The 110,361-nt window shown below is 37.2% G+C and overlaps 1 protein-coding gene across 1 annotated transcript; it reads right to left on the minus strand.

Annotated features, from left to right (window-relative positions):
* Positions 1 to 1,764: 1,764 nt before the first annotated feature.
* MRC1 (mannose receptor C-type 1) lies at positions 1,765 to 87,944 on the minus strand. Its single transcript, XM_081137779.1, has 30 exons — positions 87,522 to 87,944; positions 74,702 to 75,103; positions 71,106 to 71,279; positions 66,976 to 67,140; positions 61,770 to 61,883; positions 58,977 to 59,123; positions 54,460 to 54,645; positions 51,311 to 51,468; positions 50,450 to 50,560; positions 44,754 to 44,869; positions 42,000 to 42,148; positions 39,735 to 39,934; positions 37,189 to 37,316; positions 36,616 to 36,703; positions 35,309 to 35,453; positions 33,784 to 33,825; positions 32,432 to 32,595; positions 31,097 to 31,164; positions 29,671 to 29,771; positions 28,882 to 29,024; positions 28,373 to 28,487; positions 25,234 to 25,400; positions 23,078 to 23,180; positions 20,117 to 20,349; positions 17,299 to 17,464; positions 16,359 to 16,508; positions 5,738 to 5,851; positions 5,044 to 5,208; positions 3,694 to 3,735; positions 1,765 to 2,814 (listed from the first exon to the last, which is right to left on the minus strand). The coding sequence occupies exons 1-30, from the start codon at positions 87,580 to 87,582 to the stop codon at positions 2,564 to 2,566; spliced, it is 4,368 nt and encodes a 1,455-aa protein (XP_080993905.1). The 5' UTR covers positions 87,583 to 87,944; the 3' UTR covers positions 1,765 to 2,563.
* Between the last annotated feature and the right edge of the window lie 22,417 nt (positions 87,945 to 110,361).

The following is a 110,361-nucleotide window of genomic DNA, read 5'->3' on the forward strand; positions in this document are numbered from 1 at the left end:
GATATTTAGTCAAGCATTATTCTGGATGGTTTTGTGCAGGTGTTTTTTGTTGTTGTTTTTTATAAAAATAACATTTAAATCATTGAACTCTGAGTAAAGCAGATCACCCTCCAGAGTGTGGGTGAGCTTCATCTAATCAGTTGAAGGCCTTGGCTTAATAGAACAAAGAGCCAGAAGAATTCTGTTAGTGTACTGCCTTTGGACTCATACTGCAGCTCTTCTCTGAGTCTTCAGCCTGCTGGTCTATCCTGTATATTTTGGGCTCACCAGGCCTCCACAAAAGCATAAGCCAATTCTTTAAAATAAATTGATCAATGGATAGATGACATAGATAATAGATAGATGACATAGATGATAGATAGATGATAGATAGATGATAGATGATAGATAGATAGATGATAGATAGATAGATAGATAGATGATAGATAGATAGATGATAGATAGACAGACAGACAGACAGACAGACAGACAGACAGACAGATAGATAGATAGATAGATAGATAGATAGATAGATAGATAGATAGATAGATAGATATAGATGATAGATAGATGATAGTTAGATAATAGATTTGATAGATGATGACAGATAGATGATAGATAGATAGATAGATAGATAGATAGATAGATAGATAGATAGATAGATAGATAGACAGATAGATGATAGATAGATAGATGATAGATAGAGATAGATATAGATGATAGATAGATGATAGATAGATTAGATAGATGATAGATAGATAGATAGATGATAGATAGATAGATAGATAGATAGATAGATAGATAGATGATAGATAGATGATAGATAGATAGATAGATAGATAGATAGATAGATAGATAGATAGATAGATAGATAGATAGCTATAGATAGATGATAGATAGATGATAGTTAGATAATAGATTTGATAGATGATGACAGATAGATGATAGATAGATAGATAGATAGATAGATAGATAGATAGATAGATAGATAGATAGACAGATAGATGATAGATAGATAGATAGATAGATAGATGATAGATAGATAGATAGATAGATAGATAGATAGATAGATAGATAGAGATAGATATAGATGATAGATAGATGATAGATAGATGATAGATAGATTAGATAGATGATAGATAGATAGATGATAGATGATAGATGATAGATAGATAGATGATAGATAGATGATAGATAGATAGATAGATAGATAGATAGATAGATAGATAGATAGATAGATAGATAGATGATAGATAGATGATAGATAGATAGATGATAGATAGATAGATAGATAGATAGATAGATAGATAGATAGATAGATAGATAGATGATAGATAGATAGATGATAGATAGATAGATGATAGATAGATAGATAGATAGATAGATAGATAGATAGATAGATAGATAGATAGATAGATAGATAGATAGATAGATGATAGATAGATAATGATAGATAGAACAACCCCTTGGGAAAGGAGGCAAGGATGAGCTGGCAGGATGGTATATGAGTAAGATGTGAAACCTTCAATGTATTTCACTAAGTACATGAAACTTTAAGGCAAAATTCTTAAGCAAAAATAATCTGTTAAAGTGAGAATAAGATATTTAGAGATCTCATTCCCGATAACAGTGCCTTTGATGGTTGAATTCTGAGCTGGGTCAATGTTATGAAGGAAAATCTGGGGGAACTGTGCAAGTCATTAGGGTAAAATTCACTTTATCCTTAGTGTTTTAGCACCCTATGTGCTCTGAGGGGATGAAGAGTTTAATTTAAAGAATTCCTCTACTAAAAAGATTGTTTATTTTAAGGGTAAACTTAAATGTAAAATAAATGGATAAGTAAATTTCATCTAAAAAAATTTACATTTAACCAAAATCACCAAAATACAAATATTTTAAAAATAGACCGTGTCTTTGATGTTTATTTCACATTATCTAAGTACATCCAGTTATGCAAGTTTACATTTTATTTCACATCTTTGCATTCCTGATATACATATAACAGGACCCTTGCAATATCCAGCCTCAAAACCCTGCTTGGGGAAAACAACATTCTCAGCTGCCTTATTCTTTCTGCACATGTACAAATACAATTCTAAATAATTGGAGTGAAAACCAAGATTGGTTAAAAAAAAAAAAAAAAAGTGACTAAATTTTTATGCCACCTGAGGTTATTTGTACTTAATTTTTAAAATGCTCTTCTAATTACTGAATTATTATTCAATAGATAACATTTCTTTGGGAGCTCCTTAAACTATTTCAAGAAGCTTCATTGTTTCTGGGGTTCTTAAAATCTGCATGCAGTTGACAATAGTTGCACACCAATGATGCTTAAATATTGGCATTATTGTGCTATGTGTTCACCTAAGATATTTTTTAAGTGGCAGTCAATATTATCTCTCTTTTGAGAAAATATCTTACTAGGCTAGAAAATGAGCAATTATTTCTGCAATTAGGCAAAGAAAAAGGACAGATCAGTGCAACACAGTCCTAACTTTAAACAAAATAATCAGATTGAATTAAAGACCTTAATATTTTAGTTATAACCTATGAAATTCAAATATATCTAAATCACATTATGATTCTAGATGACTGCGTGTTCATTCTGCTCAATGTTGCCCACGAGATCTCTTGTATCACTAGTTCCTGCACTTGACCTACTGTTAAAATAGAGGGTGTTTTCAAAAGTGTTCTCTTGGGGTAAATGCACACGTCTCTTCTTATAAAACAAATATGCAGCGAAGCCAGCACATATTACAATCAGGAGGATCACAATGACGACTACTCCTGCCACACTGGAAGACGGTTTAGAAGGGTCCATCTTCCTTGGGTCAGCTACAAATAAATAAAACCATTAGGGAAAAGGCAGAGGGAGGGGAAGGGTAGAATGCTATAAAGAACAATATAAGTTCCTTTTTTAAAAAACTAAAATGCATAAATATTCTTTCCAGTGATGCTTGTCAAACAGAAATGCAGGGCATGAAAACAAAATAGAGGATGATTTCAGATGTTAAGATTATTATTTGGTTGCAAGAATATTTCATTTATCTATGTAGCATGAGATACATAGATAATCTGTGTTTTAAAATATTTATACCCATTTCAAAATAATTTAAGGCTGCTTACAAATACATTATATGAAGATAAACAGAATAGTAATAATAATGATGATGGCAATACAAAGCAAGTGAAAATATTAGGGAAAAAATAAAATAAGAGTAGTAGAAATTTGGGCTCATGAGTGTAATTAGTTAACAAATAACACTCATGAGGTTAATGAGGGGGTTGCAGCAAGCCAGAAATCTCACTGAGTATTTTAGCAGGCAACCAAATGAGTAAAATAGGACACTATCTAATTCAAGTTATGTATAAAACTAAAATGAAAACCATTTATTAATTAAAAAAAAACCCACAGGAATTACTGACAGAAATTTCTTCTGTGGGTTCTTATAAAGCAACTCTTTGTAACAGAGAAGTCAATGTCTTTAAAAACATCAATGGTAAAATGGCCAACCTGACTCCAAAGCCTGCTTTTCTAAGCACCATCAAGGGAGGCTGATGACGTATTGACAAAGGCTAGTGTAGCTCAAGCAATTCTACTGAGAGCACGGGGGGGGGGGGGGGGGGGGGGGTGTAGGAAGGAATTATTATGGATTTTTTAACAAACTATTGGTACATTACTAATAAGGAATTGAAATTTTATAATGGTCTTACCTTTTTTTGTCACTAATGTACTGGTAGGTTCAGCATCAATAACTGTTCATAAAATAAGAAATTTATTAAATACTTATAAAAATTCATAGTAATTACATATAGATAGTATTATTTGGTTCACAGGTACCTAAAATCCTCCATGTTTGGACTATGGTGGTAGTGTGTATATATATATACACACACACACATATATATGTATGTGTATATATATGTATATATGAGAAATAGGTAGATCTGATATACAGATAGCTCTATATCTATCTATACATATTCTACAACAGTATCCTACAGCTGTATGGTGAGTCTGAATATATCGAATGATCTGAAAATACAGGGGTGGGCAAAAGTAGATTTACAGCTGTAACACAAATAAATAATGCAATAATTAATAAATAATAATACAAGAATAAACTGTTTCACATACAGCTGTAAGCCTACTTTTGCCCACCCCTGTACAGTCCTCCAATTTGCATTTGAGTCACTGATACTCACCCTCAAAAATATACCGAATCTACAAATAAATAATGTATTCCAGGCTAGCAATTTTGAAACTTGCCCATGGAAGCCTTAGGTATTACAGGTATTTGAATGAAAGTGAAATAAGACCCCAACATTGCACCAAAGGGTGTATAGTATCTTAGAACCTAGTTTTAAAAGACTGAAGAACTACAAAATTGTAAAATAATAAAATCTACAGGGGACAGAGTGTTAATTTATTTAGTTAACTTATTTAAATCTATTATGTAATTAATACTTTTATTTGTTGGGAAGGATATTATGTGAAGTGGAATGGCATAAAAACATTATTAAAGTCAGATAGTATCACATCGTGAGCAAATAACACTATTAATTCACCCAATCCCTGTCCTTCCAGTCAGCCACTCAGTCTTGGTAGGAGACTTAACTGGTCTTAGAAGATTTACCCCTTAAATCTAACATGGTTTAGTCTTACATGATTTGTTGTAATAAATTCTGATTCCCTTCCAGAATCTTGCCCCTTCTGATTTGCCAAAGTGACTGTTTCACCCCTTTTCTTCTCATGCCACAAGGCTTTGTAGGCTGGCTCTCCAAACTGCTTGCAATTTCACAAATCCGTACTCATGGCTAGCCCATTGTAAATGGATTGATAAATCACAACCATTATGTCAGTTTAGCAGGCAGGGAGTGTTTTGGGCTCACTCAAAGCTGCAGACAGCAATTGGTCACCATGGTAGACTGAATTTTTGACTTTTGCAGGGGAGACCTTGCAAAGCACCTGTAATCACATTATAACCCCACACCTGACATCTTAATATTACAAAGCAATGGTAGCCCGTGAACATATGTACCACAGGGCAAATTCTTACTTACTTTTTGGTCTTTTACAAATATATCCTTTGTAGGAAGAACAGTGAATATTATTCCAAAATCCAGAAGATGCAATCAAAGCTACACAATCATTTCGTTCACCAGAGGGGTCTCCAGGGTTCCAGTTGACATAGGAGAGTGGGTTGTTGTTTATCCATATCCACTTTCCTGATTATCAAAAACAGTCCATGGAAATACAAGTTAAAAGTAAGCCATCTTAAATTAAGTTCAATTTATCCATGTAAAACTTCTAAGCATATTATTTTATGCTACAATCAATAGCTGTTTATACTCAGACTTTTAATAGGCAATATTATAATGACTAATTATTACAGGGAAGGAACTAAGAATATGTTTCTTATAGAGCTTTAGTTGAAAATTTATTCCTAATTAATACAAATATGTATACTTATCCTTCCCTACATTTTTTTTCTGGCGAAAGACAGAAAATAATTTTTAAAGCTTCTTAAAGTAACTTAGCTACAGAAAGTTTTATTTTAATTAGCAACTTTCAGGATAGCATAATATATGAGTCATTTAAAATTTCAGTTCTTATCTCAAATGAAAATACGTTTGTATTTTCAAACTCTTCACAAATTAACCATTATTTAAGGCAAGACTTTCTGGAACTGAAACCTTGTTTAAAGTACAATGGTTTGGAATATTTGTGATTAAATTATCATCCTACAAAAATTACCTTCAACATTTCTGTACAATCCTATCCAAAAATTGGTTTTGCTTTGAAGTGGCTCAACTCGGTATGACAGAAAGCTTGATTCAGCAGCACTTTCAATGGAAACCAAAGTGGAACCTGCAAAATATAAGGCAACAAATATGATGGAAGTACATTTAAGTATCTGAAAACATTTTTATTATGACAGTATTTATATTAAGACCAATAGAAATCATTCTAACATGTCCATTTAAGCGTAAGATTTTAAAGAGTGGACACTTGTCTTTTTAGAATTTCAGTTTCTATTCTGAAAATACATTTTTAAAGTATCATTTGTGTACACGCACTGAACAAGTTGCTGCAGGATATACAAAGATGAGTAGGGCATAGAATGTCTTAAGAAGGTTATGATAATGTAGGCAGTTCTGAGTTGAGAGTATAAAAGAATGTATTAAAAGATAAAACAAGCACAATGTCGATGTGTCAAACTAGAAGAGTATTTGTTTTAGGTGAAACAACTAAAAGGGAGCACGGAGGAAATAGAATTCAAGATATTAAAGAGCACTGGATTACAAGTAAAAAAAAGAAAGAAAATAATTCCAGGAAAAGGGAAAATAGAAGAAAGGACAAGGAAAGAGGGAAGCATAGAGCTTCTTCAGGAACAGGGGTGACTCACAGATACATGGAGTCCTCTATGTTGGCTTATGGTGATATGATGTAGCTAGATGATGGATAGATAGATAAATAGATCTATTGGGAGGAATTAGTAGTGTTAATAGATAGTGCAGTTTGGCTGGACTAATATGGTAAATGGGTGAAAAAAGACTTGGCTTAGGTCTCACTGCAGATAGCAGGAAATTGGTATTTAAGGCAATGTGGTGATAAAGAACACTTAGTTTTTCCAGGCAATAGAACAATGCACTATGGGAGTATTAATCCAGTTGTTATGTATAGCACTGTACAGAGTAAGAAGACAGAAAACTTACCAATAGTTTGAAATCATCCAGGAAGCATTTATTCAAAATAAAGACTGAATTTTGAAAGACTGGTTCAATGTCAATGGCATTGACAACACACATTAGACTAAGTGATTCAGTGTCAGCATTAGATTTTATAGTAAATAGCTATAGCTTTTTAATAATAACAACTAATATATTTTAAGCACTTCAGGCCAGACATTTTGCTTTGGGCTTTATAAGCATGAGCTCACTAAAATTTTACAACAACCTTATTAAATGGGTCCTATTTGTATCCCATTTTACAGTTAAATAAAATATAAAATATGGAAGGTAAACAATTTGCCAAGATTTTAATGATAGTAGAGGGCAGAGTCATGTCACGATCCAGGCATTTTGAATCTTGTGGGCCTCCACTTAACCACATGCCTGCATCCCATGTTACTGGGTCCTGGATTATCCTCTTGATCTTTGATTTGGTTGCATATTACATAGTCCATTAGTAAATATATTTCATAGACAACAGCCATTTCAAAATATTTGTGACATATTTCAATAAATGAGTATCATTCACATTATTTACAGAAAAATACAGTCACCTAAAACAAAGCTTCTATATATCCATTGCAAAATTAAAAAAACACACAACTCAACATAAAGTAAAACATATTTTCATTTGAACAATCCAAAGCAGGTGACATCATGAGGAATGGCAGAGTAAAGACCTCTGAGCATCCTCTGCTAAACAAAAGCAATAAGATCACCAACAAATTCATCAAAATCAACTTTGGAGGAAACAAGACGGTGCGTAGGTAACTGCTGCACCCGCCGCCTCCCGCAACAACATCAAAATTACAACTAAAATCCAGAACCACCGTCACTCAGAGCCTCCTGAGATCTGGCTGCACAGAAGCCCCACAACCAGGGAGCTGAAGGAGCAGCGAGACCGGGAGGAGGGGCGGAGACGCGGGCGGGTCGGGGCTGGATCAGAGACTCGCCGCGGGCCCACACCCGGTGCCGCCGTTGAAACCCAGAAGGGAATCTCGGCGCTGGGGGTTTCTCGGAAGAGTGAGGGGTCCCAGCCCACAGCAGGCCCCCAGCCCAGGGCTCCAGGGCCGGGAAGAAACGTCCCCACAACTCCGGGCTGTGAAACCAGCGGGGACTGTCTCTGCGGGTCCTGGAGGCTGCAGGAGCCCCAGCAGCTCCTCTAAAGGGCCCGCGCACGGACTCACTCGGACGCCCCCTCTGAGCCCAGCGCCGGGCAGCGGCCTGAAAGGACCCGGGACACTCGGGGAGGAACTAACCTGCCTGAGATCCGGGCGAGAGGTGGAGGGGCGGCTTCCTCCCAGGCAGAAGGGCTGGCAGAGGCCGTTGCTCCCTTGGCGAGCCCTCCCCGCACACAGCCGGCAGGCAGGCGCCATATTTGAATTCCCAGCGCCTGACTCACACCTTTGGCCCCGCCCCGCGATTCCCGGAGGCCCCGCCCCTCCCCACCTGCAGCTCATCCAGGCCATTTCCAGGGGCTTTTCTGTGCAAGTGGCCTCTCAAGCCTCATGCTTAGGACTTTCCTAAAATCTCTCAAACAAGCAGCAGCGAGCCCCATACCACTTGATAAGCGGCCCCAGGCCTGGCACTAGCGGCAGCTGCATTGGCTCATAGCTTGGCCTCTCCTGGGCACCTCCAAGCCCAGCAAGAGGAGCAGCCAGCTACGGTTTGCTGAGTAGCTCATGGTGGGGGGCCCTGGGCAAGGCACTGGCACAGGCTGACTGCACCTCCCAGGAGGCCCCAGAGACAGTGCATCTGGTGGTCAGACTCGACCACGCTGGATCAAAACCCTACCACAGCCACGAGTGACACACTCAAGGGGCGCACTTGGTGAACACCAAAGCCCCACTGAAGTAAATCCTGCTCCATAGGGGTGTCTCCAGCACAGCAGCTCTCTGGCTGTAGCTGCAGCTGGTCCTCACAGCTGATAGGCCTGGGGGTCAGTTCCTCCCAGTGACGCCAACAGCAACCAAGACTCAACTATGACAGGACAGAACACACAGCCCACACACGGGAGCACCTAGAAGGCCCAGCTCAGGTGACTGGGAGGCTGAGCCACTGCACCCTACAGGGCACCTACTACACAAAGCCACTCTACAAATTCCAGCGGACATAGCAGCTCTACCTAATACATAGAAACAAACACCTGGAAGCAGCCAAAATGTGGAGGCAAAGAAACATGTCACAAAGGAAAGAACAGAAGAAATCTCTGGAAAAGGAACTAAATGAAATAGATCCAAGCATGCTAACAGATACAGAGTTCAGAATAATGGTTGTAAGGATGCTCAAGGATATTAGTAAGAGTATGACAAAAATAATTGAGAAAATCGGTGACATAATAAAGGACCAATTTGAAATGAAGGCTACACGAACTGAAATGAAGAATAATTTACAGGGAATCAACAGTAGAGTAGAGGACGCTGAGAATCAAATCAGCAATTTGGAACATGAGGAAACAAAAAGCACCCAACCAGAAGAGCAAAAAGAAAAAAGAATCCAGAAATATGAAGGTAGCATACGGAGCCTCTGGGACAACTTCAAGAGGCCCAACATTTGTATTATTGGGGTGCCAGAAGGAGAGGAAAGAGCAAGAAATTGAAAACCTGTTTAAAAAAAATAATTACAGAAAACTTCCCCTACCTGGGAAAAGAAATAGACTTACAACTCCAGGAAGCACAGAGGGTCCCAAAGAAGAGGACCCCAAAGAGGCCCACAGCAAGACACATCATAATTAAACTGCCAAAGGTTAAAGACAAAGAGAGAATCTTAAAAGCAGCAAGAGAAAAGCACTTAGTTACCTACATGGGAGCTCCCATACGACTCTCAGCTGATTTCTCAACAGAAACTTTGCAGGCTAGAAGGGAGTGGCAAGAAATATTCAAAGTGATGAAAAACATGGAACTACAACCAAGATTGCTCTACCCAGAAAAGCTATCATTTAGAATTGAAGATCACATAAAGAGCTTCTCTGAGAAGGAAAAGCTAAAGGAGTTCATCACCACCAAACCAGCACTACAGGAAATGTTGAAGGGTCTTCTTTAACAAGAAGCTAATGAACAAAAGAATCTGATGAACTAAATAGATCCAGAGACACTGACGCATGTAACAGACGATCATATTTCAGAGGGAAGGGGGGTGGAGGGTGGGAAGAGATTAACCAAAGAAATGATATGCATATATGCATAACCCATGGACACAGAAAATGATGGGGTGAAGGTTTGGGGAGGGGAATAGCTGCAGGGTGGAGAGGGTCAATGGGGAAAAAAGGGGTCATCTGTAATATTTTGTTGTTGTTGTTCAAAATATTACAGATGTCCCTTTTTCTCCCCAATGACCCATTCCACCGCACCCCACCCCCCTTCCCAGTCCCTCTCCACACCATTGTCCATGTCCTTGGGCTGTGCATAAATGCATATAGGTTCTTTGGTTAATCGCTCCCCCTCCACCCACCCACCCCCATCCCTCTGAGATTCATCAGTCTGATCCATGCTTCCATGTCATTGAATCATTTCTGTTCATCAGCTTATTAAGTTCTTTAGATTTTACATGTAAGTGAGATCATGCAATGTTTGTCTTTCTCTGCCTGGCTTATTTCGCTTAGCATAGAGCACATGCAGATGGCCAAAAGACATATGAAGAAATGCTCAACATCGCTAATCATCAGAGAGATGAAATTCAAACCACAATGAAGTATCATTTGACACCTGTCAGAAATGCTGCCATCAACAAATCAACAAATCACATGTGCTGGCAAGGATGTGGAGAAAGGGGAACCCTAGTACACTGCTGGTGGGAATGTAGCCACTACGGAAAACAGTACAGAGGTTCCTCAAAAAATTAAAAATGGAGCTGACTTTTGACCCAGTGATCCCACTTCTGGGAATGTATCCTAAGAATCCTAAAACACCAATCTGAAAGAATATACGCACCCCTATGTTCATAGCAGCCCAATTTACAATAGCTAAGATCTGGAAACCTGCCAAGTGCCCATCAGTAGATGAGTGGATAAAAAAGCTGTGGAACATTTACACCATGGAGTACTATGCAGCCGTAAAGAAGAAGGATCCCGTACTGTTTGGGAAAATATGGAAGCATCTGTAATATTTTGAATAATTTAAAAAAAAAAGCTCGTCCAGTATAACCAGACTTTCTTTCCTTGGGGGTGTTTCTCAAGAACTATCAGAGGCAATTTTGTAAATCGCAGTTGCCTGAAGCAGTGATAACAGTTGAAGGAAATAACAAGTTAACAAAAAAAACTTAAAAGTAAAAATTGAGGAATAATATGTATATAAGGAGCTTTAAAAAGCATTGACTTATTCCTGTTAATCTAGAAGGCCACAGACATGCACTGAGGTGTGCACATACCCAGGACTATATGCGCTTTCATGAAAGATCTGTTAAGTCCCTAAGCTCTCACCTCTGACTGACCTTGAGGCACTGCATAAGCATGAAGTGAAGGCTAAGGAAGTTTTAAACTGTCTTTTTTATTATAATTCTTTTTTAAATCCTATCTGATCTAAAGACACTACATAAAGCAATAATTATAAATTATGTGCTGATGTACATACAATGTATAAAGATGTATTTATTTGTATGACAACAATATCACAAAGGATTACCGGGGGGGTAGAGCTATATAAGAGCAAAAGTTTTGTACACTATAAATTAAATCGATATTAATCTGAACTAGATTGTTGCATTTTATTAAGATGTTAATTGTCATCCCCAGTGCAACCACTAAGAAGCTAACTAAACAAAACATAGTGAAATAAAATTTAAAAAGAAAATTAAAATGGTACATTAGAAATTATACATTTAATATAAAAGAAGGAATAAATAAAATAATAGAGGAATCAAAAAATGTAAGACACATAGAAAACAAATGGCAAAATGACAGATATAAATCCTATATTTTCAGTAGATACATTAAATATAAATGGTTTAAGTACTCCAATCAAAAGACAGAAATTGGCAGAATGAGTAAAAAAGTAAAAATAAATAAATAAATAAATAAATAATTTAAATTTATTCAACTATATGCTGTCTACAAAAGACACACTTGAGATTCAAATACACAAATAGGTTGAAAGCAAGAGCACAGAAAAGATATGCCATGAAAATAGAAACTAAAAGAGAGCTGGAGTGGCTATACCAATATTACACAAAATAGACTTTTAAACAAAACTAATTACTAGAGACAAGTAAGTACATTTTATAATGATTAAAATTTCAGTTCATCAAGATGATGTGACAATTATAGACAGATATGCACCTAACAATAAAGTTCTAATATACATGAAACAAAAACTCACAAAGCAGAGTTCATCTGTTCAGAGAACTCAGAATTTAAAGTCAAAATTCATAGGGAGGGACAAAGATGGCAACGTAGAAGGCAGCTAAATTGGTCTCTTCAATGGACACAACAAATGAACAGCTATAGAGAAATCTAAATGAGTAAAGACTAAGGTACACTTTCTCCATAAACCCCACCCCCAGCATAGTGCTATACAATCAGGAGGGAACCCCCAACTTCCAGCTTCTCCCTGAAATGGAGTGAAGGATTTAGATCACACATCTAGCGCCCCAAGTTTTAAGGCTAGATATGTCCCCAAAACACCTAGCTCTGAAGTCAGTGGTACAGGCAGCCACATAACCTATGAGACTATAGAAAACAAAGAAGCAATTCTTAATGGTACCCGAGGACTCATTGCAGCTATCCCCCTGCCCCCACCCCAGGTTTAGCTAAGAGAAAGCAGTCAAAAAGCCCATCTCTCAGGCTTTCCCTGAAAGAGGACTGATTGCATACTTCACAACCTGCTGCCCAAGGGTTTGGCTGCTAATTTGCATGCATCTAGGGCCTAACTGGGTTCTTCCATGGAACCTGAAGGAGTTGATGGGCACTTCTGCCACTTTTTCCCTCTGCAACAATAAAACAAGGTCATCAACATCTCTCTGGAAGGAGCTTGTAATATGCAATGCACCTGGCTTAACTACATACTGTCTCAGCTACTGCCTGAGGATGCAGCTTCTAAGCAGCCTGCATATATGTGTTGACTGTGACCCTCCCCTTTGGGACACTGTCCAGTCTTGGCACATCCTCAAATACTAGGAGCTATTTAAAACAAAGATAGTAGCTTGGACAATCACAAAAATTTGAGATACGAACAGGAGGTTGGGCTGGACTGTTTGATGAGGTTTACCTTTTAAACAACACCAGTCCTTCAAGATTGGAAGAGGTGTTTATCTGATGTGTAGAAACTAACTCAGAGAGTCAAAGAAAATGAAGAAATAAGAGAATATATTCCAAACAAAAGAACAAGATAAATCTCATAACTGATGTTAATAAAACAAGGATAAGTGACTTACCTAATAGAGAGTAAATCACAGGCCTAAAGAAATTCAATAGAAGTAAAAAAATTCAGTAAAAGCATTCAATGGTTAACTAGGTAAATTGGAAAAAAGTGAACTCAAAGAAAGGGCAGTCAAATACATCAGGAGGAACAAAAAGGGGAACAAAAGGATGTAAAAGAGTGAAGCTACCTTAAGGGACTTGTAAGACAACCACAAGTGAACCAATATATGCATTATAGAAATCCCAGAAGGGGATGAGGAAAATAAGGGGGCAGAAAGCTTATTCAGAGAAATAATGGCTGAAAGCTTCCCTAACCTGGAGAAAGAAAAAAAGCATCCAGATCCAGGAAGCCTACATAGTACCAAACACAATGAATCTAAAGAGACCCATATTGAAACATAATTAAATTGTCAAAAGTTAAAGACAAAGAGACATTCTTAAAAACAGCAAGAGAAATGCTACTTATTATATACAAGGGAACCCCTATAAGACTGTGAGTGGATTTTCAGCAGAAACTTTGCAGGCCAGAGTGGGATAATTTATTTTAAATGCTTAAAGGAAAAATTGTCAGCCAAGAATACTCTACCCAGAAAAGTTTTCCCTCAGAATTAAGTGATAATTTTCCAGACAAACAAAAGCTGAAAGAGTTAATCAACAATAAACCAGCCTTATAAGAATTGTTAGAGTTCATTACACTGAAAAACAAAAAGACGCTAATTAGTAATGCAAAAACATTTGAAAATATAAAACTCACTGATAAAGGTAAATAATATATAGTAAAATTCAGAATACTCTGATATTGTAATGGTGGTTGGTAAATCACTCTAGTATAAAGATTAAAAGACAAAAGTACTAAAAATAGCTATAAATACAGTAATTTGTTAATGGATACACAATATAAAAATATAAATTGTGGCATCAAAAACATAAAGTGTGGAGGGGTTATAATATGTAGAGCTTTTGTATACATTCATAGTTATCAGCTTTCAATAGACTGTTATAACTGTAAGATATTTCATGTAAGCCTTATGGTAACCACAAGGCAAAACCTAGAGTATATATATAAAAGATTAAAAAAAAGGAATCTGAGCATACTGCTACAGAAAATTATCAAATCACAAAGGACGTGAGCAAGAGAGGAAGAAAGGAACAAAGAAACTGTAAAACATCCAGAAAACAATGAACAAAATGGCAACAGTAAGTCCATACCTATCAATAATTACTGTAAATGAAAACTGACTAAATATTCCAATCAAAAGCCATACAGTGAGTAAATAAATGAAAACAACTATATATGCTGTTGACAGGTAATTCATTTCACCTTTATGGATACCCACTCAGAGTGAAAAGATGGAAAAAATTATTCCATGTAAATGGAAAACAAAAGAAAGTAGGTTTGATACTTGTATCAGACAAAATAGACTTTACCAAAAACTATAACAGAGACAAAGGAGGTCATTATATAATGACAAAGGGGTCAATTAATTAAAGTATATAACAATTGTAAACATATATGCACCCAACATCAAAGCACCATAATATATAAAGCAAACATTAACAGATATGAAGGGATAAACAGACATCAAAACAATAATAATAAAAGACTTCAATACCCCATTTTCAATAACAGATAGGTCATTCAGACAAAAAAATCAATAGGGAAACAATGGACTTAAACTACACATTAGACCAGATGGACCTAACAGATGTATATGAAACATTCCATACAACAGCTGAAGAATACACATTTTTCTCAAGCACACATGAAACATTCTCAAGATAGGTCATATGTTAGGCCACAAAAAAAGTCTCAATAAATTTAAGATTGAAATCATATCAAGCATCTTTTCTGACCACAATGTTATAAAACTAGAAATCAATTACAAGAAGAAAATGAAAATTCACACCTATATGGGTGTGCATGTGTGTATATAAATATATAATACATATAAAGTGCAATATTGCTCAGCCTTTAAACAGACAGAAAACCTGCCATTTACAACAACACTGATTGACTGGGAAGGCATTATGCTAAGTGAAATAAGCCAGACAGAGATAGACAAATTATGATATCAGCTTTATCTATGGAACTTTTTAAAAAATAGTCAAACTCACAGAAACAGAAAGTAGAATGGTGGTTGGCAGGGGCTGAGGGGTGGGGAAATGGGGAGAAGCTGGTAAAAAGGCACAAACTTTCCATTACAAGGTGAATAAGGCCTGAGGATCTAATGCACAGCATGGGGACTACAGTTGGTAACGCTATATCATATAATTGAAATTTGCTAAGAGAGTAGAACTTACGTGTTCTCCCCTAAAAAGAAAAAAAGGTAAATACAGGGTGGGGCAAAAGTACACTTGTAGTTGTTCGTATGGAAAAATAATACAATAATTAATAAGTAATAATACAAGAATAAGCCCTGTGTTTCCTATACTCCCAACTGCAAACCCACCTTAGCCCCACCCTCTTTGTGAGGTGATGACGTATTAATAAACTTGCTGTGGGGAGTCCTCTCACAATGTACTTATAATAAATGATTATGTTGTACACTTTAGATGTATTAAATGTAATCTTATGTCAATTTTGCCTCAATAAAGCTGAAAAAATATAAACGTAAAAGTAAAAAGTCAAAATCCCAGGTTGACTTTTGAACGGACCCGAAGGAAATGAAGATAAAAGTCTTGAGCACCACAGTGGGATGGAGAACACTGATCTATGGCAGAATCGAAACTCAGTAAAAGAAAAATAGAAATAAGAAAAAATCAGTAAACTATTCAATGAAATTTAATTGTGGATGTTTAAACATACCCTGAAAAATTAACTTTATTGGACATTTTTATTTCAGGGGGAAAATTATCCATTGATGTCATGCCTACCTGAGTTTTGTTTCATTTTTCTTCACAAATAAAATAACCAGATACAAATGCTTTTCTATCAATGGTAAAGCAAAATGGTTCCCGGGCACTTGTGAAACCTGAGCTGACTGGTGATAAGACATGAACACAATACTCTGAATAACTGAGAATGAGAATCCTAACAATTTAGTATATTAGGACCGAAAGTAAGAAAGACTAGCAAATGATTGTTTTCTGCCAAATTCTTTAAGATTTTTGAGGTTACAATATTAGAAATTATATTTGGGGGACATGATGTTGACCATTCTGTTACAATATAAATTAAGAAAAATAAATAAGTATTTTTATATTCTTTGTGTTTTTAATGTACAGTGTTACTCATATCATGGTGATCCAGAATAGATGACTGGGATTTTCTTACAGTAAATGTGGCACTTACCCATTCGAAGACATTCCAGAGATGCTTGGCCCCAGTGCCTTGTATATGAAGACTCAATATAGTAGCAGTGACCGTGGAAAGGAATCCATGCTGAGTGATCTGACTCTGGGCATCTGCCAGGCAGTTGTGGAGGTTCAGTGGCAGGGATTTCTGACAATAAAAAGACATTTAAAATAAAGTAAAACCCGAAGTTTCTGTAGTATGTAGAATAATATACTAGTAGCTAATCATCTGAATCTGCCATTTTTATCATTGGGTTTTCTTTTTACTTTATTTATTTATTTTCTCATTTTAAGTATTTCAATAGAATGTACTAAGGTATCGTGGCAATCACACTCATAACTAAGAATGTAGATCTACAGATACCCACAAAGATGTTAAGTATCAAAAAACAAAGTCACCCAAAAATAATTTGCAAAGACAGTCTCCCTTCAAGGCACTTTTTTTTTGGGGGGGGGGATCCTGATCCCTATAAACCCTTCTTAGCTATGAGTAACATCTATGATATAATAAATGCAGTATTTAGAACTATAGGACTTTATTGCTGTCCAGTTCTAAGACTGCATTCAAGGACACTATCACCATAATATTACTGACGGATGAAACTACAAGCATTCTGATAAAATCATTCTGATATAGTTGTGCTGTCCATATCAAAAGGGATGTGACATAGATTCAGAGAATAATCTCAATAATAAAAATTCAGAACTTTATAAAGAGCAAATAAACTCTTGCAATGAAAAAAGTTTTCTATCTCCATTATTTCGATCTATGTATATTTGTTTATTACCAAGTCAGTCTTTTGTTAGGTGCAGGAATATATTTTATCTTATTCTTAAGCTCCCCAAGACATGTTACAGTTTAATAATATCCACAGTGTTATGTAATAGCTTATTGAGAACATTGAAAATCCTTAGATTATTTTTCTACATTCAATTACCATCTGATCTTTTGCAGAGAAAATAAAAAGTTTCATTGCAATGTGCTGTCTTCCAGTAGCCATCAACATCCAGATAAACACATGCTGATTTCAGTCTGGGCTCATCCTCAGCCCAATGAGTGTATCTCACCCTCCATTTATCTGTCCAAATGTATTCACCATTGGTCTGCAAGAACAAAAACACCATTAACATGGAGTCTTGCTTCATTGAGAAAATACCAGACCAACCAAATGAAGAGTTTAAAAGTATATTTAAGACCATGATTTGACAAAGAACCTTCAACATTTAGGAATTTTTAAAAAACATGAATTATTTCTACCAACTCAAATTCAGTAAATGCAGCCTTTCTTAAAAGGAAGACTACAATAAACACATCCTTGGAAGATAATTTGAAAAACTGACTTAAAAACCTATGTCCTATTCTATGAAACTCTTCCTATAAGAGTTTCAGTGCCAAACAAAAGTTTTACCTCCCCAACAAATAAAATATTTATTATATCACCATTAATAATAATAATAAAATTTAAGTAATTTGTATTGAATTTGTGGACCCTGGAGAGAAGCACATTTCTCCTAATCTTATTGCTTGGCTGCTAAAACAGGCTAGTGACATATGACTTAGGTAAGGTCCCATGGGTAAAGAATAGAGGGACATAGATCTTGCCTTCAGTTAGGTGGTCTTTTAACTATAGTTGATCATGATGGCATTTTTAAAAGGCTGATTGTTTTTATTCAATTTGCACACCTAATTTCTTATTAAATTTAATCAAACAACTTCATAGCCACATAAAAATTAATGGATAATATAAAAAATATTACTTATCAATAATATCCTTTTAACCATTTAAGAGATTTTATAGGTAATCCCTAAGAACACATGATATATAGCATTAAACAGAGAAAATTGAATTTTTAAACAATTCAAACAATTTTCCCATTTTTAACTGCATTATTTAATTTACCAAGCCAATTACCATAGATTAAGTGACAAAATCAAAAGCAAGTATTATGTATGTCAAATTAGAATTTCATAGTATTCTACCATGTTTAATTAAATAATGTTTATATAATCATTGACTCAATAGATGTGAGGAACACAATAGTATTGCTTTAGTTATAAATGTTTCTATAGTAGAAAGCCACTTAATGTTTCTAAAAATAAATAAAAGCCTATTTTAAACTGATAAGAGAATTTTAACCATATCTGTGAGAAGAAAATGAGTGCATTATCAGATAAATTAATTACTAAAAATAGAGTCAACACAGACATAAAAATGTCTTGCCTAAGTTTAATCACAGAAATCATTGTAGAATTACTTACTTTAAAATATTCACTTCCCTTCTTAGGAAGCACCCATTGCATGAAGGTACATTTTAATTTCTGCCTCATGGCAATAGAAGCCCTATAAAATCTAACACCAACCTACTCTCCAGTTTTATGCCCTTCTATCCTTTCTCTCTCTTTAGTACTCCTTCCTTATGTTGCACCATCCCAGGCTGTATCTATAAAGTTTGACTTTCTCTAAGAAGCTCTCCTGGTCCTCTCTTGTGGCACAACTGATCCCTTTTCTTCTCTTGAAGAATTCTATATAACCTCTCTTTGACTCTTCTTGTATTATCACTTAATTACTTGTTGACACCTCTGGGTCTTCCACTAGGAAGTTCGCTGGTTGGCTAGCTAGATGAATGGATGTATGGACGGAGGGTGGCTGGATCTCAGGGCAGCAGAGGAGACTCGTTTTAGGAACGTTTTGGCAACTCCATCACCACTGTTAGTTCTGTGGCTTGTCTCTCACTCCACCCCATTCTCTGCCAACATAGAATACAGGGAATTGACTACAATGAAATTTCTTACACGTGGTTGGAAGCTCCACAACTTCAGGACTGAAAACAACTCTGGAATGGCTTGCCAGAAAAAATTAGAAGTATCCTCATCACCCAGGAACTATACCACTGACCTACTTTCTTAATACCTATGCCATAGCTGTAATAATGGCACTAAAAAGAAAGAAAGAATAAATAAAGCTGTTTAGATGCAGAATTTAATTTTGATACTCAAAGGCAATATAAGAGTTGTGCATCAATAGATGAATGGAAAATGAAGATATAAGAGAATATTATTCAGCCATAAAAAAGGAACAAAATCTTACCATTTGTGACAACATGGATGGACCTAGAGGGTATTATGCTAAATGAAATAAGTCAGTCAGAGAAAGACAAATACTATATGGTTTCACTCACATATATGTGTAATCTAACAATACAAGCAAACAGAAACAGAAACAAACTCATAGATACAGAGACCAAACTGATGGTTGCCAGAGGGGAGGGGATGCAGAGATGGGCAAAAAAGGGGAAGGGAATTAAGAAGTACGAACTTCCAGTTATTAAATAAGTCACAGGGATGTAATTTACAGCATAGGAATAGAGTCAATATCTCAATAACTTTGTACAATAACAGATGGTTACTAGACTTACTGTGATCACTCTGCAAGGTATATAAATGTCCTATCACTATGTTATACACCTCAAACTAATATAATATTGTATGTCAACCATAAGTAAGAACAAATTTTTAAAAAGCAACATGAGAGTTAATATAAGTTAGATAAGTCTGTGTTTGATTTCTGACATGCATCACTAGCTTACTAGATCCTTGAAGATATTTGAAAGACTGGGTCTTGTTCCTGTCAGTATTATTCACATACCTGGCACAGTTTCTTACACATAACAAGGGTTCAACAGGACAAATAGAAAGAGTCATATTCAATAACAATTTTTCAGTCATGTCAAGTCATACATGTTTCCACATCTTACCACGTTACTGTTCAGGCCAATCCACACAGGTTCACTAAGTGTTTGCATTTGCATCCACGCAAATGCATCACTATAGGTATCTAGAATGCTCGCCATGAGAGAAGCCTGACGTTTGCAATGTTCTTCCGCTTCTATCCATGACAACTTGAGTTTTATAACTGAATAGCTACTTTCACCGTATTTAATAAAGCTATCTGTTGGAGCTGTTGCTGGAGAATTAGGCAAGGAAGGGTCTGGAACACAAAGATTATTTTCATTAGCATTATCAATGAACATTACTTGAGTGCCATCAGTTCACATTTACTATGTTTCATATATCATAAAAATGAAACAAAACAGAATAGCACAAATCCAAACCATCAGGTGTTAACAATATTTTTACGAGCCATTTCACACCTGAAAACAAAGCACTATTGCCCTGCTGGGCGTGGCTCAGCGGCTGAGCATCGGCCTAGGATCCAGGCGATCGGGGTTCGATTCCCGGTCAGAGCACATGCCCGGGTTGCGGGCTGCAGCCGATCAATGACTCTCTCATCATTGACGTTTCTGTCTCTCTCTCCCTCTCCCTTCCTCTCTCTGAAATCAATAAAGATATATAAAAACAACAACAACAAAGCACTACTTTTAATCAGTATGCCTGATTGAATTAAATAATTTCCAAACTGTATTTAGAATATTAAGTAATATTAAGTAATTATTTGCCCATCTTGGTAAAATTTCAAAGTCAAAAACAGCCTTCCTCTCCCTCCCCCCGTCTGTTCCACTCTATCCATGAATTTGCATCTCTTTGTATCTATGTGAGCCCTCCAGTGAGTAACACACCTTCAAGAGATGGGCGTAAGCTCTAGAATAAAGCCATACACGAGTTCCTGGTTCATTTACCCTTGATCTCAGGATCAAGCTGTCCTCTCGATCTCCTGTGCCCTTCACCGGGCAGCCCAAATCTGATCCAAAATGACTCAGGGGCTGGAGCCCTTCAAAGACAGAGTCATTTTGGCTTTCTGATCTTTCCTCTTCAATCTCCAGAGTTGAGTAGTTGCAGCTGAGATTGTATGTCCTGCAAAGCCTAAAATATTTACAACTTGTCTCTTTATATAGAAAGCTTGCCGACCCCTGGTCTAGGGTTCTAGATATCCTTGCTTATCGATTTTGTCTTGGCCACTTCTCTGCCTGTTCCACTGTATACCAGCCCAGTCCACCATCTGCCTGGCCTGCCACTCTCCAAATGCCAAACTTGATCACGCCGGGAAGGGTGGGGGGCAGCTCCTTCTTTCTTCTGCTGTTGCTGCCACCTTGTGTTGGTAGAATAGCATCAAACTAAGACACCCAAGCCAGGGTCCTCCAACTGTTACATTTCCCAGCTTGGGTTTGTCCTAAACAAAGATGGAAAAATTTTGGACCACTGAAAGTGGCAAATGAGGCTCGCGGTAAAGCTGAAAAAACACCTAGGCAACTTAGCTCATCTGTCCAATTTGCTTGTTTATGAAAACATTCATAGAAAAACTAATAAGGAAAAACTAAAATATTGAAAAGTTAGATTGTGGTAATATTTTCCCTCCTTAACATTTTTTATATTTTCTAAATTTTCAACAAAGACCATATGCATTTTTAAATAGTTTTTTATTTACATATATTTTATATATTTTTATTCACATATTTGTCTATGTTATAGAGAGAGATTTTGAAAAATATGATAAATGAAGGCACTAAAAATCACCCTTAATCCCACTATTCAAATATAACCACTATTCTTATTTTGATGCATTTCATTGTCTTTTTTAAAGGAGGCTCATCGTGTTATTTTGCATAATTGACAGTCTATAAAATGCTATGGTCTGCCTTTTACACTTCAACACTTTTGCACCTTTCCTTAAGCCTAAAGTCATCAAAAATCTTTAAAATATTTTCATTGGTGACAACTACTCTATCACGGACATTTACAATAATAAGAAAAAGATTTTAAAGCAGCTTGTGAACTATCATTCACTCCTAGAAGGAGCCTCCCTGCTTTGCCCAGAGAACAGAGGCACAGATGGCGTTACTGGGCCTAAGACTGGCCCCGTGGGGCATGGTGTAGCGGCACAGCCTGCACCAGCTTTGGGATTAATAGAAGGGTAGAATGCCTGCAATACTTTTCAATCATCTGCAAGAATCTGAAGGGATTTTCAGTCATCGCTGGCACTAGTCATAAGCTGCCTGAGTTCCCTGATTCCCCAGAAAGTAGACAAATCTTTTAGATCTGGAAGGAGTACCTTCTAATTCAAACTGATCCCCCAAGAGCTGTGCTCAGGATGACGGCAAGCCCACCACACCATCCACTCTCATTTCTAGCTGATTTTCTTAATTTCTGACATTCTTCCTGTGCAGCCAGACATTTTCATTCTAGTTTCACCAGAAAGTAAAATGGGTACAACCTATAATCTTAAACCTCAGGAAATACCCATCTACTCTGTTCTATTTTCATTTAACTATAGTCAGGCTTTTTCTAAGCTGAAAAAAAGAACACAAATCACATAGCTACATTTTTAAAAACACAGAACAAATATAGTATATATGATGTTTTGTGCCCGTGCTTCTCAAATTATGCAGGTTGAATTGGGGTATTCTTACTCTGATTTTTTTTTTTTTAAGTACGGGTAGGCAAACATCCCAAAATTCTAAAGAAATTAGAGAGAGTTTCAACTTCAAGTTTAATCGGCACAGGACTTTCTGGTAATGGATGAGAGGGCACATTCATGAATAAATTAGAGAAAATATCACCCATTTTCAATGTCACAGGTATTCATGGATTAAAATGAGAATCAAACCCCTTGATGTGTAAGGGAATCCTCTATAGAAATAAGGTTTTATTTTTTTTAGAGCAGTTTAAGGTTCACAGACAAAACTGAGGAGGTCGCTTAAAAAATATATGTATTTAAAAGCTCCAGCTCTTACAGGCAGGTGAGGTTTGTAAGAACTTACCGGGAAGTGTCTGGCATATATAGCCTTGCTTACTGTCACAGGTGTAGTCCATCCATTTTCCTGCCTCTTTTGATTTCCCTCCAATAATAACAACACAGTCAGCCTGTATATTTAGGGAGGGGGAGAGTGTGAATCAACAATTATTTGCATCAATTCATGAATAAGCAAAACCTCCAAATTTTAAGATTGTCTTCATTCATTTACAGCATGTTCAATTTATCCTTACTTTCCATGCACTAACTTTCCATGTGGATCCCTCACCGTGAACTCTTACTATTTAACTGAAAACCAAATAGAATTGGATAAATTCTGAAGATGGGCCTGAGAAACTTTGCTGTCAGAAATTTCATTAACTCCTATAGCCACAGCGAACACAGCTACAGTTGTCTTCTCAACCTCCCTGCCTCCACCCTCATCATCCTATGAGCCTCAACTATTAGGAGCCCCCAATCCTACATTTCAAAGAATTCACTCAGCCCACCTCCCTTCCATCTTTACTTTCCATTGTCCTGGCTCAGAATCTCTGCTCTAGTCCCCCCAAAACAGCATACAATAAGCATGTTTCCACCACAAAATCCATATGAAAAGCTCTCTCCCACTCTCTTTATCAAACTGTATTTAATCTTTCCACTTTGCAAGTCCTGAAATTGTAACAACACCATACATGTGTTTTGATTCCATTTTTTGAAATATAAATTTTATATTTGTATACACAGTAAGGAAAAGCCTAGGAGTAAGATCAACAACAACAACAAATAACAGGGCTTTTTAATTGAAGGGGGAGATTACTGATTTTGTTTGTTTCTGCTGTTTCTACTTTTCTTTATGTTCTGAAAACAAAACGCTTGTGCAATAATACATTTTTTTGTTTACACGAAATTCACCTCTCGTCGCTGACGTCTCCCTAAGCAAAACCTATCTCACTTCATTCTACTTTAACGTCTTCAGTAACTTTTCAGCCTTCATTAATATAAAGAGGAGTGAAAGAATTTCTCCACAGAAAATCACTTACCCATCCCCAAAATGGACACACTCTGCATATAGCTACCAAATTAATTCTCATAAGGATGTCATTTTGATCAGATCATTTTCCTGCTCATGCCTTTTTCCACTGCTTATCTGACAAAGTCCAAACTCTTTCACAGGGCATCTAAATTTCCCAAATTCTGCTTTCCACCTTTCAAAGCTTATTCCTATTTCTTTTCTGCATAAAACCCCTGCTATAGCCAAAGCCATTTATTCCTGACCAAACCTACCTTCTGCCTTTTTCTGGAAGGCCTTATTTACCTTGTTCACCTAACAGGGCCTTTCCCCATCCTCTTGCCAAGTTCCCCTTACCACTATGTTTTAAACTTCTTGAGAAAAAGACCCCCAGTGATTCTTTCTCATGTTCCTTCCCTCCGCCCAGTGCACGACTCCACCAGTAAGTGTGGACTGATTAGATCACTCCATCCCACAGTAAGTTTCTTTCCTCCTAACTACTGCATGCTTTATAGCTGATGCTAATAATGCACTTTCATTTCCTTACCGTTGTCTTTCTTATACAATACTTGTGGTCCAGTTTAAGTGTGAGCTTCTTTAAAGTAAGAACAAAATCTTATGTTTTTCACAGTGCTTAGTATGGTGTTTACCACTGATTAGTGGACTGCTCAATGACATGAGATTAAAAGTGGTAAAATAAAGAAGCAATCGTCTGTCTCTTAGGTTAATGTACTAAAGTACTTAGCACAGTGTTTGGCACATAGTAGGCATTCTACAAACGTTAGCTCAGTAATGAGGAGGAGGAGGAGGAGGAGCACATCTTTAGAAGTAGTATTAGCTTCCCGACCTACACCCCAAACACTACAACAGCTTCAAGGGTTTAGGGGCAGCTGAAGCAAAGGATGTTGATAGCTCTGGGTTCCTGTTACCTCCTGCTTACACCACAGGCCCACAGTGGAGCTGGCTTCCCCTGCCCACCCCCACAACGAAGGCTTCTTAACTGAATTTGTACACACACACCCCCTTCAAGGCTGGCTTAGTCTGAAACCGTTAAAATCTGCAAGAATGAATCAGACTAAGAAGCACTCTGGTTGATTTTTCAGAGATTAATCATTAATATGATGACTTTAGGAAACTGATAGGCTGTAGAGAGGTGACTCAAAAGTGATATTTACATCTTCATAAGACAGACTGCTCCTTCTTCCACCAGGGTAGCCTTTCCCCCAGTTGGTATAGTGAACTCCTCGCCCATCTGTCCAAAGGAAGGTATGCTCTAAATTGACATCATTCAGCCCAGTCCAGGCATTAAAAGTGGAGTCCTTCATATGATAGGTAAGAAACGCTGAAAGAAAGTGTCACAATTCAATTTTTAACTTTGGGAGAAAATACTGAAAATATGGAAAATATTCAAAATACATTAACTTAAATATATCAAGCGTGTGATCAGTGTCTATTATTATTTAAAAGCACGTACCATAAAAACACACACATTCTAACCTCGCCATGTGTCATTGCTTCAGCCTTGGACTTTGAGAAGTTTCATACAATAAAAGTCTAGGTTTTATCTGGGCCACTACAGACAGTTGTACAGGCTGTGCCCTGCCCAAGGGCACTGGGGCGCTGGGACAAGGCAGCCTGGAGCCTGCCCCATACTCCAGTCTCAGTTGTGCTGCCTACAGTCCTGCGGAAGAGGTACAGTTTTCTAATTCATGCCCAGTCATCTTATGAGTTAGCAGGCATCTGATTCTATAAATAAAATAATCTCATTAGAACAACTAGGGGCAGAGAGGGCTCTCCATCCAGAAACGTTTTTTAAATGAACACTATTTATCAAAACAAGATGCTTTAGGCTGTCAAATGATCACAGCGTTGTTTTGCCAAACCAAAAGAGCTGCCCAACTGGAACTCGCCCTGGGCAGCCACCTCCTATGGGTCAGCAGCTGTCCAGTGAGCGTGCTTGGACCCAGGGGGCACGCTGATCCTAAGTGCTCACATTATTAGGAGACGATCTAGAAAAATTCAGAGAATGTAGAACAAATATGAGCTCTTGCTTCCTTATCAATTCCATGGCAGAGGGGATGGTGGAAAATATCCAGAAGCAGTAAAAGGCTTAAATGTCCACGTGCCCATCCCCCCTCTGGGAGCCCCCCAGGCTCCCACAGCAGCTGTCCTCTGTGCCAGCGACGGCACCTGAGGGCACCTGTGGGCGCCTAGGGAGATAAGCACCGATTCTACAGAGCAACAATTTCTAAATATTTATGCTTAAACAGGACTCCTGAGTACAAATAGAAAGCTGAATGACTAAGCACCTAAGTTACTAATAGAAAATGCAAAATGCAGAGAAGCCTGCAGAGACACAATGATCTGTTTACTCAAGAACAAACAATTTCATGGAAAGGCCTTTGCTCCTTGTTTGCTCTTTTGTAGAGTAGTAGATGTCACAACCAGCCTGCTCAGAGATTTGCTTATTTCTCAATTAACTAAAGGTTAAAAAAAAATTTTTTTTGCCTTGTCTTCTAATATTTTTCAGAGAGAGAGAGATGAGCTTGGGTAGATATTTTAGTTTTATTTCTTAAAGAAGATCATAACTTTTACCCCACTCGAAATTAAATGTGGAAAAGCTCTCCTGCCAGTATTTCAGCACTGACTTTCTTTCTGCCAAAAACCACAATAAGAATTCAACAACGTGTGCCTGTTTTGCCAGGAATAATGTTATTTTATGTGAAAATTGTTTCCTTCTGCACATCTCTATTACCCAGGTCCTAATTTTGTTATGCCAGGAATCAGCCCTTTGTGGTTAAGAGAGGGATCAATTACTATGTTTCTCTGCTGGGTAGCAAAACCTAAAATGTGGTAGGCTAGTTAGAGAAATGCAAATATTGTATTTTTACAATTTTTTTATTGTATGCTATGGTCTGACCTTCTTCCTTCAGTGTCTGGCAAGTTATTGAACTTGTTGAAGGTTCTCAGTGAAAGCTTGGTGGGTTTATCATACAATGTGTTCCAAGAGAGCACACAGTGGCATTGGCAAAGCAAAATAAACATTGGAGAAAGCGCCATATGGAGGTCTACTGCCTTTTTTTTTTCCTTATATTTTTTGAGATACATGATTTTTTCCAGTAAGTGATTTTAGACATCAAAGAATCTTGGAACCAAAAAGAAACTTAGAAATTATCCAGGCCACATCTCTCGCCTACAAAATTTGCATCAATTCCATTGTACAACAAACAATTATTGAGCATCTTCTGTGTACCTGTCAATATATAGGAGTCTATAGCATCCATTTGAGCATCTTCCAGTTTAAGCATTTTCACAGCCCTTTAGAAAACTCATGAAGCAGCCCCTCCAATCACTTCTAACTGCTAGAATGATCTCCTAAGTATAAGCCTAAATCTATTTCCCTATAACTGCCACTAATTGGTTCTAGGTCTTCCTTCTGGAGCCACACAGGATGATCCTTGAAAATCCACATCCTCTCTTGTCTAAGCTGTGAAGCCTGCGGGTCCTCTCATACATTCCTCACTTGCCATCTGCTGTGGTTTCCAACCTTTCATTAGTTGAGTCACTTTCATCCAAATCGCCTACAGCTGGTCCACATCCCCCTTAAAGTGAGAAGTCACAAATTTAACCTAATATCTATTTCAGATAAGGTGGCCCGGAAAAGTCCATGCAAAAGTGGTCAAGCACCTTTCATCTGACAGCAACGTAATGAGTTTTGCAATCTGCTATATGACAAGGGCAAGTTTTCTCCTTCAGGGCTCTTCTTCAGAGCTCTGGCTTATACTTATATTTTATCAAAACACTTTTCTCAATTTCTTCAAAGTTTATAACTAAAATTTAGTTTTATTGCATTATAAGTTATGTGGTAATATGACTAGAAGAGCAGTCAGTGGGAAATCAGCAATTTCTCATTTGTTAGAAAGACTCGATTTCTTTGCCTCCTTGGGGAGCAAGCTGGTTTGGTAGAGACAGAATGGGACGTAAGCTGGGATACCCAGCTTGATCCCCAACCCTACTGTTTACTCAGCAAGCCCCTTGACTCAAGGTTCTCTGAACACCACTTTCCCATGCACAAAGTGGGGTCATGACTCCTGTTTCACAGAGTTCTGACAATGAAAAGGGAATATATGTAAAATGCCCAGCATTGCGGTAACTGCAACTGAAAAAACTAGTTCTCAATATGGGTTTGATTTTCCCCCTTTCTACTTTTTCCTCTGGGAAACCAAAAAATCATTTACAATCACAATATTCCATAATTTCATGGAGAAAATTACATGTTCAAATGCATGATTGGTTGTACACTGGCTTGCATACCTTGCTCTCTTTCATTGCGTATGGATACCAGATTTCCTCCAAATCCTATGCAAGCTTTTCGTGCCTCTTGCCAAACTTTTCTTTCTTTTTCAACAAATCCAAAGACTTTGAAACACTGGGATGAAAGAAAAAAAATCCACGGTGACTAACTAAAGATAATAGTGAAAAGACTTCTGAAAAACATCAAAATTATTTATGATGATTATAGCTAAATATAAATTTCCTCACAACCAAATAGAGATCTAAAAAATTAAGCCAGTTTTATTACAAACTGCCTTTGCAACAAAGCTCTTTTCTCTTTTGGGACAAAGGGTACAACTATTTGGAGAACGTCTTCATATATATTCTTAATTTCCATAAAGAATTTGACGTGAGAATCTCCACTTATTCTTGCCTAAAATTTTCCAAAGCAATGAAGTAAGGCAAAAGTTAACTTCAAGCTGAAAGATTTGCACTGTCACTCTCCATATAAGGGTCAGTGTCACGACCGCAACTCATTTTTTTCTTACCTTGTTGTTGTAGAAACTCCAACCTTCCTTACAACCTCCTGGGTTCGAGGGTGTGGTAGGAGCAGCCGTGACGTTGATGCTGCTGTTATGCCGCTGGCAGATGAAGGGATTTGGATAACCACAATTAATGTCATTCCAGAGCCCTGGCAAAGAACAAAATACTTCAATTAGATTGGCATGTTTATGTTTAAAAACACTCTTTTTAAAAATGCGTTTACATATTATAAGGGTTCTCAAAAATGGCTTAGACTACAATCAAACTTTAATTTATGCAAGTAACTCAAAAATCAATGCAATACCCTTTCACTCTTTCACTTAAATTAATAATAATTGAACTTTATAGAGCGTTTCCTATGAGCCATGTACACACTTGGTATTACAGATATATTATCTAAATAGCAGTTATAGCAAGTGATAATAATGTCATAATAAACTTTATATTTACCAAGCATTTACTTAGTGTTTTATACAGTTTCTATCATCATTCCCATTTTGCAGATAAAGACAGGAGAGAGTGATAAAGGAGATAAACACTTTGGATATTTTCTTTAGATCAGAAGATAAAAACTATTTCATAAAATGAGAAGTGAGACGATTGACTGTGTCACTTAATACAGTAAATGTTAAGCATCCATTCCCTTTGAAAATTCAATGATTAGGCAGCTAAAATTAGAGTTCTCCTTTATTCTCTCTTCTGATTTAAGTGCACAACTTGCTACTTTTAGCCTAAGGAGGTAGCAAATGACACATCACACCACAAGCCAAATTCAAAATTTGTATATTGTCTACCTGAATTTGAATACATGACCACACAGTTTTCGTCTTCATTTGCAAAATTGGGTTCACCAGGGGCCCAAGCCACATAATTCACCTTGCTTCCATCCATCCAACTGGGAAAAAAAAATTCAGGCAGTTAGCATCAACCCAGTCTTCAGAATAACTGGCTATAGCCTAAAGGTAGGTACAGGCAAGTCAATCAAGATCAAGGGACCACAGGGTCCTAAGCTAACAAAGTAGAGGATTCTAGAGAGCAGTTCTAGATAGAGGGTTCTAGACATTGGTTCTAGACATTGGTTCTAGAGAGACTAGCAGGAAATCCTCAGAGGTGGTTGGCTCTTTCGGTGCATTGTGCTCCTCTCTCGCAACCCGGTGCCTTGGCCACTCTGTCTTCCTCAGCCTCCCTGGAGGAAGCTGCCTTTAGTCTTGAAGTGAGAGAAGAACTGGAGAGGCCAATGACTCTGGAAGTGGGGCAGAGCAAAAACCCTCCCATAAGACTTCTTGGGAATCATTCCCACAAAGCACAACCACCCATAGAGAGGCTGAGAACACGGAGTTTCTTACGAGGTTCTTTCTCTAAATTTCATATTTACTCTGTTTTTTCTTAAGTTATGTGAACCAATATTTATTTTACTAAATTATAGAAATTCAGAGACATTTAGCTGCAAAGGACAAAGAGATCATTGAAGAGATCTCGTTTGAAAAATGATTAAAACAGGTGCTTGTCCAAAAGAGCATCAAATATTTCTGATCTTTAAAAATAATGAGTGTGAGTTTAGGTCTCATTACACAAAAATGGCAATAATAGTCACAGGGAACATATGTGGTTAAAACATCTGTGCATGAGCCAGGAAGACATATCTGCTCTTTAAACTTAGGAGAACATGTGAATTAATGAACAAGCCAAGAAACGCCCCCCAAACTTACTAACAGCCTCCCTCCCATAGCTTTTCCTGGCCCCTGTACTCAGTGGAAAACAGCAGAGTCATTCCTTTGAAGGGAAAGCGTCTCATGCAGTTAAAGCAGTTTTTCAAAACTGTGGTGTTAAAGCAGTGAGTGGGGCAACTTAAAAGGACCCCTTGGTTCTGTGCACCAAGGAGTCCAAGTGGGAGTCATAATTTTAAAAATAAATTTAGTGTTCACATGTATATAATACATCTTCTTAGTAGATGATTTACTAATAGGTGATGGCATTCCAAAACAAAACAGGTGAAGCTTTGCAAGATTAAATCAGATTTTGAATTATTTGAGAATTAGAATGCTGAAAATATTTAACAGGATTGTTTTTAATTCTTTTGGGTTTTTTTTAAAGATGGTTCGTAGATTGAGAACCCCGGTGGATTTTAAAAAATGCATTCAGCAAAATAAATTCCTCAAAATAACAGGTATTTATCAGATAACTATCTTTAGCAAAGTCACTTTATTTTTATTTACTTACGCAAACTTTTTATCCAAGCTGATCAATAAGCCAATAAAATATCCTGGCTGTGCATCATTCCTGTTTACCTAAAACATGGAGGTTTACATATAGTTCAATCTATACTTATATAATAAGCAAATTCTTAAATAAAACATATACATTAATGAGGCAGCCTATTTAGGACTTTTTCTAAGGAAGAGATTCATGTAGAAATCTCATGGTATATTCAATGTTATGTTTTTCATAGAAATAAAAAGAAAAATATGCACATTACATAACAACCTGCATTTATAAAGCAAATATTTAAAGTCACTCTCTATAATATTGAATGCCTACAGTAATTAGGTTGTTCAAGACCATCTTTTAAACAAAGTCACCATTTGGGATTATACATCTAAGGAAAGACTTCTTCATCCATGTATATTTGTGCAATATTAGAAAATATCCTGAGAATTTCAGACCAAGGCATATCTACAAAGAGGAAGGTAACTCAGACTACGCTCTACTAACTTGATAATCGAATGAATTTTTATTTCTTCATTACTGTTCAACTTTTCTCCTGCTCTCCCTCCTACCTCTTTCTGGCAAAAAACAAAGATGCCATGAAGAATTTTAAAAAGAAAGACTGAGCCAAACACTCTTGGAAAAAACAAATTACACCTTCACTGTTAGCTGACAATTTGGGTACAACCAAGAAAGATTGTTATATAAATAATCAAGCTGTACTATCTGTTAACCAAGAATTTGGTCCAACTGAGATAGATTTTTAAATTAATAATCAACCTGCACTATACACAAAGGATTGATACAAACAACTAGTTAGGAATTACAATCTTTGAAAATCAAATTAGTGCCCGGCTGGCATAGCTCAGTGGTTGAATATTGACCTAGGATCCAGGAGATCCCGGTTCGATTCCCGGTCAGGGCACATGCCCAGGGTTTTGGGCACGATCCCCAGTAAAGGGTGTGCAGGAAGCAGCCCATCAATGACTCTCTCATTATTGATGTTTCTCTCTCTCCCTCTCCCTTCCGCTCTCTGAAGTCAATCAAGACATATTTGGGGGGGATTAGTGAACTCAAAGCCATGAAGTATGGATCATCACAAAGCCCAGACTACAAACTGCAGCTGGGTTCTGTGATTCTGCACTGGATACTCAAGCAATCAGGCCATTCGCTTCTATTATGGCCAATACCCATCCCCCCACTTCCTCTGTCATTTACATCTTTACCCCTGACCTTAGAAAGGGCAAATTCAGCACATAATTTAAAATTGCACCACAGGATACCGATCGCAGACATTATGTTGGCTTATCACATGTCACTGGTTCGTTCTTAAATTGATCATTTTCTTACATGTTTCCATAGAAACTTCTTTTCACTTTCACTTTGAATAGAAACAAGATCACCAAAATTCCTCTTGCAAAATTCTCGTGCATTGTCCATGGTTTCCGACTCTTTGCTAAAATAATACTGGTGGTCTTTGTAAATAACCCACCCATCTTCAGTGACTGGTGGATCTGAAAAATTCATTCGAAAAGGGCAAATTTTACTTTGGTGAATTCAAAAATGTGGTATTCATGGTACACAAAAATGAGAAGGGCAGAGTAACTACTATATCATAGGTATCTGCAACTTCGAGAGCACAAAATAAGCAGGATACTTATGCCAGACACAGACTGAATTACCTAAGGCCAAATCTGTAGGAACTCACTACTTTCTCTTCCCAACCAAGTTCCATGTGTCTCTATTGGGTAAAAAACCTCCCAGCGTTTACTTTCATCAATAGGATCACATAGCTGGAAGGATTTACACCCATGCACCCATGATGTTCTTGGTTTAAGAAGTGGAAGCTGTGAGGAAGCATCTTTCATCTTCCTATAACCAACAACCTGTAACAGATGGACTTGGGTGTTTCAGTGTATAATGGGAAGACCAAAGAATTCACAAACCAGGAGGGCTCCCGAGGCTTCTGCCAAATCAGATAATTCTATGGTTCTGTGCTGATGTAAACTGAACAGGAGCCCCCAAAGATCTCTAGATCCTAATTTCTGGAATCTGTGAATGTTACCTTACACGGAAAGGGCACTTGGTAGATGTGATTGGACTGAGGAAGATGGAGAGATTATCCTAGATTATGTGGGCGAGTCCTAAATGTAATCTCAAGTATCGTGATAGAAGGAGGCAGAGGGAGCTCTGACTACAGAAGAAGGAAGCGATGTGACAAATGAAGCAAGATGCCACATTGCTGCTTCTGAAGCTGGAGGAAGGGGCCATGAAACAAGTATGAGGAATGCAGCTCTAAAAGCTGGTAAAGGCAGGGAAACAGAACCCCCTTTGAGCCTCCGGAGGGAGCATGGCCCTGCCGATACCTTGATTTCAGCTCAGTGAAACCGAGTTCCTATTTCTGAGCTCCAGAACTGTAAGGGAATAAATGGCTGTTACTTTAAGCCACCAAGTTTGTGGAAATTTGTTACAGCAGCCCTAGGAAACTAACACATGTGCTAAAGAAGAAACATGTGCTCTTGGATTTGATTCATTAACATTCATTGTACTAACAACTGACTGATACACGTGTTCATGAGCATCTGTCTGGAGAGAAAGATCCAAACTTTTATCACCTTCTTAGGGCAAGTATTTTTTTCATTGTGAGAGAAAAGAGGGGGGAAAAGTCTATCAATATAGAGATCAGAAAATAAAACACCTACTGTCTTCAGGAGCTGGTGTTGGCTCAGGATTTGGTGTTTGTCCTGGAAAAAAATAAAAAATATATATAAAGTACACTGCACTTCTGCTATTACATATTCTTCTAGTTTCACTATTTTCATGGATCAATATGGATCAATATAGCTAAAAACTTAATTGTTCTCTTTTTCTCCCCTTCCTCCCTTCCACTCTCCAATTCTATCATGCTATGGAGGCCGAGAATGAAGGAAAACAGAAGCAGGAGTGAAGAGATAAACAAAGTAGGTACGATAATAGCCATCAGAAATCAAAAGAGTTTTCAGACCTGGGTTTAAAATGCTTACCCTTCATTTTGTCAACTGTAAAAAGAAGCTAGTAATATGTGTAACTAGCTGGGGCAAAAACATGTGAGTTATTGGTATTTAGAAGGTGCTCAACAGATGCCACTTGTACAGTCCTGCATCTTATAATTGGCTGTGGAAATTTCATTATTTGAAATAATTAAATATGAACTATTTATTCATAAAATATACTTTCTTCAATTAATCTTATTTTTGTTAAATGTATGTTTCACTAAAAGTTAAATAAAACAATTTTCTTTCCAAGTAGTTATTGATGTATCTGGACTCTGTTGGAATCTGATAAAAGGACTCAGGTTACTTAGCTTTTGGTTTAATATACTCAACATCCATAAGAATAAAGGTGCTAATGATACATAACGAAACAAGACATAATAACATCATTCGTAGCTAGAACTTTAAAGAAGAACTGGCCACTATTTATTCCTCCATTTTGAAAACACTAATAAGCAGAAAGACTCAGGGAAATACTCAGACAGACAGCAACACAGTGTCTCTAGCAGTAGAGTTGAGACAGTGGCCAAGGTTTCCCCACAGCAAAAGGCAATGTAATTCCACTTATCTGTTTACAAAGACAAGTTGATGTATATTTCTGTTCAAGGGTAGGTCTACTTGTGTGTTTTTTTAAAACATAAGGATCTGGACCCTCTGACCTCCAAGTCTGACTTAGACATGTGGAACTTTCTGGATCAAGATCCTGACCAACAGCGTGCCCTGCTACCATCAGTGACCATTAGTGACATGGTGGGTCCTCCAAATGGTGTTTGTTCTTTGTGTTGAACATTTCCTTGAGAAATCAATACTCAAAACTGGACTTAGGAAATTTTTCACCTAATGTAGGTCAAAGGGTGACAATTCCAAAAAAGAAATGGCATGGTCACTGCTCTGCTCACAGAGTAGAACATCCAGTCCTACCACTGCAGAAACTGAGCCGGAAATCACAGCGCGTGGGAACGACTCCCGAGGACGTGACTCTGGGCTAGGATTCCCGGGTGGCCTTTTAATCTTCTGTTCCTTGGGAACGTTTATCTGTGTTCAGCGACTTCATTCCCATCCTGTGAAATGATGGCTCCTGCCAGTTCCTTTATTTTTTATTTTGTTTGTTTGGTTCCGCTAATCAAGGAAAGATATTGGGACGTCAGGAAGTTAGGTCTCTGAGCTAATTAAAGGAAAGAACAGGTTATCATACCTTTGCGTATCTGGCAAATCCAGTGCTTAAGATGTTCACAATTAATATCATTCCAGGACATGCCAGGGTCACCTTTCAACTCTCCACAGTATTCAGTATTTCCATAATTATTAGGTTCTCCGTAAGCCCAATTTTCATAGGAAACCTATATTAGAAACATTACATAGCAACCATTTATACAGGCCAATGACAATAATTTACCCAAACAGGAAAGGAAAGATATATTTACATTTTAAAATCTATTTCCTTTTTTTTTCTTCACCATAGCTTCACTTTTAAGCAAGATTTACAAACATTGATGGGAAAGAGCTTTCGTTACATGAAAACTTTTGAAGTTGAGTCAAGTATGCTGTTGATTACTATAAAATTTTCTTTATTCTCATTAAATATAATGGCACTAGGGCCACAAGTGTGGGATTTATATATAGGAAAAATTTGGCTAAGAGCTCCACTTATCAGTATGGAGAGTTCCTACATTTATAATCCGCTCTTAAAGGATAGTATTTCATTGTGACGTTGGAAACTTTCTCTTTATTAGATAGGTAGCACAAGGATATGCACTAGTTCTTTTTACAAAAGAAACAGACCTATGACGTGTCGCTAACAAAGCTACCATATTTTACCAAAATGAACAGTGGAAATAAATGGGAGGCTGGGTTTAGGTCCCCTATGGAGTTTTCAACGTGGAATCATAGTCCATAGGGTTTTAGACTAAGCATTATGATCTATTTTCCAGAGGTATAATATATAAAATCCAAATATCAATGGATCCATCAAATATACCATCTTACCCAAGTTCCTTGAAAAGTTGCTGGTGGGTTGTAAGAGGAGGTAGAACTGAAACAAAAAATCACTTCCTATGACGATTGTGTCCAAAATGCCAGCAAGGGCCCGAGCCTCTCACTTCCCCATTCCTAAGAATGGAGAAGCCTGACAAAGCCTGATGGTTACTAATAAAATATCAAAAGTTGTTTCCAGATCTCCTGATCTGTAAGAACACTCAATTATTGAGAAGTTTAACTACTTGCATGCCAATTTTGCATAACAGAATATTTCATGTAAACTACTAGAATGAGTTTTCTAATTTCTTTCATCTGGCCAACATGGTTACACCTCAGGTGGACAGATCTATACTGGGGCAGGGGCAGAATCATAATCCTAAAATAGTATCCATTTTTCACAGAAAAAAGTCTCTAGCTATCGTAATAACCAGTCTTATAAAAAATGTGGATTACGCCAAAGAATAACACTAAAATAAATACTACATGATAAACTAAGAAAATGATATATTAAATCAAATTACTCACAGGAGAGCCATCACTCCAAGTAAAGCCCTCTGAGGGGCTTCCGTATGTCAACCCCAACCAAAAGAGTTCGTGGTAGTTTCCACTAGTCCTGCAACATACAAGACATAAAGGAAGTCTATGAGTGAAACAAGTTTGACTGCCTATGGTAATCAAATTTGAAAGTTAGCTCCAAAACAACCTAGTTAGAACACAGGTAAAGAGATTCAATGATTAAGCATAAGCATTATTCAATAGATGTGCATTTTGGTAGAACCCATAAATGTCCTAAAAACAAGCCGCCATTTGAGAATAAATCATTGTAAAGCATTGAAAGATAGTCATTCAGTTATTCGTTTAACAATATGTGTTGAGTGTCTTGTACTTTTATAGAGCCATTCATTGCAGGATTTATACTTATAAAATTAAGGCATTTAGAAGTGAAACTAGATTAAAAAGGGCCCATGGATTTGGGATATGATATATGAACTCAAAGCAGCACCATTAGCCAACAATTTTGGAAACATAAAAATTTTCTCAACATCATTAGCACCAAACAAGCAAAAGAAAGGAGTATTATACAGAAAAGACACTTACATTATTAATCGCCATATTGCTTGCTGTTCCTCTTTATTGTTGATACTCGCCAGATCTCCACCCAGAGCTCTACAGAAATCTCGAGAGTCAAACCATGTTTTCTTCTCATGTACTCCTTTTGTAAACAGCTAAAGATGATATGGTTTCAGGAGTTATTTTACACTGCATAGCTTATCAACTCAGGAGAAATAATTAGTTACTTTTAATGAGATTTCCTTTACAGAAAAGCAAGACATTTCAATGGTCCTAAACAATGTAACTCTCTCGGTCAAAAATCAATTTATGAGTGAGTATTTGGGTAACAGAATTTGGGGAATGGTTTTGTTGAGAAAACTTTAAAAAATAAAATTATTTGATAGCACAGGAGGAATTAGATTAAAATCTTAGAAGCTTGAGGCATAGGAGGTAAGCTTGTAGAAGAAAGATTAATTTGGTTAAGTGTGAAAAGCAGCATTGAGATGGAAAAAAACTGAAAGAAAATTTTGATACAAAGTATACATGAATAAAGAAAACTTTATGGAAAATCGCCTCCTTAAGATTGTGCCACAGATTGTTATCCTGTTAGGCTTAAACAAGGAATAATGTGACAGGCTTTCAACACTTTGTTGGCTGTGTCCTTCAACACCCCCTTGTCTTTTTTCCTTATAGATACATATTTTCACTATTGGAGCACATGCTCTGACACTCATCTGTCAGAGCATCTACAAAGATGGGTTATAAGTAAACTCAGTTAAATAGATTAATAATTTAGGGAATATGTCACATTATCCAGAGGATTGCATTGAAATAGAATCCACAGTGACAGTCTGGGAAACACGTATCAGTATGCAAACAGTATAAGAGTTCATTGTCTCCACCAGCTTTTATAATTTTTATTCATTGTTTTTCATGAGTCATGGCCCCATCATCCAAGGCTTGTGGAAAAAGAAATTTGCTTCCAGCAGACTGTGGTTGCCCAGCTGTCATGCAACCCAAGTCAACCTTCACCTTGATCCTAACTTGAGCTATCTGGACAAAGGTGTCTTGAGCAAGTTCCCACTTAAGTAACCCTAAGACTTCTGTGATTACCTCAACTTGCTAGACTGTGATGTAAGATTTTATTTTATTAAATAAATTTACTATCAGCTGAATTTTATTAATAATTCCCATATCTTAACTTATACAAAGATAGTCGATATATTTCCAAACAAATCCTACCCCAAGCACCTCTAAAACCACAGGTTTTTTAGTGAAAGACATCTGTGGATTTGTAGAACATACACCTAGATCATCTCCTGGAAACTCGGTTCAATTCCCAGCTCTGGAGAATTCTGCTGCTTCTCTCAAAATCTTGCAACAAATCTCCACAGCCTACAGCCCTCAGGCAAATGGCTGTGTATGTAAAATAAACTGGGACTTTGGGTAGTAACTCAAGTTTCCCAGCAGCAACAATAAATACCGAATCTTCTTTGTGTTTGTCCTCAATTAATCCACCTACAAAATCCTCTCCTGTTTTAGTCCAATACATTCCCTTCTATATAAATCACGCTTTTAGCTCAGACTGGTTAGTCTAGATTGGACAGTTCATCAGTCTCTATTGCTGCTAGTGGGAGTTTCCCACCCAACTAGTCACACCCCTCAAGCTAGAGAAGATTAACTAACATCATTCGGACACACATTGATAATTCAAGTTCTTCATCAACTCTGCCTGTCTTACAAGGCATGCCATGGCCATACGCCCTTCACAGGACTGAATTACAGAGGTCCTGAAGAGTGGAAGCTTAGAGAATAATATTAAGCAGTAATAAGTAAATTTCTGCATTTGGCTAATCCTAACTTTCTCTAGAAAAGATGGGACTTACAAGAGAGAGGGAGGGAGAAAAAAAAAGGCCCAAATAAATTCATTGGGGTTTTGCTTGTTTGGTTATTTGTTTGTGTGAATTTGATTGCACAAGGAGAAAATAGGAGATCCAGCCCAGGGTTGTATAAAACAACAACAGAATATCCAATTGTCATTTAAAGGGTACTGAACACCCATGTGCTCCTACCCAGCAATGCCTTCATCTCCTAATAATAACCAGGGGTTAAATCAGAACAGTGGAGCATTACCTCCAGGATACCCATGTGGCATTATTATAGATTCATTTATCAGTTCAGTTAACTAAAAGCTTGGTCTCTAAGAACAGTGCAAAAAATGAGATGCAATGGGAAAAAATGAGAGGGAGCAAAAATTTTTCTTTAAGAAGAAAAAAAATGAAAGCTCAGACTAAGGCCAGAAAGCCCGGGAGAGACAAGAGAGGCAGAGAAGGTGGTGAAGAAGGCAAAAAATGAGAAAAAAAGGCTCTGTGACCTGTGTTTGTGTTGTAGGTTATTTTTGTTGGCCTAAATGCAACTGGTCATTAGCATTCATCCAAGGAGAGCTCTTTAAAAATAAACAATGCCAGGTCTGCCTTCCAAATCAATAAAGTCAGAATTTCTACAAGTGAATCCTGAGCATGGTGGTATTTGGGTTTGTTTTGTTTTAATTTCTTAGCTGATTCTTTATTAGCTTTGCAATTGCAACTTACCTTGAAACACAAGCTTGTTTTACTGGAGGTGCCCCAGTCCTCTGGACATTTCGGTTCAGGTGTTGTTGTGGGCTCTGGTGGGCGAGTTACTCCCTCTGCCCAGTGTTTGCACACAAATTTTGCCTTTTCGTCGCATCTCAGAACATCCCACAAGCCCCCTGCGATCCCAGTTCTCATGGCAACACACCCTGCTTTTCTCCCTGCATTAAATACAAAGTTCACTTAACAGGTGCTACTGAAGGCTGGCCATGCTCAAGAGAGACGTTTTAAACCTGAGTGTCAAAAATTTTGTGGTCAAAACTGCGTGTGTTGAGGAAATGAAAAGGAGAGATCCTGTGGCACTTGGCAATTTATTTGTGCTCTTTTGAATTGTTATTTGCCTTTTATTTGTGTGGCCTATGTCCCCAACTGAATTATGATCTTAAAGGTCAGGATTTTGATAACATTTTGTATTTCTAACATCTGGCAGGGTGTCCTCCTTATAGACATTTAACAATACAATAATTTTAGCATGATAAAATTTACTATAATGGCAAAAATAGTATTTTAACATTTCTTTCTTTTTTTAAAAAAAAAATTCTTTAAGATCTCTTTTATTCCTAGGGTTGGCGTGGGTTTCCCAGAAAAGAAGTTCATTACAGACTACAAAATGAGGTACATCTAAGTTATAGATTTTAGTTAAGTTTAGTTACTATCACTCTGAACTTTTTGCCTCATCTTAAAATGCAAATATCACTACCTACCTTACAGAGCTGAAATGAATTTTTTCCATGGGTAAAAAAAGTATATAAAATAAAATGAGGACCATGTCAAGCTTAATAGATTATAATTCTGTTTCACAGTTGTGATTATTTCCAAATAGTAATCAATTAATACAGAGCCTTGAAAACATTAAGATTCCTTCTGCTGAGATAAGGTCATCTTTTATTATTATTCTTTTAAACAACATTAAGTGTTTAGAGTAACTCTCAAAGTTCTGGGGAAGTATATCTTTTCCAAGATATTTTCGTTAAGATCCCTGATCCCCTATGGTTCCAGTTTCATCCATTTTCTTTCCCTAAGAACAGTCCAGGATTAATTTCTCTGAATCCTACGGCTGAATGACCACCAGCAAAATTAAGGAGTTTGTCCTGGAGTGATAATTACCACTCTTACCAATATTTTTTTAAAGCATGCACTCAGCTCTTAATATATTGCCCAGTTATTTAAAATTAACTGAAATCTTACTACTTTTCAGAACATTCAATAATTAAAAACTAATCACTCTATCCGAATTACTGATCTATTTACTTTATTAAGAGCTGAGAATACAAATGAAAAGAACTATTGAGGATTAGGACTTGTTAGGCTCAGTAGTAAACTCATACACTTGAGCTATTACACCTTCTTTAGCTCTTTGCCCAGGCACAATAAAACATTTGCTATAAAAGATGTTGAATTTCCTGGGGGCTGTCACACTGAATAAAGTCATATGCTACGATATCAGTGTATAAAGAAGGCAAAGAGAGGGGGATGGAGAGGCGTGGAACGGGTCATTGGGGAGAAAAAGGGACATCTGTAATATTTTAAACAAAAATAAAATTTACAAAAAAAGGCAAAGAATCTTTCATAGGCTATTTTGGAAACTACTTACTAGGGAAGCAAATCAACATATACAGGGAGGGAGGTGGTGTTGGTGCAGACAAAACTGATTTGGCAATTACACAGGTTAGTTTAAATTCAGGGTCGGAAGCTTTCTAGTCACATAAATTTTCTCCCCTATTTCCACATCTTTATAATGAAGAAGCTTAAACTTACCTTGGGAGTTTCTTATAAAGATAAAATAAAATCCAACACTTATAAAGGACTACTCAGGGTGGCATTTACAAAATACCGAAATGAGTCCCACGTTTGCTCAGCCAACTCAAGCACACTAATATCTCTGCTCATAGTTGCACTGAAGTGGTTTATATCCCTTTAGTATAGTTTTAAGCTTTCAAAAATAAGCTAACCATTTGAAACATTTGTGACCACTTAGGATTTCATAAATATTTTTCAAATAGAGCAGTACCTAGTAACCTAGCAGTTTTCCTTGTTTTCTTAGACCATTATAAACTAATGGGAATTATTTTTAAAAAAGAAAAACAAAAATAGAGCAGAATAGAAAATACTGACAGCACGATTAATTTACAGAGTCCATTTGGATGGGTACATAAGGAAACAGCAGGCTCTGCCCGATGCATGTGCACAGTGAACACAAAGCTCAGAGCGGAGCTGCGCACATACCTGGCATTTCTGAGTTCCAGTGAGTGAACTGAACCTCCTCCTCAATGGTCCACTGAAAGGTCCCTTTGTTCTGTACATCTGAAAGTCCTGTCCAAAAATATTTTTCAGGCCTCAATCCAACCAAACTAGTTAGAAAGGCTTGCTCATACCTAAAAAGCAAAAATAATAAATAATTTTTTTTAAAGAGTTAAACTAAATTTTAGAAATATTTATGTCAATTTTTCTAATTATCAACATGAAACATATCACACTTCTACATCTGAGCTATGATTTAGTTGGTAAGTCAAACATATTTCGTTATACTTATGTGTCATTTCTATTATGTAAATGTTTGCCAAGGAAATGTGATCTCATGAAGAAAAAATACTATACAGCTGAGTGAATAAAATCACTTAAATATACTCATTTTTCTCTATTCCTCATCAGCCCCTCTGCCCTTCTCAAAATCTAAGAGAATTTTGAAAATGCAAAGGAGAAAACTATAGCGTTTTAAAACACATTGTTTAAAAACCACTCCACTTTTCAACTATTTCAAATGCTTTGAACAATTGTTGGTTAAATAAGTTGAGGGGTCATAATATTATCAAGGATGCTACAAATGGGAAGATCTGTTTGGATTTCCCCCTCGACTGCATTCCTTTACCTACGCTCTGAAACAGAAAATTATCAAGAATTATAAAGAAGCAGAGCTTCAATCTCTAAAAAGAACTGGGAGCAGAATCACAAATTCCAACATTTTCTCTTCTTTTGGATCTCATCTTTGTATCTAGCACAATACAATTTGGTTAGTAAATGAATCAAAGCTTGTCTTAATTGACAAACAATAGACAGTGAAGCAGCAATATAAGCAAAAATCTCTTTGGAGCAAAAGTGGTGCCCAAAGTTTCCAGGAATAAAGAGAGGTGTGGACGACCCCAGAGAGGGCAGAGAGGGAGAAGCAGCGAGAGCTACAATTGGATGTTAAACTGAATAATTCCATTCCCCACCAAACTAGCCAAAAAAATGTTTAAGTTCAAAAGTCAATTTTTCTTAAATGCCTAAAAAAAAACCAAAACAGTTTAACCACAGAGTTAGTGACCCCCTGAATATAAATATCATAGAAAACACAAAGAAAACCATACCTAAAATATAAAACATAGGGAAATCTCTGCTCCAATAGACCAAAGGATCAATGACAGTGGAGATCAGGACATGTCCCCACCTTACTTAACAATGGGCAGCTCCTCTCCTTGTCACAAGATAAGAGCATCTATTTATGTTCTGGTTTTCAGATATTAGCATTATGAGAGGGCGACACTGTATTACATTTACTTGGACATGGAAGAAGGGTGTGGGTTGAAATACAAGTCCCTTTATAAAGACTATACAAATTCTATCACATCTTTCCCTCTATCAAAGGACTTTTAATATCAAAAGCATCCTCTACATTTTATTGTGTTTGCCTTGAAAGGCCACTAAATATAACTTATTGAACTAAAACTCAATAATATTTTATCTTTTTATAGCAAATGACATGGACATTTTTAATCTTAAGTTTCTCTGGGTTTATTCCAGTGTTTTGCAAAGAGCAGGGGAAAACAAATAAACACTTAAATCTTAAAAAATGGATGGGACTCTAGAGGTCAAAAGTTACATAAAATCATCTATATCCATATGATTTTCTTGACCTATAAGTCTAGTAAACCTAGCAAAGAAAATTAAAAAATGGAAGAATGGAGGAAAATGAATAAAATATTCAGTAAAACTCTCTGCCCCCTTCTTTGGTGGAAAATACAGTAAAGCTGCTATGAACATCGGGGTACATATATTCTTTCTGATGAGTGTTTCAGGATTCTTAGGATACATTCCTAGGAGTGGAATCACCGGGTCAAACGGCAGCTCCATTTCTAATTTTTTGAGGATCCTCCATACTGTTTTCCATAGTGGCTGCCCCAGTCTGCATTCCCGCCAGTGCCCATCAGTAGATGAGTGGATAAAAATGCTGTGGGACATTTACACCATGGAATACTACGCAGCTGTAAAGAAGAAGGATCTCGTACCCTTTGGGACAGTATGGGTGGACCTGGTGAATATTATGCTCAGTGAAATAAGCCAGGCAGAGAAAGACAAACATCACATGATCTTGCTTATACGTGGAATCTAAAGAAATTAATAAACTGATTAACAGAATGGATTCAATGACATGGAACCATAGATGAGACTGACGAATGTCAGAGGGATGGAGGGGGGCGAGTGGATGGAGGGGGAGAGTAACCAAAGAATCTATATGCACATATGCACAACCCAAGGACACAGACAATGGTGGGGAGAGGGATTGGGGGGGAGGGAAGGGACGGGGTGGAACGGGTCACTGGGGAGAAAAGGGGACATCTGTAATATTTTAAACAAAAATAAAACAAAATAAAAAATACAGTAAAGCTAGAAAGTGGGATTTTTGAGCTGGAATTTTTTACTTAGTTTTCCAGCTTCAAAAAATTGACATGTCAGAAAAAGTTAGGCCCATACATTACCTTTACTAGAGTATTAACAAGTGGTTCTAAATATTGCTTTACAGTACTAAAAGTAACAAAATATTTCATAATGTTTGCAAATGAAGAATTCACGAGAATATGATTTTTAATCTTCTGCTTTTACAAACTATATCTCAGGGTCCCATGTAATTTACTCAGAAATTTAGAGCACATTGACACCTGGGCTTTTCTGAACACTTTTCATTATTTGACTTTTTAAGATAAAATTAAAATTATTCCATACCTGTCTTCAACAGTCGTGAGGTAAGCCTTTTCATTCACACAGGTTTGGTTTGCGTCTGTAAATGTTGAAAGTGTGTGTCCAATCATGTAACAGTAGAAGCCATGTCTTTTCCAACCCTATTGGGGTTATCAAGCAGATTATCATGCATATTTATTAGATAATATTACTTTAATAATCTCTCTATCATGAAACATAAATTGATAAACAAGAGAATAAGAGAACACACATCTGAATAATTTAAAATGCAATGAAAATCATTTATATAAAGAAAACAGTAGTGTGTTGGTACTCATTTTGATGAATTATGAGACAAAGGGGGGGCAGTCACTCTCTCTCCTTCTGAGGCATTCTCCAACAAAATGATTCGTGAAATGTTTACCAAGGCAACTGAACAGAGTGGCTAAGGTTTCGGTTTCAGAATAGGTAACCACAGAGAATAACCTGCAGAATAGCCAGCCTCATTGCCTACTGAGGCCAATAGTAGGTGGTAAGTACAAAGCTGTATCATCTGGCCATAGGACAGTACTTATCAAGCTTCTGGCCACATGATTCAGGGTGGTTCCCCTCCCATACTTCAAACACACAGAAATGTTAAGTCAAAACATAACAGGAAACAAAAAATCCATACTAGAGTTTGAGAGGTAGAAGGGGAAATCTCCAGGTAGCAAAAAAGTAGTAGAAACCTAAAAGCTGGAATAGAAAGTGCACCAGCTGAGACTGAGAGCTGCATTACGGTGCTAGAGTCTAGGGGCCTGGGTTTTAATGTCCACACAGATCAAGACATTGGCCATCAGCCCACCTGAAGCAGGAGATGGAAGTGAAATTCTTGCACAAAGATGATACCCATTAAAGGTAGCCCCTCTGTGAAAAGAGAGCAACAAACTCTGCCCACAGAATAGGGAAATGACAGAGATTCTTGTCATCAGCCTGGGGTTCTGGGTACAGAAGAAAAAATTCTCTTTGAAAATGAATATCAAGTCTGTGCTACAGATGGGTGCTGGTCCCAACTGTACTATTCACACTGTATGAGAACTCACAGCCCCCCCCCCAAAAAAAAAACCCACATAGAACTTGGTCTACAAAAGGAGAATCTCCTAGGCACTCAGAGAAATAAAGGCAATACCACCTAACAGAGATATTTCCACAACCCAGGTCTTGTGAGTCTATGACACCTGAGGGTTGGGGTGGGGGCTAATTCACAATAAAAAATTAAAATCACGTGAGAAAGTGTCTGGGAGAGTTAATAAATTAATAAGTTAATAAAAAATCATGGGAAAGTTAATAGCAACATAATAAAACATCTGAAAAATAGAAAAATAAGTATGTTTGAGATTATTTAAGTGATAGAAGAAACAGAATCAATAATGAAAGATCAAAATGCTATGAACACAGAACAAGAGGATTTGAAAACACACCAAAAATAGAATTTCAAGAAAAAAAAGTATGGTTAAGAAGTGAAACTTCAAAATTGAAAACAAACCAAATTTCAGAAATTAAAATTGAATAAAAATAGTCTTTCTTTTCCGATGGTTTTCGAACTGATTATTAAGAAAAGAAAGAGATTAACAAAATCATAATGCATTTCGGGTGGGACATATTTAAACTTCTGCCTTATATTGTACAAGGCAACTAGAGAATTATAGTTGGCCATGGCCATTCTCTACATAGACAACATTAAAATGAAATATTCTTCGGGGGAAAAAACCCACAGTGGCCAGATTAAATGTCAAAAATAGGGTTTCAGAAAGATTAGCAAATTGGATAAATGTAGCAGAGGAATGAAAATTGAAGAGGTTAGAAAACATTGATTGGAAATAGAATGAGAACATCAATCTAAGATAAATTTCAGAAGCACCGAATAAAATGAATGACTGATAATTTTTAAGAATTGAAAGATAGGTACAAGTCCTTGAATGAGGAGGTATATTGAGTACAAAACAGTCAAGCCAGATTCAGATCCAATCCAATCAATCCAAATCTCGACACATTGCACTAAGCCTGCAGATCTTAAAATCAACCAGAGAGAAAATATGGAGGACCGGCTTTCTGAAAAGAAAGGATTACTCTAATAACAGGCATTCAAATGGCAAAAATAAAGGCCAGGAGAAAAGAAAACTATATTAAAGTAATGTCAGAAAACAGCTATCGATCTAGAATTCCAAAATGACCTATCTGAATTATTACGCAGGGCAAGGATAAATTTAAAACATTTTCAAACAAAGATAGTTTTCCTTTCCCAGGTCACCAGCGAAAGAGCTCCTAAAAGATTTACTTTGGCAAGAAGAAATTTTAAATCAGGGGAAATGAGTGGCCTAAAAGTCCACACTGAACAAAGAAATCAATAAATGCCTTAGTAAATCCAGGTCTGATTGCCTATACGAATAGCAAAGATAGCTAACTGGCCGTGGGAATGTGAGTAGGATCTGTAGTTTAGTTAATAGTATTGTGTCCATGTGGATCACACTAGTTGGATAAGATGCTATCATTAGGGGAAGCAGAGCGGATGAGCGAGGGAGATTCTATGTGCTCTTTTTTATTCAATTTCTTGTGAGTCTAACATTTTTCCAAAATTATTTTTTTTAATGTTTAAGTAGAATAATAATCTTCTTTTTGTTCAGGAAGCAGAGAGAGATACTTAATAACTTTAACTTCAAGTCAAGAATGCATGTTAAAAACATAAGGGTAACCAGTTAAAAAACAGAAGTAGAATGGGTAATTCCCAAATGTGTAGAAGAGAAAAATGGGATAAAGGAATTCAATAGGACCACTGGGGTGCAGGAAAGGAGGTCAAAGATAATAAAACTGAATTGTCAACAAAATAAAGCACAAATAAGATGTTAGAAACGAATCCAAATATATCAGTATGTAAAACAAATCTAAACTCATATGTTTGCCAGTTAAAAGCCAGAGTGCCTCAAATTAGATTAAAAATAAAAATGCAGATATATACTTACAAGAACTGTTCTGAAAATAGAATGATTAAAAGCAATCAGTTGGAAAAAGAGGTTTTAGAGAAATGCCAAGCAAAGGATATCTTCTGTAACAGCATTAATATTATTTAAAATTAACTTTATGCTTTAAAAAGGCATTATTATGAATAAAGTAATTACATAAAGAACTTATTCATCAGAAAGATATAACACAGATTGAAGTATATAAAGCAAAAATTTACAGAACTATGAGGACAATATTTTGTCAAGCAGAAAAAATATTAGGAATACAGGATATCTGGATAATATAATTGTTAAATTTTATCTAGTCAACATATACACATCCCTGAACCCAATCATCAAAGATCATCCTGTCTAAGCACATGTGAAATATTTACAAAAACCATCTATGAACTAGACCAGAAAGAAAATCTCAACAAATAACAACAACAAAACATTACATGCTCACAATGCAGGGAAATTAAAATCAATAGTATCTCTCAGTTATTTAGAAACTAGAAGACAAACAAATCTCCAATCACTACTACCAAAACCCCCATCACTATCAACATGCGCACACATATGCACACACAGGCACACACACTTCTAAATCATTCCTGGGTCAAAGGAATCTTAATGGAAATAAAAAATATTTAGAATTGAATCAAAATGAAGCACCACATAACAAAACATGGTAGCTGTTCCACAGCTTCAATTACACCTTTTATTTCTGTAGGCATTTAAAACATATTCATTTTAATAGCATATCCATTAATTCCATCATCTAAAGCTCCTGGTGGTATATTTTATATTTTTGAATTTCAAACTCATTTGTAGGATTCCTAGTCAGCCTGGAAAAAGAGACTTCTGTATAAAGAGAATTCACATTTATACATCCTGGAATATTAGCAACTCAGGACCACTTTATGTTAATTTCTTAGCTCAATGTTTCCCATATAGGTAAGCAATGAATTGAAAACTGAATCCTAGATCAATATGACAACAGGCCTGTGATTTCAAATTCTCAAAAAGACCCCTACACCACCCAGTGCCCAGGCCTAGATACTAAAAAACTGCCTTATATTCCTTTCCTGGTGAGTGGATTTTTTTTCTAGTTTTCCAAGCTCTTTGAGGAAGTCACTGCCTAGAGCAGGTGTTAAATTTGCCAAATTATTTAATATCTCTCAGCTTCAGTTTCCTTTTCTGTTTAATTAGGAATATAATATCTGTCCTTTATAATCAATGAAAGCATAATAACTGCACTTGACAAACAGTTGCTTCTTATTAAAACATTTTTCTATTACCATCCTAATGATTAAATTGGATTATATTAGATTACAGATATAAGAATTAATTGCTCTGGCTGGGTAGCTCTGTTGGTTAGAGCATCGTCCAGATATGCCAAAGTTTCGGGTTCGATTTCCAATCAGGACACATACAGGAAGCAACCAATGCATGCATAGAAAAGTGGAACAGCAAAGCAATGTCTGTCTGTCTTTCTGTCTCTCTCAAGTTAATAAATAAAAATTTTTAAGAATTTAGAAACAGAATTAATAGACTATATATATATATATATATATATAACCTGGATTGCATAGAAGTAATAAAATTTAAGGATTGGTTATTATTTATAGAAAATTACAAGAATATACAATCTCCTCTACACGCATATGATTAGGCAAGGAATATATAAGTGTACTGGAAATGAAACCACTACTGAAAGTGCAGTGACCTGACGACATGAGACTGGAATCTAGTCTTGCCTCTGTGTAACTCTAAAAAAGTTATCACTTCTCTGAACTGAAATTTCCAGAATGCAAAAAAATTAAAAGGGGAATTTTGTCACCACCAAGATCCTTTATATCTCTAACAGCCTGTGATTTTCTGTATCTGCTCCATGTAGCTTTATGGTTTATTTGTGCAGTACTAAATTATGTCTCATGAATTCTTAGCCTGTCGGTGTTTGCTATAAGATGATCTGATCACAACATGACACTCTTGGAAAGAAAATTCATTTCTGTTTTATTTTTACCCAAGAGAAGTGAGAAAGGAAAAAAGCAGAAGATGGGTGACTCAGCAATCAAACAGGAAAATGATAACCATACCCTGGATTTTGTAGTTTCTTGTCACTTTTAGAAAATGTTTTACAGAGATCAATTACTTTAACCTCAAAGAAATGTAAGACCCACAGGGAGGTATCACTAACTGTTGCATGGGTGAGGCTGACGCACAGCAAGAGTGCATGGCTTTATTCAATAGTTTAAAGCAGTTACTGCGGGCCCCTACCAGCTAGAGCTTAGATCTCCTGCCTCTACTGGAGGGAACCCCCACCAGAAGTAGGCTCATCAGAAATATTATAAGTGGAAAAGTGACTAAGGATTGTTTACTATCTGCAACGTAAGGTTATCTACTGAAAATGTCCTTGGCAACCCATAGGTCATAGACTACCAATACCTCAATGACAACTTGCCTTAATTTTGTTACCTTCTGAAGGCTCCATTCAGTGCATCATTTATTCCCTGTTTTCTTTCCTCCAATTTATGACACTCTGGAAGGAGCTACTGACCACACATTCCCCATATTAACTGACAAGAAGGCTCTAGGGAGAGCGATGATACAAAACACTGACAATAGACCATTAAAATTTTATACAGTTGAGATACTTGGCTACCTATGACAGTTATAAAGTTCTTTCTTGGGCAAAAATGAAGCGTGTATATCATATAATATTGGTGATCTGAAGTCATTGTGTCCGTCTGTACTCACTTGCCGGCAGCCTTCTTCTCTTTCCACTACTCCTGACCCCTGGGCCTGTGACTTCATCTTACAGATGTAGCCAAGAGGCCGCTCGCAGGCCCGATCTGCCCAGTACCCGTCCTGTGGAAATCAAAGAGTAAAATCTTAATGATTATCAGTTGTTTGATTCTGATGCTATTTTCTCATAATTGTGCCTCAGAAAAGGAACGAAGATTTGAGGTTATTAAAAGAAATGGCATCTATGTGAAGGAATGATAAATTGATGTTTTACAAGTAAACAGGAAATTTGACTCTGGCTACAAAGATGTAAAGGGAGATTGGAGCCCCAATATGTTCTTATAACTTTGCTATCTGTCCCACTCTTTAGAGGGATCTTTTCATATCTGGCACCTCCATGTAGCCAAAAACAAAACAAACAAACAAACAAACAAAAAACCTCACAAACTAATGTAACTCTCCAAGCACAGATTCCAGACTGTGGGACCCAGAAAAGATCTAACTAGGTCTGTATCTACTCGGAGCAACCAGTTAAAGTAGAACCAAAGCTCTGAATTGATTAGTCCAGCCATATATATCTGTATATACATATGGCACCATTTAGAACCCAGCACAGAAACAATATATGAGTATTAATTATTGGTTAATTTCAACCTTGACTCAAAAGTTTCTGTTGGTTTCTCTTCTGGGCCTCTTGAAAATTTGACTTCGCTAAACAATTGAGAGAGATTCAAGAAACTGAATCTGAATTTTGGTTCAACCTTGATCTATGTCAATTAACCTAGACTAGAAACAATTGAAACAGCCATCTGTAATAAGTGGGGAAAAGTCCCTGCGGCTTTTGCTAGATATCAGTTATTAAAGTTATCTCACCTTGCCTTTCATCACAACGCAATCTTCCTGCCTGTTGTTTTCATGGCTTGGTTCTCCACGAATCCACTTGGTAAATGTTACTGGGGTCCCATCACTCCATTCAAAGTACATTTGAATCTTGATGTCATTTAAGCCAATCCATAACTCATCATTTGGATCTACACAAGAAGAAAAACACAGAAGTAGTTTACACCAAGTTTTCATTCTAAAGATCAGGAGGTTATCAGGGAGGAAAACCCTCTGCTATCAACAATAGTTCTACTCTGTTGATACTGGAACTAACATAAAGGACGGTCCTCTTGAGAGTTAATCTGATCTACATGCTGCAGACTGATATGTGTGCTACACTTAGTGCTGTCAATTTTAATTTAATTGTGTAATGTACTCTTTACCTAGTGAATGTGACTATATTCTTTTGCTGTGCTACTGCAAATCATATCTCCTGAGAGTTGCAAAAATGTAATTGAGGTGGGTCTATCATTACCCTCTATCTTGTGAAGCTATTTTTTTTATTATAAATAACTTACCATAACAACAACACTCATCCTGTTGGAAATATGGCACTTATTTATATATAAATTATTTGATTACTATTAAATCTTATGTGTGGTTCAAAAATAATAAATATGAAAAACCACATTTATTTTACTGACTGTTATTAACAAGAACATTTTATTTTATTGACTGTGTTGTTATCAAGTGAAAATTATCTATGCCGTGAAAAGATGCATAAACTGAGGAGTTGGGCTATGTCCCAACATTTGGCACTTATTTATTAGCCTATAAATATAAATGAATCTGGATTTATTTTCACCATGAAATATAAGGAGCCAAATAGCAATTAAAGGTTAAAACAAAAACAGCCAGGTATAGATATAAAATGTGATCCTTTTGTTTTAAAATTCTATAATTTTCATTATTGATTTAATCAGTAGTTATAATTCTAAATATCATAACTAAAATGGGACAATATTGAAGGCCTGGGATTTCATGGCTAAAAACACATACAATTCCAAATTTTAAAAAATGAAAGGATACACAATTCAATACCTGTTCACTTGCACTACTGTGAATTCCATCATGAATGCTCGACTTATGGTCTTTAAACTATAAAATAAAGTTACCTGCCAAAGGATTTTAAAGATAATTTTGTAGTAGAAAATGAGAAAAATACCACACTGTATTGGAATTTCCCTAAACAGTTTGTCTCTTCCTCCTAAAGTTGTCACTCAACTTTGCTTTGGAGAAGTCCCTGACTGGCCTAGCGCCAACCCCCGCAGATGTTTCCAGTGCCATAAAGCGTGACTAACATTGCCAGAATGATCCCTTTGCCTTTCACTTAATTTGGCAGATCATAATCTTTTTGAGCAGCCAATATAGGCTTTAAAATGGCTTCAAGTACCCATACCTCAAGGATTTCGGTTCAAGGCCTAATGAAAACCTAACTCCCAATTCCCACAATTTTAATAAAGTATTAAGAGTTTTCTATAAACATTTTTCTTACCACCTGTTCTCCCCTCTAGCTTTGGTAATTCCAAACCACAATTTGATCCTACAAAAATATATAAGATGTAAGTGTAAAGGTGCTAGGCTGATTTTTATAAATCAGTTATGGAAGCTGTCTTAGTTGATATAATCATAATTTTTACGTGCAGATCCCAATTTATCCTCTGTCTTTCCATGACTCACATAAAAGATATTTTGACTAGCTGAAAAAGGTTTCCTAGGCTTTTGATTTAGAAACAATTATTTTAATTTTATAACTATTCTTTACTTTTACCAATGTTATTTTCATCATTTTCAAGAAATCATCATGAATAATAAAAAAGAGATTTCCTTAGTGAAAATTAATGAATCCTCAAGCTAAATAAAGGCAAACTTTGTCACCCAACTTCCCAAAATCACTGTAGCACTAAACACATAAGGTTCTCCTATTATTATATCACATCACATAGAGTGAAATCTGCGTGTTACCCCTACAGCATCTTAACTAATCTGTGCTCCACTGATTCATTTGCAAACTTTATTACTTATTAACTTATGTCATAACTTATATGTCACGATACTATTCAGGTGCATCAGTTTGGTCACATTACTGTCGCCCAGGTAAAGAGAGAATAGAGAATAATCACCAAATCGCTCAGGGGCTGCAGCCGATCATCAGGGCCCCCTGAGCGCAGTGAGGGAGGCAGGGGAAGGAGTGGTCGTGTTTGTGGACCTTTTAAATCTTTCTCTGGAACGACTCTAGTTTCCTACTTGTCAATTGCTTTTTTCTCTCCCCTCCCCCAACTCCCATCTCTTGTCAGGCAGTGTCAGGAAGCAGTCCCCACCATCGCCACCATCCATTTCCTCTTGTTTTGTTTGCTGCAACCGAGCAGCTGCAGCTACTCAAAAGTCTCATCGGTGGAAGCAGAAAATGATAATCATTTAATCAGCAAGTCACCGAGGAGGGCTCATTATCATTAGGCCCTTCCTCGCCCTCCTATCAGGATAAGCATTCCCGGCTCATTCTACCCACTCTTTTTGTTTGTTTGTTTCAATTTTTGAAAACTTTGCAATGTTTTAGCTTATGATATTTTCTAGACATTTCTTAAATGATGTATCTAAAGCGGAGACACAAATTTCTTTAAAAAAATTGAAGCCAACATCTAACTGCTCCAATAAAAGATCCTATTTCTTTCACTGCTCGACATTCTAGCAGCATACGCCAATACAAAGCATGAGATGCTTCATTTAGATACCTTCCTTGTGAAATAAAATGCAGGCCTTAACTATACACACACACACACACACACACACACACAAATAACTACCAAAAAAATGAAATACTGTTGACAAATTTAAAATTCAGACTGCCCTGAATCCAGATTATATATAGAAAAATAATATTTTAAAAACTACCCATAAATGAATTACATAGTAAAAATAAATAAATCAAATTAGCTCTGAGTGATAAAAATTCTTTAAAATACTATGCAATTTTTACATTTTAGGCATGATTCATATTTGTTATTGAATTTATTAAATTGATAATTGAATTATTAATTCAAATGTATTAATTAAATTTAACATTTACGATTACATTTTCTGGAGATGGAGAGCGAGTGGGGAAGACGCAGGTCAAGCACATTGTTGATATAAGTTCTTACCATAGCCCAGCTGGGAGATAATAAAATCAAATTCCTCTATGGTGTGGATACTTGCTAGGTCACCACCTTCCTTCCTGCAAGCAATCAAGGCATCTTTCTGGATTTTCTTCTCTTCTTTGTAAATCTTGTAACAGTTACCTGTGTATGGCCACCAATGGCGTGGACAGTTAGTAGGCACATCACTTTCTAGAAGAGAAAAAAAAAAGAATTTGGAAACCATTTAAGAGGGAAGATTTGTTATTTTTTAATTGTAATAACATTTTCTACCAGTCTATATAGAAAACGGTTCACAGTTCTGGGCAAATAAAGGTAAGATTATTTTTTACTTCTTGGCATTCACAAAAGACTACATTTTGTTTGCTTTTAGACTCAAAAGCATGTGAATGCATCTTTCATTTTACTTATTTTTTTTTATATATATCTTTATTGATTTCAGAGAGAGGAAGGGAGAGGGAGAGAGAGAGACAGAAACATCAATGATGAGAGTCATTGATCAAGCCCGCAACCCGGGCATGTGTCCTGACCGGGAATCGAACCCCAATCGCCTGGATCCCAGGTCCACACTCAACTGCTGAGCCATGCCCGGCCGGGCACATCTTTCATTTTAAAATAAAGCTAAATGGGAAATCTCTTTTTTAAAAAAAATTCTACTTCCCTGGCTGGTGTGGCTCAGTTGGTTGGACCGTCCTCTGTACACCAAAAGGCTGTGGGTTAGATCCCCCAACTGGGGCAAGTATGGGAGGCAATCGATCGAGGCTTCTCTCACATCGATGTTTCTCTCTCTCCCTCTTCCTTTTCTCTTTAAGATCAATAAATTTTTAAAAATTGTACTTATGACAGGCCACATGAAGATGAAATACACTGTCTAATTTTAACTGTGTTTTGTTATCAGCAAACCTGTATGAAGCATGTTATGTCAGTGCTGGAAGCACAAAGGGCTTGACATACAATACATTGCTTAAAAGATTTCAATGTATCTGTTTTCTTTGGACATCAGGGAGCCAGTCATTCCTCAGAGGAGGGGAGAGACTACTGGGCAGGCATGAGAAAGAGGTGTTGAAACAGGGAATAGGGTGGGTGGGGCAAGGAGCTTCTGAAACCTTAGCCTTATGAGACTGCCACCTGACCTCTGAACCAACCCACTACCATTGACTTGCTCCCAAAAGATGATATGTGATATTGTGGAAATCACAGGGATTCGATTCAGAAGTCTTTCAGGAAAAACTGAATTTGCCACAAGTTGTGTGATCTTGGGCAAGTCACATCACATGAACCAAAGTGTCCATATATGTAAGACATTTCTAATAATATTAATACTAATACTAATATTAAACTACCCATCCTCAGCTGTGTTCCGAACTAGGAAACATTTGAGATAATGTGACTGTAAATTGCAAACACCACACATTTACTATATAATCAAACCTGGAATAATGGGCAAATTGTAATAATTGCTGCTAATAGTTATGGTGATTTCATAATATTGATTATACATTACAAAAATATATCATAATGGTAATGAGCTGGGGAAGGTAATGACCTTGGAAGGCAGACCCTCACGGTATTCATCCCCATATGCCCTGGAACTGGCATAGGGCCTGGCACATGGGAAGTGTAGTGAATGTTGGTCAAGTAAAGGAACAAGTTATATTTGATGTTCAGCAGTTTATAATTACCATTTTACAGGTATTATTTCAAACAGCAATTAACATCATACCTTGCTTAAAGAGGGATTTTGTTACCAAGGAAACATCGATTTATACATTTAAATTTGATATTGTGTTGTTAAGTGTGCTACCTTAGTAAATGCTCTATATAGGGCACCTCTGTTATACTTTTAATGTATCAGTCCCAGTTTCTCTTAAAGGCTGGAACTACCTGCAACATCTCTGTGTAAGCCCAGGATTCTGTGCACATAGTCATTATAGTAAATAGGTAGTCCTAATGACCAAATTCTGAATTACTGTAATAGAAAAACGCATATTTTCAAAAATTCCCTCAGTGCAGTCTACTTTTGCACACTTCCAGTAGTTACCGAAAAAAATATGTTAGCATATCTCTGGAGCCCTCTGGTGGGATATTTTATTTTTGCTGCCTAGGAAGCTGAGAATGTCAGCAAATGCTCAGGACTTCTAAACACGAACAGATAAACTTTTAAAATATTTTAAAACACAAAAACAAGCAGTGAAGGAGAGTTCCGTGGTGCAGGCACAAAAGATGGCTTGTTCCTCTAGGGGAGGCTTGTCCAATAGGTATATAATGTGAGCCACATACACAATTATAAATTTCCTAGTTGTGATGTTAAAAAAAAGTAAAAAGAAATAGGTAAATTTAATTTTAGTAATATATTTTATTTAACCCAATTTATCCAAAATATTCATTTTAACATGTAATCAATCAAAAGAAATTAACAGTGAGCTATTTACTTTTTTTGCATGCAAAGTTTTGGAAGCCCAGTAGGTATTTTACACTCACAAGCACATGTCAGTTGGAAGTAGCCACATTTCATGTGCTCAATGGCCACATGTGGTTAGAGGCTACTGAACTGGACAGTGCAGCTCTAGGGACTAAGGAATTATGAACAGATCGGGTAATGTTGCAAGGACCAACAGGGTCCGAGGTGGAATCCTTGCCCAAGGGGTCACCCGTCATGTGTGCTGTAAAATTTGATCTCTGATATACTTTTCCAAGATCTGGTTTATTTGACTTTATAGATAGATAGAATGATTAACCCAAGAAGTATGTAGAGAAATTCAAAAACCAATCGGAAGTGAAAGGTTAGCAAGTGGTGTCATGTGAGGAATAGCAGAGAAATAAGAATAATTTACCGAGTGCTTGACAATATGAACAAATGTTCATGGGAAGAATGGGGGTCAGTATTCCCATTTCATAGATGAGGAACCTAAAACTGGGGGACTGAATAACAAGGCCGAGTTACAGAATTCCGCCTCCTGTACCAGGGAAACTATGAAACAACCATTCCCCTCTACCCAAGTCCTGAAGGAGAATCGTATAAGCTCTTCCAAGGAGGAAGAACAATACTATTTCTCCCATGGGCACAATAAAGGAGTAAAATGCAAGAATGACAGCTCTCCCTGAGGCAGGCCCCAGTCGCAATGGTGATCCTATAAAGTATGATCAGACCCAATAACCAGGACCCTCATCTATAGCCACGGGAGATTCTGGCCACATCTCCACCTCCTAAAATTGCAAACACAGGTACTCTTTGATCAGCAACTTCACTTCTAGGAATTATCACATGTATGAAATAACATATGTAAGTTACTCAATGTAGGACTGTTTGTAACAATAAACTATGGTCGATTAATAGGGGATTTGTCTATATATATATATATTATACACACACACACACACACACATATATATATATATACATATATATGGTCTCTCTCTGTGATGGGTATTGTGTAGCCATAAAAATTAACACAGAAGTTATTTGTGCACTATATATAGAATGACATCCAAAATTGCTATTACGTGAAAAAAGTAAAGAATATATGTGTGGCATGATTCCATTTGTATGAACAGACAGAGACAGTCAGAAACACATTTCTTTATATACTCATGGAATAACTAGGTGAGGCTACACACCCAGAAATAGCTACTTGGGCGGGGGGAGGGGATATGGGAGTTAGAAGGAAGAAGTTGGAGGAAAAAATTATTCATTATCATTTGTATTTTTGATTTTTAAGCCATGTCGATCATATTTTAAAACAAATGAAACTGCTTTTAGAATTCAAGGAGGAAAGAAATTAAGAATGACACACAGATTTCCCAAGCACAATATATACATACATACATAATATACATTTATACATATGTACATATATAAGTTTCTTTAAAGTATTGCATTCCTCCAAAAATACTGGATAGTGAAAAATATGTACTTTGTTTGCTTTTTGCCAATTTGCAGAAAGAATGCGGTCTTGCCTTAGTAGTTTAATTCTTCCATAAAATTATGATAGAACGCATAACTGAATTTTCCTTTGGGTCTAGCCTATATATAAACTTCAGTTACTACTTTTGGGGTGTTTTATTCCATTTCTGTGAAGACTTCAGTGTATGATGTGAATTTAAATAGCCTTAGAGCCCAAATAGACCCTAGTGAGGACGCACGTAGAAAAGTCTCTTTCAGATATTTATTTCCGAGCTTAGATTCCAATTTTGTCACATGTGCAAGTTTTATATAGCCTTTGAATACCTTTCTCCCCATCCAGAATGTGTAGATAATAATATCCCCTTCAGAGGGCTGCTGTGGAGGTAAAATTCTTTTTTATTCTGTTCTGTCAAGGGTTTTGCACTCGCCTGAACACCACAGCAACTCCGGGCATGGCAACGGCCAGTGGTAGGAACCAGCAAAATGATTTTGTAGGAATATCATTAAGCTCACTCTATAAATTATCCACCAACCTGTCATTTCAGACAGATATGACTGAGATGTAACTTTATCATTAAGTTATAACGTTTTATGCGCTTCAGATCAATTAGATACTTACCTGAGGGAATGATAAAAGGATTCAAAGTTGTGTTGCCCTTTTTACAAATGTAGCCTAGTCTCTGAGCACAGTTCAGATCTTCCCACTTAGCATTCTTCCCGGGACTTAGTGACACACAGCTTTTTCCAGGTTCTGCTGATGGACTTCCTTTGGGGAAAAGAAAAGAAATACAGCGGGACTATTATAGGGAATGCAAGTAGACAGCCCCTCGGCCTCACATCTCCATCCTCGGGGTTCAGTGGGTCCTTGTTCTGTCTTTGCTACACGCTGGCAAATAAATATTTACTGACTGCAGAGCAAAGGCCACGTTAGGTGTCTGTTTTCTTGTTGCTGGACCACGTCAGTGCCTAAAATTTTGATCATGCAAGTTTACTTCTTTGAAATAACCATTTTTCACAATATCGGATAGTAAAGCTAGACCTTAAAACCTGAACAGTCTTCACGCCGGGCTGCGTTATGCAGAACAGAGGCACCTGACCCAAGAACACATGTTCAAGCCAGCCCTAGAAAGCACTGTCAGTACCTACCCAGAAAACGAAGTCAAGCTAACGGTGAGGACCAGGCTAGAGAGCTTCTGGGCGTGGGAAAACCTTCTCCAGTTCAAAAGGGAGAGAGACCAGAAAGGCAGCAGAGAAGACAAAGACAAGACAAGAGACGCCAGAAGCAGCCATGTGTCGGGGAGAATGCTGGAGAAGTGTGCCCAACTCAGCCTACAAAGAGTATTTTTAACAGCTAACCCCTTACCCCATTTTTCATCAGAAACGGATTAAAGAACCAGATAAAGTCAACTTTGCTAACACAATAGATGCATGCTGGTTCCACTGCGCAGCCGAGCCACCTTTGTTAACGATGGCTTTGTGACTTTTGACATGTATATAACCTGGCCCTGGACCTCGCTCTTCCTTCCTGCAAGATAGGAATCATGTTACTTGCTCCATGAAGGCTTTGGCAAAACTTTTTGAAAGTTGCTTGAATAGCAGATGAAGGAAAAAACTGTTAGTGATAGGATAAGAATGTTTTTAAAGTGGGTTGATATTGTGACCAAACTCACAATATAACTGAACTAATGGATAAGATGTCAGTACTAGAGAGAAACAATAATAAATTTTACAGCTATGGATTATTAATGTGTTAACCAACAAATCATCTTAAACATTTATTTATCAACACAAAAATGACTACCAACTTTAATATCTTAATTAGTTGTCTTTAAGTGGTTATCATATACTTGAATTTATATTCCTATATCATTTGTGTAAAATATCCTCACTTCAAATGTGAATGCATTTAAATAAATGTATTACTTGGTAATAAGTACTCAATTGAATGCTTGATTGAACAATTTATACAATAATAATTGCTAATATCCCGTAAGGTTTCTCATTTTAGTTTGAAGAAACTCTCATGTTATTTCATAAGGTGATTTAATTTGTACTTACTTCTCAGGAACTTGATTTAATAAGAAAGGTCATTTCTTTTCCTTTCTTATTAGTATCCCAATTTCATTTCTCACTTTCACTGAAGTTAACCTCCAAATTTTCCCACTAAACTCTTAGAATGCAGGTGGCTAAATAGTACAGTCATCGCCCCCCAAAAGAGTAATAAATAAAGTGACCTGCCCTGCCTAATGTTACACAATAAATTAAGCAACAAAGAATAAACTTCTCCCCTCATAAATGATTATTTTTTTCAAGAGAGCTGGTGGATGCCAACTGCTATTGTCCAGTGTAATGGGGCTGAGTGAGTAGGCAGACAACTCAAATCCTCACCCAGAAAAAGGGCATCTTATGTTCCTTTGGAGCGATGTCTGCTTCCCATGCTCCAGAGGAAGAGAGAGCTGATTCTCTGCAAGACTCTGGTGACAGCCCTGTAACCATCCTGCATTGAAGGTGAATTTCACAGTCAAATCTAATTCATTTAAACCAAAATATATCCTCTAGAAATTCCCTCCTATGTTTCAGTATCTATTCTGGTACTGAAGGTTTTCCTTTTGTAATTGCATACATCAATAATATAAAATATGGAGAGCTTAATTATCTAAACCAAATGCAAAAACCATTTAATGGCTTTAAAAAATAAGTCTCACCATATGAAGGAGCACTACGTCAGTGTTTTCCATAGCAGAACCCGTAAAAGAGGCTAGTCCTTTCCCACATGCGTGGCAGACATCACTAATTGTTCTTTGCACTCTTTCTTAATAAACCAAGTTCGGTATGGGGAGGGGGAGAGGAGGGGGTTCAGAACCATGCTCAACTGAGTGCCTCAAGCAGCTACTAACCCCAGCTGGTAAATGGTGACTGAGATGAAATTTTTTTTTATCATCATTGGTCTTCTTTTCTCTGAATAATTGCTGTATATGTGGAACGTATTTATTATTTAGTCTCCTGTTTTTGTTCTGTTACCTGTATGTTATCACAATGTAGAAATAATTAGTCCTGAGCATTTTCTGTCCTCCAGAAAATTAAAAAGCTGTGGAAGGCTTGGTCATCCCCCAACTCTTTTATACCTAGCAAATCAAGGATATTCTAAGAAATTATACTGTAACAGAGACTTGTATTGAGTTGTGTGATAATCTTGCCTGACAAGGCCTCATCCCTGGAAGCTGATATAACCTGACGGTTTTGGTTTATTCAAATGTACTTGGCAGATTTCAAATCAAGGTGAGAAATGAACTGTATCTGGTAGTCTCCCAACTCTTCTCTTTGAGATCTACACTAGAGATGATGAAGGTCCCCTTGATACCGAGAAAAATTAAGTTTAGATGAATTCGACCACAGACAAGTTTGAGCCTACCTGGTAACCAGTTCAAATATCGGAATGGACTGCCACCACTCCACTGCCATCCACTGTTCACACCCAGACTGTTAAGTCCAATCCAGAGTCCTGAGGTCAAGGAACTGGTTAATCCTATATAACAAAAGCAAAAACAGAAACAAAACTCACACTCAGAAAAGACAGTGAAATTAAGTTCAGAATTAAGTGCTCTTTAAGGGAAATATCTATCCTTTGACATTCCTCATCTGGTTTAGGTACTTCTGATATCGTTGTAATTAGCTAGTTATTAATAATAGGAAAGGAGCAGAAAGGGAAGGCCAGACATTATACGCATGTCATTTCAGCAGCTTTACCGGAAAGCTGCAGCTTTGCACTCCCCAGGGAACTACCAGTCTATTCCCTGCAAAACACTGGGGGAAGGGATCCAACAAAGGGAAAATAGACACATGCCCAGTAAAGTTGAGGTGACATAGGAACGGTACTTGTCTGTCAATCACACCTGGGAACAGAGATGGTTGGCCAGAATGGGAGTGGCCAACGCAAGAGTGCAAAAATTTGGGAATGCAGAATCTCCTAAACAAAGGAATCCTCTCTCTTGTTGCTCTTGTGCTCTTGGTTGACTCTTGGCTTCCTTCATTTGCCCATGTTTCCTCCATAGCCATGTGTCCCTGCAGACCCCACATGCAATGGACTGATGGACTACAGTGAGGAAACACAAATTAAGCTAGCCTGATGCTGGATTAGACAGCGCACACATAGAAAGAAAACTCTGGACACTGACTCTGATTTTAGCCCTACTGAAGCCCAGCTACACTTCTTCTATGACTGGACATAAGGGAAATGGGACTTTGGAAACCCAAGGGTGTAATTCCATGGAAGTAAAGCTTTCTACCATATCTCATCCTCCTGTGGGGGCCTCTGGAAATGCTTATTCCGGTGGCACCCCAAGAACCCACTTCCATGAGCAACCGGGGGGGGGGGGGGGAGGCCTTCTCCTATCCTGTAACACTTCTAGGTTTGTTTTGAAGAATTAAATTAAGTATTAAAATAAGGCTTGCCACATAATATATGCCCAATAAATGCAAGCTATTGCTATTATTATTATTATTATTCCATGTGGAAGTCAGGTTGGCAAAAAGTGTAATTTAGAAACAAAACTCAAACTGTGACAAATATATCACTTAAAGCAGATGATCAGCAGCCACAGTTTTTTCTCTGATGTGTTTTTGTAATTTTATGAGACCATATTTTTTTACTATAACATTTTTTTCTATGACATTACTATAGAAAGCATCAATTCCAATTCCACATGCTAAACATTTTAATTCTTAATTTTTCTGTATGTATTATCTGAAATGGTTCTATGTCTACTTTTGAACTTAGTTATAACAGAGGATGCATTAATGTCCAATATTATGCTGGCAATTTTTTTTCTATATTGAGGTTCCAGTTTGTTTTCCAGCCAGCAACAACGGAAACTGGCAAAAACAATCAGAGTAGCAAGCTAAATTTCACTTCCTATATCTTCTTTCAGTTCTGTAAATCCTAATCATGCACAAATGTAGTTACAATTCTGATTCAGGAATCTAGGATTAAGTACAGCGTGCCAACATGTTTGAGGTTAGGAACAGAAATGAGGATCATAAAATGACTGTGGGTGATATAAGAATGGGCTGCTCAGGCAGAAGCAGTTAGCCCCGCAGATACTGTGAAATCAGATCACCATCTTAGAATAAATTTACTGGAGCATGGAGCTGTTGACATCTTAATTAAGGGTTCTATTTAGTGCTTTGGGGACCACCAGATCCCTGCTTACTTTTTATTAGTGAGACCCAGACAGAGTGAAATGGAAAGATGGCACTGAATTCGAATTCAGCTACTTTCTTGAACACGAGACATTAGGAAAGTATCTCATTTCTATTCCCAGTCTGTTATCTCATATACAAAGTGAGGATAGTAGTATTCATTTAAGAGGTGGGTGTGAGCGGTAGAAATAAAGCTAAGTGTCTGGCACACAGAGCTGTTCGATAAATGGCAGGTTATTTACCTCAGAGTCATACAACACTAGATATTACACTTTTTTTAAAAAAAAAATGAATTTGCAACAAAAATTCTCACATTAAAAATAAATCCTATCTTAAAAGTATAACTATTTGTGGGTGCTTTGTTTTTTTCATTTTAGTGGCATGTTTCCCAAAATGAAGTATATCATAATCTTCTTTCACACCATTATTTTCTCCCCTGATATATCCCAATAAACCCCAAATATCATGAATATCTTCCCTCCAAGATAACAAAATCCTGTTTGTATTTTTTTAATTCCTCATCAGACTTTTTTTTCCCCGATGCATGATATTGTTGATTTGTAGAGAAGCTGGAAATGTTAAAAAAAATGCTGACTGAAATCCTGAAGCCTTGCATAAGATGTAAATAAGAGTCTGAGGTGAACTGAGCCTCTGAACCTCAGGGCTTGTTTGCTCTCCTGAGGGACACAACAATAGCTCTGCGATTAGGGAAGCATTTCCTGCAGCTGGAGCCCGATAGTGGAGCCAGGCACTGGGAATGAGTGGAGAGAGGGCTGGGCAGAGCTCTTGTCCTGCCCGTATCACCACTTTCCTCTGTGTAACTGGGGGAGAGGGTTAAAAAGTAACCTATGTTCTGTCCTTTGGCTTCCCCAAAACAAGTAAAACTTGTAAGAGTCAAGATAACACAACCCAAAAACAAATTCTTTAAAAAAAACACACACCAGCCAATTCAACTCTGATAGATTTTTCTCTCACGCAGGCAAGTGTGCACAAATAACACCAGGATTGTCTTGATCATCTTTTCTCTTAATCATCTACATGAATTTAGTTTTGTCTCTTTCTGTGCTTTCTTCTCATTTTTATACATGGTTGTCAATATGAATCACCCCAATACTGGATATTAGAGAGACCCAAAAACCCAACCTGAAACAAAATTATGGAGCACACTGAGGCATAATCTCATCTCTGAGTTTATGAATGCACACAGCGAGCTCAGGTTGCTTTTCTATTGTCAATCTCCCTAATAATAACGGAAAGAAAATGGTGAGTGAGTTGCTGCTTATACCAAAAGGAAGAAAATTAATAAATGTTAAGCTTGGTGCTCCACTACTGCAGGAAATATTTCCATTACAGTGGGACAGTTCACGATTTAATTCTCATAAACGGACTAAGAATAGAAAAGTACTTCTTACCCAGTTCTGTTTTATTTGCATATTTCATAAGGTTGTGCTAAATAAACGTATGTCAAATTCTTTCCACCAAAATAGAATGCCATCAACATCCCCAATCAATTAAAAACTAATAACTTATGGAAGAAATGTATTCTAGGTAATGAAAAGTATCATCTGAAAAGAATTGGAATTTGTAGGCACTACTGATACAGGAGGCACTAACATAGTGTTTTGCCAAATGTGGTCCCCAACCACTTGCCCCAGAATCACCTGGAAGGTTGGTAATATGCAAATTCCTGGCCCTACATCACACCTAATGATCTAGAATCTCTAGGGCATCTTCACTGTAACAAAGTTCTCTGGTGATTAGTAACAACTTCACATTTAAGAACTACCGCTCTTCTCTCTCATCATTGATGTTTCAACTCTCTCCCTTCCTCTTTCTGAAATCAATAAAGATATATTAAAAAAAAAAAAAGAACTACCATTCTTTACTGCCCTTTTGCCATAAACTGACCACTTGTCCAAACGTGAGGCTGGATTGCTGAATAATTAGATTGTGCTGCGTCATCATTTGTCAGTCAGCAAACATTCACTGAGGCTCTCACCCTTGGAAGGTTCTGTGTGACTCTCTTTGTGGGTGTGGACAAAAATATGCACAAAAAGTTCCCCATTTTCAGCCATTTGCCTGCATAATCCATTCTCCACACGGCCTTCAGTTTGTTTTCTTTATGGGACTTCCTATAATTTGTACTTATTTGTTGGTTTGTTTTCTTGTTTGTATGCGTCTTCCCCTTTGGGCTTTAAGCTCTGTGTGGACAGAACACGCCTGGGTTTAATCATCACCGTGTTGCTAGGACCTAGCATACTCCTGGCATACAGATACCAGCCATCTTATTGAATGCATGAATGAATAAAAATAACAAATGAATGCATTTACAGCCTTGTAAGGGAAGTGAGACATATATATAACCAACTGTTATAAAAGTAGTAAACAAATGAGAGAGATGGAGGTGGAGATGGAGAACTGCATTTCAACTGTATGAAATCTGTGAAATTCTAGGTACAAGAAATGGCATGGGGAAAAATGTGGAGGTGAGAAAGTATAACACGTGGGTGAGGAACCCACAACTTTTCTTTTATCAAGGCTGAGAAATGCGTGAAGGGGAGCAGCAGTCAGTGGACAGATGACAGCCACTGAATGCCAGGCAAAGGTTTTTTTGTGAATTATTTGATAGGAAAGGAGAAGCCACTAAGGGTTCTTCAAACACGATAGTCGCAGAGATATATTAACCTAGTGGCAGTGTCAGGGTGAGCTGGAGGGAGGGAGAGTATCCTGGAGTGAGGAACTGGGATGCTTTTCTCCACACTCATTTCTGGTCCTAATCTCTCTGTTCCCCAAGTGCGGATTGTAGAAACTCAAACGAATACTCTCATTTCAAGCAAACATTAGCCCTTTCAATCTTCACAAACCTGTAAGAACTGAAGCTTTAAAAATAAACACCATGTTGTGGAAAGAGTATCACTAAGACCTGCAACCTTTTGAGACTCTGGGAGTTCTAGAGACAGGAGAAAAAAAGGATTCAGTTTTAAGCAGCTCTTGACTTGTCCCTGCTTGTGGTGGCAACATTTCATTTGATCCTTGTGAACTCTGTGATGCTAATAAGATCTTTGGCTTTAGGCTAGATCTTCAATATTTGACCAGCATGGTACCCCTGTCTTATGTCCAAGAACTGCATCACTAATTAATTGTGGCATCTTCAACTCTGAGCCCAGATTAATACTCAGAATCCTTATTAGCACAGATTCTAGAGACTGTTACAACTGACAGAGCAAAGTTGGCTCACGAGAACAGACCTATTTGCCATCCTGGTGTCTTTTCAAGATGCAAATTTGTTGCATCCTCTGCTGAGGGACTGATTCTATCATGGTGTCTATAGTCGATTGCGTTGTCTGCTTTTATGTTAAACTATACAGAAAGAAAATAATCAGGATCTTATGTACAACTTTTTCTTTTCATGTCATTACCTGTCAGGTATGTTTGCTCGTGTATCTCTGTGATGCTCAAGAGTTCGGCACTCTGTTGTTGGCAGCTCTTCCTCGCCTGGTGCCAAGTTAAAGCAGATTTGGAGTTTATCTGGTAGGAAATGCCAGTCAGTGGATCTTTTTTCCATAAGCTTTCACTGCCCTCAACTGTAAAAGAAGTCAAATGGAATTGGCTGTTATGCCTAGAAAAGACTTTCAGTGAACAATGTTTTTAAACAATCCTAGAAGGATGATTGCCTTAAGCCTTATATTTCTTTTCCCTTTTTCCCCTTTTACTTATTTTTAAAGTGCCTATGAGATTTTCTTCATTCCTGAAATGAAGAGGGGGGAGTTTTCAAAAGGTCAACCACATCCAGTGCTTTCATGTGCCTAAGCAACGAAAGGAAGGCATCATCTCCCTATTTTTCCATTTGCACGTTTGGAGATCAGATGAGTTGGCAAGTGAGGCAATTCAAAAACTAAGAATAGAGATACCAGTTCAACTTCCTAAATCTAGAAAAGAGCAAAGGAAGAAGAGAAAATAGGTATCTGCCTTCTCTCATCAAGTGACTGTTTTGCCTGCACATTCTAGTTTGGTCCTTTTAGACCAAAGACACAGGCAGGCACTAAAGAGAAGGTCATGAACTCCATAGATCCACTGATGTGAGCTTTCATTCTGCCCTGTCACTCACTAGTGATTTGACCTGAATTAAACTGTTACCTTTGAAGCCTTACTTTCTCATCTCTAGAATACATTCAATAAAGGCAGCTCCTGGTAATGGTAGATGTTATTATTAGTTTTTCTTCCCCCAAGGTAAAAAATAAATGTTTTGGCTTATTTTTCTTATGTTATTTTATGATTCCAGGAGTATTCTATAAACGTGGTTATAGTCTATGAAAGGCCAGTAATATAGGTAAATAAATTTTATTTATAACCTTTTACTTATGTTTGGGAAATTAGTCAAGAAATGAAATATTACTGTGTGCTTCATATTATGAAAATTTCTTTTTCTTTTGAATAATTCTACTTACAAGTCATGTAAAGTAATAATCTTGTCATTTATTTTCAAGGAAGTGAGAGAGGATTATGTAACTTCTCATATTTCATGAGAAGTATTCAATCTGCTAAGAAAGTAGGCTGTTTTCCATAAGCATATAGCCTATGCACTGTGCCCTTTTTATTTGACAGGAGGTGACCTTGTTCACACACATACCACACACTATGATATGAAACCTGCAGTCCTGTGGCACACCAAAGAGGAAGAAAAGTACATCAGATTTTCATTCAGGCAACAGTGTAGAAATTTCTAAGATGTATTAAGTATAAAATGAATACATATATTTATGTTAAAAATAAACTTGAATTCATGATATTAAAGTTAAATTAGCATGACCTGAGGCCTTATTAGTTTAAATGTCCAAATGGCATCTCCACGTGAGATCATTCAAAGGAGACTGTTTGAGTTTATTTGAAGATGGAAATGTTTTACATAAATATTTTTAGAAACTTAGAGGTTTTGCTCACAATATGGTTAAAAAAATGTGAAATATGGAAAAAAGAGGGGATTATTTTCTTATCCAGGAATGGAAAAAGGGAATATATATATATATATATATGATCAAAGAAGGAAATGTAAATTGACTCTTCTCTTCATTTAAAGAAAATATATATTGCATTTTTAACCAAGGAATTAAAACATGTTTGTCACTGAATGTACAGGCTTGCTCACTATACATCTCCCCCAATTTTTCAAATTTCCACAGTAAAACAGCACCACTCACAACTGATCCTGAAAGCTAAAGCTGCAAGCTATGAAGAATTGAGAGAAAGGCCTTTTCTTTTCCTAGTCTCATAGTATTTGAAAATAAGTGTCTAAACATTACAGTGAATAATACAAAAGACATATATCAACTATTACTAGGTCAGTAGCTGGTACCTCACCTTCCTGTATTGAATCTGTTGGTTTTAAGACTAATATAAAATAAAATGTTCTTTTGAAAGGCACACAAAGCAAGGAAAATGAAATATAGGGTGTCCCAAAAACTGTATACACACTTTGAATAATTATTAATTCCAATGGGTTAAATCTGAAAAGAAAGGAATATCAATTGAGCTATCAGAAAAAAGCGTGTATACATTTTTGGGGGCATCCTGTAAATTGGAAAATTGCAAAGCTCTTTTTAAAAGGCATGATATGTATAAAACCTGCTTTAGATTTTTAACGCATAATGAAGTCAAACAATTTTTTTATTTTCTACAGTTATTTTACTTTTATATATAATAGGAAAAATACATAATTTGGTTTAGAAGACATAAAATATGAGTAACAGTGTTTAAAGGTTATTCTAGAACATACTCAGGATATGCCTCCAGCACACATCTGTCTAGGTGGTGAATTTTCTCTGTGATTAGTGACTGGCCATTTGTCCCCCATTTAATGATTGATTAAATCATACTTGCACCCAACCATTCCTTTGTCAATACCACTTAGGTGCAGGATGCTATAGTTGAACCCATGAAACCCACACCCCTAAGAAACTCAATAATAACAGATTTAGAATATGCCATTCTTACTCAGTAAAGGAGACAGACACTCCTCAATCACTGAAAAACAACCGTTGCTTTCTCTTAAGGAAAAAACAGCTCAATTTTGCCTTCAGACAAAAAGATTCCTAACACAGGGATCAGACATCTATAAACCTTTCATGGTAATCAAACCTTTGAAGGTTGCTGATAAGAGAACTGAGTATGTTTACCTCGCCCAAGAACGAGAGAGCAGTGTCACTGCGAATGGGACACCTGTGAGTTCTATTTGCTCTTCACCCAGAACAGGGGGGCTAAACACCGAAGAGAATTACAATATACGGAGCTGACAAATTAAATTTCTTTATAGTGCGATGTTTAGGGACCATACATCAAAAGAGAGACATAAGCACGATTCTTCAAATTCTGGCTTTGACTTGACAACCTAAAATATCTTTATAAATCGAACTGGTTTACAATGACACGTGGAATAATGTGATTTCGTATGTGGATATGTGATCCCGAAAGCTGAGTTGGAAGTAACGCTATTGCGGTTCAGATGGTCTCCTGCCCATCCCAGACCCCATCTGATGGTCTTCCCCTGTCCCCACCCCTTGACGGGACAGCAGCAGAGAGAAGTCTGGGTAGTAACAGAAACCCAGAGCTGCCGTGATCAGTCAAGTCTGAAGCAGCAAGAGGTCAGGGGGTTAAGAGATTTAGGGGGAAGAGTTGGAAAGGGGTATCTAGCAGCAGGAAGATATGGGGCGATAGGGAAAATAAAGCAAAAGCACTTTTGTTTCAGCCCCATCCCTGCCTCCCAATCCAATTGGCTGCTCCACCCCACCCCAAACCTGCTGCACTCTTTCTTTATAGATTCTTGAGCATGAAAAGAACACCACGAATTCTTATGTTCTGGCCCCCTTCCATCCATATAGTGCAATAACACTTATTTTGCATTTCTGCAATCCTACATAAATTTTCATTTTAAAAATGCTTCGAGCATAGAAATAACCCACTTCTTTTGGATTCATTGCTGTGTTAAATTGCTCTTCTTAATTAAACATAAGAAGAGTATCATTACCATCATTTTCACGGCGAGGAGCCCTTTTTGTTCCATTCACACAAAATTCAGAGGTTCTTCATAGTTCTGTGTCTCTTTCCATCAAACCACATGCTTGTTACATTGTTTAAATTCTATTTTTAATCTATAGTTTAATAAGGGTACGTCATTGGAAGGTTGGGGAATGACATGCTTACCTCTACTGTTAAGTATATATTGAATTATATACAGTATAACTTGTCCTAAAGTCTTAGAAAATAACGGACAGTAAAAAGTGGAAGTTGAAGAAAAGGTAGTTGATGAAAATAAAGAAGTTATTTGATGCAGCCCAGAGTCAGAAGATCTGTGTTCTAGGCTTCAGCCAAGATGGGTCACTTGCTCCATTATAAAGTGGGAACAATGACATCTATAATGGTTTGTGGTGGGGCATGATGCAATAATAAATGTGAAATAACTTTGGGAGAAAAGTGTTCCAGATAAATGCAAGGTGTTATCTCTATATTGCCGTATTAAATGTGCCAAACTTTTCTTCATGATAAAGTTACTTACATTTCAATGGACAATATCCATATTGCTTATCCACGTCATAATCTGCAGTGGTTCCGCACCAAAGCCATCCATCCGAGGACCCCACACTTGTGCAATCCGCATACCACTTGTTTTCAAACTTGAATGGAAATACACAGGCTGCTCCGTCTGCATTGCCCAGTAGTGTGTACATGACTGAAAGAAACATATTGACTTGCAGTTAGAATATAAGTGATGCTTCTGAACACTGGCTCTTCAATAAGACGCATACCAAAACACCAGTCTTACTCTTCTGGTCACACTTGGTGTCCCCATGCAGGGGATTCCTTTTTATTTCTCTTCTCTCTCTACCCCAGTCTTTGCTGGGTATGTACAATAGTCTGTACATAGAAATAACTCTACCACCCCTCCATTTCTGCTGTCTTTGGGAAAAGATTTTCCTCTTGCAAGGCAAAAGTAGTCAGCTCAATTGGCACCAGCTTTGACCTCTGCATTTCCTCCAAAACAGAGAAAAGGACATCCTTCTTCATGGTGGGAAGCACAGAATTATGAAACCTCTCTATTGAAAATTATCTTATAGCTGTCTAATCCAAACACACAATAAATACTGAAATCCCCTGCAATTACTTTCTGCCAAGGCAGCCTCCACCTGAGTTCCTCAACAGTGGTTATGGGAAAGGCAGGGATCTGAGCATAACTCTCACCCACATCATGGAAGGAAATCACTCAAAACCATTAGGTACCATTTACAATCAATACTATCCTTTTTAAAAACTAAATTCAGACAGATCAAAACAAGAAGCTCTGGGTTCATCTACAAAGAAAAATTTAAAAAAAATAAAATCACCATTCATTATGGTTTGGCTTAAGCCAAAAGGATTAGAGAAGCTCAAATCTTCATTCACAACCAAACCACTCAGCTCACTAAATTCTCCAGTATGTTCAAAGTTTCTCTCTTTGTAGGGAGACTCCCTTTGGGAGATAATGACCTTCTATATTGAAGTAGTTAGCCTCTTTCCAGCAGATGATATTCAGAATTTGTCCCAGGTGAGCGTACGTTTTTCTTAATTAAGTTTTGTAGATTATATGACTTTAGAAAGTTCTTGAAAGACATCATAAAAGTCACATAATATAAAGTATGTAAAACCCACAGCACAGCAATAAATGTAAATTTTTTACCTCCTTTCCTTTTCCTTTATTCATTGTATTTCTCCAGTACTTCTTAAAAACTAGGTTTATTTTCAAATACCTTGAAATTGTTTTTTTGTCAATTAGCTAGTTGTATTCTAGCCCTTTTCCCACTAAGTTACAGGACTAGTTTTCCAAATCACATATTATATAAGGAGCACACTGGTTGCAAAAATAATTATGCCATTCTTAAGCACTAGGGTACCTATTCCTTCATAAAGAAACTTGTGAAGACCATCTCGGGGCTAGTTATTCTGTTCACTAAATGAGCCAAGGAAATTTCAGTGCTGGATTTATAGATGTCAGTCAGAAATGGCCTTTCCAGGACTAACTCGACCTATTTAACAAAGCTCTGATGAGGCCAAAAGAACCAAACTGCACTCCAGCCACTACACTGACAAATCATATAACTGCAGTCAATTCATTCTTCCACTTGTGGTCCAAACTTCTAGACAACACTTAAATCCTTCTAAGTCTACAATTCTGACTCTGTTATTCTAAAATAATCCCTGGTCTCAGCCAGTTTTCTTTAGAGGCTCAACATATACTCACTCTACATTGTCTTCAGTTTTCATATATATCCCAATGAATGGATTCCAAGGGCCTCTGAAGGGCTAGATGTTCTACCAGGAACATCTTAAGTTCTGGGACAAAGTTGGATCATATGCAAAGTGTGGTCAATGGACCATCTACATCCAACCACTTAGGTGTTCCTAAGAACAATCCAACAGATTCCTAGGTTTTCCCTGAATATGTTAATTTAGAATCTGGGTGGGAAGGGGACCTTGGAATCTACATTTTAACAAACTCTCCAGATGATTCTTAAGCATATTGAAGTTTGAGAACCACTATCCTAAACCCTATGCATATCTTTTTCAAAGGAAACAGAAGAACAGATAGGGGAGGGGGCTGCAGAACTTCAGTGATGTATTTTAAAATAAGATAAGAGCTCCGGTGTCTTAGCACCAATCCAACTTGTGTTGAATCTCTCAATTAGGATTATTGTCCTGTCTGTGGAATTTGACTCAGTCAAGTCTGGTTCACCCTTATCTTGCCCAGTAATTTTCCATCATATTTCTCCTGAAAGATTATACTACATAGGTTATAGCTCATGTAACTTTTAAACCTACATTGTGTTCAATAAGTGCCTTAAGACAACTTCTTTCTGAATTCTCCTTCTCTCTCCTCTACATTTTCTACTCTCCTTCCTCTTTATATAAAAGGAAAATAGAAAAGTGATAATCACCTTACAAAGATCTCAATTCCTCTGCTCCACTTAGTGACCATAGCTAGATTCAACTTTGCAGTGTCAGTAATATAGTAATTTTTGAAACAAGAAATCTCTTGTCCCAAGAGGCAAGCACTTCTCTGATCTTCAGGTTATTCTAGATAACACTTCACAACAACCAAATGTCCAAACCTGGAATGTGGTTTAACACCATCTGACTCGGGAAGTCTTTCTAAAAAGCTTCAAGTTCTTTTTTATTTTTGTTTAGTCTTGTTTTTTTCTGTGCAGTCACCAGAGAACAAAATTTGGTCAAGAGAAGACCGACTACTCTTATTTTTATTTAACCTTCAAGAGCTTAAGGAACCTACTACATGTAAAATTATTTCCTGCCCCACTGGTGTTACTATTTCATAAACTAGCTGACTAAATATGCTTTATGCTAATTTACAAATTAATTCCTCAGCTTTTCAAATCTTCTGATTATCACAGTCTGTAAATATGCATAAGGTGACTAATCAGAAACATTTTGAAACCCAAATGGTCAAGGAATGTCAAGATTTCATTTTAGGTCATCTGACTTGGCAAAGAACATTGTTCCAGGGGGCATTTCTCCAGGGATAATTTAAGCCAAAGAAAAGAAACACTGTTAAATCCATTTATCACTACACTACATAATGTCAAACGGGAGGCTTTCAGTCAAAGACAGTGAAAATTAATTTCTAAAAATTGTAACCCATAGTTTTAAAAAAAAACACCTTAGCTAGCCCTGGCCGGAGAGGCTTAGTTGGCTGGGCATTGTTCCAGGCACCAAAGATTGCTGGTTCAATTCCTGGTCAGGGCACATGCCCGGGTTGTGGGTTTCATCCCCAGTAGGGGGCATGCAGGCCCCAGCCAATCGATGTTTTGCTCTCACATCAATGTTTCTCTCTCCCTCTCCCTCTCCCTTCCTCTCTCTCTAAAAATAAATTTTAAAAATGTTTAAAAAAAAGTCTTTCCATTAATTGCAAATAGTTAAAGTATCACTGAGGAGTTTTTACCAAATTTATTCCTGTCATGTTCTCACAGAACACACAGTCCAAAACACAAAGGTAATCATTAATATTTCTAGTAGAGACTAAACAAGAATATGCTTATCTTTTTGTTTTCAACTAAGACGATGAAAAAAATTTGACCAAAAGGTAAAAAATGTTGTGCTTCTTACCTTCATAACCTCTAGAACATAAATCATCATTGGTCCCATAGATCTTCCATCTGCTCCATAACCCGGATCCTTTGTAAAGCATAATGTTCTTTTCTTGTTTATTGCCATAGTTAAAAAACAAATCTTCTCCTTTGATCCCTAAAAGTGTGTCATTTTTGCACTCCCACTTCTGAAATTCACTTTTCGAATCGCAGGCATAGAGAGTGATAGCAACCCAATCCGTTTTTGATGGCACCCCTAAGCATAATTTAAAGGCAACACTCATAATCTGGGATTCAGACACCCATCGGAATTTCTGTGCTTCATTGTCCGGGTTGCAAACTCCTGTTTGGACTGCACTGGGGCTTATTGCTTCCACACAGCGCTTGTGATCTTCATTATATATTAAAAACTGCCTAGTGTCTGTTAAAAAAAAAAAAAAAAAGGAAGAAGAAAAGATGTTTAAATAGATACATATGACAAAGACAATATTTTAGGTCAAAAGTTCCCATTATTTCCATTTCCCTAAAGAATTCTGATCCCAGGAAGAGGGGTGAGGTTGGCTCGGCCTAAGCCAGCTCAGCTCCCTCTAGGGGATCCCTGAGGCTGGAAAGAGACTGGGTTGAGGGGAGCGTGTGGCTGCCAGCAATCGATTAAAATAAGGAACATTATGAAAACGCCTGCCTTAAATGCACACTAATTGTAATGGAGTGAACATAAACAGTAGGTGATAGGAAAAGAAATAATACCCATCAGAGAAAAGAAAATCTGGATATGAGTACAATAAGCTATGAAATTAAATGCATGTATATCCTGGAATAGAATTCTGAAGTCTGAGTCACCCCTACCCTCTTTGAGACAGATCAAACCTATACATAATTATTTTAATTAGAACATTAGGGAGGTTTTTCATAGCTTAAAAAGTAATTTTATTTTAGGAAATTTTACTTTCATTTTATGTACAGCAAATTTTTGAACTAAGTGCGTCCTGGGTAGCCTAGGCCTGGGTAATTAGAGAAATTTTTTGTTTTGCTTTCCCTTCCAGGGTAACTTAGAGACCTACTATCCAGAGATAAGTTAGCAGCTGTGTATAATTTCAGCTTTGATTCATTGGCATACTCAGTCTCACCTTGGTACAACAAAAGACACAACAATGTATTTAAAAGTATAATAATTTGTGAAGTATGAAGTACAAGTTAAATAAATATTTTTTATATCACTTAAGGTAATATAAGACTAACTTTCTAAATAGCTGTTTTTTATGCTTGTGATTTGGGGCTGGTGATCTAAATAAATATATATAGAGGGTTTATGCTTATAATACATATCTGCTGGCTGGCAAAACTCAACTTCCCGTTGCCAAAAAGAAAAAGGAAAAAAGGATCTGGTAAGCATATTTTTTTCCTTAAATCAAAACTGAATTTATGTAAAGGTTCTTCTTTTTTGTTGTTTATTTTTCTAAGAATAGATAAATGAATATAATAGATATATGAATATAATAGATAAATGAATTTTGTGACATAAATATAAATTAAACACTTCTTGTGAAGTTTTACCAAATCCTTCTATTTAAATGATTCTTTCAAAATGAGCTGGTAGTATTGCAGATTCTTGAGGGTCTGACTAAATGAACTCATTATTTTAAATCAAATCACCCCATGAAATTTAACAAAGTAATAATAGTACCATTAGCAGATTCCTTCACTGTTTACAAAGCACTTTATCAGCCATGTTCTATTTATTGGCCTGAACACCCCTCTGAGGTCAGCACCACTTACACCCTGAGGTCAGTTCTTGGACCACCAGCTCAGATCTTATAACGGATCTTTGCCTCAAAAGACTTTTTTCTCCTGCCATGCTCCTATATCTGCTCCTGCCCCACACTGGTTAGAGACCTCCTGCCTCTATCTTGTCTGGGTTCCTAATTCAGCGCTACTTCCTGGGATGGGTTCCTCATTTCTGCTGGTTTTATTTCTTGTAATTGGGATTCAACAAAGACAATTCAGGACATCTGTTTCTGTTGGCTTCCTTAGAATTGACATCTGTCAACCCAATATGCAACGCAGGACCGAGTCTCCTCCCATCTAGCTGAACTCCTGCTGAGGCCTGGTCCCATTCTGCTCCTTCCCGTGTCCTAGCACAGTGATTTTCAGCCTTTTCGGTCCATGGCCCACATAAACGAATTACTAAAATTCTGCAGCACACCAAAAAATATATTATTTTTGCCAGTTTGACAAAAAAAATAATTTTGATTGATTTACAAATAATAACAATTATTATTATCTACCCTTTTTACTCCAAAGTGACTTTTTAAAAAATCAGGTGCCTTTACTATATAAAGATTTTTGGTACCAAGAATTAACCAGACGTAACCTTATGCAACACAACTAATAAGATGCAACTCTATTATACGACCTATATCTTTATGGTTCAAGACAGGGCATTCACACCGGATGGCTGTTGTTGTGTTGGCTGTTGTCATTTTCTTATTTGACAATCTAAGGGAAAAGAAATCAGAGCCCCTGACTAAATAGTCAGGTATTGCATGTTTTTAAAAATTCTTGCAGCACACTGGCTGAAAATTGCTGTCCAAGCATGACAAAATGAGTACCTTTCTTCACTAGCAATGAAATCTCAGAGGGAAGGCAGGGTGGGGGGGTAGAGATTAACCTAAGAATTTATATGCATAGATGCAGAACCCATGGACACAGACAATAGCGTGGTGAAGGCCTGGATGCGGGGAGGGGCGGGTGCAGGAGGGAGGGGAATCAATGGGGGGAAAATAGGGGACATCTGTAATACTTTCAACAATAAAGATAAATTATAACATAAAAAATAAGTAAGTTAAATTAAATTAAAATTTTAATAATGTGGTGTTTTGTTCACAATAAAACACAGGAAATTAGAAAATAAAAAGTTCTTTTAAAAAAACAATTACTATGGCCCTGGCCAGTGTGGCTCAGCAGTTAGAGCACTGGCCTGCATACAAAACGGTCTCAGGTTTGATTCTTGGTCAAGGGCACAAACCTGGGTTGTGGGTTCAATCCCTGGCCCAGTCAGGGTGAGTGTGGGAGGCAATTCAGTCAATATGTCTCACATCCATGTCTCTCTCTCTCTCTCTCTCACTCCCCCCACCCCTCCCTTCCAGTCTCTCTAAAAATCAATGGAAAAAATATCCTCGGGTAAGGATTAACAACAACAACAAAAATGACTATGATAATTTACCACACACAAATGTAAATCTAGGCTCCTCTAATCTAAAAATGTAACTGAAAATCCTGAAAATTTGGTCATATACATCTATAAACTCAACTATACCGCCTTTACATTTAATCTGCGTTTGCTATTCCACCATTGTTTTCCTATCTAGACTCATCTTCCACTTTTCAGAGAGTTTTGTTCAGTAACATCTCATCATCAATAATAAATATATCTTCCACTTCATACTTCAGTCATTTGATTGTATGTCATGCACCCAACACTTATTAACTGCCCGAATTCAGTCAGCCAACCAGTTGGTAAACCAGCCATTTAAGGAAAAGGTGCTTGAAAGTCTTTATGCACAAATAGTGTTCCTCTTTCAGAGGTTTTTTTACTTATATGACTTTTATTTCATGTACTTAATATTCATGTGTAGTTTCATCTTAATTTTACTCTGAATATATTGGTATTTAATGCAAAAACATTCAGTCTTCTCTTTCTCATGAATGGTACCATCATCCACCCAGATCCATAAGCCAAAAACCTAGGAGTCATCCTGGATTCTCAGCTTTCCTTTACTTTCTATGACAAAAGCAGGCTCTATTGGCTCTACCCCCAAATGTTCACTGTGTTAATTATATGTATTTAGCTAGGTCATAATACACCAATTTTTGGTCAAACTCCAGTCTAGATGTTGCTGTTAAGGTGTTGTTGTTGTTTTGGGGGGGTAGATATGATTAAAATTTAAATCAGTAGAGTTTGAGTACAACAGATTAGCCTCCATACTGTGGGTGGGTCTCATCCAATCAGTTGAAGGCCTTCAGAGAAAACAGACGGAGGTCCCTGAAGAAGAGGAAATTCAACCTCTAGACTGTCTTTGGATCTAAACTGAAATATCACTTCTTTTCTGAGTTTTCAGCATGCCAGTCTACCCCTATAGATTTTGGAATAGCCAGCCTCCATGATTGTGTGAGCCAATTTCTTAAAATAACTATATCTTGGAAGATAGATAAATAGATAAATAGACAGATACACACACACACACACACACACACACACAAACATACACACATATCCTATCAGTTCTGTTTCTCTGGAGAACCCTGACTATGAAGAACCATATATCCTAATCCGTTCTTTTCTCTCCATCTCCACTGCCACCACCCTATACCAACCCACCATGGTCTTGCTCTGGTCTTCTCTTTGAAATGGAATCATCAAAGAAGATTACGCCCAATCTTCCAGTCTCCTGGATGAGACTGATCTAACTTGTCACCTGACTACAAATTGCAAAACAATTGGCAAAACAAACTAATGTAATGAATGGTCTCCACTTAGCTTTATTTAGCTTTCTGTCTATGCAATCTCTTTAGCAGATTGCCTGTGATGTGAATGCTTATTCAATAATAAAATTGGTTTCTTTTTCTTCTACCTTTGAGGAGAGGTTTTTTAGGTTGAAGAAGATTTTGTTTTTAACTACATTGCCCCAGTAGTTTACACCCTTCAAGAGTGTACTACTGCACATAGAGAAAAAAATAACCAGCCTCCACATCACAGCTCATTAGAGGGGGCAAGACCCAGCCTGGCGAGCCCTCTGCCCTAACCTCTTCCCTCTCTCTCTCTCTTTCACCACTTCCAGCCACAGGGCCTTTCAGTTCATCAAACATCTCAAGCTCATTTCCACTTCAGAAGCTTCATATCTCAAGTTCCCTCTTCTTGGGATGCTCATTAAGGTCACAGCTCAAGTGTTAACTCCTTAGCAAGCTGACTCCTAATTTTACTTTTACTTTCTATATATTATTCACAACCATCTTAAAATATATTCTTTTCTAAATTTTTATTTACTTATGTTTTGTCTGTGTCTCCCTACTGCAATGTAAATTCCATGAATAGAAAGACTTTATCTTTCTGGTGTTCTCTCTTTTTGGAGCGTAATAGTCTCTCAACAAATAATAGTCGAATGAATGAATTTTTATTAAATCTGAAGCATCTTCCCTAGTAACCCAGACATAGCACTTTAATAACTGATGAATGATAATGTCCATTTAATATTACTTTTCCTCCTGAAAGTTTATTTGTCCTGAAGAGCAATTTATAAATGTTTACACTTATAAAATGAGTACTTGGAAATGAAAGGCCTCTATTTCAATACGAGCTTATCTATTCTTGCTTCCTTTACTTATCTTTGACACTAGGAAGCAAGGCAAGTTTGATATTGCCATTGCTAGACAATACAAGGAAATGTAAAATTATGATTTTATGTTCCTATATTCATGCATTACTCTCCCCAGCTACACAGCATGTAGTTTTGCTTTATCCTGGTTTCTGTGCAATGTCTCTGATTTAAAATGTCACACTTCTTCCTTTTAATGTGATTCAAGGCCTTGACCAAAAAGCAGCTGATGGCATTTTTGCCACTATGAACCACACTAATGTTTTATACAGGGGTTGGTAAAAGTAAGTTTATAGTTGTTTGCATTGAAAAATAACACAATAATTAATAAATAATAATACAAGAATAAATTCTATGTTTCACATACTCACAACTATAAACCTACTTTTGCCAACCCCATATGTGTAAACATTCTACATTTTGTTTATATCAATTATGTTGTGATAGAAATATTGCAAAGAAGCTGAGCAAATGAGGACAGTTGGATAGCTGGATTCATTAATCAGCCATCTCATTTATGGGCTCAAATATGTGTTTCCTCTTTTTTAATACACATCAGAAATTTATTTACAGAATTGAAGAGAACCTTCTTCCATCTCTATCTTACTAATCTCACATTTATTTTTCAACAAATATGTGCCAGGTAGCATGCTGATGACAAAGCAAGAGACAAGTTCCCTGCCACACTGAGCTCACATGCCCTTGTGGTTAATTCAAGGACAGAAAATCAAAGGTCAAAACACATTTCAACCCTATCTCAGGTTAAAAATAACTGATATCCAGTAACATGGGTGTGATTATCTTTTAAGTGAGTTTTAAATGATTCCATAACATTAAGCAAGTCATTGAATTTCCAAACTTACTACTAAAGAAAATTAGGTTATTAAAGTTGATTATTTGGATCTAGAGCTGTTATATGCTATATTCCCTCATACATTTTTAGATTTTCCCCAGTATTGATAAATAAAATGCTGACATGAAAAGAAAATAACTTCTGGAAGATAAAGAAGCTAGGTAAGAGTAAAGTAAGTGGATATTCTGTAGCAGATACAATAAGGATTCCACTTATTTCTTCCTGCCTTTTGATGTTTCAGTGCATGCCAACCCCACTCCCCAGTGACAGCACCACACCACTGGCCGAGGGTATTTTCTGTCCATCAGAGTCCCCTATATCTGCACACAGTGGGGACGGGAAGAGTCAGAGAACTAATGTCACCTAGGACATTAGGTGAGTAGCCCTTCAGTTATCAATGGGGATTGATGAATAAATACCCCAAGTCCTTGCACCCAGAGTGGGACGCTGGGGCACATACTACAACATTGCTACCCAGAGCACCCAGCAGGGCTCAGCTCCAGCTATCCACAGTGGTCACTGACTTTTTAACACGCCCTTTACCAATGTCTACACTTCTGGTCTTAGTGCCCCCTCCTCTTCCAGTGTTTCCTGGGACCACCTCCCAAATAAACTTCATTCAAATCGTTGATAGAGGTCAGCATCTTGAGTAACCCAAACTAAGAAATCTATCTATGAGCCTGTCAGTGTAAAACTGACATATGTGTCCCCACAGAACAGAAACGAAGTGAAAAACAAATATTTACCATGCACCTAGTATATGCAATAAACAAATAAAAACCTCCAAATAAACAAATAAAACTATGCCAAGTGCTGGGGTGAAGGGAAAGACTAGGATTACAGTGCTAGGTTTTGCCATACTGAACAAAAGATTAAAGGGAAAATTGAGAATTATTTTATTTTTCACTTCAATCCTTTATTCATTCATCAAAAATTCAGAGAACCTACTATTTTAAGTCACTGCATTTGGCCATTTGGGGAGGTACAAATATGAATTAATATGGGTTGTGACCTCAAGGAAAAAAATAGAGGCCAGGAATATGAAAATCTGCCAACTTCTTGCCTTCCTCCCTAAAGATATGCATATCTACACCCTTCCTGGGTTCATTCACTCCCCTCTCAGTTGATCTCTCTCTGCCTGCTGATCTCTTTACCTGTGTCCTGGATTCCATCCTCTCCTACCTCTCCACTCGCTGCCCTTTTCTTTCTATCCTATGTCTTCAACCTCAAAATGCAAACTTCTCCCCCAATTTTAAGACAAACAAACAAAGTCTGGAAGCAATAAATTGACCCTACACCACTCTTTCTTCTTCCACTCATAGCCATGCTAACTAATTAATTAATCTTTATGTATCATGTCAACCTGATCATGACATAATCAGAACTTCACCTCTCACTGGCTGTGTGACCTTAGTAAAGTTTCTAAATTACTCTGTTCTTCTTTTACCCCATCTGAAAAATGAAGGCAAAATAAAGGACCTGCTTGTTGTTGTGAGAATTCAATGAGATCATCCAAATAAAGCACTTAGAATAGTTCTGACACAAAGAAATCGCTTGATACAAGTTAGTTCATTATTATCATTAACTTGGAAAACCCAATACTGAAGACAGTGTGAAATGCTTCAGAACAGGATGAGACTAGAGAAAATAGAGAACTGTTGTAGCAGCCCAGAGAGAGGGACAGAAGGTCAAGGACAATGGAGACCCAGAGTTTCCAGCCTCAGAACATAAGTGATGTGATGGAGAGAGGTATGTTCTTTGGGGTCAGCAAACTTGAAATCAAATTCTGGTTCCACCATTTACGAGCTATTCTGCCTTAGTGAAATTAATAATTCTGGCCTCGGTTTCTTCATCAGTAAAATGGGATCATGATGCTTTCTGATAGAGTTGCTGTGAACTTCTAAATGGGATGGTTTATATAAAGCACCCAACATGTAATTTGCATATAGTAAACACTCGATTATTAACATCTCTTCCCCTGTTCAAGTGAAAAGTAACAATTAATACAAATAAAGTGACTAAGTGCTCCTTCCACATACTGTAGTTTTGAAGCACATTTATGTCTTCCTGGATCAACACACTCCAGCTGGTGAATTATATCTACTACTGAGCCTCAGAGCCAGGAGACCATAGTCAAGAATTAGCTCTGGTCCTTCCTGGTTAGCTGACTTCTAAGCCTCAGTTATCTTAGTAAAAGGTGGATGGTAGCACCTTCCTTCATGGGTTATTTTAAGGATCTAATTAAGGATCTGAAAGTGATTAATGCGACTTGGGATCTGAAAGTGTTGAGTGACCTTTATTTGGTTTGTAATTGGAAGACTTTGTCTTTGAATTCTTCCTTCTTTTGATATCAGTTTCAATTCTTTTTGAAAGGGCCCTTTGCCTTCTTATCTCCTTCTATTTTCACTTTTGTTCCACCTAATTTTTGCTATTCTCCTCTAAGACCAACCTAACCATACAATTTTTTCATCCAACAATGCTTGATGGTAGCCTAGAGGTAAGATGTCACTACCATTCTCATTTTGATATCAGTTTACTCCCTCTCTGCTATGAACATACACTACTTCAGTTCCTTTGTTCATCTCCTCTTGTGGCCTCTGCAACCTAGCTCTCCCTTAGTCGCTCCCTTAGTCACTCCAGGTTCCATCTCAGAAGCCAGGTTATAGGCTATGAGCATTAAAGATACCTATGATCCCAGCTCCTTGTCTTTAACTGAGATTGAGCACTTTTGATTATTTAAAGTTCACATTTAACCAGTGATGACTCTTCCTACTTAGAAATTATGCCCAATACCATTAGAAGACACCAAAATGTCATGCAACAAAGCAATTGTCTTCTTATCTATATCTGCAGTATCGTCCATACACAGATCTCCATTTCTGAATTATAGAAAATTCAGATGTAGTTTGCAACAATGACAAGAAAAATAGACAAATATAAGAGGAATTAAAAGAAAAAGAGGACAAGAACTTGGTTTTGCTCAACAACTGCAGAAAGATGAGAGACTAGAAATAAAGAAAAGTAGAAATATTATAAGGAAAACTTTGTGAAAATTAAATCTAGTAAGGGAATGGCAGTAGGGAATTGTTCCTTGAAGAAATCTTAGATCGATGTTAAACCAATCAATCATTTGTTCAGCAAATATGCATTGCTTCTTTTTTAAAAAATAGACTGTGAGTCCTAGCCGGTGTGGCTTACTGGTTAGAGGGTTGTCACATGCACCAAAGGGTTTCAGGGTCGATTCCAGTCAGGGCACATATCCACATTGCAAGTTCAATCCCAAGGCCAGGGTGCGTGCATAAGGCAACCGATCAATGTTTCTCTCTCCCTCTCCTTTCCTCTCTCTGAAATCAATAAAGATATATTTTTAAAAATTTTTTTTAATAAAATAAAAAATAAACCAAGAAAAGGTAAAATAAGAATTATAGGCTAAAAAAAAAAGTACTGGAAGGGGTTCCCTTACCCACATGATTGTTTTTTATTCTCTAACTAAACAGATGTGCAGCACCCCCATGCTTCTCCCAAATTCATGCCTATCAAAGAGGAAGATACTCATTTCAGTAAGGTATCCTGCTGTCTCAAGGAGGGAAAAATTCCTAAGCAAATTGAGAAGCACGTTTTTGTCAAAGCATTAACAGTCAGTTTAAAGAATATCAGGAACTGTATCTGTGCTGCCCAATATGGTATCCACAGCCCCGTGGGTCTATAGCATACTTGATGCAAGGCCAGTCTAAATTCAAGTGTGCTCTAAATATAGAATACATTCCCAAATTTTGAAAATTTAATTTTTAATGTTGACTAAGAATATTTTGGCTATATTGGGTTAGATAAAATATATTTGAAAAATCAATGTCACTTGTTTCTTTTTACTTTTTTAAAAATATATTTTTATTGATTTTTAGAGAGAGAAAGAAACTTTGATAAGAGAGAAACATCCATTGGCTGCCTCCTGCATGCCCCCTACTGGGGATCAAGCCTGAACACGTGCACTCACAGGAATTGAACCAGCGACCTCTTGGTGCATGGGACAATGCTCAACCAACCGAGCCACCCCAGCCAGGGCTCTTTTTACTTTTTTTTAATGTGGCAACATAATGTGGCCTATTATGTTTCTATTGCACTGAGCCAGGTTAGAGTCTGGGTCTCAGACACAGCCTTGAACTGGTCACCCAGCTTCTGCTTGAAGACCTTTAGTGGCAGGGAACTTCATCCTGAGCAGACCATTCTTTTTGAGGCAGCACGCCCATGGAAGATTTTCACTGCTCTTAGTTTTTTTGTTTCGTTTTGTTTTGTTTTGTTTTTTAATCCTCACCTGAGGATACTTTTTCCATTGCTTTTCAGAGAGAGTGTAAGGGAGAGAGAGAGAGAGAGCGAAACATCAATGTGAGAGAGACACATCGATTGGCTGCCTGCAACTGAGGTATGTGCCCTTGGCTGGAATCGAACCCAGGATCCTTCAGTCCTTGGGCCTACGCTCTAACCACTGAGTTAAACTGGCCAGGGCTCACTGCTCTTAGTTTTAAGCTGTGAGGTCATGAAGAATATATTAATCCTCCTGCACAAAACAGGCTTTCGAGATGGACACTGTGATGTCTAACCCCATCTGCAGTCTTCTCACACCCAGGTGAAGCAGCTCCCCTTCAGCACCACTTACTGGTTGAGGTGGTGAGTAGCTTTGTAGGTAGGATTAAGATGAAATATCTCCTCAGGCTCCAGGAATCTTTTCTCAGCATTGTTTCTTGGGAAACCTCTCTTTAAATACTTAATATACTGCTTTTATTGGACAATTAATTACTACTATGGGGGAAAAGTCACTGCTTTTAATAGCTAGCACTGAGAAACTCATTACCATGGACCGTACTATGTCCTAAACATTTACTCATTGAATCACTGCAACAACGGATGGGGCAGGTAATATTAAGCTCCTCATGTTACAAACAGGGAGCCAAAGCACAAAGAAATTAAATGGTTTTCTGGCAGGGTGTAAACCATACTGCCTTTGCTTGTGTTTTTATAATCACCATGGCTTAATGCTCATTATGATTGGACATTTTCCCTGAAAAGCTCCCCAATTATATGGGAGCTTACCCATGTCCTCCCAGTCCTGCCCCCACCACTTCGTCAGTGCATGGAGTGCCACTGGCAGTCAGTGTTTGTAGAGTTGAGAGAAATGAAGGGGGATTGGAACCAAATATTCAAAGTTGAAATTCCTTCTTATCTCATCTCAAAAGAGAACTGGGAGCTTTCTAATTTTTTTTTTTACCAAAAAGTCATGAACTGATGCAATAACAATTGAAAATTAACACTGATTTCAGGAAAAAAAGGCACATCCAAGCAGTGAGCTTGGAAAGTTATTTTTAATCCTTAAAGCCTATGTTTTCTAAAATGAGACAAATGTCTTTTAAATGTCTATTTACTTTTTATTATAACAATTTTAAATAAAACACTTTCATATTAATTTTATTAAATATACAATTCTTTTAAAATAGTTGGCTTTGAATCACAAGAATATGCATCCTTTAATAAAGATCATTTATGATCAAGAGAGAGAGAGAGAGAGAAAGAAAGAAAGAGAAAGAAAGAAAGAAAGAAAGAAAGAAAGAAAGAAAGAAAGAAAGAAAGAAAGAAAGAAAGAAAGAAAGAAAGAAAAAGAAAGAAAACTGGAAGTAAAAACTCTTCCAGGCACTCTCATTCTGAAGTTTAAGCAGGTTAATTCTAGAGCAGTGATTTTCAACAGGAGTGCCGCAAGAATTTTAAAAACATCCAATACCTGACTATTTAGTCAGGAGCACTGACCTCTTTTCCCTTAGATTGTGTCAGATTGGCAAAAAATACATTTTTTTGGTGTACTGCAGAATTTTAGTACTTAGTTTATGTGAGCCATGAGATGAAAAGGGTTGAAAATTGCTGGCCTAAAGAAATAGGAGAGACTCGATGATGTCTTTGAGAATCTGAAAAGCTCTGAATCTGTGCCTCATGAGTAACCACCAGGCTCCAGAAAAGAGAAACAGAAAAGAACATTAAAAAAAACACAGGAATAAATCAGTTTGAACAACTTAGACTACAGGTAAGGATAAACTTTCTAGGAATAAAAACTATAAATGATTCAAATGGTTCACAGAAAAAAAAGACAAATTGTGGAAATCACATGGCATGCCTGTGGGGGTTGATCTGTGACCCTGTCCTTACACCTACAATGAAGACAGACACCAGAGCTGCACCCCCTTCAGCCAAAACACTCAGAAGATATTTGTTGGGGGTTAGATAGAGATACCGTGAAATAAAAACTGGACTGCACAAACCACAGAAGAGCTCCCTCTAAGAATAAAGCAGGGGAGGGACACCAGCAGATGAGAGGAGTCAGGAGGGAGACGGGCCCTGTGGGCTCAGGGCACCTCTAACTGGGCATCAGTGCCCGTGTTCCCACCCAGCCCAGCGTCCAGGCTTAGCATGGGGCAAAGGCCACAGGTCACCACCAGTGCAGCTGGGGTGGCAGGGGACTTGTGGTTTCCTCCTCACCACAGGTATTGAAAGGAATCCGTTGACACTAATCCCAAAAAAGGAAGGAGTGCCGCAGACCCCAGGCCAAAGCTTCCACCCTAGGGCCGACTTACCCAACAGCTGCACAGCAACTGGAATGAGAAGCAGTAAAAACACGAGCAGGGACAGCCTCATGGCCCAGGGTGCAGCCTTTTCTTCCAGTGATGGAGAGGAGGGCGCCCCAGAGAGCCAAAACCAGGGGGGTGCTGGGTCACCTCTTCCCCTGCTCAATTCTCAGAGCAGCCCTGCTGAAAAGAAGGCTGGAGGAAGCTCTCACTTTTAAAGGGCTTCTGAAATTAGGGAAAACCTCCAATAAGGAGATATCCTGTCACATGAGGGTGGTTGGACAAACAGGAATTCAAAGTTACAACTTTGCTTCGTAAGCGAACTTCTGAGAGCAGATACAGAGGAAGGGGAGAGCGGGACACACGTGGGAGAAGGGTAAGGGAGGGTGGCAGGGGGCAGGCGAGGGGGCGGTGGGCAGAGAGGAGGAGCCCGGGCTGGGCGGCTGGGAGGGCAGAAGTGAAACAGCTTGGACCTCACAGCCATCTCAGATGGGGCTGTGCAGAGCAAGCTGGAGGCCATTTCCTGGGAGGGAAAACTGAGGTTCCCTTTAGAAAGCAGCTGAATCACCCCACTCTGCAGGAACCCCCACTCTGCAGGGACCCCCGCTCTGCAGGGACACCCCACTCTACAGGGACCCCCACTCTGCAGGGACAGAAATGGCAGGTGCTAAAAAGGACACTTTATGGTAGAAACATTTTCTTAATGGGAGTCTTTTTTTCTTAGAAAGCTTCAAAGGCAACTGTTCAGGTGGAGCTTTGTTCCTTTAGCCAGCAGAAGAGTGAAAGAGAGGCTAAAGCTAAGGGAATTACAGTAAGGCCGGGAGGGAGGCAGATGAAGTCTTTCTCTTGAAAGTTCTGGGGAAAGCCAGAGAAAACATCGACAGAGGATTTGCAGTAAAGCTTTGCTGCCCAGCCTCACCCTCGGGGGCCCCTTCAAGTGTGGAAGAGTCCTCTTGCCATGAGAAAATCTGCTTGTTTGATCAGAAAGACATACACTCATGACACCACAGGTGAAATTCCTTCTTTAAAAACAATGCTAACAAATCTATCATTAAGCACGATATCAACCCCTGAACATCTATTTTGTTATTTTTCAGAAGAAAAACATGAATGAAGAACATTTTGAATCAGATATTAGTATTAGGCAACCCACAACTAGGATGTGGGAAATGTTAGCAATTCAAAAAAGTGGGAAGCTCCAGGATTCACCATCTTCATGATAAAGTTATAAACTTTTCTTCCTAGTAAGAAATATGTTACCTTTCTCACTGGTTTGTTGCTGCTGTTGTTGTTGTCATCGTTTTTAACACCCCAAATTGAAGATTATTCTGACAGGAGGAAAAAAAACGATGAAAATGTAGGGTGAGGGACAAACTTTTTTTTGTTTGTTAAGCCCAAGCTTAACTGACAAAAAAGGTTGGTTACAAAACAGAACAGATGAAACACAACGTTTCTTTCTAAACATTGCTTCAGTGATGTATCATGGAAAAAAAAGGAGTTTGAATGAGTCCTTCATGGCTTTTAAAGGTAAATAAATTATATAAATTTTTAAAGTTTGGCCTACTTTGGATTTATATCAATTTCAGAAGCAAATAAAATTTCATTGAATCTTCTCCACACTCACATTCAGGGTGTTTTTGTATTACACAAATGTGTCAATGGCCAACTAGAATCACTGGTGAAATCTGTGGCTCTCAAACAAAAGAATGCCAATTATCTCTCAAAAAAATGTACCCCATGACCTTGACTTTACTGAACCAAAGAGATATCAGGCTAGAGGAGGGGCGACCAGTTCATTCCACCTAAACAACTATTGGACGGACAGGAACTGCCTGAAGTAACTATTTTGTGCTCTGAACTCTAGCAGAAGAAGACTTGGAGGAGAGCTCGATGGAGAGGCTGATAAATGTTGGTGATTTTCAGTCTCTCCCTTGCGCTAGTGCCTTGCCCCTTCCGTTCCCCAGCTTGGTGGCAGGTAGCAGTGAGGGTGGGGAATGAGCTTCCTGGCGCAGCTTGCTGGGAACAGGTTGGACAGTAAAGACCTTGTCCTCCAAATAGAGTTGCGTGATCTGGAAGATCTAACGCTATAAAACTTTTGGACAAAAACATCAGGAAAAATCTTTATGAGATTAGATTTGGGAATGATTTTTTTTTTAATATGACACCAAAAACACAGGCAACAAAAGACTAAATAGATAAACTGGCTTTTATCAAAATCAAAAACTCTATGCATCAAAGGCCACGATCAAAGGAGTGAAAAGACAACCCACAGAATGGGAGAAGATATTTGTAAATCATATACCTGAGGAGGAACTAATATCCATAATATATAAAGTTCAAGTCGACAGCAGCAACAACAACCAAGCAATGCGTTGCAACAAAGCAACCCTTGTGCGTTGCTGGTAGGGATGTAAAATGGTATAGCCACTATGGAAAACAGTTTGGCAGTTCCACAGAAAGTTAGACATAGAATTACCATATGATCCAGCAATTCCCCTTCTCGGTATATACCTAAAAGAATTGAAAACAGAGACTCAAACAGATATTTGTATATCAGTGTTCACAGCAGCATGTATTCTTAGTAGCCAAAAGATAGAAGCAACCCAAGTGTCCATCAGCCCACAAATGGATAAACAATATGTATGTACGTATATGTATATTGGAATATTATTTAGCCATAAAGAGGAATTCTGGCCGTGGCTGGTGTGCTCAGTGGTTACAGCATCCCCCTGTGCACCAAAAGTTCGGAGGTTTGATTCCTGTTCAAGAGCACATACCTGGGTGTCACGTTTGCTCTTCAGCGCTAGTCTGGGAGTGGGCAGGAGGCAACCAATCCATGTGTCTGTCTCACATCGGTGTTTCTCTCTTTCTCTCTTCCCCTCCCTCCCTTCCACTTTCTCTCTGAAAAGCAATGGAAAAAATATCCTCGGGTAAAGATTAACAAAAAACAAAGCAAACAAATAAAGGAATTCTGATACCTGCTACAACATGTACAACCTTGGAAACATTATGCTAAGTGAAAGAATCCAGTCCCAAAAGAACAAATATTCTATGATTCTATTTATAAGATGTACATAGAGCCCAGCTGGGTGTGGCTCAGGGGTTGAGCATCGACCTGGGATCCAGGAGATCTGGGTTCGATTCCCAGTCAGGGCACATGCCCGGGTTGCGGGCTGCAGCCGATCAGTGACTCTTTCATCATTGATGTTTCTATCTCTCTCTCCCTCTCCCTTCCTCTCTCTGAAATCAATAAAGATATATTTAAAAAAAAAAAAAAAGATGTACATAGAATAGGCAAATTTATAGAAAGAAAGAATAGAGGTCACCAGGGACTGGTGGGTGAGGGGACGATGAGAGCTATTGTTTAATGGGTACGGAATTTCTGTTTGGGATAATAAAATGTTCAGAAAATTAATAGTGGGGATAGTCACACATTGTGAAATACTTAAAGTCACTGAATTGTACATGTAAAAATGGTTAAAATGGTAAGTTTTATGCTATGTACATTTTATCACTATAAAAATAAAATCAACTCTTACTATCCTCTTTATATCCTTCTAAGTTTTGGTTCTGGCTTTTGCTTAGTTATTGATGACAATGGTTGTTTTTAACTAGTTTTTCTTCAAGCTAAAGAAGTATTTTTATAAAATAAACAAAATCTTCATCTCTTAAATTTGAAAAACAATTACTGAACTATTTCATTTCCTCCTAGACATTCTCTTTCGAAAACATCATGTACCTCACACCCACTCAATTCCAATAATATGAATTTACGGAACCCTTTTTTCTGAGATAGTTCCAAGAAAATTAGCTCAATAAATTCTATCATTTTAAACCGGTAAACTGGTGATGGATGTGGAAGTTTGTTTAGTTCAAGCAAGCCTTTTTTTTTTTTTAAATCCTCACCCAAGGATATTTTTTCCATTGCTTTTCAGAGAGAGTGGAAGGGAGAGACCAAGAGAAAGAGAAATATCAATGTGAGAGAGACACATCGATTGGTTGCCCCCTGCATGTGCCCTGACCTGGGCGGGGATCGAGCCAGCAACCGAGGTACATGCCCTTGGCCAGAATCGAACCTGGGACCTGTCAGTCTGAGGGCCAACGCGCTAACCATTGAGTCCAATTGACCAGGACAAGCCTATTTTTTTAGTGGACAGATTTGCACAAATGGTATCAAGATAATTTTGACTCAGTCAGAAAAAAGGAAGATATAATGAGGCACCTGAGTAAAAATTTCAAAACTTCAGAGATGGCACGCTTACTTTTTAATTGAACTTACTGGGGTGACATTGGTTAACAAAACCATATAGGTTTCAATTATACAGCTCAATAAAACACCATCTGCATACTGTATCGTGCACTCATCACCCAAAATCAGGTCTCATTTATCTTTTCTTTGCCCACTTCCGCCTCTCCCCATCCCACCTTTCCCTCTGGCTATCACCATACTGTTGACCATGTCTATGTGTCATATATGCACATTTTCGTTTAATCCCTTCGCCTTTTTTCACCCAGTCCCCCAACCTCCCTCCCCTCTGACAGCTGTCAGTCTGTTCTATGTATCTATGCTTCCGTTTCTATTTTATTAAATTATGTTGTTCATTAGATTCCACATATAAGTGAAATCATATGGTATTTGTCTTTCTCTGATTGGCTTATTTCACTTAACACAATAATTTTCAGGTCCATTCATGCTTTTGCAAAAGGTAAGATTTTCTTCCTTTTTACAGTCATATAATATTCCATTGTGTAAATGTACCACAGCATTTTTATCCACTCATCTACTGATGGACATCTGGGCTGCTTTTTTTATGTTTATATTCCTCACATTTTCCCAATCCTTTCCAAAACATATCGAAGCACCTATAGAAAGGGATTTGCAATTCAATAGAGAACAATGACCTCACAGCAATCAAAAACCTTTGTGTTGGATTATTTATCTAAAATTTAGCTTTAATCATATTCTCTTCAGATAATATATTTAGATTTATGTGTAATCTACTGTATATGTACACAGACTGTTCAAAGGGCCTGTGAGTTTTGCAGTTCCATAACCAATGCTGTGTTTCATTTGTCATAGTACACATCTTTATAATATACTTACTAAGTTTACAAAATAATTTAATTCGAATATTATTTGATGCATTAGTATTTTAAAAAACTTGATGAATAAGATAAACATACATATATATTTTTTTATGATCTGAAAATAACCTGAACTTCATAAATAGAAATTGAAATACAAAGTGTCAGACTTCTTCAGAACTACACCAAATATGTAATGTTACCTATACTTTTTAGCAATTTAGAATGTAAATTTTGTATTTACACACTCAAATATTGTTGAAAACATATTCTCTAAGGTATCTAAATCTTGTTTTTATTTATCTTTATTGTTAAAAGTATTACAGATGTCCCCCCCCCCCTCATTTACTCCCTCCATCCTGCTCCGGCCCCCTCCCCAGGTCTTCCCACATTATTGTCTGTCCATGGGCAATGCATATATGCATATAAGTTCTTTAGTTAATCCCCTCTCCCCACCACCTTCCCCCTGAAATACATCAGTCTGTTTCATGCTTCAATGTCTCTGGATCTATTTTGTTCATCAGTTTATTTTTTTATTATATTCCACATATGTGTGAGATCATGTGATACTTCTCTCTCTCTCTGACTGCCTTATTTTGTTTAGCATAAGACTTTCCAGGTCCCTCCCTGCTGTCTCAAAGGGTAAGAGATCCTTCTTTTTCATAGCTGCATAGTGTTCCATTGTATAAATGTACCAGTTTTTTAATCCATTCATCTATTGGTGGGCATTTGGGCTATTTCCAGATCTTAGCTACTGTAAGTAATGCTGCTATGAACATAAGAGTGCATATATTCTTTCTGACTAGTGTTTCAAGCTTCTTAGGATATATTCCTAGAAGTGGGACCACTGGGTCAAATGGCAGCTCCATTTTTAATTTTTTGAGGAAACTCCACACTGTTTTCCACAGTGGTTGTATCAATCTGCATTCCCACCAGCAGTGCACTAAGGTTCCCTTTTCTCCACACTCTCTCCAACCCTTGTCGTTTGTTGATCTATTAATGGTAGCCATTCTGACAGGTGTGAGGTGGTACCTCATTGTCATTTTAATTTGCATCTCTCTGATGATTAGTGACATTGAGCATTTTTTCATATGTCTCTTGGCCATTGGAGAAGTGTTTATTCAGGTCCTCTGTTCATTTTTAAATTAGGTTGTTTGTCTACCTTTTGTTGAGTTGAATGAGTACTTTATATATTTTGGAAATTAACCCCTTATCAGATATATCATCTTGTGTATGGTATAAGTTGGTGGTCTAGTTTCTTTTTTTCTTTTTTTTTTACATGTACCTGTCCAATTTTCCCAACATCATTTATTGAAGAGACTAGACTGTCTTTACTCCATTGTATGCTCTTGCCTGTTTTGTCAAATATTAATTGAGTATAATAGCTTGGGTCAATTTCTGGGTTCTCTGTCCTGTTCCACTCATCTATGTCTGTTCTTGTGCCAGTACCAGGCTGTTTTGATTACAGTGGCTTTGTAGTATAACTTGATATCTGGTATTGTGATCCCTCCAACTTTGTTCTTCTTTCTCAAGATTGCTGTGGTTATTTGGGATCTATTTTGGTTCCATTTAACTTTGTGGAGTATTTCTTCTAGATCTGTGAAATATGCCATTGGTATTTTGATAGCGATTGCATTGAATCTATAGATTGCTTTGGGTAGTATGGACATTTTCATGATGTTAATTCTGTCAATCCATAAACACAGTTTATTCTTCCACTTGTTTATATCTTCCTCTACCTCTTTTTTCAGCTTCCTATTGTTTCCTGAGTACAGGTCTTTTACTTCTTTGGTTAAGTTTATTCCTAGATATCTTAATTTTTTTATTGCAATAGTAAATGGGATTTTTTGTTTAGTTTCTCTTTCTGAGAGTTCATTATTGGTGCATAAAAATGCCATTGATTTCTGGGTGTTGATATTGTAGCCTGCTACATTGCCAAATTCATTTATTAAATCTAGTAGTTTTTTGGTGTAGTCTTTAGGATTTTCTATGTACAATATCATGTCATCTGCGAATAATGACAGTTTTACTTCCTCCTTTCCAATTTGGGTGCCTTTTATTTTTCCTTCTTGTCTAATTGCTGTGGCTGGGTCTTCCAGTACTATGTTGAATAAGAGTGGTGAAAGTGGACACACCTGTCTTGTTTCTGTTCTTAGGAGAAGTGGTTTTAGTTTTTGCCCATTGAGTATGATGTTGACTGTAGGTTTGTCATATATGGCCTTTATTATGTTGTGATTTAATCCCTTTATTCCCACTTTGTTGAGAATTTTTTTCAAAAATTGGTGTTGGATTTTGTCGAATGCTTTTTCTGCATCTGTTTATATGATTATGTAATTTTTGTCTTTCAATTTGATTATGTGATGTATCACATTTATTGATTTGCAAATATTATACCAGCCTTGCGTCCCTGGAATAAATACCACTTGGTCATGGTGTATGATCTTTTTAATATATTGCTGGACCCATTTGCTAATATTTTGTTGAGGATTTAGCATCTATGTTCATCAGGGATATTGGCCTGTAATTCTCTTTCTTTTCATATCTTTATATGGTTTTGGAATTAGGGTAATGCTGGCCTCATAAAAGAACTTGGAAGTGTTCCTTCTTTTGGATTTTTTGAGATAGTTTGAGGGTAGGTGTTAGTTCTTTTTCGTATGTTTGGTAAAACTCCCTTATGAAGCCATCCAGACCAGGGCTTTTGTTTGCTGGGAGTTTTTTTTATTACTGTTTCAATTTCATCACTTGTTATCGAACTATTCAGGTTTTCTGCTTCTTCCTGATTGAGTTTTGGAAGGTTGTATTTTTCTAGGAATTTTCCCATTTCGTCCAGGTTATCCAGCTTGTTGGCATATAGTTGTTCATAGTATTTTCTTACAATCCTTTGTATTTCTGTTGGGTCAGTTGTTACTTCACCTCTTTCAGTTTTGATTTTGTTTATTTGGGTCCTCTCTCTTTGTTTCTTGATGAGTCTGGCTAAAGGTTCATCAATCTTGTTTTTCTTTTCAAAGAACCAGCTCTTGGTTTCATTAATCTTTTGTATTATCTTTTTAGTCTCTATTTCATTTATTTCCACTCTGATCTTTATTATTTCCTTCCTTCTACTTACTCTGGGCTTTTCTTGTTGTTCTCTTTCTAATTCTTTAAGTTGTAGGGTTAGATAGTTTATTTTAAAATTTTCTTGTTTTTTGAGGTAGGCTTGTAGTGCTACAAACTTCCCTCTCAGGACTGCTTTTGCTGTGTCCCATAGATTTTGGGTTGTGTGTTCATTTTCATTTGTTTTCAGGATTTTTAAATTTTATCCTCGATCTCATTGGTAACACATTCATTGTTTAATAACATGCCTTTTGGCCTCTATGTGTTTGAATGTTTTTTGAGTGTTTTTATTGTAGTCGATTTCTAGTTTCATGACACTGTGATCTGAGAAGATGCTTGATATGATTTTAATCTTCTTGAATTTGTAGAGACTTAGTTTGTGTCCTAATGTGTGGCCTGTCTTTGAGAATGTCCCATGTACACTTGAGAAGAATGTATATTCTGCAGCTTTGGGGTGGAATGTTCTGTAAATGTCAATTAAATCCATTTGATCTAGTGTGTCATTTAGGCTCAGTTTCCTTGTTGAATTTTCTCTAGAGGATCTATTCAGTGATGTCAGTAGGGTATTAAAATTCCCTACTATGATTGTATTGCTGTCGATCTCTCCCTTAAAATCTTCCAGAGATTTTTATATATTTGGGTGCTTCTGTTTGGGGTGCACATATGTTTACCAGGGTTATATCCTCTTGTCTCAATTCCTTTAGCATTATGAAGTGGCCTTCACTGTCTCTTGTTATGGCCTTCATTTTGAAGTCTGTTTTGTCAGATATGAGTATTGCTACCCCAGCCTTTTTTTCATTTCCATTTGCATGGAAAATTTTTTTCATCCCTTCACTTTCATCCTCTGTGTCTTTTGTTCTGAGGTGGGTTTCTTGTAGACAGCATATATATAGGTCATGTTTTCTTATCCATTCAGCTACCCTATGTCTTATGATTGGAGCATTTAAGCTATTTACATTTAAGGTTATTATTAATAAGTATTTATTGCCATTTTTATTCTTTTTGCCTGTGTTCCTCTCTCTGTATATTTCTTCTCCTTACAACAGTCCCATTAGTATTTCTTGCAATGCTGGTTTGGTGGTAATAAACTCTTTTAGCCTTTTTTTTTTTTTTTTTGCCTTTTTTGTCTGTGAAACTATTTATTTCACCTTCAATTTTGAATGATATTCTTGCTGGATAGAGTAGTCTTGGACTCAGTCCCTTGCTTTTCATTACTTTGTATATTTCATGCTACTTCTTTCTGGCCTGAAGTATTTCTATTGAGTAATCAGCTGACAGTTTAATGGGAGCTCCCCTGTAGGTAACTTTCTGTCTTTCTCTTGTAGACTTTAAGATTCCTTTTTTATCTTTAACGTTTGCCATTTTAATTATGATGTGTCTAGGTGTGGGTCTTTTTGTCTTCATCTTAATTGGGACTCTGTGTTTCCTGGACTTGAGTGACTTTTTCCTTCACCTGGTTAGGGAAATTTTCTGTCATTGTTTCCTCAAACAGGTTCTCTATTCCTTGCTCAGATTCTTCTCCTTCTAATACCCCTATGATGAGGATGGTTTTATGTTTCATGTTGTTTCAAAGCTCCCTTAAACTTCTGCTTTTTAATATTTTTTCCAATTGCTTCTATGAATGTGTGTGTTTTTCTACCTTGTCTTTTAACTTGCTGATTCAGTCTTCCACTTCTTCTAGTCTACTGTTGATTCCTTCCAGGGTATTTTTTATTTCAGCTATGTCATTCTTCATTTTCGCTTAATTATTATTCATGGTTTCTACCTCTTTTTTCATACTGATGTAGTTCTCATTAAGTTCCATATAGTTCTCATTAAGTTGCTTATAGTTCTCACTAAGTTGTTTGAGCACCTTTCTAACCATTGCTTTGAATTCTTTATCTGATAAATTGCTTGCCTCCATTTCTTTTAGTTCATTTTCTGGCAATTCCTCCTTTTCTTTCATTTGTGGCTTGTTTCATTGTCTCCCCATTTTTGCTGTCTTTTGTATTTGTTTCTATGTATTAGATCAAACTACTATGCCTCCCAGTCTTCATGGGGTGATCTTATGTAGTAGGTGGTGCAGTCTCTTAGATCTTCTGAGCTAGGTGCTCTAGGAATGCCCTTGTGTGAGTTATTTTCATTCTCCTATTATAATTGGGTCTTGAATATTGTCCCATTCATGGATGGAATTTCCTCACGTCGGCTGGCTGTGAGGCTCACCCCTGATCATGCCGTGTGAGCTGTTGTGGAGGTGCTGACAGAACAGAACAAAACACAACAAAACAAGAAACAAAAGAAACAAAACAAAAACTTATACAAGACCCTTATGACACCAGCAACAGCAACCACAAAAGAAGAGAGAATTAGGAAAGAGAAAAGAGAGTGCAAATGACAGAAGAAAAGAAAGAAAAGAAAACAAAGAGAAAAAGGGAGGGAAGAAAAGGTAACATGATGGGTCAGAGATGAAATAAAGAAAATAAGAGTAAAGAATAGGGGAAGGAAAATGGTATAAAATAAGAGGAATAAAAAATTTGAAAAGGGAAATAGAGGAGAAAGAAGATAGATCCAAAATAAGAAAAGAAAAAATGATAAGAAAACAGGAGAAAACAAAAAAAAGAGTAACAAAAAGGAAGAGAAAAATTAGATATATGAACGAAACAATAGAGACTAAAATAATAACAAATCAATAAAGCAGATAGATAAGGAAGATAAAGAAAAACAGAAAAAAAGGGAAGGGAAAAAAAGTGAAGTGTTGTTCATCTCAACAGAGGTTAGTGCCTCCTGCTCTTTGGATCCTGCTCTTCTGATGACTGAGGCTGACTGTTCTGTCTGCCAATTCTGGGCTTCCCAGGAGGTACTTAGGTGCTAACCACTGTCAGAAACTGTCCTCCTTTGGCTCTCAGCAACATGTGTGAAGCTCCAAGTGATCCAAGACTTCTGTCTGTCTCCACTGGACTTGTCTGCAAGTGGGGGAAGCCAAGCTGCACTCCAAGGCTGGTTTGTTAGCAGCACAGGGCCCAGGGCTGGGTCAGCAAACATCCCCAGGTTCCCCAGGTTCCACCTCTGCCCGCCTTCACCTGCCAGCCAGCTGTCAATCTTAGTCAAAAGTCTGTTTCTGAAAGGACTTTAGGCAGAATTGGGAGGGTCTCCACCTCTGGGTCTCCCATGAGGGGAAGGTGCAGTTCAGATTTCAGGGAAAGTGGTGGGTGCATTTCACCATCCCAGAGCTACTCCCCTGAGAGTATAACTCTGCCCTCGGCTGGGTGGAGATCCTCCTATGCAGTCCAGTGGGATCATCTGGATACCCAGAGTTTCTATCAGCTCTCTTATGTGGAGGAAGCACCAATCACATTCCCAGGATAGTGGGATGGATGATCCCACCCTAAACCAGTCACTGATGCTCTTCGAGACTGTTCAAACCCGAAGGCTTGGCCTCTGCTGCTGCCTCCTCTGCAAAGGTTGAGATGAAGGGTGTGACAGGCAGGGCTCCTGAGGGTGGGGCAGGATTTTCTCATTTTCCTGAGCTATGGCTTCTGGGAGGGGCCAGCGCCTCTCAGGAAAAACGGCCCTTTCGGTTTGGAGGTGGTACAACTGAATGCAGGACTCCTGGCTGCTGCTTTTTCACATCTCCCCGGGTGCTTCCCAGCCCAATCTCTCCTTAGGCACCTCGAGTCCAAACCTTCCCCGCTCCACCTAAGCCTTGGGTTAGTAGCTGCAAATGAAACTCCTGTGCTCTGGGTTTAAAACAAAACAAAACAAAAACACCAAGGCTTTATCTCTGACCTGCACTGGTCTACTGGCTCCAGTCTCCCCAGCAGCCAGCTTTCATAGCTGGATGTTACATGGGCCGCTGTTCTTTGCTCTGCTCTTCTGGTTGTGGAGCGCAGCCTGGGTTCTGGGCCATGATTTTCTCAGGGAAATAACCCCCCTACAGCCGAGAGATCCCTCTTCACTCTCTGCCTGCTGCCTTTGGAAGCTGGGTCAGCCCCTCCCTCAACCTCGCCCTTCCTACCAGTCTCCAGGTGTTTCCTGTGCTTCCTTGATGCAAGTCTCCTCCTCAGCTGGACCTCAGTTGGTAATTCCAGGTGAATGTTCCTCAATTTAGTTTTATTTACAGTCTTGCACTGTGAGGAAGTGCAAGAAAAGTCTGCCTATTCAGCTGCCATCTGCTCCCCTCTAAATCTTTTTTTTTTTTTAAAGAAGTACATTGTAGAGAAAAAACAGATTTCTTAAAAATCCATTCATATTCCAATTTCAATGCAAGAAAAGTTCTGAGTTTTTTAATAGGCGCATCCTGGAAAAGTAAGATTTGTGCATGTATAAATGTAAAGTTTCACAGCAAATATTGCTATAGTAAATATTATCCTCAAAAAACTTATAAAAATCATTTTGTGATATAGTTAAGACTACACTACTATTTAAAAAGACTTTATATTTAGAGCAGTTTTATATTTGCAATAAAATTGAGAGAAAGGTGCAGAGAGTTCCCATGCACTCCTTGCCCCCAAATATGCATGCGTAGCCTCTGCCATTATCAGCATCCCCTGTACTCTGCCTGTTATTTCCTCCCCACCCCAACCCACCCACTTTTTTTTTTAAATCTGTAGAGTTTAGCCTTTTCCCAAACGTCATATAGTTTGAAACATACAGCATGAAATATTTACAGATTGGCTTGTTTCATTTAGTAATATGAAGTTAAGTTTCTTCCGTGTCTTTTAGGGTATGATAGCTTGTTTCTTTTTAGCACTGTGTAATATTCCATTGTCAAAATTACTACAGTTTATTTATCCATTCACCTACTGAAGGACATCTAGGTTACTTCCAAGTTTTGGTAATTATGAATAAAGCTGCTAAAAACATCCATGTTCAGGTTTTTGTGTGCATAAAGGTTGCCAGCTCCTTTGGGTAAATACTAAGGAGGCTGATCGCTGGATGGTATGGTAAGAGTCTGTGTAGTTTTATAAGAAACCATCAAACTGTCTTCCAAAGTGGCTACACCATTTTGCATCCCCACCAGCAATGAATGAGACTTGTTTCTCTACATCCTCATTAGCATTTGGTGGCGTCAGTATTTTAATTTTGGCCATTCTAATTGGTATGTAATGGTATCTCATTACTGTTTTAATTTGCATTTCCCTGATGACTTATAATGTGGAGCATCTTTTTATATTCTACTTGCCACCTTTATATCTTCTTGGATGAGGTGTCTGTTTAGGTCTTATGCCCATTTTTAAATTGGGTTGCTTGTTTTTTTGTTTGTTTGTTTTATTTTTTTCATGATTTTAGAGAGAGGAAGAGAGAGAAACATCAATCAGTTGTCTCTCGTACACGCCCTCCCCCCCCCCCAACCGGGGATCAAACCCACAACCTAGGAATGTACACTGACCAGGAATTGAACCCACCACCTCCTGGTGTATGGAACTACATTCCAATCAACCAAGCCACAGCAGCCAGGGAGGGTTGATTATTTTTTTATTGTTGAGCCTTAAGAGGTTTTTTAATATATTTTCCTATCCATGAACATAGAATGTCTCTCCATTTATTGAGTTATCTTTTGATGTCTTTCATCTGAGTTTTGTAGTTTTCCTCATATATATCCTGTACATATTTTGTAAAATTTATACCTAAGTATTTCATTTGGGGAGGTGCTAATGTAAATATTAATGTTTTTAATTTCATATTCTCCTTGTTTATTTTTGGTATATAGGAAGGTAAATTGACTTTGTATATTAATTTTGTGTCATGAAAACTTGTTATAATCCTTTATTAGTTTCAGAAGAGGTTTCTTGTTAATTGTTATGGATTTTCTACATAGACAATTATGTCATCTGTGAACCAAGATGGTTTAATGTCTTTTCCTAATCTATATAACTTTTATTTCCTTTAGTTGCCTTATTGAATTACAAAAGACTTTTAATATGATGTTGAAAAGTAGTGTGATGAGGGGGGGTATCTTTGTCTTGTACTTAATCTTAGTGGAAAAGCTTAAATTTATCACCATTAAGTATGATGATGTTAGCTATAGAGTTTCTGTAGACAGTCTTTATCCATTTAAGAACGTTGCCCTCTAGTTTCCATAGATTTTTTAAAATGATGAATGGGAGTTGGATTTTTTTCAAATGCTTTCTCTACATCAACTGATATCACCATGTAATTTTTCTTTTTTTATCTGTTGATGTGATAGATTACATTAATTGATTTTCAAATGTTGAATAAGATTTGCATACCTGAGATAAATCTCACTTAATTAAGGTGTATAATTCTTTCTAGACTTTTTGGATTTCATTTGCTAATATTTTGTTGAGGACTTTTGCATTAATGTTCACCTTGATGGAGACTCTCTGTTCTTCCTGTACTTGTGTGACATTTTCCTTCACTAGGCTAGGGAAGCTTTCTGTCATCATTTCTTCAAATAGTTTCTCTAATCCTTGCTCACTTTCATCTCCCTCTGGTACCTCTATGATGTGGATGTTTTCTCATTCATGTTGTCCCTGAGTTCCCTTAAAATCTCCTCATGCTTTTTAAGTGTTTTGTTCTTTTTGCTGCTCTGCTTGAGTGCTTTTCCAACCTTGTCTTCCAAATCGCTAATTCAATCATCTGCTTCATCCAGGCTACTTTTCATTTCTTCCAGTGTATTCTTGCTGTCAGATAGAGTATTCATTTCTTATTGTTTGTTATTCATGATTTCTATGTCCTTGTTCTTGCTGATGTAGTTCCCACTAAGTTTCTTGTAATTCCCATTATGTTCCTTGTAGTTCTCACTAATTTCCTTCAGCATCCTTATAACCATTACTTTGAATTCTATGTCTGATAAATTGCTTACCTCCGTTTTATATAGCTTTTCCTGCAGATGCCTTCTTTTCTTTCATTTGGGGATTGTTTCTTTGTTTCCCCATTTTAACTGTCTCTTGTGTTTGTTTCTATGTATTAGATAGAGCCGCTATGACTCCCAGACTTCATGGGTTGGTGTTTTGTAGTAAATGTCCTGTGGGACCCAGTGGTGTCATCCCCTTGAACTCCTGAGTTAGATGCTCTCTGAGTATCCCTTTTGTGAGTTATTTGGGCTCTTTGTTGTAATTGTATCTTCATTATTGTTCTCACATTTATGGTGGGATCTCCTCTCAGGCTAGCTGACTGTGAGGCTCTACCCTGACCACATCAAGCGAGCTGTTGTACAGGTGCTGCAATTGGAAAGAATGCAATTTCTTAACTGGTGTTGGCCCTACCTCCTTTTGTGAGTTTTAACAGATTCTGTCTTTCAAGGAATTGGTCTATTTCATCTAAGTTATAAAATTTGTCAGTATAGAGCTGTTCATAGTATTTCTTTATTATTCTTTTAATTTAAATGGATTCTCTAGTGATTTCATTACTCATATTATTGATTTGTGTCTTTTTCTTAACCTAGCTTGACCCTTATCAATTCTATTAATCTTTTCAAATAAACACCTTTGGTTTCATTGACTTTTTCCGTTGATTTTCTGTTTTCAATTCCATTGATTTCTGCTCTAATGCCTATTATTTCTTTTCTCCTCCTTACCTGGTGTTTAATTTGCACTTCTTTTTCTAACTCCATAAAATCAAAACTTCGGTTATTGATTTTAGATTTTTTTTCTTATCTAATATATGCAATCGATGCTATAAATGTCTCTCTAAACATGGCTTTAGCTGCATCCCTCAGGTTTGATGTTTTGTTTTTATTTTTATTTAATCCAAAATATACTTTTTTAAAAAGAGTTCTTCAACCCATGTGTTATTTAGAAGTGCATTGTTTAATCGTCATATATTTGGGGACTTTTCTGTTATTTTTTGGTTATGGATTTCTAGTTGAATTCCATTATGTTATGAAAACAGCCATTGTACGATTCCTACTCTTTTAAAGTTGCTAAAGTGTGTTTTATGGCCAAGAATGTGGTGGATATTAGTGAATGTTCCATAAAAGCTTGAGAAGAATGTATATTCTGCTGTTGTTGGATAAAGTATTATACAGATACCAATTATATCCAATTGCTGATTTTGGTATTGAGCTCAACTACGTCCTTATTGATTTTCTGTCTACTGAAACTGTTAATTTCTCAGAAAAATATGAAGTCTCTATATTAGTGGATTCATGCATTTCTCTTTGCAGTTCTATCAGTTCTGCCTCATGTATTTTGGTGCTTTTTGCTAGGGACAGACATGTTAAGGATTGTTATCTCATCTTAAATAATTAACTTCTTTATCATTATGTAATGCCTTTTTTTAAACTCTTTTTTAAAATGTTTTTATTGATTTTAGAGAAACAGGAAGGGAGAGGGAAAGAGAGAAATGTTGATGTGAGAGAGAAACATAAATCTGCTGCCTCCTGCATGTCCCCTACTGGGGATCCAGCCCACAACCCAGGCATGTGCCCTACCAGGAATCAACCTTTTGGTGCATGGAACAACACTCAACCAACTAAGCCACACCAGCCAGAGCTTTTTTTGTTACTTTTTGATTGAATCTATTGGGGTGACATTGGATAATAAAATTTTACAGGTTTTAGGTATAAAATTCTATAATACAGCATCTGTAAATTGTATTGGTGTTCATCACGCCAAGTCAAGACTCCTTCTGTCACCATTTATCCCTTTATACTCTCTTCTACCTTCACCCACCTCCCTTTCCCTCTAGTGATCACCAAACTGTTGTCTATATCTATAACTCTTTCATTTTTTTTCTTAATCCTTTCACCTTTTTCACTCAGCCATGCAACCCTCCTCCCCTCTGACAACTATCAGTCTGTTTTCTATGAGTCTGTTAGCTTATTTTGTTCCTTGGATTTCACTTATATGTGGAATCCAAGGAACAAAATAAGCTAACATATGGTACCTATCTTTCTCTGACTGACTTATTTCACTTAGCAAAACAGTCTCCAGGTCCATCTAAGCTGTTGCAAAGGGTAAGATTTCCTTCTTTTTTATGGTTGAGTATTATTCCATTGTGCTAGTGTACCACTGCTTTTTATTTTCTTTATTTCTCATCCAAGGACATGCTTAGAGAGAGATGGGGGAAGAAAGAGAGAGAGGGAGAGGGAGAGGGAGAGAGAGTGAAACATCAATGTGAAAGAGATGTGTAGTTCAGTTGCCTTCCATATGTGCTCCAACTGGGGATCAAAACCTCAACCCAGGCATGTGCCCTGACAGGGAATTGAACCAGCAACCCTTTGGTGTATAGAACAACGCTCAACTAACTGACCCACTCCAGCCAGGCTGTATCACTGCTTTTTTATCCACTCATCTACTGATGGACACTTGGTCTGCTTCCAAATGTTGGCTATAATAAATAACTCTGCAATCAACATAGGGGTACATATATTCTTTCAAATTACTCTTTTGGGTTTCTTCGGATATATTCTCAGAAGTGGAATCACTAGTCATAAGGCAATTCCTTTTTTTTTTTTTTTTTTAATTCGTTAATCTTCATTGTTAATTTTTAACAAAGATAACACAGCTACAACTACTAAATCTGAAGATGGACATTATGTAAGAACAGATTATGCAGGTACATATTTTCAGTTCCATTTTTAATTTTTTGACGTAACTCGATACTGCTTTCCACAGTGGGCTGCACCAGTCTGCTTTCCCACCAACAGTGCACAAGGGGTTTTTTTCTCGCCAACACTTGTTCTTTGCTGATTTATTGATGGTAGCCATTCTGACAGGTGTGAGGTAATATCTCATTGTGGTTTTAATTTGCATTTCTCTGGTGATTAGTGATATTGAACATCTTTTCAAATTGTAATGCCTTTCTTAACCCCTAATAACTTCTTACTTTGAAGTCTGCTCTGTCTGAAATTATTATATCTACTCCTGCTTTCTTTTAATTAGTATTAACATAGTATATTTTCTCCCTCAATTTACTTTTTTTAAAAATATGTCTTTATTGATTTCAGAGAGAGTAAGGGAAAGGTAGAGAGATAGAAACACCAATGATGAAAGAGAGTCATTGATCAGCTGCCCCCTGCACTCCCCCCACTGGGGATCGAACCCTCGTCCCAGGCATGTGCCCTGACTGGGAATCAGACCTCGATCTCCTGGATCATAGGTTGATGTTCAACCACTGAGTGATGCCAGCGGGGCACCTTCCATTTACTTTTAATCTATATGTGTTTTTATATTTAAACCAGGTTTCTTGTAGACAACATTTAGTTGGGTCTGAATGATCCACTCTGACAATCTGTCTTTTCATTGGTGTAGACTATTGACATTCAAAGTGATTATCAATAAAGTTGCATTAATATTTATCATATGTATTATTTTTTCTGCTTTGCCCTTGTTCTTTGTTGCTATTTTTGTCTTTCGCTCTTTTTCTTACTTTTATGGTTTTAACTGAGCATTTTTCATGATTACGTTTTTTCTCCTTTCTTAGCATATCTGTTATACTCCTCTTTCCCCACTTATTTTAGTGGTTGTCCTAGACTTTGCAATATACATTTACAACTAATCCAAGCACACTTTCAAAATACACTATAACACTTTACAGGTAGCGTATCTTACAATAATCCTAACTCCTTCTTCCTGCGCCTGTGTTATACTGTCATTCATTTCACTTACATGTAAGTGTACATAACTATATGTATGTGTGTGTGTGTATAAGCAAATAAATAAGCATACATAATCTAATATACTGTTGCTATTACTATTTTGAACAAACTATAATTACATCAATTAAGAATAAGAAAAAGAAAAGTTTTTATTTTACTGTCCCTCATTAATTTTCTGATATTCTTCCTTTCTCTATTTAGATCCCTCAGTATTGGAGAGAACCCCTGTGACTGATTTCCTCTAGAGCTTTTAACTAAGGGTTATCTACACAGAGCTTCCAGCACTTGGTCCATTACAGTTCAGGTTTTCTTACCTGGGTGCTGGTTCCATGGAGGTTTCAGCAGGTGAGTCTCTGAGCTGGGAAGCTCTGACTCCCTGTATGCACCTGTCTGTCTCTCCAGTCTTGGGAGTAGCAGTTTTCCCTGTTTCCTCCCCAGTCCCATGAATCCCAGAAGAGTTCATTTTTTTCAGTCTGTTTAGCTTTTTTACTTGTTGTTAGGACATAGTGGCGACTTCCAAGCTCCTTTTATAGAAAACTAGAAACCAAAAGTAGCCTAAACTACTTCTAAAGTAATTTTGTCAGTTTTACCAAGACTTTTTTTGTGGGTTACTTCATCGTAGAAACCATATAAAAGGTACTGAAGTTTGTTGAATGAATGAATTGATGAAATGTTTTTTTAAAAGACAGAAAAAATATGGGAATATATGTAAAAGCTCTTATAAACAATTATTTACAAGTCTCTAGTGTTACTAAAACTATTAAGCGTAGGCACTTTGGTTTCACTTTCTCAGGGCCACTGCGTGAGGGTGTGTGCAGGCTGTGCGCTGCTGAGCCTGAAGGGGTGCACTTCCCACAGCCGACCGCAGTGAGGATGGCAGGCCCCAGGGCTCTGTGGAGCAGCATGGTTTACAGCTCGTGAATTAATCTCTTCACGAGGCGTGGAAACACCTTTCTAACGCAGGCAGATTAGGTTTTGGATATTTCTGTGTATGCACGTGTGCACGTCTTCAAGTTTCTCTCTTTTTTCATCTCTTCATTGTGCTGTTTGTGTGTTTCGATCCGATTACTAAAGAGCTGGGAAGGGGGTTGAGAGACAGCCAGCCAGGAGCTGAAAACTGAGTAAACACATCCTCCCATAATGAGAAGGGCGTCACAACGGAAGATGTGCTTGAGCATAGACATTTTTTAACAGGAAAAAAAAATCACCCTTTTGTAAAATTAAATGGCTTCAGCTACATATATTTAATATATTTTTTCGTTTGTTATTTACTACATTCTTTATGAGCTTAAGTAGCTATTTTAAGTACTATAGCTTCTAAGTAGTAGATTATTCTTTTGTAGATTTAATTCAATATATTTTTAATGTTTATGAAGACGAAGCACTGTTGATATATTCACTAAGTAAAGCCCTGCTCCAAGCTCCCCTGCTCGAGATAATCATTCATTAAGCAAACAGCACAGTGCCCAGCACACAGGGGTCGTTCAGAAAATGATTTCCTTTCTCAGGACTATTTCCAGTTGTCATTCAGTGAAATGGGCCCTAATAAGAAAAACAAGACTGTTAACATTCACACTTAATTTTAAATATTAACTTTTAGAAGAAAAAGGCACTAAATAGTCTACTAAAGGTATTAGAATTTTATAAAAAAATATTACTTTACAATACTAGTCTGATTATAGATGAACTTTTTAAAATGTATCTTTCCTACAACCAACTTTATTTGAGCCTAACATGAAATGAAGACATAATTACCAGCTGGGCTCCAAATTTTGCCTGGAATAAAGTACCACATAATCCACTACTTATCCTGCCATTTTTTTGCATGTATAGTTTCATATAGCAGAAAAGTAAGCTTTTTAAAAGGACACAAAAGCGATACAGGCCTTAGTATCAACAACCATAAGAAAGTATGAGTATTGTAGTATAATTTTAATAGCATAACTTTTAATCACACACTGTAGAACTATGAATGTTTCATTGGCATAATTTGCTACAATTTCTATTAGGTACTACAGACTGGAATGTTATAAACATGTATATGCTCTTAAAATAAAATATTAAATTAAATTAGATACACAAGAATTTTCCTCCTACATGTAATTTTTGTATGTGCCTTCTTTATTTGTATAAATTGTTGCAACTTCCCAAAATATCAGGCAATCCACATTCAAACATGAGATACAAAATGCAATCTATCAAAGAACTTATATGCATCTATGCATAATCCATGGACACAGACAATAGTGTGGTGAAGGCCTGGGGCAGGGGGGTGGGACAGATGTGGGGTAGAAGGGATCAGGGGGGAAGAAAAGGAGGGTATCTGTAATATTTTCAACAATATAGATTTTTAAAAATACATTCTAAATTCAAGTAATACTTTTCAGTATAACAGCCCTGTTCATACTATATATCCCAATATAAAGATAAATAGAAATTTATGCAATATATTTTCATATTTAGAAATATTACAAATCAACTACTTGATTTTGGGTTCTTAATAAATATCATAATTTAAAATAAATTATATGTATTAAAATTATTTTAGAATTAAGTATTATAAGTTCCTGTTGGATTGATAGATGAACCAAAAAACAGATATATTGTTCAACAAGATACCCTCAGGCCTTCCTTTAAGGAATTTAAAAATTAATGGACAACTCGGAATAGTACAGATACAGTGAAAGTCTTAAAGTGCTGTCACAGGGCTCTATGAGAACTCATAGGGAGACTCAAATGCCTGCTCAGTGAATACACGCATGAGCTTTCATCTGTGTACTCGGTACACTTCTCACTTCTGAGCATAATACCACCTGATAAAAAATTACAGTCTGAGGTATACTGAAGACTTTACATATTATTTTTCACAAATGCATGGTTAAATTGTTATTTCTGAGGGTGAGCAGGGACGCAGAAAAGAATCCAACAGGAAAATTAAAATAATGCATTCAGCTATTTGTCTCTCTTTAATTTGGCACAATTAAAATACTTAGCACTTATTCAGTTATTACTGTTTGCCAGACAATGTGATGAAAACATTCCTTCCCTCATTTAATCCTCTCGTCCCTATTAAAGGACTTTTTAAGCCTATTAAAGTACTATCATTATGCTTATCTTTCAGATGTGGAAACTAGTGGTCAAAGAACTTGCCCAAAGTCATCAAGCCAGAAGGTAAGTTTAAGGGCTCCGAGTAGACCTGAGAGTGGGAGGGAAAACCAGAAAGCACCGAGCCGCGAGCTGGGGGCTTTGGTGGAGAGTAGGGGTGGCGGGCAAGTTCAGTTACACAGCCTTAAGCTGTTTGTTCCCATAGATCATTGAAGACACTGGCTCTGGCGCTATAAAACATTATTCTGCACACATAAATCTCTGACAAGTCTTTCTAGCATCTGAAAATTCATATAAAATGAAGAACCCTTACTATGAATATTCAAGAATGCCCCAACATAGTGAAGGCAAATTACATAATTATATATCTAATTATTTACATTAATTTATTCATTATATATAACCACATAAGACACTAACTAGTGCATTTGCTGTAAATCGAACTTCTAATTTTAAACAGGGTTTGTATGTGATTATTTTTATGATGGTATCAAATTCCACAAAATATTCTTTTACTTTGACATCTACATCTCGAATTTATGGCTTCCTATTATAAAATTTCATCAAGGTATTACTGATGTACCTTGACTTTATTATATGAAACAATCTTTATGTTAGTACTTCAGTACTAATGAAAAAGCTAAGCCTTAAACTGAGCCAAATATCTGTTAAACATAATTGCTTTCTATGCTGAAATCAATTAATTCCATAAAGGTCACTTATCACAGAGCAACGAAGAACATAATTCCATGTTTGAAGGAGACCTTAAAACTACAATTCAGATTTTTTAAAAGTATAATCTAAAAATCATTCAATAACTCCAGGTGTATTTTCTAAAAATTAATTTTAACTCTAATTCTTGTCATGCTCTTTAATATATTATAATATGAGTAATTTAATATAAATGATAAAAATCTCATTCTTGGACTTGATGGGGAAACATGTTCTCTTTCTCTCTTTTTTACAGGTTTTATTGAAGCGTGTCTTAAGAAAGGTGAGGTATACATAACTAAAATTAACTAC

Source organism: Miniopterus schreibersii, assembly GCF_964146895.1.
Source record: "Miniopterus schreibersii genome assembly, chromosome: 1".
In the NCBI taxonomy this organism is placed as follows: Eukaryota; Metazoa; Chordata; class Mammalia; order Chiroptera; family Miniopteridae; genus Miniopterus; species Miniopterus schreibersii.

Bases quoted from the DNA above. Each gene is read 5' to 3' on its own strand.
- MRC1 (XM_081137779.1), bottom strand. From the start codon at position 87,582: ATGAGGCTGTCCCTGCTCGTGTTTTTACTGCTTCTCATTCCAGTTGCT. The intron at 28,488-28,881 runs GTAAGAAAAAAA...CTTTCATCCCAG, and splicing joins GGAGTTTCTACAACAACAAG to TGTTTCAAAGTCTTTGGATT. The intron at 20,350-23,077 runs GTAAGTTCTTAC...TTTGTGTTCCAG, and splicing joins TATATGCCAGACACTTCCCG to ACCCTTCCTTGCCTAATTCT.